Source organism: Sceloporus undulatus, chromosome 2, assembly GCF_019175285.1.
Source record: "Sceloporus undulatus isolate JIND9_A2432 ecotype Alabama chromosome 2, SceUnd_v1.1, whole genome shotgun sequence".
NCBI classification, from domain to species: Eukaryota; Metazoa; Chordata; class Lepidosauria; order Squamata; family Phrynosomatidae; genus Sceloporus; species Sceloporus undulatus.
In genome coordinates this window covers 306,274,809-306,418,987 of record NC_056523.1, presented here as the reverse complement: position 1 = coordinate 306,418,987, position 144,179 = coordinate 306,274,809, and the positions used below count along the sequence as shown (strand labels likewise).

The window sequence follows — 144,179 nt, the reverse complement described above, 5'->3', positions numbered from 1 at the left end:
CTTTATTTCTGCCAACACATGGCACTGAGAAGAAACATTGGAAGCTGTTTTATATCAAGTTAGATAATTGGTCCATCTAGCCTAGTATTTTCCTGTCTGATTGATGATAGATCTTGAGAGTACTTCTCAGTATCTTCTTTCTGGTTCTTCAAACAAAAACCCACCAAACAGTGATACCTTTAAAGGCCGACCAAAATGCATAATATACTTGTTGCAAGCTTTCCAAGCTCTACTGGCTTCTTCATCAGGCAAGGTATTGTTCGTAACACTTTGCCTGATAAAGAAGCCAGTGGAGCTTCAAAAGCTTGCAACAAGTATATTATGCATTTTGGTTGTCCAATAAAGGTATTACTGTTTGGTGGATTTTTGTTTGACTTTGCTAAATGGCCAACACAGCTGCCCCTACATGTTTCCTGGTTCTTGTTTGTTTGTTTAAACTGGCAGCATCAAGGATGGAACCAGGGACCTTCTGTGTCAAAAACATGTGTTATGGCTGTATTGTGGTCATTTTCAGAAGAACAGGGCTGGCATTGCTGAGGCCCTCCAGCTGCTGTTGAACTCCATTGCCCATCTTAGCCAGTCTGAGCATTGTTGAGACACAATGGGAAGAGCAGTTTAACAGCAAATGGAGGGCCAAGTGTTCCTAGCTGCTCCAGAAGATGCTTACATTTGAGGAACTGTTGCAACAAGATGAGGTGGAACAAGCTTATTATACAAATATTTACTATAGTAAACATATTTTACGTTCTGACCTGAATGGAAATGCTGGAAGGTAGGTCCCCTTGGCCCAGAACCCATGTTAGAAGCCCTGATACATAATCCTGAAAATATTAGGATTACAGGTAGCTGTTACACAGTGCTGAATGTATAAGATGGTCAATCCATGATATTCCTTTTATTCCTTTTCATGTATTCTAGATATAGGAGGTGGAATGTGGACCTCCAGATGCTGGATGACACCTCCCATCATCTCTCATTAGCTATGTGGGGCTCCTGGGAGATGTAGTCTATCAACATCAGGAGGGATACATTTCTTCCTTCCCTAGTATATTTGGAGATGCACTCCTGATTTTGGGAAAAGAATTACAGCATGTAGTGCTGTAAACTGATGTAGAAATTGAGTTCAGCCTGCTGCTGATCATTAGATTGTAAGCCCGAGGGCAGGGAAGCATCTAATTAAAAAGGATAATAATAATAATAATAATAATAATAATAATCTAAACCCTTGTGTGATATCCTTTAAAGCTTTTGATTTATGAATCTTTGGTTCAAGGGTAGGCAAAAAATGAGAGGGGAATGCTTCACTAAATACCAGCCTAAAAGCTGCCTTTACTGAGAGCTTACCTTGTCAAATTTGGCTGTCAACCAGGAAGGGCTGTTACAGAATTTATATTTCTTTCTACAGACTGTACTGGATATCACATATTTTGAGGAAAACCAGCTTGTGGATGAAGACTTTCCAGAAGAGTCTTCTTTGCAGAAAGTTCAAGAATTAATTAATGTGCTTTCAGAGCCAGAACTCTTGGTCAGTGAAACCAGCACATCTCAAGAAGTAAGTACTAACCCTGAACTACAAATGCTCAGTTTAAAAAAAAATCCATGTGCAGTCCTAAAATAATAAAGCCCTCTCATCTTCACAGTCTTACAAATTTTCCTTTTTTGTTGTTGATATGTGCCTCCAAGTTGTTTCCAACTTAAGGTGAACGTAAAGTGGGTTTTATATGGCAAAAATTATTCAAAAGTGATTTGCTTTTGCCTTTTCTGAGGATGAGGGTGACCCAGATTTCTACTCCAACATTCAAACCACTACATCACACAAGCTCTTTTACTCTCCTAATATTTACAAAAACATGCTCAAGTGGCAGGTTTCAATTACGTTACATTTTGTCACTTTTTATTTAAGGTCTATATATTGAGTCATGCTGGCCACATGACCACTGGAGTCTTTGGACAATGCTGGCTCTTTGACTTAGTAACAGAGATGAACACCGCCCCTACAGTCCATTATGAGTAGACATTAATGTCAAGGGAAACCTTTACTTTTATTGTAATTAATATGGGCATCTCTCCCCTTTCCCTTCTTTTTAGCCACTATCAGTGCTTGGTACAGAATTGCTGGAATGTCTTTACTGGAGGAGAGGGGCTTTACTCTACATGTTTTGTCACACTATTAAAGGAAGGAAAGAATGGTTGACAGAGAAGATTGATATGCTTAAAAAGGTACATCTCCTTCTATTTTGTTTTGATTTGAAATCAGCCACAATAAAATTGGTTGCTTTTATAAGAGTAGCTTCCAGGTGCTGCTTCCACAGGAGTAAAACTTACTCTTACTCTGAAAGAGCAACTGTCAACATGCATGTTTACTCAGAAGTTCTGTTGACTCCTAGACCAGGTGAAAATGTATAATTGTATTCTGTATTGTCCTGAAGTTGTGATAATAATTCCTGTGTAACTTGAAAGAAATTCTCTAACGATAGCAGATGTATGCCTGTTTGAGGTATCCCTGTTGCTAAAACTGAGTTGAGCAAGACAGGGTGGGATAAGGTACATATCAGTTAAGTTTTATCGAGCTTGCGTTCGCACATTTACACAGAAACAAATACCATTGTTTTTGCACCTGCTTCTAAATGTGAAATAAAAATGGGGGGGGGGGAATAAAACTCTTTCAAAGCAGAGAAATGGTAAACAAAATCATTTTGTCTAAAAGTGTTTATCTAGCGCCTGTAATATGCACTCCCAAATGTTCTTTTTTCTCTCTCGCTTTCAGTTTCTTAATGAAGGAATCCATTACTTGGTGACAATGCTTGGATTTAGATGTTCTGATAACTCAGATGAAGAATTCTTATTTGAGGATGTGGACACAGCTAGACTGATCCATGAAGGTATATGTCCTTGTTGTTGCGTGCCTTCCCATCATTTCTGATTTATGGGGATCCTAAGGCAAACCGATCATGTGGGTTTCTTGGCAAGATTTGTTCAGGGGGACTGCCTTTACCTTTTTCTGAGGCTGAGTGTCACCCAGTGGGTTTTCATGGCCATGCAGAGATTCAAAGCCTGGTGTCCAGAGTCATAGTCTAATGCTAAAACCACTACTTCACACTGTCTCTGTATATGTTCTGTATGGTTTTTAATCTCCTCTCCCTTTTTTGCAAATGTTACTTAAAAAAAAACCACAAGCAGAAACTATGTTTAAAAATGGGAAGGAGGAAGAATAAAGGGCCTATTCCATTGGTTAGCAGCTGCATTTTGCAACTGAACAATCCCAAAAGAAAAGCAAATCTAGTTGATATTGCAATACATTTACAGTTTTTACTACAATGTAAATTAACTTGTTTTTTAATTCCCAGAGTGGTCCCAATGAAGCAGTGGTTCTGCCTAAGGCCAAGCCAGGACTTCTGCATGAATTTCAGGATTGCATTATTCTCCTTTCCTCTCTGTTTCTCCGGCCCCCCGTTCCTTTGACATTTCAACTACTGCCTCCTCCATAGATTTTATAGCTTAAAATTTCACCTGCATCCTTGCACAAAGCTTTTTAAATTGTATTCATAAAGCTGTCATTCCAGAAAGTTGGGCAACACAAATGTAGGATAAAAACAAAGTGTGTTTGCAAGAATGGCTAATTAAAGTGTTTAATTCATTTATGCCCCAGCTTTTCTGTGGAGCTTAAAGTAATGTAGATAGTCCATTTCCACATTTTTATCCTCACAGCACCACAGTATGGTAGGTTGCACTGAGAGATACTGATTAGCCCAAGTTCAACAAGTTAGTTTTGTGACCATGTAGGGCTTTAAACAAATATTTTTAAAAGTATGGTTACAAAGTAGGGGGAAAGAAGATGGAGCGGGGAGACAAAGAGGGAGGAGTATATAGCATGAGTGTGAGGCTTATGTCCAGATAAACTTTTTCTTGGCCAAGTGGGGCTTTGAAATGTGGTCTGTGCATTCCACAAAGCACCATGGCTCTTTTTGTGTTTGTATTGTGCCTAAAGTTTTATTGTCTTAATTGAGAATAATTGAGTTAATTTATATCCTGCTTTTCACCCAAGTTGTGTCTCCAAAGCAGTTTAAAAGAAAAACCATATTTGATAGTAAAGGTACACATGAATGTGTCTCTCTTGTGGTCACTGGCAGTTGAATACTTCTATATTCTATACTTCTATAGAAGAGTGATGCTAGGGGTGTGAAGTAGTTTTTGCTACCACATGTAGCCAGCATGGAGAATAGAAGACCAGGGTTTGAATCTCTGCACAGTCATGGAAATCCATTGGGTTACCTTGGGCAAGTCATACTCTCTCAGCCTCAGAGTAAGGCAAAGGAAAAAACCCTTTGAAAAAACTCTTACAATAGATGTGCTTTAGGATTGCTGTAACTTGGAAATGACTCGAAGGCACACACCAAAGCAAAGTGGTATGCACTAATGTGTTCTGGGCAACATAAAAGTTATTGGATATGACTTCCAGTTCCAATTTAAGCTGATTTCCTGGGGATGGGGATATTGGAAGTGGAAAAACAAGTTAAACCCCTGTGTTTTGAAGTGATTTGGGGATTTAGAGGGGGCAGTTTTTCACTAAACTTTCAGGCTCATCCAGGGACTGAGAGGACAAAAGGGAGTTGGGCTGTGTGCAGTTCAGGAGTTTTCTCCCCCACCCCCTTGTTCTATCTAGAGCAATGCTGCTTAACCTTTTCTTCACACCAGACCTCCTTTAAATATCTTTTGTTGCCATGTAGCACCAAGGCACAACTCAAGATTTAAATCCCTAAAGTACATTGAATATTTATTTAAACTTGCTCAAGGGTCTTCAGATTTAGAAAGAAGGGAGAAATAGGTATATGCACATACAGCAGGCTCTTGATATCTGCAGGCTTGCCTTCTGTGGATTTAAATATCCATGGATGACAAGCCCTGATGCTTTCAATGGGGGTGCATGCCACATTAGCAGCCATGTGCATGTCGTACCTGCCACTGAAATCAATGAGACTCCAAGTCCAACATTTTTCTTTATCCACACAGGGGGTGGGTGGAATGGATCCCCCATGGATACAAAGGACAGACTGTACTCGTTACAATATTTTTATTGGAATGATTCCATAAAAATTTAAAATATAATGATGGTATTAATATTATGATTAATCTTACGTTAGCAAGAAATGTCACATGCTTTCTCTCAGCACCATTCACTTGCGTGTTCTCACAGTGTGCAGAAATAACAAATGCTGTGTATGTTTTTGGCTCTAAAACTATTACTTTTATAACCAGTTTTTACTTCTATTTGTTTTTAATGGAGGTGGTAAGGCAGTATAATTAGTACAATTGACTGATCAAACTGAAACATGGCACAAAAATAACTTGGGTAAATATCCTTCCTTCCCATTTTAACTGTAAAATCTTGCAACGTTCCTTCAAACCTTTGTGATCCCATGAGGACATATGTCCCCCAGCGGGTGTATGGGCCACAGGTTAAGAACCAGTGTCCTAGAGAGAGAAGGGAGCAGGAGGCATAGTTGATTGTTTGAGGCACAGGAGGTGGTTGATTGTGAAGTCCTCCAGCTGCAAAAACATCTCTGAGTTTATTCAATTAACTGGGTTTCTTCCTCCACTTTGGCAGGCATATATAGTGATACTCATCTACTAGCTATGATGTACTGTGGAGAAATGTGTTACTGGGGACTGAAGTACTGTGGAAAAGGAAAGGAACAAATTCAAAGCACAGATCCCAAATCAAACGGCAAACCACCCAGCATCTTGTACGGCCGGGATCTGGATTTTCGAGAGACGGGAGAGAGAATGTTGCAGAAATATATAACTGTATGTGAAGGACCTTTAAGACTACATGATTGGGATACAAAAAACGCAAAGCGCATACTGGACTATTTTCAGCACTTATCAGCCTAACTGTCTTAAGAAGATTTACATTCCAAAAACGGAAAGACATTATTAATTTGGGGGGGGTGGATATGCCTCAAAATATCTAACATTTCAGTGCATGTCCTGACTTAAACTGTACAGGGATTGATTAATGCCATAGCTTACTATATTTCTGTACCTTAATATAAATCTGGAGTGACCTTCCGGATATTTTTTTGGCTTACAGCTTCCATCAGCCCTAACCAGCACCGCCAATGGTGAGGAATTGTGGGAGTTGGTTTCCAAAACCATCTGGAGGGCTGAGAGAGAAAGGCACATATAGAAATGACTGGAAGTCTGTTTCTTACTTTGAAAAACAAAAGCACAAGAGAGCAGAGATCTCAAGATACTCATTGATGGCTTCCTTAGCTGAAAAGCTTAACATTTTACAAATGCTTCTACAGGATAAAGTCCGAATGCAGAAACTTCTGAGCAAGGAAATTCAGTACCATTTGAAATGAAAACCAAAACAGCTAGAAAGGGGACAAGCAACTCCAGTGTTGTATTTTACCTACCTTTGGTTTAGAGTGATCCTTCTGCAACTACTACAGCCAAAGGCTTTGGTGATGTAGATTTAGTTTGCCTTAATAGACTATCAGATGGGGATGATAGTTGGAGGAACCATAGGTGGCTGTTGTGGCAAAACATGTACAAGATATATTTAAAGTGATGGTGACAACCAATTACTGTTATTTCTGCCCAGTCATGAACAACTCTTGATGCTAATTGCATAAGCATATTCAGCTGAAATTTACCTGAAACATCCATCATAAGCTCTGTCATTACAGATTGGGATAATACAAAGCAGTCATGTAGACAGTGAATTCAACAAAATGTCCAGATAGCCTTGGGCTATAAAATCCATGGAGCAAGGAATAATATTTTTGCTGTTATTTGGAATAATGAATGCAGAAATAAAAACAATACATGGATGAATATATACATGTTTTAAACACGTTTTCTACGAAATAAAAACAATACATGGATGAATGTATTGATGTATGCATGTGCTTATATATGTATGTGTGTATGCCTGTATATACTGTTTCCCTGAAAATAGGACATACCCATAAAATAAGCTGTGGCAGGATTTCTAAGCATTTGTGCAATATAAGCCATGCACATTGGCAAGACAGCCAAGGTTGCTATCATACTTGGGGCTGCTACTAGTGTTCAAATGGCTGCCTGTTGCTTCAGAAGACGAGCATAAAATAACTAAGGTGCCAGCCAGCCAAGTCATATTCCACTCCTAACATGCATTTCTCCCACCGCACACAATTCATAGATCTGCATTAGGCTGATCGCAGGAGAAGTTAGTTAGACCAGCCTTTCTTGCTTTCTTTTTTACCCTGGAGGACCCCTTGAAATATTTTTAAGGTCTCAAGGAGCCTCTGCATTCAAACTACCTACAACTAAAAAAAGTGAATGTGTGTTGTTGAACCCTAGAGTTCAAGGGAACCTGAGTTGAGAAACCCTGATCTAGAGAGCTTGGAGGTGTCTTATCCACGGTCACCACAAGTTGGGGGTCAACTTGAGGGAAGTTAGAATCATAGTTAATAAGAACAAAGCCTTGTTTTCTCCTTTATGACTTTTAAATATTCTGCTTTTCCTGTCTGGAAGAAAGGAGGGTTGTTTCATTTCTTTGTGATGAACAAAGAGGCAGCCTTGGAAAGGATTTAGACCGGGGTGACCCAACGTCCTCCTTTTCCAGGACACACCCTCCATTTCAACCTTCTGTCCAGGAGGAAATCCACAATGCCCTACCTTTTGAGCATGGCCAAGCAGAACGAATGTACACTTCTATGGCTGCTTTTACCTTATTTGCATTTACACTTACATGACGCTTTATACAAGTGTTTTCAGCTTTCTTGACTGCCTGAAGTTTTGCAGCCCCCTTGTCCTCCTTTGTAGTCAGGTCAGGGTGACCAGCCAGCCAGCCAGCCAGCCTCCTTTTCCAGGACAGTTCCTCCATTTGGATCTTCTGCCCAGGAGCAAATCCACAATACCCTCCATTTGGAGCATGAATTTAAGCATGGTTTTTAACCTATTTGATCAAGTCCAACATTTTGTAGTACCATGCCCTCCTTTGAGGTGAGGGGGACGTCTGGCCACCCAATTTAGAGTGGCCTATGGAACTGCAGGCTTCAGCTTCTCCCCAGCTGTGTGTGTGTGTGTGTGTGTGTGTGTATATATATATGTCTGCATATGTGTGTGTTTATATATGTAGGTATATATATGTGTGTATTGTGTGTATGTGTATGTCTATGAATGTATGCGTTTTTATATACGTGTGTATGTGTATGTTTTATATGTGTGTGTATGTATGTATATGTGTGTATATATGTGTTTATATTAACAATAATAAATTTTATTTATATACTGCCTTTCCAAAGGATCAAGGCAGTACATTGTGTTTGTATATATGTGTATATGTATATGTGAGTATATTATTATTATATTATATAGCGCTGTACATACATTCAGTAAAATAGATAAATAAACCTGCCCCTGGATTACATTCTACGAAATAATAGCATAATACATATAAAATAATACATAATAAATAATACATGAAAGGGTTCAGTAAAATAAGGCAGGCAACAAATTAAAAACATCAGATAACAATCACGCAATGCCTGGGAATGCTTCCCTGGAGAGGATGGTCTTCAACTCAGTTTTTAAGTACAGTATGTATATGTGTGTGTGTGTGTGTGTCTGCATATGTGTGTTTATAAATGTATGTGTGTGTATGTATACGTATGTTTATATATGTATGCATGTATGTGTTTATAAATGTGTGTATGTATGTATACATGAGTGCGTATGTATGTCTCTATATGTTTATATATGTGTGTGTGTGTGTCTGAGTGTATATCTGTGCACATAAGTGTGTGTTTATATATGTGTGTATAGTTGTGTGTTAGAGGTAAATACACAACGGTGTTGGGGCGGTGGCGCTGGGAAGGGCCTTGGGCGGGAGACGGGGTTGGGCTGGGTGTTGTGTCCGGTCCTTCTCCCGCTGAGGCCCGCCTTGGTCCCGGGGCCCTTGGAGCCGGCGCCGCCGAGGCAGGCTTCCGGGACGCGATGGCGGAGAGCGGCGCAGGAGGAAGCGGCAGGGAGTGGGGCCGCCTGGAGTGGGCGCTGCGCCACAGCCTCCGCCTGCTGCTGAGGGAGAAGAGGGGGCCCCGGGAAGAAGGACAGCAGGAGGAGGAGGAGGAGGGGCAAGCGGCGCCATCGCCCAGCGCCCTGGAGGCCTTGCCGGTGAGCCCCCTTCCAGCCCTTTCCGACTTGGGATCTGGACAAGTTCCTTCAGAGGCTGAGAGAGTGTCACCCCCTCGAAAGGTCGGGATTCGAACCCAGGTCCCCAGAGTCATGATACTATAGCCCAACCCTCAGACCATAGCATTGAAGATTATACACTCGTAATTTAGCGGTTGCTATTCCACTTTTACTGCTCCAGCTGCATCCTGGGATTTGCAGTTCAGGGAGGGGCGTTTGGGATATTCAGCCGGAGAGCTCGGACCCTCACTGAACTACAAACCCCAGAATGCAACAGGAGGCACTCAGGGCAGTTAAAAGTGAAATAAGAGTGTAGCGTGACGATTTCCTTCTACGTCGTATTGGCTCTTCCTCTTCTATTGGAAGAAGGGAGGGACGCCTCTCGCTTTTGGCTCCGCCCTCTTTTCCTCTTCGTCCTTATTGGCTGCCACGATTTTAGGACCCCCCCTTTTCATTGCGTGACGTCATTCGCCCATTGGCCACGCCCACCAGCATCAGATGTTATTATTACCACCATTTTGTTGCTGGGTGCCTTCAAGTCTTTTCCAACTTAGAGACAGTGTGGCCTAGTGGTTTGAGTGTTGGACTAGGACTCTGGAGGCCTGGGTTCAAATTCCTGTTCAGCCACTGGGTGACCCTGGGCAAGGCACACTCTCTCAGCCTCAGAGGATGGCAAAGACCAACTTTGTCCATTTGTTTACTTATTTTATTCCATTCCTATGCCACCTAAACATTTTTAAAAACAACATTTACATTAACAATAAAGATTTAAAATGGTCAATAACATCTGAAAAACAGTATAGCATCACATTATGTTAAAATACACAAAGGTTAAAAAGCATGGCTAAAAACCCTTCTGAACACACCTTGCCAAGAAAACCCCACCATAGGTTCACCACAAGTCAGAAACGGAAGGAGGACAAGGCGCCGTAAAATGTAGGACATTAAACAAAAAAAAATGAGACATGAAAAGATTAAAAACTAAAAAACACTCATGTAAATTTATACTTCTTAGCCATGCTCAACATGGAGGACATTTTGGCATTTCTTCTGGAGAAAAGGTTGACATGTAGGACATGTCCTGGAAAAGGAGGACATCTGGTCTACCAAGGCCTGAAAACACAACAACAAAAGGCCAGGGTGACCAGGGGTCCTCCTTTCCCAGAACCTGTACTCGATTTCGACCTTCTGTCCAGAAGGAATCCCAATATGTCCTCCATTTTGAGCATGACTACGCATGAATTTGTGTTTATATGAGTGTTTTTAGCTTTGTATTTTGTAATGTCCTACGTTTTCCTTGAATGTCCCACATTTTGCAGTGCCTTGTTTTCCTTTGCGGTGAGGACTTCTGGTCACCCTGCCAAAGGCTGAACCTATCATGGGGTTTCCTTGGCAAGTTTCTTCAGAGGAGGGTTCACCTGGGAGGTGCTGCATTATTTTAAAGTGTATGGTTTTTTTAAAGTGCTTTTATCTTTTTAATTATATTCTGTTTTTAAATAAATGATCTGTTTTATTATTACAGTAGTCAAATTCCTTTTTAACTGTCATTTTTGTAAGTTTTTGGTTGTACGGTACACTCGTCCCTCCGCATCTGCGGCTTTGACTTTTGCAAATTTGATTAATCACGGATTTTGTCAATGTGTTCCTTCTAGGAATATCTAGGTCCTCCAGGGCAACTCTATGGTCAGCTTGAACCAAAGGTCTCGCTGAAGGCACCTAGAGGTTCTTAGAGAGCGTACTCCACTAGGTGTTTGTAGCTCCTCCAGCGCAATTCTATGGTCAATGCCTGCCAGATGTTGACCACAGGGTTGCACTGGAGGACTTAGAGATCCCTAGAGAGGTGTTCTCTCAGGTAAAAACAGTATTTTTGTTATTTGTGGTTTTTCCACATTCACGGGGATCCTGTGCCCCTGACCCCAGCAAATGTGGAGAGATGAATGTACTGTGTTTTTAGACTGTAAGGTGTTTTGAATCCCAATTTTGGCGGAAAGGGGGGGTACAAATAAATATAATAATAATAATAATAATAATAATAATAATAATAATAATATTCAAAGAAAAATCTACCAAACAGTGATTGCCTCCACTGGCTTCTTCATCAGGCAAGATGTTACAAACCAAACAGGAGAAAAGTGGAGATGTTAGTCAGATGCCTACATTTTGTTCTTTCTGTCCTTAGTTAAGGGGCTATGAGGAGGGTTTCTTTAGCAGGCAGACCTCCTCCTTCTGGCCATGTGGCAACTGGAAGATTTTCAAAGTCCAGGAAAGTTAAAGTCCATTTGCATCTCAACAAGGATTTGCCTTTGTCATCTACAGTGTAGATATAATGCAGTTTGACACCACTCTAAGTACTTTAGCGCCATCCTTTGGAATCCTGGATTTGATTGAATGCTGATCAAAACAGAGACTGCAGTCAAGAAATCAGAAGAAGACTAGGAATGGGAAGGGCCACCATAAAAGAACTAAACAAGATCCTAAAGTGCAAAGATACTCAGCTAAACACTAAAGTTAGAATCGTCCAAGCCATTTTCCCATCACCATGTACAGGATGTGAGAGCTGGACAGTCAAGAAAGTGATTAGGAAGAAAACCAATCTGTCTGAGATGTGATCTGGAGAAGAGTGCTGAGGATACCATGGACAGACAAAAAGACAAACAAATGGGTCCTTGAACAGATAAAGCCTGAACTCTCCCGAGAAGCAAAGATGATTAAATTGAGGCTGTCGTACTTTGGCAACATCATGAGAAAACATAACTCACTAGAAAAGACAGCAACGACAATAATAAATAATAATAAAAGCTTTATTTTTAGCCCGCCTTTCCTGGGATCAAGGCAGGTCACAACAGCCAAAAACACAATACAATCAATATACAACAAAATTAAAATACAGAAAATACAAAATTTTACAACAGTTAAAATCCAGCTAAAAAGTTCCCAACTAGCACAAAATTGCAAAAATTGCAAAAACAATGAGGAGAGAGGAGGGGGCAACATGGAAGATAATGCTAGGAAAGACAGTAAAAAGAGGTGAAGACCTCACTTCAGATGGATAGACTCAACTGGAAAAGTCACAGGCATGGATTGGCAGGATCTGAGCAGGGAGATAGAGGGGAGATGTCTCATCCACAGGGTTGCCATGAGTTGGGACCAACTCGAGAGTAGTTAACAACAACATGCTAAGTTACATACAGAATCATAGAATTTTATGGTTTATTTGCCAAAACAACTGGAAGAGCTGACAAATGCACTTATGCTTAAAATGAGGTGACAGCAAGTCTCAGGACAAAAATCCTGCCTTCAACAAGACTGCCAATTTATTTCCCTCTCTTATACACAATAACAACTCTTTATTAATAATTTATTTCTGTTAATTTTGTATATATAATTTTAAAATGACTGAGGTGTTTCAGCTGTAATGAAGGTTGTCAGTTAATTATTTTTATGTATGCATTGTATGCACATATTCTTGTGCCTGCATTATAATATATTATTAGGGTTGCCATAAGTCGGAAATGACTTGAAGGCACAACTGTTATATTATATTATTGATTTAAATCCCACCTTTTTCCCAACATGGAAACCAGAGCATCTTATTTTTAACTACAAAGAACTTGTTCTGATATCTTCGACACAGTAAGCTTTGCCATTTTTAAATTCTTAATTATGTCTGTTCTTGAGTGCCTTTAAGTTCTTGCCAACTTATGGTGATCCTATCACAGGGTTTTCTAGGCAAGTTTGTTCAGAGGGAATTTGCACTTGCCATTCTCTGAGGCTGAGAGAGTGTGACTTGCCCAATGTTACCCAGTGGGTTTCCTGTACATGGACAGAAAACTCTGCTGGACGTATTCTTATGTTCTTAAATTTCTTCTTTTCAGATAGATGTAAAATTATACATTATGTCCTTTCTGACACCCAAAGATCTAAGTTATTTGGGAAGTACCAGTTGCTACTGGAGGACTGCAGTCCGAGATCCCTTACTTTGGAGATACTTTCTGATTCGGGATGTTCCTTCTTGGCATACCATTGATTGGAAATCACTCCCAGATGCAAACATATTTAACAGACCTTTTTCTGAGTTCCATAGCAGTGCCTCATATGATTACATGGAAGTGTAAGTATCTTCTGACAGAACAATCCTACACAAACGTACTCAGAAGCAAATCATGCTGTGTTCAAATGAAAGCAATCCAATTCATGTAAGCCTCGCTCAGATCAATGGGGATTATTTCTGAATAGATATGTATTGGATTGTACTATGGGTCTCTTGGACACTGGGTTTAAATCCAAACAATTATAATTTCATGCAAAATTTGGTTTCAACCTATATTGGGAACCTGATTGATATCTGGTTCATCTCTGCTTAGTCTAAGCTGTTTTAATATACTCTGTATTTCCCCCTACTGTTTTGAAGCCTTTCAGCATAACAGGCATTGACTGTGCTGGCAAATGCATAACTCATCTATATACTTTTGCAATCAGCTTTGTTGTTGTTTTTACACAGGTATAAAAACTGCTATTCCTGTTGCAAACGATCTCTGAAATCCAGGCAGACTCCATATGGAGCCATGGCATCCTTTTTACAGTCATTGATTACACAGGCTGAGCCTCGCTTTGCTATGTTTGGGCCTGGTTTAGAAGATCTGGATGAATCTTTGGTGCACAAAATGATGACAAGTCCAGAAATGTTGCCACTGGCTGGTATACCTTCAAGGCAAATACATGGTAATTTCTTATCCCTACTTTTTACATTGGAGAACTCTGCCATCAGAGCCTCCAAGACATCCCAAGCCCTTCTGGTCAGAGCTTGATATAGTGGAAGCGCAGAAGTAGTAGTCTTAGAGAGATGTATTTACTTATCTTCCATTTATTTATGTATGGAAGTATATAAGTACCCTCCCATTGATCCAGTGGGGTTTATATTTATTCCCCATAATGAGGAGAGGTAGGGAAATCTAAAGCCTCACCCAGTCTGTTCTCTTTTTACCCATCCAAGTAAGGATTATGGAACTTTCTGACAGGGTTTGCAGCAGGATCTAAGAACTCACTATTCACCCTGGATGTAGTGGAGGAGGTCTATAGAAACTAGAGAGCTGCTTTGTAAAAAAAAAAAAAAATGATTTAGACTATCTGTTTGAGGTACAGAAGGCCAAAGCTTCCTTGGACACAGAGATGTGGGAAGACTGTGGGAAATATTGCCCATTTGCAACTGCCTGAAGTAGAAAATGATTTAGAGGAGTTCATGGCTGGTTGCATTCACAAAAACATCATCCCCAGTACTACATCTTCTCTCAACCAAGCTCAACTTGTTGCCAAGAGACTAACAAAGAAGATACATGGTCCCTCACAGCAAAAATAACGAGAAAGGGGAACTGGAAAGTGATGCAAAGCTGGTACTGCGAATTCTGAATAAGCAAACTCATATGTTAAAGTTGAGCCTGTGATCAGTAGGTGCATATGGTTCATACAAAGGGTCTAAGACCTGTTAATCTAGGTAGCTGCATACACACATGTTAATCATGTCAATACTGTATTATTATAACCCGTTTTATAGGAACAGGAACATTTATCACATGCTTCTTATTACTAAGGCTTGAAAGTGGTTTGGGGGACTATCATAGTTATTGGGCTTTAAAGTCTTTGAAGCCATGCATGTGTCTGATGGCACCCTCATATAAAGGCCCAACCTTTATTTGCACAGAAGTACAATTTTTCCTTGCCAGTAAATCTGTCACTAGCTAGAAGAGGAACTATTAACTGCTCCACTAATTTGCTATAGCTTGCATATGAAATATATCTTTGTTATACTTGTAGCTTTGTGTTTCTTTTGCAATTGAGTTTATATCCCAAAGCTTTTATAAGTACGTACCTTGACGGAGAAGTGTCTCTGCTACTTTGTGTATCTATAATCTGATCAGGATTCCAGGAGTGCTTCTTGATGGGAAGAGGAGACCAACTTTACACAGTAGATACACAATTGATTATTGCCAATATCCTAACAGCAAGCTTTCAGAGAGCCCTGCATTGAGGCAGAATCTGTCACAGTACACTGAGGAGAGGAGAGTGTTTGTCTTTTACAGGACAGAAATGTAATTATTGCAGCAGATATGGGCCATGGTTGTTGGAACATCCTGGGCTGGGTGTAGATAACCTACTCCAGGTTTTCTACTGTATGTCTGGGAAGGCTGGAACTACAGAACAATAAAGTCTGTATTTCTTTGAAGTATCTGAGGATCCTATAGTTTTACTTTTGAGAACTCGAGCTTTCAAACAAAATGAAAAATATGCCTTCAGTTATCAATAGGTATTGTTATTTAGGTATTGTACGGATTCTACAGTATTAATGATCTCCATGGGTGTTTCAGATCTGTTCTCAAAAGTATTTTCTTTCTCCTCCACTGGCTTCAAACAGGGATTGGATCAGGAGTCACATTTCACCTGAACAGCCAGAAATTCAACATTCTAACACTGTACTCAAGAACCAGGTACATTTTATATGGCGTCTTTTGCAAGGAAAAATAAATCCTACTTTAAGAAGTTTTTTCTCTGTGAAAGCTTCTTTCAGGGAAGTGTTTGACCACATCCTGGGTGCTGCATGACTCATTCCATGTGCACAACAGGGATTGAGGGTTGTACTTGCTGAACAGCATTTTTCCAAGAGGCAAAATGTATATGTGATTGGCGAAAACTATGGAGATCTCCTTGTACAGTACTGTTCTCCCTTAGAGTCACTTGGGAGGGAAAGTAGCACATGCAACTACTGCTAATCAGTGATTGCAGTGCCACCTGAGAGTACTTCTCTCTTCCAACCAGGGAGCCAGTGATGTCAATGACCTCTCTAATGTCATTCAGCTTGCAGAAGATAGCTCCCCTCCCCACAGCTATGCTGTTGCTTCTTATCAAGTCACCATATACTATCTTGAACATATCCAGTTTTGTTCAGTTTTGGAAGTTAAGCAGGATTGGGCCTGGGTTAGAACATGCATGAGAGACCACCTGGGGATCCCAGGGATTTCTCCATATAACTAGGAAAGCATTCTGCCTGAAGCCCTTGAGGCCTGCTGCCAGTCAGTGTTTAAAGAAATGGTCTAGATGAAGCAATGGCCTGACCATTATGAGGCTGTTTCCTATTGTTGTTGCTTCAAATATATCCTGCCTTTTCACCAAAATTGGAACTCAGGGAGACTAACAACATCTGAAACAGTTAAAAGCACTTGCAAAGATACAAATATGCTTCCTAAAATTGTAGTTTTGAACACCTTTTATTCAGAATTGCTTTTGCCTGCTTTACAAAATATCTGAAGAGATTGGTTTTGCATTTTTCCAGCAAGGAAAGACGCAGAGCAAAGGAAGAGGACACTACTCCCATCAACAAAATGTTCCATGTTGAAAACAGTGTTGATGGCACAACACAGTACACTCTGATTGAACACGTTAAAAATATGTGTGGACAAATTGATGGATTCATCTACGTTGCAGATGCTGAGGTGCATAAAAGTAAGGACATCTGAATGATGCTGGCATTTTCCAAAGGGTGTTTTAGGAATTCACTCAGGGATAAGAGTCAAATGGCTCTCCAGATATTGGACTGTAAGTCTCAGGAGCCCTAGTCAGTATAGCCAGTGGTGAGGAATGTTGAGAGTTGCAATCTAATAAGATGTGGAGGGTCATGTGATTCCCATCACTACTGCAACTGGTGGAAGATGTTGAAACAAATTTCTCTCTCTTTGCAGGACACAACCGCCAAACTGAATTTGCCAGAATAGCAGCAATGCTTGATCCAGCTCTTGGACCTTCAAACAGACCTCTCTTGGTTTTGTCCTGCATTTCTAATGCTGAGATTGAAAGAATCCCCTGTGTTTACATGGCACATCAGCTGCAACTAAACCTCTTTAGCCAACCTTGGATGGTATTTTTTATTTTATCTCATTGTCTCTTTTCAAAATTATCTTCTTTGATCTGTTTGCATCATGTAACTGACTTCAGGAAGTACTTCTTTGCATTCTGTAATTAACTGCATAGTCCTATATGTCAGGAGTGTGGAAACTTTTTCCTGTTGAGATCTGTGTTATTTTGATTAAAACAGGCAGGTTCCATGTTCCAGCCATGTGAGTGGCAAAAGATAAAAATAAGCAGGGCTGTAAGAGGATGTGACTCTTACCCTTACTCACCACAATGCCATATGCTTTGTAGTTGCAGGGCAAAATGAGTAATATTAATGGCCCAGATATCAATGGGGTCAGTGAGAGATGTGGCCTGAGGATAGGTCCAGAGATCTGGACTGAGGATCATGGTGTGCCTTTTGGCCTATGAACTGGTGGTTTCTCACACCACCTACACATCTCTACGGTATAGGATTTCACCCTAAATTATATAGCTGTTAATATGAGGTGGTAAATGGCCCCTTGCTTTGATGTGTTGTTGTTTTTTAAACCATGTGCATTAGCAAACTGATAAAGCAAAAAGTCATAACCTAAGTGCAGCCTCCTTCATAAAGATTAAAATATTGATACTAGACACTGGAGATCAAGGAGAAGACAATATATAGCCTCTGTGCCACCCAGCCACGTTGCTGGATTTTGATGACACAACAGTGGTAAGAAAGGTCACATTTTCCCCACTTCAATACAGGTAAAGAAGGTGCACAAGAAAGGTGTACACTTCTGTGGATGTCTCCAGGAATTGTGATTCACCTTAATAAGGCACATGGTCCCCACATTGTATGCCTTGTCTGCCTTGAAGTAAGCAGTGAATATCCAGGTATAAAATCAACAATTCCTTGCATGGGAAAAAGCACTGGTTATCCAGCTGCCACCACCAAAAGAGATTTGTTGACCAGAATGGGGTGTAGCCCTTGTAGGGTGATTTGGAAACTTCAGCATGGCCCACTAACCTGCAGAGGTTGTTTTCCCCCATTATGTTCATTCCCTGGCTGGCTGTTGTAATAAAATGCTAATGTCAAAACTTGAAAGAAGATTACTGTCTGAACTTCCCAGAATCTCCCAATCAACATGGCCACCAAGGAGTTGTAGTCACCAAAAAGGGTTACTTTTTTCCAAGCTCTGCTAGATTCAACACAGCCTCAACTGATCCAGCAAGACAATTCTTATGTTTATCCTTGAGTATTTTTTCCTTGTAAACCATAATTGTATCATTATGGTTTAAAAGGCAAAGCTACAAGGAGAAATATAAGAATTGTCTTGCTGGATCAGTTTAAGCTGTACAGAATCTAGTAGAATGAGCCACTGTGGCACAGTGGTTTGAGTGTTGGACTAGGATGCTGAAAGACCATGGCTCAAATCTCCACTCAGCCATTTGATGACCTTGGGAAAGTCAGACTCACAGCTTCAAATGAAGTTAGGAATTAACCTCTGAATAAGATTTGTCAAGAAAACCCTATAATACGGTTGCCATAAGTTGGAGTCAACTTGAAAGCAAATAACAACATACCTGAACCATAACTGCTTAACTCCTCAAGTGTGCCCATGTGTTACCTTTTCACGTGATCATCCCAGAGCATTACAGAGGTGGCTGATGTACTCTATGACTTGTCCCAGGGCCTATCACTGATTTCAGGAATCCACTTTCTTCATAGGAAAGTTAATAGCCTCTGTGCTACATGCCTTGCAGAAGACTGTAACAGGTATTTTGTCATTTTCTCCTTCATGGCTTGTCACTCCATTCTGATGTTGCCCCCTCTCTCTCCACTTTTCAGACATATTTCCACTACTATTTTTAAAAAGATATCCACAAATATGGCAGTCTTGCGGTATCCTGTACAGCCAGTGGTTCCTAACCTTTGGTCCTCCATTTGTTTTGTACTTAAACTCCCAAAAGCCCCAGCCAACTTGACAAAAAGTTGAGAATTATGGAAGCTGAAGTCAAATTAACTGGAGGACCAAAGGTTAGGAACTACTGCCCATTGTACAGCTTTTCTTGCTTTTGGAAGGAAGATTTTTTGGTTTTATATAACAAGACACTCAACATCTGCTTCTCTTTTGGCTTTTACAGATTCAGGACACTGAAGCTGCCACCTTAGATGGACTATTGGATGGAATTCAATGGCTATTGGAACAAACTGAACATAAAAATACTTAATAATCAGAAGTTATTGAGAGTGGCAATAGAGTTTTTAAAACTACTTAATTTACAAGCAATATTTGATTCATCATTTTCTATTGATTTGACAGATCACAGAACAAAGTATTGTTTTTAAGAAGGACTGATACTGTCATAATATATGCTATTTAAAACATAGTCTTGGAAATGCAGAAAAGAACGCTGCAACCAGAGCTAGCTGAGCTAGCCATAAAAGAGTGCTCTTTCTCTTAGTGTTTCCTATAGATTTATATCAGTTGCCTTTTTCCCTACTGGATTTATCCCAATGATCTCTGATTGGTGCCAGGGACCGTCCCAGACATAGCATTGCTCAGGGCATTGTGAGACATTAAAATAGTCGTTATCTCGTCTTTAGTATGTGCATCTTTTGTGAATCGCCTTGGGTCCAATTTAGGAGAAAGACTGCATATTAAATAAAATGTGTGAGGAATTAAAAGGGGTTTAATTCCTGGTATCTGCCCACAAATGCCATGTATCTAAACCTGGTTTGAGTCCTGATAGCACTCAATGGCAGTATCTTAATGATACTGACATATTAGACTTCAGCTTAGACTTGGGGAATTTGAATTAGCTTAATTAATTAATTTAGGATCTTATCCCTGTTTATACAGCTAGAAACAAGAGATTGGCAGAGACAAAGTATTTCAAATTAATTGATAAACGTATTGAGGAAATACACACATGCTAAAGACAACCTTTCACTCACAAAAAGACTCAGGAATAAAGGGATTAGCTGTGTATATAGAGGAGGCATTCTAATGGGTGATAATTACCTGAATGAGGCTGTTCTTTATGATGAATGGATGTTTCGAGACCCAAGTTATACAGAAGGGACTGTGAAAGCAGCTGAGGGTCTGAGCTAAATCAAATTTCCATAGTAAAGATTATTTTGATATAGATAGATTAAGAGGTGATAACTGCTGTCTCTGACGCCTGCCAGAAGACATCCTGGGGCTGTAAATTACCTTAATCCCTCATGTAAAATGTGAATCTTCCCTGCATGCAACTTCCTAAATTAGATGCTTTGATCTGCAAATTAACTTGGTCTATATACATGATGGTCTCACTTTGAATCTATGGCTGAACTAACATTTCCACTTAAGAATCATGCCAGAGAATCTACACACCCAGAACTATGGGAGACAATCCATTTTTCACAGCATTTCTCAGACAGAACTCAATAAATGATGCATTTCAAAGTGGGGCTTTTTTGGCCAAGAATTCTGGCCCCTTATGCACATGCTCAGTAAAATTTCTGTGATAGTATGAAAGATAGGTAACTCTTCATGGTACTGCCGGGTGGAGATACAGGGCCCATTCCCACTATGATTTATGTTGATTTGCAGATCGCTTTACTTGTGCCTCTTCCCATTGAAAATGGTTTCAGATGCAGCTGCGATTGTTCTGTCTCACTTTAAAGAAAGACACTTTTCTGATACTAGTTTTTTTGGTGGTTTGTTTGAAAAGAAGCAATTAGCAAGCATGTTCACTAAGTGGGTACAAAGGACCTGAATTGCATCAAAATGGAGGGAAGGGATTACTGAGGCAGTGGGCTGGTACAAATGTGTATCCCTCACCAGTTTTTGAGGACCTGTCCTACATTCCAACCTTTGGTTCAGGGGGAATTCCAAAACGCCCTCCATTCTGCAGACCAGGGTTTGAATCCCCACTGAGCCATGGAAACCCAATGGGTGGCCTTGGGCAATAATAACCCAGCCGATTCCCAAAAGGGAGGGAAAGGGGAACTTTTGTCAGGGAAGGGCTGCTGATGTGGGCTGGTGAGTCCTTCAAGGATCTGGCTGCCTCCTCCTCTGGGCCTCCAGTCTCTCAGCCTCATGAGACAGCAATGGCAAAACTTCCTCTGAAGAATCTGGCCAAGAAAACTCCCTCGGCTTCCTCTCCACTGGGGATTTTGGGCATCACCCCCCCCACACACACTCACACCAATCCTGGAGCCCCCAGACCGCCTGTTCCCCAGGAGGTTTGGGAGTTCTGGACTCCAGCAAGCAGCCCATGTTGTCACTGATGATGCATACTTGTGCATCATATGATTGACATATATATATATATATATAACCAGCTAGTGTGAACGACAAGCATGTCAAAATAGACACGAATGCAAGGAATTCTTGAAATAATTTGCTTAGATGGTGGGAACTAGGTATCGGCCTCAGTCAAATCTGCCACCTGGTGTCAAAACTGGTTTAAATGTAAGTGGGAATGGGCCCACAGATGATTAGTTTCCCAGTGGTAGCTTTCCGTCATAAACATATACCAGTTAGTAAAAATGGCCATCTAGAGCACCTATCCATGTGACAAGGAGAAATTATCTTCCTTAGCATATGTGGACATGTGGCAGCTTGCCTCATATTGGCATGTCCACCATAATAAGTTACAACTTCACAAATGCTTTCCTATATTCACCCATCTTTGTTTCAGGAATCAGCTGTGTTTACTCAGAGCTGTTAAGACTAGGTTTTCCTGCTTATCCAGTGTGCACATGCAATACTTGGGGCAGGCTGCATGACAAGCTCTTCAGTGTCTAGGTCAGAATGTTCTTAGGAAAATCTTTTTCCAGGAATGCCAAACAGCCAAGGCTGTGTAGCAGCATGGGAAATCTGTGCTCTTCCAGATGTTGTCAGTGTGTAGTTCCCCCTGTTCTAGATTACTGTCCATGTTGGCTGAGGGTAATAGGCACTGGATGTCAACAACATCTGGATGAATAAAAATTCCCTATGCCTGTTCCACAAACTGATGGTAGAGTATACCAAAACAAATGCTGTTTTAAATAATAATAATGGTTGTGGTGGTAATAATAATAATAATAATAATAATAATAATAATAATAATAAACAACCACTACCAGTATCAGATTTTTCCTCTTTTACAGTGACTGACTACAGGTAAAAGGATCCTTTCAGTGGTGGCATCGCACAAAGCAACTTCTTTTTTGAAAAACAAAACACTGGGCCCAGTGTTATTCAACATCTTTATCAATGACCTGGATGACAGAATTGGGAGCACACTTATCAAATTTGCAGATGACACCAAATTAGGAGGAATAGTTAATACTCCAGAGGACAGGACCAAGATTCAAAATGACCTGAATAGACTAGAAAGCTGGGCCAAAGCTAACAAAATGAAATTCAACACAGAGAAATGTAAGGTACTGCACTTAGGGCAGAAAAATGAAATGCACAGATATAGGATGGGAGACACATTGCTGAATGAAAGTACATGTGAAAGAGATCTAGGAGTCCAAGTAGACCATAAGTTGAACATGAGTCAACAGTGTGATGCGGCAGCTAAAAAGGCCAATGCAATTCTAGGCTGCATCAATAAAAGTATAGTGTCTAGATCAAGAGAAGTAATAGTGCCACTGTATTCTGCTCTGGTCAGGGCCCCACCTGGAATATTGTGTCCAGTTCTGGGCACCACAACTCAAAAAGGACATTGAGAAACTGGAGCGTGTCCAGAGGAGGGCGATTAAAATGGTGAAAGGTCTGGAAATCTTGCCCTATGAGGAACGACTCAGGGAGCTGGGGATGTTTAGTCTGGAGAAGAGAAGGTTAAGAGGTGATATGATAGCCCTGTTTAAATATTTGAAAGGATGTCACATTGAGGAGGGAGCAAGCTTGTTTTCTGCTGGTCCAGAGAACAGGACCCGGAACAATGGATGCAAGCTACAGAAAAAGAGATTCCACCTCAACATTAGGAAGAACTTCCTGACAGTAAGGGCTGTTCGACAGTGGAACACACTCCCTCAGAGTGTAGTGGAGTCTCCCTCCTTGGAGGTCTTCAAACGGAGGCTGGATGGCCATCTGTCGGGTATGCTTTGATTTGGATTTCCTGCATGGCAGGGGGTTGGACTGGATGGCCCTTGTGGTCTCTTCCAACTCTATGAATTCTATCTTACTTGGATTTCTTTTTAAATGCTGTGTTTTACTTTATTACAGTTTTGCAGTACATTTATGTCTTAATGTGTTTTTAATATTCGGTGAACCTCCCACTGAGATTCTCATTATGCAGTGGCTTCTTAATAAAGGAAATGAATAAATTGGCCGGTATATCAAAGCAGCTGATTTTGATTTGTTATAATTGTATGTAAGTTGTAAACTCCTTTGAACTTTATGGGGAAGGCATCATATAAATGCTTTCAACCAAGGATGGGAACTTTATGGATACTCAGCATCCGTTATGTTGACTATGGTGCATTACAGACTGCTTGAAAGCGGCGGTCTGCCACTGCCGCTGCCATTAGCGGCGCCGAGGAGCCCCAGCAGCCAAGCCACGAGGCTCCCTGCCGCCGCAAAAAAGAAGTGCCAAAATGGCGCTTCTTGTTGCGGCGCACTAATTACACCGCAAGCCACCAATGGCGCACTCGCGGCGTCATTAGTGCCACGTCATGTGTGGACGCTAAGTGTCCGCTACATTAAGATAGCGGCGCCCGTGTAGAACGGGTGCCGCCATTTTGTACATCCCCAGGATGTACTAGGGTTAGGGGCGTGAGTAAAGCACGCTCTTTCCTAACCCTAGTACATCCTGGGGACGTACTTTACGCCCGTGCAGAACGGGCCCAAGCTGGCCAAGGCTGATGGGAGTTGTCATTTGGCAATTCATTCCCCACCCCAGCTTTAAATGTTTATACAGTATGTCATTTTGGGCTCTTTAATAAATCGAGATTGTTTAGGCTATAACCCCTCTAGTGCTGGAAATGTTCAGAAATAGATTTAGGTTGCAGCCTTTTACTCATTTACCTGGAAGTAAGACCCATTGAATTCATGGAGGCTTAATTTGGAGTAGCCATGTATAAAGCTACACTGTAAGAGCATGTATGTATATAACACTTCAACACGTTTAGTCCAGTTTCTGGAAATTTTCATGGGTCCCCTCGGTAGCCACCAGAGGTCACTTTTGTTCTGTAGTACAGCGATCCTAGTAAAGGATTTTGTAACTACTATAACATGATGCTTTTTAATTAAAACATCCCAGTAACATCAGGCCTTGCTGGAGAGAGAAATCCTATAAACCAGCAAATGGTATACAAATATTTCTTTTATTTTTCATTGTGCATGAAACCATTGATTTTAACAGGAAAAGTTTGTTTCCATTTATTTCTGCAGGCATTTAGTAGGAGAATAGAGGCCTACCTGTGAAATCCTTTCTCATTCTTCATTTTTATGTGTCTTGAATGTGAGACATGTGATGGTAACATAGGGTTTCTCTTTTAGAAATATGGCTTGGGTCCACACTATCTGAAAGACTGCATTTTCCTGCCTGAGTCTTAACGTCACTCCCACCACCTTCTTAGAGACATTTGGGGTGCTTCTACACTGTAGAAATAATGCAGTGTAACACCATTTTAACAGCCATGGCTCCATCCTGCAGACTCCTAGAACTTATAGTTTTATGAAGCACCAGGACTCTTTGGCAGAGAAGGCTAAAGACCTTGTAAAACTACAGATCTCAGGATTCCATAGAGTGAAACAACAGCATTTAAAGTGGTGTCAAATTGAATTATTTCTACAGTGTAGATGCACCCTAAGTGAGGACATGGGATCCAGTCTTCATGGTGGTTGTTCCCAGGTTATGGAATTCCCTGCCATAGAAGATTCAGTTAGCTCCCCATCTCCTTTCCTTTTTCTGGAAGGCAAAGGCTTTTTATTCAGGGAGGCCTTTTGTTTATAAATAAAGTGGCAGATAGTTGTGTTTTTATCTTTTATGTGTGTATTGTGTGCCTTCAAGTCATTTCCAATTTATGGAGTCCCTAAGGTAAACCTATCATTGGGTTTTCTTGGCAAGATCTGTTCAGAGGTGGTTTTGCCATTGCCTACCCTTGAGGTTGATAGCATGGGACTTGCCCAAGGTCACTCGGTGGGTTTCCATGGCCAAGCTGGGAACTGATTGTGTATTATATTGTGTTTATAACAGGACCTTGTGTTTTATAACTGAACTATCGTGTAATTTTTTAAAAACGTTTGTACAAATCGTTTTTGGGTCCTGCATAGGGAGAAAGATATGATATAAATCAGATAAAATAAATAAATGTTATAACCTGTGACCAGATACTTAAATAAATAGCCAGTGACCAGAATTAGAGCCATGGCTCTAATTCTACATGATAACAGCTTTCATGTTTGAGGAATGACAAACACAGCACACATATATTTTGTACTCTGGTCTGCATCAATGTTGACAAAAGGTGCTGGGCTCTATGGACAGCTGCCCTGTGTATTGGGCTGCAGAAAATAATGGTTGTAACAATGTAAAAGAAGCAACCAAATAGAAGCTTCTCAGTGAAGTAAATTCAGTCTTGAGTGAATCTACCCACACTGGCTATTGGATCTTCCTGGATAGGAAGGATGTACAAGGATTTCCTGCTGAGCCTTACTTGAAGAACATGGTCTTCTTTTGATCTGGGGTGTTCCTTTGGTCCTGGCTTATTTTTTTGGTGACAGCTACAAGCTTTGTCTGATGGCTGGTTCAGGGTTGCTGGTTCAGTATCATCCCAGGTCCTAAGGTTTCTAGATCTAGGTATGACCCCTCAGTGATATAATTAGGTGTTATACATTCAAAACGAATCCTAGTTGCTCACAGATTGTTATCAACATACACAAAGACGTGTACCATATTTTTTTGCCTGTAAATTAGGACAGAAACCTTAGCTAAAGGGGCAGTTCCCAGTTCAAGATGAAATGGAAGGATTGTTCCTTCTCATTTAGCTAGGGAGGTGGGATAAGGAACATTTTATATAGCTTACTTGCTTCTAGCCAAAAGATGCATGCAGCACAAAACAGAGGCTAAGCCCTGGCACTACAGTGACTGGGAGATAAGGAAGAAGCTAGCTCAAGGGCTGTACAGATGGATGGCATCTAGCCGCCCATTTAGTGGCTGGATCTGTGCCACAGCAACTGCATGCCACGGCACAGATCCGGTCACTGGAGAGCGCAAAAACTGGCTCCTTTTTACACCCTCTAAAGGGCGTCATAACCATGGTGCTACAGCTTTGTGATGCCCTTTTGGTATTACATCATTTAGATGCAGCGCTGGGGTCACACCATGATGCCGTGTGCCATCTAGAAGGGTGTGTGGTGTCATGGGGCAGAGTCACAGCATCCAGTGTGTGGACGCTGCGCCATGGCTCTGCCTACAGGCTGGCATAAAATGCCGGTCTGTATAGCCTCTCAGTAAATACATAGACCCCCTGGAAAATATTTGCATGTTGCAACAACAAATCAGATTTGCAAATTGTAGCAAGCTGCAGCTGTACAACTTGAGCTGGTGAACTGTGGACAGAGCATTCCTCTTGCCCAGAGCTGTGCCCCCCCCCCCCAAAAAAAACCTGGAGAATATGCAGCCTCACGTCCCACCTGGAGATGGCCCATGAAAGCTGGAGACTTGGGGATAGGCCTTGAGACGTGGCAACCCTATGGTCCATCCCTGACCAAATACCCTAATTGAACTTGGTTCACCACTTATACATCTACGTCAAGAAATTACTACAGTTGCAAAACTAATCACTTGAACATTTTCATTAGGATTGGAAAGAGAGTCTTAGGCGGGTTACAGACCGCCATTTAGTACGTATAGAATACGTACTAGGGTTAGGAAGGGGCGGTGCTTCCGCACCCCCCTAACCCTAGTACGTATTCAATACGTACAAGATTGCAGCCCCCTGTTCATACGGGCGCTGCCATCTTGACGTATCAGACGCTGAGCGTCCGTACGCGTCGCGGGTGTTGTGACGTAGTGAGTGCACCCCTGGCGCCTCGCTCCATCACAAACGTGACTCAAAAAGAAGCTCCATTTTGGAGCTTCTTTATGGGTCTGCACGGGAGCCGCGCCGTGTGGAGGCTCCGGCTCCCCCGCGGACCAACCGGCGGCGGCGGCAGACCACAAAGCGGCGGTCTGTAACCCGCCTTAATTTCTATGAAACAATTAATAAGCAATGAGTTAAAATAATCTATTTATGTGAGATTTAACTAATCTAACTAAAGTCAACATGATTCTTGTTTGCCTCAACAGGAGTATAGTGTCTAGATCAAGGGAAGTGATAATACCATTGTATTCTGCTTTGGTCAGGCCTCACCTGGGATACTGCACCCAGGTCTGGGCACTACAATTGAAGAAGGATGTTGACAAGCTTGAACAGGTCCAGAGGAAGGCAACCAAAAGGGTGAAAGGTCTGGAAGCCAGACCTCTGAGGAGCAGGTTAGGAAGCAGGGGATGTTAAGTCTGATGAAAATAAGGTTAAGAGGGGACATGTTATCATGTTTAAATATTTGAAGGGATGTCATATAAAAAAGGGAACAGGCTTGTTTTCCATGGCTCCAGAGATTAAAACAAGGAATAATGGATTCAAACTACAGGAAAAGAGATTCCACCTAAATGTCAGGAGGAACTTCCTGACGGTCAGAGCTGTTCGACGGTGGAGTGTGGTGGCCTCTCCTTCTTTAGAGGTTTTTAAAATTATTATTATTATTATTATTATTATTATTATTATTATTATTATTATTATTATTATTATTATTAACCTTTATTTATGAAGCGCTGTAAATTTACACAGCGCTGTACATGCAATCTTTTAGTTAGACGGTTCCCTGCCCTCGAGCTTACAATCTAAAAAGACATGACACAGAAGGAGAAGGGAGTGGTGACAGGAAAGGGTAAGAGGTCCAGCAGTTCCTCTCTACCTCCGAGGCCTGGACCAAGGCAGATGGACTGGAGGGAGGGCTTGGCTTCAAAATGGAAGGTTAATCATTATCCAGGGAAAATACATACTCACAAGTAGGATAATACATATACAGTACATAGCAATACAGGAAATGGATCGATAAACAGGCAACAAAAGAACATCAGATAGTAAGCGACAATTATGCAATGCCTGGGAAGGCTTCTCTGAACAGGATGGTTTTCAACTCCGTTTTGAAGCTGGTTAAAGAAGTGATGGCTCTTGCTTGTGGAGGAAGAAGGTTCCAGGAGTGAGGGGCAGCAAGTGAAAAGGGGCGAATCCGGGATGGGGCAGAGGAAATCCTGGGCTGGGACAGGAACCCTTGACTACCAGAACGGAGGGCCCTGGTGGGAAGGTGAGGAGAAAGAAGGTCTGATAAGTAAGGAGGGGCCAGTTCATGGAGGGCTTTGAATGTCGACAGCAGGAGCTTATACTGAATGCGGAAAGGGAGGGGGAGCCAGTGAAGGGATGCCAACACAGGAGAGATGTGGTCAGAGCGGTGGGTGGAAGTGATAATGCGTGCAGCTGAATGCTGGACAGAGATTAAAGGACGGAGGTGAGAAAGAGGAAGCCCAGCCAGGAGGACATTACAGTAATCAAGTCGTGAGATCACTAGGGCATGGACCAGGATCTTGGCAGTAGAGGCGGAGAGATATGGTCGGATTTTGGCAATATTGTACAAAAAGAATCTACAAGCCTTGGCTGTGGTCTGGATCTGAGGGATACACGACAGAGAAGAGTCAAAGATAAAACCAAGACTGCGGGCTTGCTGGACTGGTTGAATAGAAATGTTGTCCACAGAGACAGAAAAGGAGTGTTGAAGGGTGGGCTTAGGAGGAAAGACAAGAAGCTCCGTCTTGGACATGTTGAGCTTCAAACGCCGATGGCGCATCCACTGTGAGACAGCTGTAAGGCAAGACGAGACTTGCTGTTCAAGCCTTGGAGAAAGGTCGGGGTGGAAAGATACAACTGGGTGTCATCGGAATACAGATGGTAGGAAAAGCCAAAAGAGCTGATGAGTTTTCCTAAGGACAGTGTGTAGAGAGAAAACAGAAGGGGACCCAGAACAGAGCCCTGGGGAACTCCAACAGATAAGGGAACAGGAGAAGAAGTCTGACCCCCTACAACCACTGCAAAAGATCTGCCAGACAAGTAAGATCTAAACCAGTCAAGAACAGAGTTTGAGAACCCAAGGTCAGAGAGTATGTCAATTAGGAGACAGTGATCAATGGTGTCAAAGGCTGCAGACAAATCGAGAAGGATGAGAACAGAGTAAAGGCCATTAGCCTTGGCCTGTAAAAGGTCATTCGAGATCTTTGTGAGAGCTGTCTCTGTGGAATGCCTTGGGCGGAAACCAGACTGAAAGGGATCAAGGATGGAGTTGGTTTCAAGAAACTTAAGACAGCACGAATAAACAACCCGTTCCAGAACCTTAGAAAGAAAGGGGAGAAGAGAAATCGGATGATAGCTAGACAAAGAGGAGGGGTCAAGAGAAGGTTTTTTCAGAACTGGGGAAATGAGAGCATGTTTGAAGTCCTACGGGAAGGAGCCTGTAGAGAGAGAGATTGAAGATATGGAGAAGCGAGGGCAGAAAGGAGGGAGCTATAGAGATTAGAAGACGAGTAGGAATTGGATCAAGAGGACAAATTCTGGCAGATTCCAAATTTGTGTCATATTTCTTTTAACATGTGTGTGGTCCTTTTTCATAGGAAGAGTACAAATACAGTTGGCCCTCCATTTTCATGGGGGATCTATTCCAGACCTGCCCCACAAAAATGGAGGCTCACGCATATTCAAGCCTCATAGGCTTGAATGAGGCAATCCCCCCCCCCCCGGGTGTACAGCCTGGGTGTGCACGCCATTGAAAATAAAGGAGGTTGCTTCTCCAGGGATATTCAAGCTTGCGAAGTTAGGAGGGCTGACTATATGCCTGTCTGAGTCATCTATTTTACTGCATGAAGAAGATGGAGAAAAAGCAAAAACAGTTTCTTTCAGCCAATTTTCATTTTTCATTTGAATGCCAAGGTCAAAATGTAGCTGACACCTTTAAGAACCAGCTGTGAGCACTTTACTTCTTTTCTCTGCATGGGGAGCTGGGGTAACAAAGCTAAATCTCAGCACAAGTTCCAGGTGAAAGCTCCATCTAGCATTTCGTCCAGAAACTCAATTACAGAGGGAGTGTGGCTACATCCTCTTATGTTATCCAGTCCCCAGAGGGCTTTAAACTGGAGAATCCATATGGTTCTGCACCTCTGTATTAGGGGAAGGACAGTGCTTGACAAGCAAACACGCATATAGACATATGTATTTACTGAAGCAATTAACAAACAGAACTAAAAAATATAAAATAAAAATGCTTCAACTTCATCAGTTGCTAAGGATGAAATTGAGCTGCATCCAACGTGGCAGTTTAGAACACTCTATTTCAGCATATTTTAGTGGGTGACCTTGGGCAAATCCCACTCTCTTGGAGGGTGGCAATGGCAAACCCTCTCTGATGAAAACTCTATGATTATGGCAGCTTTAGGGTTGCCATAACTTGATGGTATTATTCTCCCACAGCGCCAAACAAGGATAAATCAGAGATGCTACAATGTTCCTAGTTGAAATGCCTAGCCACTGCTTATTCTAGTTTCCTGACCATGACTCCAAACTTGTGGTACCTCAAGTGTGTATGCAGGTCTGTGGTCATTTTGGTTACTTCACTTGGGGAAGGTATGGTTTGTTTGCTTTTGAATTCACCTGTATATATGCATACAGAAAATTGTTTACATAAATAATGTAGGGCTTTTTTGCAAGGAAAAAAAAAGGACCATTCACCAATTAATAGAGAAACATGAAACAATGAAATTGTGTTTGAGAAAAATATATATATGAATACTACAAAAAGTGAAATAGAACTCTCTGTTGTCATCCTTGCTTGAGGATTGCTGGATTCTCCCCAATGGATTTCTCCAGTTCCAGGTGATTATAATAGGAAAGATACATCCCCACTTCCATTCTGGATCCCGCTTGCCATTGTTAGCAGGAGAGGTGGTTAGCAATGCACCCGCATTGCAAGTGCTTCACACCACATGCAGAGGTGATAATCAAACAATCTTGTAGTGGGTAAGCCATAGCATTGATCCTGCTGTGACAGAAGCATATGCTTCCAAGTAATTGCTAAAGAACTTAATTCACACTCTGAATGGGAGGACTGGAAACCAATGAAGTCTACCCTCTTCAGCATTGGCAAGAGAGACAAGTGGTTGCAGCTGATGGTAGTGAGTGGAAATAAAGGCCTAACTCCTCTTGACAGTACCAGTTTGAATAAACCCATTAAATCTATGGGGATTACCTAAGTGTTGACTCACCCTTCAACAATTGGTTCAATGGATCCCTCTGCTTTGGGCTATCAATCATATTAAGGTCAATGTCACCATGTCATATAAGATGGAAACCAGAAAGAGGGTTGGCGAATGTTGACATAGATGTCGAGGGTGACATTATCATCATCATCATCATCATCATTATATTTATTTATATCCCACCCTTCTCCCAAAACTGGGACTTAGGATGGCTTACAACATTAAAAAACACCATACAGTTAAAAACATACAAAAATAGCATATTAAAATAGAATTAAATTGCTACAATAATTAAAACAAATTCAATACTAAAATCCAATTTAAAAGATTAAAATGCTTAAAATACAGTAAAACAATATGACATACCCTCCAATTGTCCTGATCAGGACAGTCCTGATTAATCCTCTGTTGTCTCATTTGTTCAGCTGTTTTAAAAACATTTTCTCTCCTTCTCCCACTTTCCCCCTTTGTCCTAGATTACTTCAATTGTTACAAACTGAATTTAAACTGCAGAAGTAGTTTAGTAGAGGGGAGAAGAGAGGAGAGAGCATCTTGCCCTTCTCTCTCTGTCAGTTCAGGCAAAAGCAAACTGCTGCAGCCTATCCAAGCTTTTATGTTGTGCCTCATTGATAACTTTTGCCATCTTGACTACACTCGGATGTTACTTGGCTATCATGGGTTCCCACCTTCATCTGTGAAATGTTGGAGGATATGAGGTCAGATGGGAAGAAGAGAAGTAAATTCAAGGAAAGCTAGTTGATCTGGTTTCTTAAAAAAGCAATTGATCTTAGGGTTGTCAAATTTTGAAATAGAATATTTTCCTCCCTGGGCATGGCTTTGGATAAGTTTCTGTGTTGCTGAACAAAGCCAGAGTGGATCACAAAGAGGGCCAGGGCTGGAAGCAGGGACGTAGCCAGGATTTTAGGAAGGGGGGGGGTCCAGACTAAGTGCCACCATTATAATGGGGCTTGGGTGCGGCGGCGCAGCAGCACACACCATTCATTTTTCTAATGGAAGGGGGGTCCGGACCCCAAGATCCCCCCCCCCCTTGGCTACATCCCTGCTGGAAGTAACACTATTAAACATAGTTGTGATTACTTTTGATTAGAGTGCTGTTTTTTGTTATCATCTATGAAGAACAGAGACTGAGGTACTAATTTGTTTTAAAGTATACTGTCCATCTGATAAATCTGGGTGCTAATGGTTCTTTGGGAATGAATTGGAAGGTGCTCTGAATCCTTGCAAGACACAATATCCTAAGGCAACCAAGTGGTGTGTGGTGGTTTTAATGTTTGTGTTGGTTCAGGTCCTAACAAAAAGGAAACTTCTTTTGGCCTTGGGGATAAATCACATTAACTTGAGTGACTTGGAGTGTCAGAACAACTTTTTGAGGTAGCTATTAGCAGTAAATCCAGTAAAACCCACCAAACAGTGATATTTTTAGTGGGCCAACCAAAATGCACAATATGCATGTTCCAAGCTTTTGAAGCTCTACTGGCTTCTTCATCAGCCAAGGTGTTAAACACCATACAGGAAGGGGGGGGGAGAGAGAAACTGAAGATGTTAGTCATAGGCCAGCATTTTGCTGTACTTGTTCAGATGGTATGGAGTGGTGTTTCTTGCAGGCAGGCACCTCCTGCTTCTGGCCATGTGGCTACGGAGATTCTCAAAGTCCAGGAAATTTAACATATAGCAAATTCAATCCAATAAATACATAAATGACTACAGTGGTACCTCGGGATACGAAATACCCAGGTTACGAAATTTTCGGGATACGAAAAAATCCCATAGGAAAACATTGTTCCGGGTTACGAATGTTTTTTCGGGTTACGAAAAAACTTTTGGTGCTTTTTTCGGCTTTTTCGCACGGAATCGCGGCTTTTCCCCATTAGCGCCTATGGCAATTCGGCTTACGAAGGCTTTTCGGGTTACGAACGGTGCCACGGAACGAATTAATTTCGTAACCCGAGGCACCACTGTACTATCTATCTAGCTGGCTATCTATCTAAACTGTAGTAATACAAGCCAGTGCCTTGTCCTGACAACCCTGTCCTGGTAGCCTTTAGGGCTGAAGAGCAGGGTATAAATACCATAAATAAATAAATATATAATAAATATTGAGAAAGACAAGATGGATTGGGGACCCTTAACCCTATTATACCACAAAACTTACTCTCTTGGGTGCTTGCAAGAGCCCAAAATCATGGTTTTTGCACACACAAAAAATCATCCTAGAGAATCAAAAGACCAGAGAGTCCAGGGGGCATAATATAAACCTGGGGACCACATGGAGGCCACAGGCTCTACTTTTTTCATCCCTTCCATCTAGTCTTTCTCTGCTTTCCCTCACAACCAGAATCTTAAATAAACTTATGGCAGGGTGTGTGTGTGTGTCTATACATTATTTCAAATTTGAGTCAGGGGAACAACTTAATTAAAGGATTGTTACCTTAGTCTTCCCCATGAAAGAAAGCACTTTGAAGCTATGGAAAAAGTTATTGGATGTGCATATGAGTAGTACCTATATTTTCTGTGTATTTTCTGTATTATATTACTCACGTGTGAAATTGTAATGAAGTAGGTACATGAGATTACATCAGTTCTTTAGCATTAAGCCAAACAATTTCAAACAAGATTTAACAAATCAGATTGATGGCTTCATGAGAATGCCCTCTACTTCTGGTTGAATAGCATATTGTCTGTACAGGCAACAACTTTAAACAAGAAAAGATAATATTTTAAACGAACAAACAACTGTGTCCCAGGAAAGCTTATGTGTTCATGACAATTGTTACCCAGGTGAATAATGATAGTAAGAGGAGTAACATAATGTACATGACATGCACCAGTCTCTAAGTGAGGTAGTGCAAATGGCAAATAGCACTGAAAGCAAATTATCCAGTTTCCATAATTAACCTTGATGGATGGTTTGATTCTCTTGTCATCTCAGTAAGTGTTAATTTTCAGGGAATGTGAATGAACAAACTTACACAAACATATAATAGAGGGGACTGGGTGGCATTTTTTCCCTGCCAGTTCTATCATTAGGTGGAATGTGGCAAATGGCTCAGGCAGCAGATGTTGACCGTAGCCGTCCTGGAACCAATGACCTGTTCTGCACCCCCTCAACTAGACTGCTTTCCACAGGTTCACAAATGGGAAAGTTTGTTGAAGAAAGTCAACAGTTTAATTAACAGTTAACAGTTTCTATGGTTGCATCCCCACTGCAGAAACAATCTAGTTTGACACCACTTTAACTGTCATAACTCAAAGCTATGGAATTCTGGGAACTGTAGTTTGTTGTCACACCAAAGCTTGCCCCCTCTGAAAACCACTCTGAGCACATCTTGCCAACAAAAAAACCCATGATAGGTTTATCTTAAGGTCGCCATAGGTCAGAAATGACTTGAAGGCACACAACAACAACAATTCTGTAAGGCTGTGGTTGATACTATCAAGCTCAATGCCATCGCCAGGGCCCTTGTAACATCACCAGGACCCACCTCCTGTGACATTGCAGGGGATTATCCCTAGGTCTCAAGTTTGGGGCCTGAAATCTCAGGATCTCAAAAAGTCTTGATCTTGCAACACTAGCTCAGCTGCATTGAAGGAGACGGTTTTGCCAATAGTCACAGAGTAATAAGTTCAACTCTTTCTGGTCTGATTTAGGGCACTGAATCAGTTTCCTTACTGAAATCACCTCCACTACTATTTCCCCCTCTTCCGAAAATGCAATATACTGCAACTAGCTCCTTTGGAGGCAAAAGTGAACCAGGCTGAAGACCAGTGGTGATGATGGCATTAGTAGGGGTGTCAATCCAATCCATATTTTTTAGTCTAAACTTTAAAGGAACTATCCACTATTTGGGGGATCAGGTTCAGCACTGGATAACTCCTTTAAATTTCTGACTCAAACCTGGAGTGGATTCACTGTCCCACTGACATGGAAGTCACCTTCCATCATGACTGAGGACAGTCTGAAATAGAAAACAGGGACAAAACCTCCATCTGGAACAGAAACATGTTCTCTATGGCAGCTTCTCCTTAACCCTCAGTAGAAGTGACAAGGTTAAGCATGTTTTTAAAAAAAAAAAAATCCCTTTTTCTCAACAAGTACTTTTAATTTGTGACATGCTTTTAAAATTGTGTACCCGGAGGCAAGGATCTATACTTTTTATTAATCAACAGCCAGTGTGTTGTAATTGTTTGGACACTAGACCATGACTCCAGGGACCAGAGTTCAAATCCCTGCTTGGACATGGAAACCCACTGGGCGACCTTGGGCAAGTCACACTCTCTCAGCCTCAGAGGATGGCAATGGCAATCCCCCTCTAAAGAAACTTTCCAAGAAAGCCCCATAATAGGTTCACCTTAGGAGTCAGCACAGGTTGGTAACTATTTGAAGGCACACAACAAACACAAAATATATTTTAATTGCTTTCATACATAGTAAGTGATGGTGGTCATAATATGTATTCAAAACATAGGGAACTTCAAATCTTAAACCTAAATCCAGTTGCTAGTCCAGCAGCTAGAGTAGGCCAATTGAATTAATAAGATTTATGTAAGTGTTCATTTACAGTTAGGCAACTGGTTCAATGTATCTACTCTAGTTGGGGCTAATACTTCCAAACTAGACTCAAACTGACTCCAGATGTCCTGATTTGGCAGGCACAGTCCTGTTGAATCGTCTGCCAACCCATTTTTTGCATCTGCTTTTAAAATGTCCAAGGTTCTCTTTTCCTGTCACTTTCCCCTTTTGTCCTAAGTTTACTTCAGTTTCTGCAAACCGAATTCAAAGTGCAAACGTAGTTTTGGGGAGATGAGAGGAATGGCAGAATCTTGCTCTTCCAAGTAGGCTCAGTCAAAAGCAAACCTCTGCAGCATCTCCTAGCTTGCATGTTCTTCCTCATTAACTTTTGTCAACTTGACCACACTCTGATGTTGCTTAGACATGTGTCCCAGTTTGCATATGTGAAATGGTGTAGTTTTAGAAAGGTAGTGAAAGATCCCTTGGGCTGACTGTTTGCAGATGAAGGCAATTATTTTACCCTTGAAAGAAAATGCAACAATAGAAAATGAGTGACACATTCAAACAAAATATGGTACACTGAACAAATATTATAGTGTTCTTTTTAATGAATGGTTGGAAGCATTCACATTCAAACTTCTATCTAGCCAACGACATTAGAGAGAAAGGGAAAGAAATCAATTCAAAGCTAATATTTAATCATAATGGACAATTTAAAGCAACAAAAATGTGTAGTCAGAAGGTAGCATTTTCAGATCAGTGACTGAATAAAACTCTACATAAACTGCAGCCCTCAATCATAACTAGAGGACTCCTTGAAGTATTTCTCAGCCATGTAAAGCCTCTGCCCTTGAGTCTCTCTTATGAAATAAATTCTGAACCACATCCGTGTTCAAGGTAACAAAATTATGGCATAGTTCTTATTTCTCTCTCAGGCTGTGATAATGTTTGTATTTTTCTAAGGCAGAGGTTCCCAATTCCCAGATGATCCAGCCAGCATGGCCCACTGTAAAGGATTCTGAAAGCTGTAATCTTAAAACATCTAGAGACCCATAGGTTTAACATTACTTTTGAAATGATATTGTGCCTTAGCAGTCCCAATTCAGAGAAGATAAAGTTCTCCAAGATTGTATGCTCACTTATATATTGATTATTCTCTTTTCCAAGATTGGCCCTACCATTAGGAAGAGTAGAACAGGTGACATAGATGCTGGGACATGTGGAGAAGAACAGGAACCATGCAGGATGCTGGAATGTGTGAAGAAGAAGCTGCAGTTGATTGATTTTTCAGATGGGAAGTTGTTGTTGTGGCCTGTGTGCTGCGCCCATAACTCTTGTTGGGGCGTATGGAAATGATGCGCAGTGTCCACCACGACCACCTGCAGAGTTCAACCACGTCGACAGGACGCCAAGAAGAAGGAATCTGTGAAGATGTCTTCAACTAATAATGACTCTTACAAGTCTTCACTCTAAACGAGGGCTTTAATCTTCCTTTGCAGTATTTACAACATAGATATACACAGTGTATTGGACGTCCGTCTCTAATACACACTATTTACACCAGCAACAATAACAAAACCTCTGAGGCAGCCACATTAACACACAACCATCTCACTGCCTCTCAGTAACAGACACAGCCCACTCTCTGAGGCCCCAATTGTCTCTCTCTCTCTCTTTCAGTGACATCAACATTCCGATGATGCCCTGTTTGAATGCTGACACATTAGCTGCCACTGGAGCTGTAAATTACCTGCACAACAGCTCCCCCTAGTGGCCACACCAATGTCATTTCCTGACAGTTGTCCCATCATCAATCCTGTAGCAACATTTACCTGCTGGTCTGCACACAGAAAGGCAGAGGGTAAGGGAATCTTCTCTTTCACTTCTGGCAGAAAAACACCTTTGGTCAGCCCTGAGGAAAACTAGAAGACAGGAAGAAGTATTTAGCAATTTTGCCAGGTGTTACACATGGAGGGAGCTATACCAACAGTGGTCAATGAAATACAATACCTAGAAGTAATGTCCATACTTTGTGTTTGTTCTCCTCTTTGATTACTGAGTCAGTGGCACCAGTGTAGGAATCTGCTCTTCCTGTCCTGTTATTTGGTATCATCCTCCCCCACAATCCCCATATCTCTATGTCAGGGTAACATTACTGTTATTAATTGCCATCAAATTGACTTTGATTTACGGCCACCTGATAAATGAAAGACCTCCAGGTCCCTGCCATCAACAGCCCTGCTCAGGTCTTGCAGACTGAGGGATGTGGCTTCCTTGATTGAGTTTATCCATCTGGAATGTGGTCTTCCTCTTTTCCTATTGCTTTCTACCTTACTAAGCATTATTGTCTTTTCTAGTGAGTCATGCCTTCTCATGATATGACCAAAGTACAATAGCTTTAGTTTAAGTCATCATGGCTTCTAGGGAGAGTTCAGACACTATTTCAATGTCTTCATTGTCTCCTTTAAAGTTCATTGCAGTAATGAATACCTATCATCACCACCACCACCACCACCATCATCATCCCCCCTTTTCCCCAGACCTGGGAATCCAGACAACTTATAGCAGTTAAAACAGATACAGTTAAAACTATCTATCATACAGAAGTTAAAATATAACTAAATTATTAATAGAAGTAAAAGCAATTAAAACCATATCCATTAAAAAAAAAGAAAAGCAAGAAGTATGGCAATACAGCACATTACTTATGGTCCTTTCCCCATAAGCAATCAGTCCTGAAAGACATGGGAAAACAGAAAGCTCTTCACATGCGTATGGAAGGTTACTAAGGAGAACATCAGTCTAGACTCTTAAGGAGGGAAGTTCCAGAGCATGGGAGCAGCCACCAAGAAGACCATCTCCCACATTTCCATCAAATGTACCTGTACCTGTATGAGTGATGGGACAAAGGGAAGATCTCAAACACAAGCAGGCTCTTATGGCTTGGGTCCAGCTTACCTGAGGGAACACCTCCTCCCATATAATTCTTCCTGCACTCTCAAGTCCTCAGGGAAGAACCTACTACAGTCACAGAGAACTAGACTAGTAACTACCTCCCAGAGGACATTTGCTTCTGCCGCTCCAAAAATCTGGAACGATCTGCCGGATGAGATCCACCAACTAACATCTTTGGAGACCTTTAAGAAGGCAATAAAAACAGATCTCTTCCAGCGGCCTTCCCAAATTGATCCCCTAATTTCACTCTCCGCGTGCCTAAATTGTTTCTCTTAGGACCAATTTGAATACTTTTGATATTATTGTTTTCTCTTTTTATATGCTGTTACCTGCCTTGATCCAACAAAGGGAAAGGTGGGCTATAAATAAATTTTATTATTATTATTATTATTAGACGAGAAGTCAAGTCAAATAACCTGGATCTTAGCCATATAGGGCTTTATAATTCATAGTAGAAGAATGAAAGGAGACAAAGTCCCACATGCTATGTGATGGTTCAAAAACTTTTATTTCTTAAAAAGCCCAATGCATTTTGGCCTTATCACCAACTGGCCTTCTTCAGGGGCTATTATCAAAAATTTCTGGAGTTGCAGCCTGCAGTTTCAAATCAAAGTGGACCTTCCTTGGGACTTTGGGGTTTGACTGATCGCCCCAAGCTGGATCGGGGCTGCAGCAACCTCACACCGTGGCTCTGATCCAGCCTTTCGAGGGGAAAAAAAGGAGCTGCAAAAAGCAGCTCCTTTTTGCACCCTTGAAAGTATACCATAGCCATAGCAGCGTGGCTATTTGGTGCTCCTTCAGCACTGCATCATCTGGCTGCAGTGCCTGAGGCGCGCCATGATGCTGCGCACTATGTGTAGTGGTGTGTGGTGTCAGGTGCCCTGAGGGGGTGCAGTCAGGCATGCATCGTGAGGACATTACACCCCGATTATGCCTCCAAGCCAGCCTTTCAGGCCAATCTGTAAAGGGCCATTGTCTCCTTTCATTCTTCTACTGTGAATATATGCTTTCCATTCTGCTGATGTTGTTCTGTTCCTTTATGATTCATAACCAACACTTTGAATTGTGCCCAGAAATAAACAAGTTGTTTACTTGCTTAACCACACTCTTTAGTTTTGTATTTGATATTAGTTGATGTAGTATGAAGAGAGGATCCCATATGCAGACGTATTATATTTTGTAAGTAAATTCAATAGTACTATTTTTCTTTTATAAGCCCTGTTCAGGAGTCCCTTCTACAGAATGGTTATCGTGTGGCTAAAAAGAGTAGGAGTGCACGTGTACCATCCAATATGTGTTTGAGGAAATATCTCTAGGGAGGAGTCTGCTGTGCCTATATAGCCTCCCCGCTACCAATAATTGGGAACCCTGATCACAAAAGATTCTCAGTCATAGGAGATTATCACATTAGGGATGGGGCATCATTGTCCCTTCCCTGTCCAGTCCTTCCTACCCAATTGTGGGAAGGACTTTCACAAATGACCCACACTTGACCCACTAGGGAAGCACAAGTGAAAGTGTGAATCACTTTCACTTGCAAGCATACTGAACCTGTCATTCAGCCGCTCAGGAAGTGCTAGTAAAAGTGAGTACACAAATCATTTTCACATGAAAGCGGGCTGAGAAGCACTATCAGGATCAGCTGAAAGTGCTTTCAGCCATTATTTCCAGTCTTTTGTAATAACGGAAGAGCCTGTTAGTACAATGATGGCTGAAAGCGCTTTCAGCTGATGCCTGATAGCGCTTCTCAGCCTGCTTTCATGTGAAAGTGATTTGCGCAATCACTTTCACTTGGGACACATAAATGGCATAAGGATGGGAGAGCGATCCCATCCCTATGTGAAAATCTCCTATGGTTAGGAAATGAATATACAGTAACTCTCCTTTATAGACATTTCCTTGCAGTATTGAAAGAATGTTCAAAAAAGTCTAAAATCTAAGCATGCTGCTGTCTTAAATGTAGGTGGCAAATACATTTACTGCTTCCCAGTTTGTTCCCAGGCTTAGAGTGAGATGTTGAGCTTTCAAGCTTTATATGATCTGGAACAAGAATATCCAAGCATACATTTTCGTAATATAGCTCCTTGAGTTTGCCAGGTTTTGTTGGTGGTTGTTGCTTCCACATCCACTCGAGGTTTTTTGTAGTGATTTCTTGACTCTGCAGTAGGGCTCGTCCTTTAAAAAAGTCAATAACAATAAACAAACAAGGGTATTGTTTGTTGAAGTAGTCCTATGATCTGAAGGGAAATTTTCCTCCTCTCTTATTCCAAAAAGTTCTTTTTTATATAAATGTAGTGCACAAGTGCCATTTCACTCATGTACTAAAACTACAAATACAATTAAAAACAGAGAAACAAGGAGAAGAGAACATATTCTTCTAATTAAAAAGAGAGAGGGACTAAATGTTGCAGCTGGTGCTGGCAGTTGCCAGAAAATAGTCCAGGGGCAACAGCATCTTGCTTGGTTATTACAAAGACAGACAGCTTGTCCACACTGCAGAAATAAAGCAGTTTACACTGCAGAAATAAAGCAAGTTGATACTATTTTAACTGCCATGACTCTGTCATGTGGAATCCTGGGATTTATAGCTAGGTAATGTAATGAGCCTGATTTGTCAGAGAGCTTTTGTGCCTCACCAAACTACAAATCCCAGGATTTCACAGGACAGAGTCATGGCAGTTAAAATGGTATCCAATTGCTTTATTTCTGCAGTGTGAATACACATATACACACACACCCCGGAGGGAGAGAAATAACTTATAGCAACAAATATTGCAACCTCCCGACACATTTGCCCCATCCAGAAGAACCCTAAGCCTACCTGGAATCTCTTTTCATCTTCTGAGCCCCTCCTCTGCCACATACCCACATTATTAGAAACAAGAAAGGTTGATAAAGACTTGGAAAAGACTTTGCATTTGTGACTCCCAAGATGTGAACTGTCTCCAAGGCATGCTCCAGTTGCTCTATTTAAGTGACTTGTATTCATATTAGTAGTTTATGCTCCTACTGACTTTTTACTGTGGTTTGATATAGAGATTTTAAAAACAACTCTGCAGATTTATTTTGATTGTCGGTCACCTGTTGGAAGGAAAGGATAGGGATCAGTAGAACAAACAGCACAAAAACTCTACTTCAGAGGTTTTAAAAAGGGAAGTACAGCAGAGTTTGGAAAAGTTAGCTTTGAGTTAATAGCCAGAGATAACCCTTCCAGCACAGCCACTGGGGAATCTGAATCCTGTAGTAAAAAAAAAAGAAATACTTTCCCAAGTTCTGCTGCAGATGCTAGCCCTGAGGCTAGGCACTCTCAAAGCAATTTCAGGCAATTTTTCCCAAACAAGTCCAGTGTGGTTGCCTGAGGTAGCGAAATCTTAAAACATGTTGGGCTGAAGCAAACTGTCACAGAAAGTGGCAGGGGAGTTAGTCTCAACAATGCACAGTTGGTGACATTAGGCAAAGCAAACCAATTAGCAGTGCCCCAAACACACACATGCATGCAATGCATGCCTTATCACGGCAAAAAACCAAGCTGGAAACAAAGCCCTGTTGTTGCCAATCAGACAAACTCTGCATCTCACAGACAGTCTCTTCCTGGAGAGTAGATGATGAGCAGACAATTGTGCATTTGACAGACATTTTCTGGGTTATTTAGAGCAACTGGAAACAGCTAACCTAGCTATACAATACGAAGTCAAAATGCAAAGATAAACAGAACAAAAACATCTTCTAATTCTTTTTACACAGAGGTAATTTTGTGTTATTCTACGGTGCATACTGTGGAGCTCCAGAAATATTCAACTGTGATTTTTGTTTGCTATAATCTTGTGTCAGTTTGACCTTTCTTGGCACGGGATAGAAAATGCAGAATGGAAGTGTGGACATCATACTTTGTATTTTGGCCTCAGCAACAAAACCTGGAAAATGACATTTAAGTAGTAATTAGTTTTAGTTATGGTTCCTTTCTCCCCTCAAGCAGGTAATTGCTGTTATACTTGTGCTTTTTAAAAGCTATTTTCCTGAACATTTTTTTACAACCACTAATATTGTTCATGACAGCCAGCATGGGGTTATGGTTTAAGTGTTGGATTGTGATTCTGGAGACCAGGGTTTCGAATCTCTGCCAAACCATGAAACCCATTGGGTTTCTCTCAGTCTCAAAGAGTGGCAATGGAAACTCCTCTCTAAACAAAGCTTGCCATGAAAACCCTGTGGTAGGGTCATCATAAGTTGGAAATGACTTGAAAGCACACAACAACAACAATATTGTTCATTACATTTCTTGGCTTCATTTTTGACTCTTCTCTGTCATTTATTCCCCACATCCAAGCTACCGCCAAGGCCTGTAGATTCTTACTCCTCAACATTGCCAAGATCTGTCCATTCCTCTCAGCCTCTACTGCCAAAACTCTGGTCCATGCCCTAGTGGTTTCGCGACTAGATTATTGTAACCTTCTTCTGACAGGGCTTCCTCTTTCACACCTCCATCCTTTAATCTCTGTCCAGCATTCAGCTGCCCGTATTGTCACATCCGCTCGCCGCTTTGACCATGTTTCTCCTCTTTTATCCACCCTTCATTGGCTCCCCGTCTTCCGCATCTGGTACAAGCTTTTGTTAATTGACTTTCAAAGCCCTCCATGGATTGCCCCCCCCCCCTTACTTATCTGACCTTCTTTCTCCTTACATTCCTACTTGCACCCTCCGCTCTGGTAGTCAAGGTCTCCTGTCCCAGTGTAGGATTACCACTGCCCCCTCCTGAATTAGTCCCTTCTCGCTTGCTGCCCCTTACTCCTGGAACCTTCTTCCCCCACATGCACACCTCATCACTTCTCTACCCAGTTTCAAAACTGAGTTAAAAACTATATTGTTTAAAGAAGCGTTCCCAGGGGCAAGCCCCTCTCTGACCCAGGATGCCTCCTTTTAACCATTCATTAAGAAGCCAAGCCCTTCCTCCAGTCCAGGCCTCTGAGGTGGAGAAAAACTGCTGGACCTGATCCCCTTCCCCACAACCATTCCTTCTCCTTTTGTGTCATGTCTTTTTAGAGTGTAAGCCTGAGGGCAGGGAACCGTCTAACTAAAAGATTGTATGTACAGCGCTGTGTAAATTTACAGCGCTTTATAAATAAAGGTTAATAATAATAATAATAATAATAATAATAATAATAATAATAATACTTTTAAAAAATCTTAATGCTATCAAATGTTAACCTGTGAGACAAAAATACTCTTTTCCAGTTCATCTTGTAGCCATCTCAGCATCCACAAAAAAGCATGAAGTAGCAACAGCAGAACAAGCACTTGAACTGAAGACTTTGTCAGACGGTGGAAATCGGGAGTTTAACAAGGCATTTTCCCAGGATAGTTGCACGATCATGGCAAAGTTTTTCCCATGACATTGCGACTCGAGAGGATTTATCCCAGGAAGAGCCAGGAATACTCCAGCAACAAATCATTCACAGGAAAATCCTGTGAATGATTGTTGCTGAAGCATTCCTGGTTCTTTCCGAAATAAGTCCTCTCTAAGTGCGATGTGTGGGAAAACCTTTGCTGTGATCGCACAACTGTCCTGGGAAAATGCCTTTTTAAACCCCCAATTACTGATCTTGTAATGGTATTGCTTTTTAATGGCCCTCAAGCACAACAGATGACAGAGTATTCTATCTTGCTTGAGTGAAAGTTCTTCTCTATTTGGTAATTACTAAATGTTGTAAGTACAATGCTGGTGAAACAAGAGGCCTAGGGAGACAGGCAGAATTTTCTTGTAGCAGCTGAATTATCCTGTGGTTCAACATTAAGAAGGCACAATAGTTAATACCTGTAGCTGAGTGACTGAATGAGCAAGCAAAAGGCTATACCTGAGTAGAATCAGCAGAACTCAAGACTGGCAAGTAGGAAGAAATCAGGAGGGTTTAACAACCCCTCCTTCGAGTTCAAGCGGCAACTCTCATGCTGCCCAAGAAAGGGGACAGGAAAGCCCCCAAATGTAATAGAGAATAAACAAAATTACATAGAGAAAATGATGGAAACTACCATTCTTTCTTCCTCCTGTTCTACCTACTGTTCCCCCCTCACTCAATGAGTACAAGACACTCATGCTAAAATACAAATTGGTTAGTCTTAAGGTAACTGTATACTCCTTTCTTTTTCTGCACCCCTCCCCTCCCCTCATTCCCAATTGGGAGTTATAATTTTCCTTATTCACTATGTTTTCTTCCCTACAGAATGGTGATTACAGTGAAGATTTCAAGAGGTTTTATGTGTTAGTATTAAGGGAAGTTGCAAAAAGATAGTATTAAAGAAAGTTGCAAAATCATCAGTAGAGAATGACAGAGGTATTTACTTTACTTTAGTTACATTTAATTTGTTTATTTATACCCTGTTTTGCTCCCATATGGAACACAAAGTGGTTTACACATTAAAATGTTAAAACAATATGTTATGACAATATTGCTAAAATAATAATAATAATAATAATTTATTATATACCCCCCATCACTGGGAATCCGAGCGGTTTACAATAGAGGGGATAACAGACAGTTCCCTGCCCACAGGCTTACAATCTAAAGACACGACACAAAAGGAGAAGGGAATGGTGAGGGGGGGAGGGAATCAGGTCCAGCATTCTTCTCTCCCTTGAGGCCTGGACCAAGGCAGAGGACCAGAGGGAGGGCTCTTCTTCTTCAGGCTAGCCCCTGATGGAACTGGGCCAGCCTGCTTCTCCCTCAGAGGCCGAAAAGATGACAGTTAGGAGGGAGGAGCCTCTGTCTTCAGGCAGCCCCTGATGGTACTGGGCCAGCCTTCCTCCTCCCTCAGAGGCCGAACGATGACAGTTAGGGAGGGGGGAGCCTCTGTCTTCAGGCCGCCCCTGATGGTACTGGGCCAGCCTTCTCTCTCCCTCAGAGGTCGAAGATGACAGTTAGGAGGAGGAGCCCTGTCTTCAGGCGAGCCCCTGATGGTACTGGGCCAGCCTACTCTCTCCCTCAGAGGCCGAAAGATGACAGTTAGGAGGAGGAGCCTCTTCTCAGGCCAAGCCCTGATGGTACTGGGCCAGCCTTCTCTCTCCCTCAGAGGCAGAACGATGACAGGGAGGAGGAGCCTCTGTCTTCAGTCTAGCCCTGATGGTACTGGCTCAGCCTTCTCTCCCCCTCAGAGGTCAAACGATGATAGTTAGGGAGGGAGGAGCCTCTTCTTCAGGCCAATCCCTGATGGTACTGGGCCAGCCTTCTCTCTCTCCTCAGAGGCCAAACGATGACAGTAGGGAGGGAGGACCCTCTTCTTCAGGCCAGTCCCTGATGGTACTGGGACAGCCTTCTCTCTCCCCAGAGGCTGAACGATGACAGTTAGGGAGGGAGGAGCCCTGTCTTCAGGCTAGCCCCTGATGGTATTGGGCCAGCCTTCTCTCTCCTCAGAGGCCAGAACGATGACAGTTAGGGAGGGAGGAGCCTCTTTCTTCAGGCCAGTCCTGATGGTACTGGGACAGCCTTCCTCTCCCCAAGGGCCGAACGATGACAGTTAGGGAGGGAGGAGCCTCGTCTTCAGGCAGCCCCTGATGGTACTGGGCCAGCCTTCTCTCTCCCTCAAAGGCCAAACGATGACAGTTAGGGAGGGAGGAGCCTCTTTCTTCAGGCCAGTCCCTGATGGTACTGGGACAGCCTTCTCTCTCCCTCAGAGGCCGAACGATGACAGTTAGGGAGGGAGGAGCCTCTGTCTTCAGGCTAGCCCCTGATGGTACTGGGCCAGCCTTCTGTAATAATCTGTAATGTAAAAATTAAAAATATTATGGATAAAGTACACTTGATCTAGCCTATTTGCTTCTAGCCAGAAGATGGATGAAGAGTAGAGCAGAGGGTGAGCCCTGTCATTACAACAACTAGAAGAAAAGAAAGAAGTTACTGTAATTAAGCAAATAAAGTTTTCCAAGAGGTAGAATCTTTTTAAAGGAAGTGGATAGAAAGAGTGTGATCCTTGGCACTTTTTGAAAAACTGACATTCAGAATAATATTTTTTAAAGCACATGTGGACACATTGAAAAGGACATATTTGAGACAATTTAATAATAATAATAATAAATAAATAAATAAATAAATAAATATTTATTTATTTATATCCCGCCTCTTCCGATTGAGGACAATTTAGTGGCCATTCCTTTTATTTGCTTACTAAGAAACATCCTTCACTATCCACCAGCCTTGCAATTCAAATACTGGAAAAATCTCAGATTGACTCAATGTACCTAGAATTTGTGCCACAGCTATTACAGCTTTATGTTCAATTTAGCTTTTGGGTTATTCACGTTGTGTAAATAATCCTGGATGAATCTGAGTTGAATCTGTGTAAATTTACAGCGCTTTATAAATAAAGGTTAATAATAATGATCTCTGTTGTTCACATGCATCCCGAATGAACCCAATTAAATGGAGGGGAGCTGCCAAACCCCCCACTTAATCCGAGATATTTGATATTGGGGTTTCCCCCCAAGTTTTAGAAGAAGATCTGCATCATCGGTACCATGAATGTGAACAGATCCAAATAGACCCGGGATATGTGAGCAACTGAACTTGCAGAGATGCACATAGATGAGGTTCCATAGTAATAAAATAATAATAATAATAATAATAATAATAATAGTAAAATTTATTTATATCCTGCCTCTCTACAAAAAGCAATCAGAGCAGCTTACAAAGTTAAAATATACAGTCCAAACCCTCAACCCACCCCCCCTTAAAATACAATTAAACAGTGTGGAATTAAAAACATAAAACATACTTAAAAAACAATACAATAGCTGTGGTGAAGTCAGAGGTCACCAGTTAGATTTTCCTTCTGATAGCCGGAGAACTATTCAGAAAAGGCCTGCCGGAAGAGATCCATCTTTATAGCTCTTTTAAAGCTGTTTAGAGTGGTAATATGATGGATCTCGTCCAGCAGGCCATTCCACAATCTGGGAGCTACAGCTGAAAAGGTCCTCTGGGAGGTCGTAGACAGCCTTGTTTTACAAGGCTGTAACAGATTTTTCCCTGAGGGTCTAAGTGTTTGGGGAGGATTATATGGAAGGAGGCAGTCCCGAAGATAGGTTGGACCTAAGCCATTTAGGGCTTTAAAGGTGATAACCAACACCTTGTACTGGGCCCAGAAACTGATAGGCAGCCAGTGGAGTGATCTTAAGATCGGTGTTATATGGTCTCTTCTGGATGTACCAGAGACCAATCTGGCTGCCATGTTCTGTACCAGTTGAAGTTTCCAGACCAAGCATGAGGGTAGCCCCATGTAGAGAGCATTACAGAAATCAAGACATGAGGTTACCAGTGCATGTACTACAGTCCCAAGGTCCCTGACTTCCAGGAAAGGGCGCAGCTGGCGTATCAGCCGGAGCTGATAACAGGCGCTCCTGACCTGTTTGTGAATAACAAACCCACAATGCGTCGTGAGTGAGATGATTTGGATCGCTGCTCTAAAAAAAGACATCTGAATAACCCCTTTACTGCTCATCTTCTCTATTTGCTATGATTCTTGGTATTGTTTAGTTTGTTACTGTTCTTAATTGATAAGCCAGTTTAAGATTTTCCACATAATTACAAGAAAATTAAATAAAGAATTTAAAAAAAGAAATGATCAAATAAAATAAATCAACCAATGTAAATATAAAGATCCCCTGGAGATTCTTGGTAATTTGCAGCAATAAGTCAATTAATCCTTGCAAACTATAGTAAGCTGCTGCTCTGCTTTGTGGGCTGGAGATCTTGGCTGCAGCTTAACACATCAAAACTGCAGAATTTGCATCTTTGTGCTAAAAGGTAAAGACACAAAGATCCCATCTAAAGGCTAAAGGCATAAAGATCCTACCTAATCTTGGAAGCTAAACATAGTCAGTTCTAGTTAGTACTTGGATGGGAGCCCAGAAATTAATACTAGGTGCTGTGGGCTATTTTTCCGAGGAAGGAACTGGAAAAACCACCACAAAGTATTCCTTGCCTAAGAGAACCCTATGGAATTCATGGGGTCTCCATAAGCCAACAAGCAACATGAAGGCATATACACACACTCCTGCCTGCAGATGACTCACAAAAACTAGAGTACCAAGACCAACTATCTGGCAACCTCAGCTGCATCCTACAGAATCCTGGAGTTTGTGGCTTGGGAGATACTGAGAATTTAAAATACCACACAAATCTAGGATTCTGTAGGTTCTAGGATTCCATAGGATAGAGCCATGGGAGCTAATGTGGTATCGAAGTGCTATAACTATGAAAAAGAAAATCCTAATAAGGTGTTATATACCCTCCCTTCCTCATTCACTCCATCTCCTTTTCAAAATCCCTTCCTGTATCGGGAAGGGAATCTATTGCAAAAGTATCTTTAAACTCCTTCCTCACTGGAACCAGTTCTCAGCATTTTACCATGTTTGTTTACTATTCGAATGCATATCAAAGTATCAAGAAGAGTTAGGAAGTAACTGAGAATTTATCTAGTGTTAACTCTTAAAATATGAAGGAACAGAAGACCTATAATTATACAGCTAAAAAGGTTTGAAGAAATAAATAGGTCTATTAACAGACAAGAACGTCTTCATAAGATAGTCAATTTTGCTGTCACTTCTATGAAGGCAAGAGTTTTGGGGATGAAAACCTTGCAAGTGCATAAGATGAACTAGGGAGCAACATGCCAATTTTAGATTTGTTGTTGCTTTTGCTACTGCTGTATTTTTAATCTTTTTTAAATTGGGTGGAGTAGGGTTTAGAGCATGATGTACTTGCATGCATCTATCTTATTTAACTCTAATTGTAAATTAATGTGTACAGTTCCCGGGAAACTTAATTCTTTTTTGTAGCTCACTGTGATCTTTTAGACCACAGGAAAATCAACCTGGACTTTTAACGATGCATCAGTCTTCTCTGACAGGCTGGAAATGTAAAGAGAGTGAATGTATTGGAAACAAACTAGTCTACATAGGTTGTTATGATTTGTACTGATTTTTATTTTATTTTTACATAGCGTTTATTGTGCGGAGGCTACTTGACTGCATCTCGGTAGGATTTAATGTTCCCAGGTCACCAATTACTTAAATCCAGCTCTTCAGACGTAAACATATTTTCATTTAACCAATAAAAGCAAAATGAACTAAAGTGGTTTGTTTTTCTTTAGGCAGCAAGAAGAATAGAACATATTGATGAGCAAAAGAAAGCAGAGACCTAATTGCTCAAAAGCATTGCAGAAGCACTGAGGGGAAAAACAAAAACTTCTCCTTGTTATTTTTTAATCAATCTGAGCTAGCAAAATATATATATCAGAAGCATTGAAGAAACACTGAGGAAAAAATTAAAATGAAAACTTCTTCTTGTTATTTTTTTAATCGATCAGAACTAGCAAAAGGTATTACATTCGATACAGGCAACTGGCTCATTAAATCTTTTATCAAGTTGCCTGAAAAAATGTTTGCAGTTACTATATAATTAATGTATGAAATCCATTTAATCAAAACTGTAGTGATCTCTGCCACTTGAATAGCCTTTTTAGATCATGGTGAAGATTCTTATGATAAAACTCAGCACAAGTTAGGAAGCAAGGTTACGATAAAGTCAAATTTTAAAGCATATTTACTGATAAGTAATTTCTCAGACAACTCAGACATGTGGATGACACCATACTACTAGCAAAAAACAACAAAGACTTATAACAACTACTAAGAAGAGTCAAAGAAAAAAGCATAAAGGCAGGCTTACTGCTGAACATTAGGAAAACAAATAATAACTATGGAGGATTTACATGAATTCAATCTAGACCATGAAGAAATAGAAATAGTCAAAGATTTCCCATACCTAGGATCTATCATTGACTGGGAAGGGCAGCTATGGAAGAACTAAACAAAATCCCAAAGTGCAAAGATATAAAAATGAACAGTAAAGTGAGGATAATCCAAGTCATTGTATTCCACATCAACATGTATGGATGTGAAAGCTGGACAGTGAAGAAAGCAGATAGAAAGAAAATCAGCTCATTGAAGATGTGGAGAAGAGTGCTGAGAATATCATGGACAGCCAGAAATGTGTACTTAATAAATGGGTACTGGAGCAGATCAGGCTTGAGCTCTCCTTAGAAGCCAAGATGACTTACCTGAGCCAGTTGAACTTTGGCTACATCATGAGAAAACACAATTCACTGGAAAAGACAATAATGCTAGGAAAGGTAGAGGGTAGCAGAAAGAGAGAAAGCAGTTGAGGACAGTCATCTCATTCATTGGATTGCCATGAGCTGAACTCAATCTGAATGCAGTTAACAACAAATTCTACATTCAGTGGGATTTGGCATCTATTACATGGGTGGGAATCATACTGCTTTCCAGATGTGGCTGGACTGTAACTCCTAGCATTCTTCACCATTACATAGGTTGGCTAAGGCTACTGGGAGCTGTAGTCCAACTATATCATGAGGACTACAGGCTACATGGAAGTGTGATGAGAGTATGGCGGGGTACAGACCGCTGCTTTGCGGCAGTCTGCCGCCGCCGCCGGCTAGTCCGTGGGGGAGCCGGAGCCTCCACACGGCGCGGCTCCCCTGCGGACTGAAAAAGAAGCTCCAAAATGGAGCTTCTTTTCAAGTCGCGTTTGCGACGTAGCGAGGCGCCGGGGCGCACTCACTACGTCACAAAGGACGCGACGCGTACGGACGCTCAGCGTCCGATACGCAAAGATGGCGCCGGCCATGTAGAAGGGCCGGCGCCATCTTGTACGGACGGAGTCCGTACTAGGCCCAGGGGCGTCTAAAAGAGACGCCCCTTTTTTAAAATGGGACGTCCTCCGGACGTCCCAAATGACAGTGCAGAAAGCCTCTATATTTGGCCTGGCTTTACTACTATTACTAAAACCCAGAACTTGGAAAAGTTACTTTTTAAGACTAAATCTTAATCCGAATACATACAGTGCTTTCTACTGTGGACAATTATGCATGAGATAAATCTAAGAATAGAAAAAATGTGTCTGGCATCTAGTTGATTAGTCCCAGCAACAGCAGACCTATTCAACCAATTGTTGAATGGTGAGTCAACATGATAAATCTATTGGATTCAATGTGAAGTTGAAGGCTTTCATGGCCGCCATCCATAGTTTTTTGTGGGTTTTTCGGGCTATGTGGCCATGTTCTAGAAGAGTTTATTCCTGACGTTTCTCCAGCATCAGTGGCTGGCATCTTGGATTCAATCTGTCTAGCCTAGTCAGAACTAAAATAAATTTTAGGGTCTGTATGTGTTTTTGCCTATCAAAGGGGCTATACAAACAGCCCATTCAAGGGCAGCTCTGTGCCACCCCTGGAAGCACTGGTTTGGGGATGCAGCAGCCGCATGCCATGCCCCCAACCCGGTGCAAATAGAAGCTGTGAAACATGGCTCCTATTTGTGCCCTAGAAGGGGTGCCATAAGGGCCACAGCATGGCCTTATGATGTTCCTTGTGCGCAGCGCCGTTTGGATGCTGCTCATGACAGATGTCATTATGGTGCATGCCATCTGGATGGGCATGCACCAAGATGGCGTCTGGGGCACATGGTAGGGTTTGTGAGCATTTGAACACTCTGCCCAACTGCAGCCCTAGTTCACGGTCAGGCCAGCACAAAGTGCCAGTCTGTACCGCCCCAAAGCTGTCATGGGACAGGATCTGGACATGGAAGAGGAGTCCAAAGAGGAGGCTGAAGAAGTGACTAAGACATATCCATCAGGCAAAGAGCAGCCTGCAGCTGCACAGTAGCCTCATAGAGCTCTCCCTGCTGAAGAGCAACCTCAGCCAGCAAGATAAAGGCAGAATTAAGTTGCAACTGATGGGGCAGAGGACACAGCTGAGAAGGCAGCACAACCTCTGAGTCTGAAGACTAGGTACAAAGAAAGCAGGACAGCTCAAGGACACTCAAGCAAGCTGCTTGCCAAGCAACAATGAAGAGTGTTTCATTAGAACCAGCTGGCGCCACCCTATTTAAAGCTGAGTCTACCTAATGCCAGCAACCTGTCTACTTCTTGTCCAGGACCCAAACTGGATTCAAACTACAAGAAAAGTGATTCCACCTCAACATTAGGAAGAACTTCTTGACAGGAAGAGCTGTTCGACAGTGGAACAGTGGAACACACTCCCTTGGAGTGTGGTGGACTCTCCTTCTTTGGAGAATTTGAAACTGAGGCTGGATGGCCATCTGTCAGGAGTGCTTTGATAGTGCATTCGTCCATGGCAGGGGGTTGGACTGGATGGCTCTTGTGGTCTCTTCCAACTTTATTATTCTATGATTTCTGTCTCCAAACTCTTGGAATTTAGACCTTTGACTTCTTCAACCCTTGGACTGTGTTGACCTTGCTTCTTCTTGATTTCCTTGAATCAGACTGCTTGACAAACATGTTTCTCTGGATAGACAGCCACAGGGAAGGATATTTTCTGGGTGCTGGAGATTTACTGCCTTTGCCAGTAATATCAATTAATTGTTCCTTCCAGCCAACGTGCAACAGGACAAAAGCTATAGTGAAATCAGTGAAAGACAGTGAAATCTAGACACATGCAACCTTATTCGTGAGAACCTTAGGGGTATATTTCTCAAGGTTACATGTTTTTTTAAAGTAAATTGATTAATTTTAGTTATTTTTAATGTGTCCCTGTGTAGCACTATCTTCAGTCACTAGGTGGCAGATTTTCCTAACCATTGTACATGTTTGCCATTGAGACAGTGTGAAGTTAAGGGGAGATAGCCTCAAAAAGAGAATTAATAGAGCATTAAATGAGTAGACTCCTGAGTGGAGCTGTAAGGAACAATCTTGTTAGCAGCTCTGCCTTGAGGATGCAATGTCTTTCTCATCACTGAGACAGGCAGGGCATAAGGTGTCCAATTCTACTAATTGTGTCAGTTTGCTTTAGTGTCTGAAACTGACTCACACAGAGACTGTTACAATATATAGAGCTGCCCAAGGCTGAATGTTTCGAAAATGGATTTTTATCCTACTTGACACATTACCCCATTTCAAACATTTGAGGCATAATGACAATCCTGCTCTTAACAAGCCTTAAGTGTATTATTAACTCCACCAAACACATTTAACAAGCTTTCAGGCTGGTGTAATCAAGAATGTACTTTAAACATGATGACCCCCAAAAACAACAATATCCTTTTTTAGAGCAGCCAACTTCAAAGGTTCAATAAACCTGAAAGATGAGACTGATTACATCTACCCAATCCCACTGTGTGTGAACAGCTCCTGTGTTATCACATTTTTCTGCTTAGTAAACTTTGCCTGACCTGATACTTAAATCTCACTTTCCCAAACACTTCATTACTTCAAAATTACTAAGGTGGCTTGTTTCTGATGATGATATTTCCCCTAACAGTTCAGATACAGAAAGAGCTATACCTGGTTATCACCACTCATATCATTTCACACAGCCCGCTCTGCACTCTGTTCATCCATTCACTGACTTAACAACTGAGTACAGAGCAAACAAATAAAATGTACAGAAGAGGTGAGCAAAGGGTTGCCTGCAGGCTATGTGCAGCTCCACATCCCACTTCAATGGGCCCTGAAACCTCCCTTTACTCTACCAAAGCTTCCAAAGCCCCAAAACGTTAAAAGGCATGATTTGGGGGCAGTATTCACCACAAAAATTGCAGAAGTTTCCCAAACATACCAAAACCCACAAAACGCCATACTACTCACAAATGCCTCATTTTACTCTGCAGTCCATCCCAAAATGGCAACAAGAAATGGCTCAACATCACCTCTTGTCACCATTTTGAGTGGGACAATAGAGGAAAATGCAGGTATTTGGGCTTGCTGTGTAGGTACAGCAGCTACATTCTATGGGGAAGTTCTGGGGGGATTGGTCCCCAGCCTCCATGCAGTTTCTCACCCCTGATGTTTAGGAAGTTGCTGCTTTTTGTCAGATCAAAATAGTTGTCTATCCAGGCCAGGGTTGTCTGCTCTAGCATTTCCCCATCTGATGACCCATAGATGCTCTGGTCTGAAACTCCATTCACCCCAGGCCATGTTGCCAATGATCAAGAATGCTGGGATTTGAAGACTAAAACATCTAGAGCAGCATTTCTCAGCCTGTGGGTCGTGACCCCTTTGACCATATTTCCAATGGTCTTAGGAACCGAGACACCATTCCTCTATCTGGGGGGGGAGGTGGTCACCACAACATGAGGAACTGTATTAAAAAGTTGCAGCGTTAGGAAGGTTGAGAATCACTGATCTAGAAAGTATCAGAATGGGAAAGACTGGTCAACAACTCTCTACTGGCAACAACCCTCCAGGGTCTATAGATCAGTGTCAACTTGATCCTTACCCATACATGCCAGCGATTGAATTTGGGAACTTGGGCATATCAAGCATTTGCTTTAACACTGATTTATGGCCTCTCTTGGCATATATGTGGGGATAATGAGAGATCTATGAAATCAACAGATCCCTCCAACTACTGGGGCTGGCCATAGCTCAGAAAACAACTCCAAGAACCTGGATGGGCAGGCTGGAGCTTCATCTGAGGGCTCTCCTTCCATTTAGCACCAGCCACTTCTAAGGCCATCAAAGGTTGAGGAAGCAGTAGCCTATCTCTCATGCTTAAATACATCTCTATGACTTGCTGAACTGAACTGCTGAATTTTGCAACCAAGAATTTAGTGCCTGAATTTGTTTCCCTCCCCACCTTTCCCTCTAAGTCCTCTTTCTTTTTGTGTCATAGCTTCAAGTGCAAACATGTCTGGAGGGGCTGTCTCATTTCCACTGTTTGTAGCCCACATCCAGAGTCTTGTGAGACAAAGAGGTGGTTAAAATGAGTTAAATAAATGATATAAGAAGGAAGAAGGAAGTTAGCAGGTGAAGAACAGTACAAAGGGGGGGGGGGGGATGCCTTCCAGGTTGAGTGGAACCAAGCTCTATTTAATCATGCAAGGACCCTGTGTGTGTTAATCCTCCTAAAACTGATATGATTTCAAACTATCATCTCATACAGCTCTGCAGGAGGATGCATTATTTGTGTGTCAGGAACCCATTTTAAAGTATGGCTGTAATTGTGCTAACATTTCTCATGGTTGTCTCAGCTCCACCACCATTTTATGAAGCTGACTACTGCTTTACCTTTGCTCAGCCCTAAGCATTTAGTAATACTACTTTTGCAGCTGCTCAGACAAAACTGTATGTATGAGGCTCATCCTTATTATGCTGTTTAATTACGATTATAATGATCCCTCATATGGAATTTAGCCAGAACTAATTTAGTAGTTTAATGTGGTAAAATGCCGCTCCAGGAAAACGGGTAGGCCCTTTTAGTGGGCATTAGGGAAGGGGCTACTGAGGCCAAAGGCAAGTGACTGGGGTACAGAGCAGCCAGACAATCCAGCAGCTGGAACCCCATCCCCCAGTGTTGTTGCGGCTAGGACGCTGTTGAGAGGCGCACACGTTGCGTGTGCGTGTGTGGATATATATATATATATACACACACGTACATATATATACATACAAACATCGGGCCTGCTCCAGCATGCCCCCAAAACGCAACGGCGCCCAGGAGAGGCCTCTTCCCCTAGCCACCAGGGCCCAATCGGGCCAGCCCAGGAAGTCATCGGCTGATTTGGCCCCTCGGAAGAAGCAAAAGAGACCAGCAGAAGCTGCGCCACAGTTATCTTCTCAACCTAAGAGGCGACATACTCGGCCTTCAGCTTCGGCTTCTCGGCAATCAGCTTCAGTTTCAGCCCCGGGCAGGGAGGACGCGTTGGTGAGCATGCAGCAGTCCATCGCGGAACTGATTAGAGAGTTTCGGGAGAACAGGGGCCAGGTCCAACCACATGCCAGGAAAAAGAAGCGCTCACGCCGCGAGTCTTCATCTAGCAACTCTAGCTCATCTTCGAGGGGTTCGACTTCATCGTCCGTCTCCTCTGCCAGCTCGGTGATCCCGGTTCCTTCCGCTCCACCACTGGTGGCTCACAGTTCTTCTCAGGCCAAGGATGATGCAGCGCTTGTACCTGCCCTCCCGTCTGGTGATGCTTCGGCTGTGGTGGGTGAGTGCGTACATCCCAGTTCCTCCAGGGAGCATTACTGGCTGGAGGGTGCACACATCCCGGGCATGCCTTCCTGGGCCATCAGGCGCAGGACCCAGCGCCCAGGTCTCCTAGGGGTTTTGGTCGACCAGCAGGCTCTGGGTTTCCCCAAGTTTTCCAGGGGTGAAAATCCACCAGGCATTCACCTCCGGAACAGGGTCAGAAAGAAGATCTTAAAAGGTTATTTTGTGGATGTCTTCACCCTGCTCAGGCCAAAGGGGGAGGAGGCGGGAGCCATATCGTCCGCCAAATCCAACAAGAAGGGCCCCAAGCCCCCCCCCCCCCCCCGTAGAGCACACCTTCCTCAATTGGGTCGAGGGTTATGGGGTTTTCATGGCCGTGGTCTACATGGCCTACCCCGAAGGGGGCTGGCACCTCATCAGTCACATGCTAAATGTCCTTAGGGCACGATCCATTGGGGGAGATGCTGCTGCCATCGCTTATGACACAGCTTTCCATCAGCGGGCTTCCCAGAGTGGTTCTGACAGGTGGGACCTCATCAAGAGTGACATCTGGCTCCTTGAGGTGGGTCCGCATGCCAGGGCCAGGCCTCCAGCCAAATGGCAGGGCAAGCGGGACCCTAGGAGGCTGTTGTGTTGGGAATTCAATTCGGGCAGGTGTGCCCGCCCCCAATGCAAGTTTGACCACCGTTGTGAGATTTGCTTCGGCCCTCATGCCAAGCTGGTCTGCCCTCGCCCTCCAGGACCCCAGCAGCCATTTCGATCGGGACGCCCCACTCAGGCAGCTTCTGGAAAGAAGGGAGTCTCCAACTCCAACTCCGGAAAGGTGGTGGGTCCCCAGTGAGCCATCACAGGATGCCTCGTCGGGTTTTGGCCTAGCAGCCACGCCCATCCACCCACAGGCCCTCCTCCCACAGCTAGAGTGGTACCCTGACAAGCGGGCTGCCTCCCTCCTCAGATCAGGTTTCACGGAGGGCTTCAGGATCCCTGCAGCAGGCCCCAGGTTGCCCTCGGATGCTCGCAACTTAAAATCTGCCCGAGACATGCCCCACATTCTCATCGACAAGGTCAACAAAGAGCTGGCTGCAGGCAGAGTGGCGGGCCTGTTTGCATCTCCACCCATGCCTAACCTTAGAGTTTCCCCCTTGGGCGTTGTCCCAAAAAAGGCCCCCGGGGAATACCGGCTCATTCACCATCTTTCCTACCCTCCTGGGGAGTCGGTCAATGATGCTATCCCACCTGAGCTCTGCTCTGTCCGCTATGCCACTTTTGACCACTTTTGACTTTTGTCCAGTTGGTTCAATTTTGCGGGCGGGGGGCCCTCATGGCTAAGTGTGACATCCAGTCGGCCTTCCGGTTGCTACCGGTGCACCCTGATGACTTCTGCCTGCTAGGCTTCAGGGTGCAGGACCAGTGGTACTTCGACTAGGCCATGTCCATGGGTTGTTCTGTCAGCTGTTCTGCCTTCGAGACCTTCAGCACATTCCTTGAGTGGGAGGTAAAACGCAGGGCCACCTCCCCCCTGGTCACACACTATCTAGATGATTTCTTTTTCATGGGCGGGGCACACTCCGATATGTGTGCAAAGCTCCTGCTCACCTTCCAGGACCTGGCCGAGGAATTGGGTGTGCCCTTGGCCCCTAACAAAACTGAGGGTCCCACCACGTCCCTCACTTATTTAGGCATCCAGCTTGACTCGGTGGCTGGGACATCCCGGCTCCCCTCCGACAAGCTGGAGGCACTTCACAGCAAAATCAGGGCCACGCTCACAGCCACCAAGGCCACCTTGAAGGACATTCAGTCCTTGCTTGGACACCTCAATTTCGCCTGCAGGGTGGTATCACCAGGCAGGACCTTTTGTGCCAGGCTGGCCAGGATCACCACTGGGATTGCAGCCACCCATCATCATGTGCGCCTGACATGGGGCATCAAGCAGGACCTAGCAGTCTGGAAGGGTTTCCTGAGCCATTTCAATGGGGTTTTCATCTGGCAGCGTCCTTGGGACCTTGGCCAGAGCTTACAGGTCCACTCGGATGCAGCGGGCAGTTTGGGCTTTGGGATCTATTTCCAAGGGCACTGGTGCGCCCAGCGGTGGCCTGCCCATTGGGCCAGCAGCGGCATCTGCCGTGACCTCACATTTTTGGAACTCTTCCCTATCGTTGTTGCCCTTCACTTGTGGGACGGGGCACTCAGCAACAAGGCTGTCTGCTTTTGGTGTGACAACCAGGCGGTTGTGAACATAATTAACCAACAGAGCTCCAAATCTGAGAGGGTCATACAGCTTGTCAGGCACTTTTTGCTTCGCTGCCTTCAGCGGAACATCACCTTTAAGGCTCGTTTTGTCCCAGGATTAGAAAATAATGTGGTAGATTCTCTTTCCCGTTTTCAGGAATCCAGGTTCCGCATGCTGGTGCCCGAGGCAGACCCTTCACCCACGCCTTTCCCGGAGGAACTGCGGGAGATTGGCAAGCTGATGTGATGCAGGGCATCTTGACATTGGTGGCCCCTGCCACTCTCAGGGCCTACTACAGGGCCATGGCTAAGCTGCAGGCCTTCTTCAAGGTGGTCAATTTGCAGGCCCACTGGCCTATTCAGTCCCAAACTGTCCTCCGGTTCCTGGTGTGGCTGAGATGGATGGGCACGTCACCTTGGACCATGTCCGTCCACTTGGCGGGGATGTCCTTCTTCTCCAAGGCTGAGGGACACCCGGATCCTTGTGCTACCTTCCGGGTCAGGAGGATGCTGGAAGGCTGGAGGAGAGCACACCGATCCAACCAGGATGGAAGGAGGCCCATTTGTTTCATGCTCCTCAATAATATAGTTGGCCAGTTGCCCTCGGTTTGTGTCTCCTCCTACGAGGCTGACCTGTTCAAAGCTGCATTCATCACTGCTTTCTTTGGGGCTTTTAGGGTGGGAGAGTTGGTGCCCGCCTCCAGGGCTGATATATCTGGGTGGGCTTTACAGATTGGTGATGTGTCCTTTGCTCGAAATATTGTCTATTTAGCTCTTCACAGGTCCAAGTGTGATCAACTTGGGAAGGGACAAACCATTGAGCTGCGGAGGCTACGTGGCTCTCACCTGTGCCCAGTTAAAACTCTTCAGCAATTTGTGGCAGCCCGCCCCCAGAAAGATGGACCACTGTTCGTTCATGCCGATGGAACTTCACTAACACGCTACCAGCTGGTGTCGGTATTGCGGATGCCCCTGGGGAGCCTCAACCTGCCGCCGGAGGAATTTGGCGGCCATTCCTTCCGGATTGGGGCTGCCACATCTGCTGCTCAATGCGGACTGCCAGTGGACACTATAAAAAGGCTGGGAAGGTGGAAATTGGGGGCTTTTGCAGGCTACATTCGCCCGGACAGAGACGCTTGCACCTCTTTGACTACAGGGTTGTAGGGTTGGCGGAAGGCAGGCTTGCCTTCTGTGGCGGTTGCATAGGTCTTGGATCTGGTAGGTGTGGTTTCCAGGGCTGCGTAGCGCTGGATCAGGAGTCCATCCGGACACGGGGGCGCTGCGAGCAAGGCGGTGTTGCCATTGCGGGGGCATCACCAGCACAGCGTCCCCCGTTGGCAAGGGATAGTTATGCAATGATGCGCAGTGGCAGATATGCGATCAGTCGCTTGAGCGATCGATGGGATATGAGCGGTAACCCATAATCTCTTGCCATCCCGAAGCTTAGCCGTGACCAAGCACTTTGCTTCATCCACTCAGTACTGGGCTGATGGATGACAGATCCAGACCTCATGCATTGGAGCCAACCCTACCTTTTGTTATGTTAATAAAGTTGTGGCCTTTCTTCCAATATGCTGTGGTTTCTTTGTGTCCGTGGCGGCGTTCCTCTTAGGCAACTACTGCTTTACCTTTGCTCAGCCCTAAGCATTTAGTAATACTACTTTTGCAGCTGCTCAGACAAAACTGTATGTAAGGCTCATCCTTATTATGCTGTTTAATTACGATTATAATGATCCCTCATATGGAATTTAGCCAGAACTAATTTAGTAGTTTAATGTGCTAAATGACGAGTTATTACTTTGTTTTGGGGAAGAACTGACTAATGAGTCTTGGCATAAACATAGCTGTCTCCTGTCAGGCAGAAACATTTCATATAAATTACAGTATTTGACAGGTAATGTGCAGTGAGCTAAAAGGGATGTAAAATGGTTGTTATGACAAGTAAAGTCCTACAAGGCTTGGACCCAGGCTACCTGAAAAACTGTTTTCTCCCTTAAGAGCATGCCCATGTTCTGTGGTCCTTGAGAAAGGCTTTATTCTCAGTCTTGGCAGCCTCAAAGGTACATCTGGTGGGAACACAAGAGAGAAGCTTAATGCTGGTTGCTCCCAGGCTTTGAAATTCTCTCCCTTGAAAGGCTAAGATGGATATCCTTAGGCGTGTTACACTCTCTTACCCGCAGAGGATGGCAATGGCAGACCCCTTCTGAAGAAACTTGCCAAGAATATCCTGTGATACTTTCACTTTAGGGTTGCCATAAGTCAGAAACAACTTGAAGGCACACTACGTATTTTTGACTAGTCTTCAACAACAGACTCTATTCTCTCTGTGTTTCCTGAGTAGGGATGCCATAACCCGGCGGCCCCCGTGACAATCACGCTTTTGGGGGGCCCCTCACGGTCACGGTCCGGTTTAGGGGCCCCCCACGCCTTGTTCCCGGTTTGGGGTCCGCTCTTCCTGCGGCCATAGCCGCTGCCGCTAATGTGGCTGGCTGCTGCGCCAACCCACCTCCTCCTCCTCCTCTTCGTGGTGGGCTGGGCAGTGCCAACCCACCTCCTCCTCTGGCTCCACCTTCCTCCTCCTCCTCAGCGGCAGAAGTGCCGCCGCCACCGCGTCAGGGCTTGCCCACCCGCGCGCGCGTGCACAGGGCTCCAAAACAGGAGCTCGTCCCTTGCTTTGGCCAGCCAGCCAGCCATTGGCCAGCTGGCCAAAGAGGACGGGCTCCTCGGCACGCACCGCCCAGGCCTCAGCAGGGGTGAGCGGCAGCGCGCGCGCATGCCCTGCTTCCCTCCGTGCGCGCGCGCCTGCCTTGCTTCCCTTCTTCTGTTGATGGAGGAGGAGGAGGAAGGGGCCAGGGCAGAATTGGGGCAGAGGAGGAGGAGGAGGAAGGGTGCCTTGAAGGAGCCAGGGCAGAATTGGGGCAGAGGAGGAGGAGGAGGAGGAGGAGGAGGAGGAAGGGTGCCTTGAAGGGGCCAGGGCAGAATGGGGCAGAGGAGGAGGAGGAGGAAAGCTGAGTCAGTGACCATAGGTCTGCCTTGGTTTTTTGGGGTTTTTTAATTATTTTTTAAAATATAAAATACTTATTTTATTTTATTTCTTTAATTTTTATTATTGCTTGTTTTATTTTATTACATTAATTTTTATTATTGCTTGTTTTATTTTATTACATTAATTTTTATTATGAAATATATACACCCCTGCCTTGTTTTTTATTTTTTCCCCATTATTTTTTTATTATTAAATATATGGAAGTGCATTTTCTGTGTATTTATGGCACTTTGAATGCTAACAAGTCTGCCTTTCTTGGACAATTATAGTAGTGATGATGATGATGATGATGATGATGATGATGATGATGATGATGATGGTGGTGATATTGATATCAACAAGCCTCTGAGGCACGGCCAATGTAACTTGCTGTGATTTTTTACAAACTCATGCGCAGTGAAGAAAAACCACAGTCCCTTGCCCAAGTACACACTTCTGAGAAGTACAATTGAACCCAAGGGCAAATACATTTCTGCCATCTGTCTAGGAATAATGCCAAAATGTCCTCCATTTTGATCATGCTTAAAAACATGCATTTATATTACATTTTTTTTAAAATCCTCAATTTTTTGCACGTCCTCCATTTTTAAAAATGTGTCCTACATTTGAAAATGTTGCCCTACATTTGTCCTACATTTGTCCCAGTTTGGAGCTCCTGACTTATGGCAACCCTATTCCTGAGTGAATTCCATGTAAACTACTTTTACGTTTTGAACTCAGTTTGCAGCAATTGAAGTAAGCTGGGGACAAAGGAGGAAGATGGGAGGAGACAGAAACTGGGCCATATCAAAAACAGCTGAAACAGTGGCTAATCAGGGCAACTGAAGAACAATAAATAGCTGAAGATTTATTTCCCTTCAGACCTCCTTGCAACTTTATGGAAGCTGGAGATGGGGGAGAGAAAGGAAGATGCACTGAGCACACATTCCTTAACCTTCTCCCTGGAAACCCGACCGGCCACATCTCCATCAGAATTGCATCCTCTCTCCATCCCCTCTCCACTGGTAAGTGATAGTAACAGGAGCCTTCCTGGGGCTGGAAAACTGCTGGGGCAGGGAAAGGACATACAGCTTCCTGGCCATTCCAAATGTTTGATGTAGGACTTGAGCTTACAGAACTAAGGTGGAGTCAGCTGTGCTTTCTGTGTTGTGTTCTAATTAATAAACACCCCTCTCTTTAGCACTCATTTCGCTATGGGAAAGTCTTCCTCTGCTAGACTAAGGAACAGGTATTTTTTATTCTTATTGCTACTATGCAGCTCTGCAAAAGGCCAGAGCTGGCAAAAATTGTTGTTATTTGGAATTAGGGGCTAGTCTACACAATTAAATTTTTCCTCATTCTAACTGAATGAGTTAGATCTGGCCAAACATGATTCACATGTGTTTGGGCTCTTTTGGTGCTCCCCTCTGAAAAACTCCTTAAACTCTGCAGAAAAAGGCTTTGTAGTTTTTACAGGAGTATCTAGGGAAATCCGCAGAAATGCATGCTATCATACGTGTAGCCTTTTGTCGGCTTCACATGGATTTGGGTTGCTGTGCATTTGTGGCAGAGTGAGCGTGAGCAGACAATTAACCATCAATGCAAATGTAGGAAAATCCACAACAATTCACTTTATTATTATTATTTCTTATCTGCCCGTCACCATGGATCGAGGTGGAGAACAACAATTAACAAACATCAGTTAAAACACAGTTAAAATACACATCAATTTAAAAGGGCAAATAAGATATACAGTCCACCCTCCCCGTACGTGGAATCTGTTCCAGACACACACACCCTCCCACATATGGGAAAAAGAGTGTATGCTCAAGCCCCATAGAAAATAATGGGCTGTGTGCTTGTGATGGAACACAGGGCACACGGCGCAAGTACATGCCCCATTATTTCTGTTGGGGCTTGCCTTCCGCATAAGCTCAAAGACACGGAAGGCAAGCCCGCCTATAAGGAGGGCCGACTATATACATATTAAAGCAATCTACATTTTAAAATCACAATTTAAAAATCATCAGGATAAGCCTGCCAGTAAAGATTGGTCTTTAATGCTCTTTTAAATTTAAACAGTATATTCAGCTGTCGAATCTCTTCTGGAAGGTTATTCCAGTCTAGTCATGGCTGACTATTGTCAACTGTGGGCCTGTACAGACCAGCATTTTGTGCCGGTCTGTGAGCGAAGTCAGGGCTCAGCATCCTGATGACACTTGACCTAACTTCGCCCCCATCGGAACATGATGATGCTGCGCTGAAGGGGCTCCTTTTTGTGGCTCCTTTTTGTGCCCTCTGGATGCCAGATTGGGGCTGCGCTTTGAGGTTGTCACAGCCCCGATCCGCTGCCCCTTAGGGACAATCTGTACAGCCCCTGAGTCCTGGATGACTGGAGTAAATGTCCTAGATAGGACCTGGGCATACAGACAGGATAATACACTTATGTGTAGACTAGCCCTGGAAAATTTTTGGGACTAGAACAGTGGGCATGCTGCCTGGGGGAATACTGAGAATTCTAATTCAATAATAATAATAATAATAATAATAATAATAATAATAACTTCTCCAGCTGTGCAAAAAGTGAGGCATAGTCAATGTTGAAAGCCATTAAAGCTTAAATAGATTTGAGTATAAGAGCACCTTGTTCTGGAAATGATTATGAGCCAAATGATGCATATATCATCCTAATGCAGGTCTTAATAGTGAGAACAATGTCTAAGGAACAGGCATTCCACACTTTTACATTACAACAGAAAGACATGTGAGTCACAAATGGAGGCAATAATCTTCAAATTGCTCTAGCTTGGTCTTATAAAAGCCTGTGTATTTATGCAGGTAAGTAATTTAAGAACTACCTTCTCTTTTGATTAGACTTCATTTGTGGAAATCAAAATCTCTGGAGTCTGCTTGCTGCTATTTAAGAGTCATATCCTCTGTTCTCTTATCTGTTATAAAGATGCAATAAGCTGTGCACAAGAAAGACAAGATATCAGAATTGTTCCATGAGGAAAGGCTACAATACCCCAAATCCCCATCAGTCATGGCCAATAACTTGGTGGTGTTGTCCAAAAATGTAAACATTCTATGCTCTCTTAAAGATGCAATGGTGGAAAGATCTGCATTTTCAGTCCCAACACACTGTGAACACCTCATCTCTTCATTTGGTTAGTTAGTTGCATCACCTGTAAAGGAGTGTTCTGTCCAAAGCTTCTTCTAAGAACCTTTTCATGCTGCATAGTTATATCACAACGATTCCAGTTTAACTACCATGGCTACTTCTCTTGGTTTGTTGTTTGGTGAGGCATTAAGGCTCTCTGGTTGAGAATACTACATACTCTTCCCCCAACAGCAAATCCCAGGATTCCATAGGATGGAACTGCCACAGCAGTTAAAGTATAATCATAGTGCTATACGTACGCAGGAGATTGTTACATGCAGCTTTTGAACTGCAATTACAGTTGTAAAATAGTGCCTTTGGCTATACCTATCACATGACATTGTCTCCAACCCATAACTGCTCTCTCTCCTAAGTATAGGCCTGTTACAGACTGCCAAAATAAAGCTGCTTCAGGTCTCTCTGGAGGTATGCTATTTAAATTATGCATGGGTCCTAAGAGTCCGGAGGTCGCGCCAAAGCCACACTCCAGTCCTAAGCACTGGAGTGCAGCTTTGCTGCAGCTTTTTGATTCTTAGGGTGCATGCATCATTTAAACAGCATACCTCCAAAGAGACCCGAAGCAGCTTTATTTTGGCAGTCTGTAACAGGCCATAGTTAGGGTATCTGTGTTCATTGACAGGGGAAATCCATCAATAAGCTCCCAGTTGTACTACTGTGGCATGTTTTGAAATACATCTGGACTGAAACCCCTGATATGCTGAAAGCAATGGAACTTCCTTCTGAGTAATGGTGGACAGGATCTGATCGTGCATAGAGTTACAAATGTACACTCATCCCTCCACATTCGTCACTGCAAATAGCAAAAACAATATGTTTTTACCTGAGAGAACACCTCTCTAGGAATCTCTAGATTCTCCAGTGCAACTCTGTGGTTAACATCTGCCAGACATTGACCATAGAATTGTGATGGAGGAGCTACAAATGTCTAGTGGAGTGTTCTCCCTAGGAATCTCTAGGTCCTTCAGTGCAACAGTTGGTGAAAGAAGACCATAGGGTTGTATTGGAGGACTTAAATATTCCTAGAGAGAACATACTAATAAAATCTGTGAACAATCAAATCCGCAAAAGTCAAAGCTACAGATGTGGAGGGACGAGTGTAGTTTGATGTGGAACATGATGGAGGAGAAACCAACATACAGGCTGGTTTGCCTACTCTAAAGAAAGCTCAGTCTGTCCTTGCAAAAGTGATCTTCCAGGTGAGAGAGCACCTCAATGGGGGCTGGGGCACAACATCATCCCTTCTAGACTCATTCATAGGCCATGCATCCTCACATGCTAAGTCCAAATATCTTAGGGGTTTTTCCCCTGCACCTGCTCTCAAAATGGTGACAGGGAGAGACATGCCTTCACTTCTGCCATCATTATGAGATGTACAATAGAGGAAAATAGAGGTATTTCCACTGCAGATCATATGAAAATGGTGACAGGAGGGGAAAATGCAGGAGAAAAGGGAGGTATTTAGGGTCCTGGGGTATTAGTGGGGGTGATGTGAGGATATTTTCATGTACTGGGCAGTGGCGTTACAAGGGGGTGCGGGGGGGGGTGTGGACCACCTTGGGGGGATGACCCCACTGCTCCTTAAACATGTGTATTTTGGCAGAAACAGGCTGTGCCATTTGCCTGTATCTCTCTAAAATGCTGAAGATATGGATGAGTGGGGGTAAGGGTCAGTGGAAGGAGAAAGGAGAGGCCCTAGGTTTATTAAAAATTTTTTTTCATATTTCAAAAGTATATTTTTAAAAAATATATTTTTACATCTTTAAACCTTACATTTTTTTGTTAAAAACATCAAATTTTACGAAATGTTCACTTTAATGACATGAAACTATGTATATGTAAACACATTTATTCTGTGCGTATAATATTGTAATTCAAAGGTAATTTTAATTTTCCCAGTTGTTTAAGTCACATCTATTACCATTAGATTCAGTGATACATGGGAATTACGATTTATCAGTAAATTAGTACTAAAAATATTACTAGGATTTCTGTATGGGCTTAGCATGGGGGGATGACCCCATTGAGCTACGGCACCGGGTGACACCAGCCCTAGTAACACCACTGGTACTGGAGGGTTTCTGTCTGATTTTAGGGGGTGGGGGTTAGAAAAAATATGCGGTGTTTTTAAAAAAAATTAAAATTGAGGATGTGGGTTCTTTGAGCTTTAAGTTCAGATGGGGGCTTCAGGGGCCACAAACATAGGTCACAGAGGCCACATACAGTCCATGGGACACACTGTGTCCACCCTTGCCCTAGAAAAAAGTCCAGGGGTGCTTTTTCTAACACTCTCTTTCCACACATGCCCTCTTCAGCCGTTTTTAACCAGCTGTCTGGAAATGTGAAGGGTTTTTTGGGTGGCAGAGAGAGATCCATCAAGATGGATCTCTTCTAGTAGGCCTTCCCTGAATAATACACTCAGTCCCTCCACTGATATTGGCCATCATTTTGATCACTCCCTATTGGTTATCTAACATACCTGCTTCTTCCTGTCCCGATTGTTTTTAATTAATGGTTTTAACACTTTATTTTATATTTCATTATTGTTATATTAGAAATTATGTTACATATATAAGGAGGGAGGGAGGGTGAATTTATATATAGTGTATAAATTTATCAGAATTGTATTGTATTTTATTTGTTTATTGGATTTTATTATTGTATTATTGTACTGTATCTTATTGTGATTGTAAGCTGCCTTGATCCTACAGGAAGAGGGGAGATATAAATAAAAATGTTGTTGTTATCTCTTTTTTCTTTTCCTTCACAATTTTATTTCTGTCATACTGCAGCAGGCATATGATTCTCTCATACTCCATTGTGGCATAAGCTAAAAAATAAATAGATATCAAAATGGCCATTTGACAAACTTGCAATTGAATGATATTTATTATTAGCTACCTGTCATTTTGTGAGTGCATGCACCCCCACCCTAGAAAGAGGATCAATGCTTCATTTTGCACAACAGACCGCAACAATGATCTAAAATGGATGCTATTCAGACCAGATAGCAATAGCCCTTAGAAAGTAGATGAGCTAACCCTTCATTGCTAAGTATAAAGCATTTCAAATTTATGTCTGCCTTTGTTAAATAGAACAATTGTAACAAAAGTAGATGATTCAAAGAGAATTAAGGGTTTTAATTAATTCTGAAAGACTGTGGTTCTCTTCTATACTTCAACTATTCTGTTGGGTGGTGTTTCATCTTGTGTTTTGCATTTTGTGGTTGAAAGTGTTATGCTCTTTGAGGACTGAAATTGGTAACATTTTTAATTGGCCCAAGTATTTCAGTCATGCTGGCTGCAACATTTTTATTTTATTTTATTGCATCACACATTTTAGTAAATGGATGTTAAAGGAAGCCAGGCACTCTTAGAGATTTTCATTTTAATGATATAGGGCTCTTATGGTCTAAAGAAGTGTGAATGCTCACAACATAGCTCCTTGAGATTTGCTGGGTTTTACCAACTGTTTCCATTCTTTTGGGAGGGGACTGATAATAATTTCTTGAATCCACTGTAGGCCTTTTCCAAATAAATAAATAAATAAAGGAGAGGGGAGCATAGTTTGCTGTGGTGTGCCTATGATTTAAAGAGAAAAAAAATCCCCTCTTTTTAATCCCCCCCCCCGTAGTTATGATGTTAGCTTGCAAAAGTGCCATTTCACTGATGTACTGATGCATTATATCTAATGGGGGGAAAGAAAGGGAGAGAAGAGAAGGAGACTCTCTTGTTCTAATATGTCTTGAGAGTGAGAATAATAATTGCTGCAGTGGTCATCTGGTCACCCTGCTGTTGTTACTCTCTGAAGCTGATCTTGAGGTAAGACAGAGTGGAACCACGGTGACACACATGTTCTCCTACTCCTTTTCAGCAAAGCTAGTCCAGTAAGAAAACACATTGCCAAAAAGCTACCCCAAGACCCAGATAGATCAACATGGCAGTACCTTTTTGTCTTTCCCTCAGAGCAGACCATCCATCATGGTAGCCTGTGCCTTCTCCCCCTCCTGCTGAGTTATTTGAGTGCCAGCTACTTTTGCACTTCAAACTCAGCCTACAGCAATAGAAGTAAACTGAGTACTAAAGGCAAAGTGGAAGGAGGAGAGAGAAACTGGGATCTTTTAAAAGCATCTGAAAAAGTGGGATGATAGAGGATTAACCAGAAGTGTCCCAGTGAAAACAGGAAAGTTGGGTGGCATTGACAACCACTAATCTTCTGGTCTTATATCCCAGACTGAAACCAGACTGGGGAAAGGAACTAATGACTACTCTTCCATTATTAGAAGTCCAGATGTGTCCCTGGCCTTGGTGAAATGCCTAGCCCATCTTCACTGTGTTTAGCCTAATTTTTAGTGTTCTGTTTCTTTCCTTCATCCTCTGCTTTTTGTACCATCTAACCTGATGAAGACTTCTGGAGAACATGAAAGATTGTGCACTTTTTTGTGACATTTTAGCCGGCCCTAATAAAGCGATTGCCCAAATACAGATTTGTGGGGTTTGCCTTCTAATGAACTAAAGTAGCTATCTTTGCTTGTGAGATGAAATGATTTGCTATATTGAATTTATTTGCCTTTCTTTCATATAATAAATAAATGGACAACAAAAAATATTTGGCTAGTTGAAATGCATGTTTTCCCCCCCAGAAAACAGGCTAACCCCCCCCCCCCCGTAATTCAGGGCTGAAGCTTTTGAGGATTCATTTTATGTACGTTGCTCTAAGAAAAAAATACATAATTTCAAAGGGCTGAATTCAAAAGCTTTGCCACCCTGCTTTTATGAATGCCTGTCTTTAGGCATTTCAATTCTGGAAGGTTCATAAACTGCATCAGTGAATTTCCTCAAACCAATAGCATTGCTACTATTTCAAGAGCTGTCACTATTTTAATTGATTCCAGAATCTTTTGATTGAGACAGTCCTTCTGCTGAAAGCTTTCGAGCCTTAACTGTTATCAGAAGAGCTCTTAAAGAGGTACTATTCCAGTGTGACTCCTCTAGCTGCCTCCTGTTGCATGCTGGGATTGGCAGTTTTAAGGAGGGGTATTTAGAATTCTCAGGCAGAGAAGTTCAGCTCCTTTAAACTGCCAATCCCAGCATGCAACAGGAGGCTGCTAGAGGAGTCACACTGGAATAGTAGCTCTTTAAGAGCATAGTGTGATAAACATCACTCAAGCCATTGTATTGGTACTTGATGGGTAGTTTTTAAAAGTGGTTATCCTCTCAATTTATTTATGTAGGGCAGAGCTAGATTTCTCAAGTAATGTGAGCCACCACCATTTTTCATCTCTTCCTTCTAACAACTAGGGTCGGCTTCTCAATGTGTTAGCCATGAATGCAAGAGATTCATTTGTCCAGCCTCAGTTCTACAAACTGTCCCAGTTAAACCTCTGTCCTTCCACTTTTTCAGCTGCTTTTAAAAAAACGTCCAATTTCCTCTCACTTTCTCCTTTTGCCCTCAGCTTATTTCAGTTGCAACAACTGTAAGTTCAAAGTATAAAAGTAGTTTATACTCAGTTCATTCTGCCCAACTCTGAGAGAGGGGAGAGGAGGGCAGAATCTTGCCCTTCCCAGTAAATTTGGACAATTGCAAATGGCAGCTGCTTTTCCTAGTTTATATGGACTTTCTCAATAATAACTTTTGCCATCTTGACCATACTCTAGTGTTGCTTGGCCACACATGTCCCAGTTTTCATCTGTGAAATGTTGATGGTTATAGATCTATAGCAGGGGTTGGCAACCCCCGGCCTGTGGGCCACATCCGGCCCAGCAAGGCAACAGGACTGGCCCCCACCTGGTCCTGCTGCTGCCGCCGCCACCACCAAGGCCTTCGGGCCAGCCGGCAGCCTCCTCCGCCTCCTCCTCCTCTTCCTGTGCTTCTGTGCGCTCCTTCTCCGGGGCCGGAGGCAGCTCGCACGCGCGCGCACAGAGCTTGCAAAGAGCAGCTCCTTCTCTTGAGGGAGCCTGGCAGGGGCTGGCCAATAGCAAAATGGCGGGGGGCGGGGCTGTTTCCAGCCCCACTCTGCCATTGGCCAGCCTCAATGAAGAAGAGAAACTTGGGAGGAGCAGGAGGAGGAGGAGGAGGAGGACTTCTGGCCCAGAGGGAAGGGAAAGAAAGTTCCATTTCCTAAACCCCTTTGGCTCAGAAAATGAGTAACAAGAGGAGGAGGAGGAGGAGAAAGGAGGAAGGTGCCATTTCCAATATGCATTTCCCCCTGGATTTAATTTTTCCCATGCACCTTTCCCCCTGGATTTATTTTTTCCCATGCACCTTTCCCCCTGGATTTAATTTTCCCATGTACATTTCCCCTTGATTTAATTTTTCCCATGTACATTTCCCCCTGATTTAATTTGCCCATGTACACTTCCCCCTGGATTTAATTTTCCCATGTACACTTCCACCCCTGGATTTACTTTTTCCCGACATTTCCCCCTGATTTTCATTTGGCCATGTACACTTCCCCCTGGATTTAATTTGCCCATTAACATTCCCCTGCGGGATTAATTTTCCCTATGTCCACGTTCCCTGGATTTAATGTGCCCATGTACACTTCCCCCGGGGGATTTAATTTTCCCATGACATTTCCCCGGGATTTAATTTTCCCATGTACTTTCCCCCGATTAAATTTGCCCATGTTACACCCCCCTGGGATTTAATTTGCACATTGTACATCTTCCCCCTTGGATTAATTTTCCCATGTACACTTCCCCCTGGATTTCATTTCCCATTGTACATTACCCCTGATTTAAATTGTCCAGTAATTTCCCTGATTTAATTTGCCCATGTACGATTCCTCCGGATTTATTTTTTTCAGTACCTTCCCCCTGATTTACATGCCCATTGTCACTTCCCCCTGGATTTAATTTTTTCCCTAGTAGCACACTTTACCCCCTGGATTAATTTTCCGTTCCATGTAGCACTTTCCCCCTGATTTAATTTGGACCCATGTACCACATTCCCCCTGGATTTAATTTTTCCCATGTACATTTCCCCCTGATTAATTTGCCCATGTAACACTTCTCCACCTGGCATTTAATTTTCCCAGGTACATCTTCCCCCTGGATTTTAATTTTTTCCCCATGTACATTTCCCCCTGTAGTTGAACTTGTGCCCATAGTACCACGTTCCCCCTGGGATTTTAATTTGCCCTGTAAGGGCACTTCACCCGGGATTTAATTGCCCAGTACACTTCCCCCTGGATTGACTTATTTGCCATGTACACTTGTCCCCCTGGATTTCAATTTTCCCCATGTAACATGTTCCCCCTGGATTTGAATTTTCCCATGTTACATTTTCCCCTCAGGATTTAATTTGCCCAGGGTACACGGGTGTGCCCCTGGATTTAATTTGCACATGTACGACTTCGGGGCCCCTGGATTTAGTTTCCCTGTACACTGACCCCTGGATTTAATTTTCCCATGTAACATTTCCCCCTGATTTAATTTGTTCCCCATGTTAACATTTCCCACCTGGATTTAATTGTTCGCCAGGTTGTACAGCTTCCCCCTGTGGATTTAATTTTTCCCATGCACATTTCCCCCTGATTTATTTGCCCATGTACACTTCCCTGGATTTAATTTTCCCATGTGTACACTTCCCCTGGATTTAATTTTTGCCCATGTACCACTTCCCCCTGGATTTAATTTGCCCATGTACACTTCCCCCTGGATTTAATTTTTCCATGTACACTTTCCCCCTGATTTAATTTTCCCATGTACATTCCCCCTCTGGATTTAATTTTTCCATGTACGCATTCCCCCTGGATTTAATTTTTCCCATGTACATTTCCCCCTGATTTAATTTGCCCATGTACACTTTCCCCCTGGATTTTACATTTGCCCATGTACCAATCCCCCTGGATTTAATTTTCCCATGTACACTCTTCCCCCTGGATTTTTAATTTTTCCCATGTACAACTTCCCCCTGGATTAATTTTCCCATGTACATTTCCCCCTTATTTATATATTTCCCCCTTATTACTTCACATGCACCAAGTGCCAAGTTGGTAGCTCTCTTGGAGGAGAAAAGTAGCAGCAGCTGGAAGTCAAGAGTCTACACTTCGCATTTAGGGAACAAGAGGATTCCTGACCAATAGAAAACTACGCTCTTATGAGTACCAGCAGTAGTGGAAGGATGGTAAACATGAGGCCGAACGCAATAAAAACATTTAGGTGGTACATCAGATTAGGAATATCAAAGAGGTCACTTGCATACCACAGGAGGGCAAGACAGCTGGAGGAATGTCACAAAGAGAAGTAAGCCCAGAAGGGATTGTTCTGGGCGCTTGCAGCTAGAGAATCGATTCGAAGCTCTTTCCCTCTTATCAAGGAGGATGAAGACGAGCAGCATGGACAGGAACTTCAGGGACAGAGCAGGTGGAGCCTGAGAGTCCCACCCGAAGGGGAACAGTCGCTGCTAAGCCTAGGAGGAGGTCGTGTGGACGTAGTGGGGGAACTCCTTGTGAGGGGTACAGAAGCAGTGATATGTAGGCTGACCAAGATGTCTCGAGAGGTGTGTGTGTTCCAGGTGCAAAGATCCGTGATGTGACGAGAGGCTGACAAGACTGGTCAAGCCTACTGACAAATACCCCTTCCTTTTGGTCCACGTGGGAACCTATGATACTGCAAGGACAAGCCCTTCAGACATCAAAAGGGATACGAGGGCGCTTGGTAGGAAAGCTGAAAGGAATGGATGTACAGTTTGTCATCTCGTCTCTTCTGCCAGTTGAAGGGCCTGGTCCAGGAAGTGAGAGGAAAATAGCGGATGTGAACAATGGCTTCGCAGATGGTGCCGCCGAGAAGGATTTGGATTCTTCGATCATGGGCTGCAGTTCCATGAGGGGGACTTCTTGCAACAGACGGGTGCATCCACGCCAGTTGGAAAGAAACATGTTTTTGCCAAACATCTCAAGAATTGATCAGGAGGGCTTTTAAACTGAGCGGTCCGAGGGGAAGGGAGAAATATAAGGAAGGCGAAAAGGGGATGGTGATGAAAAATAGTCAAATGACATCAGAGGAAACAAGAAAAAAAGTGCAAGGGACCCCACCGTGGGAGGCAACAAAAAAAACTTTGCACACGGCAGCAAGTAAAAGGGAACCCTGGGTCTGCGACTGTCTCTACACTAATGCACAGAGCATGGGAAATAAGACAAGATGAAACTCGAACTCCTAGTTACACAAAGCAAAATATGATCTTAGGCATCACTAAAACCTGGTGGGATGAGTCTCATGATTGGAATGTGGAAATAGAGGGGTATAACCTTATTAAGAGAACTAGGCCAAAAATAAGGAAAGGAGGAGGAATAGCACTATATGTCAGAGATATTTTACCAGTTGAAGAGACTCCAGGACTCAATCATGGAAGCCAGGTGGCGAGGGCATCTGGGTAGAACAAAAGGGGAGAGGACAAACAAGGATGTACTGTGGGGGAAGTCTACTACCAGACCCCAAGTCAGACTGAGGAATGGATGATTCTTTCTAGAACAGATGACCACACAGTCAGAAAAGAGAGAGTGTATGTGTGGGCGACTTCCAACTATTCCTGATATTTGTTGGAAGTCAAACTCAGCAAAATCCTCAAGGCCTAGCAAATTCCTCACTTGCCTGGAAGACATTCATGGTCCAAAAGGTGGAAAGAGGAAAACCAAAGGGGGCTCAGCTATTTTAGATCTGATCCAACCACAAGGGATGACTTGGTTTATATGGGGTGCAAGTGGTGGGATCCTTAGGTGGAAGTGACCATGTTCTCCTGGAGTTTGACCTACAGTGGAAAAGGGAAGCCCAGGCATAGTCAGACACGCATCCCTAGACTTAGTGGGAGAGCGGATTTCAGTAAACTTAGAGAAGTTGAGGGGCAATCTCATGGTCAGAAATACTAAAAGATAAAGGAGTTCAGGACGGATGGGACTTTCTCAAAAGGGAGATTACTGAAGGCACAATTTCAAAACAGTTTTCCATTGAGAAAGAAAAAATGGGGGGTGTCTCAAGAAAAACCAGGATGGATGACTAAGGAACTTTCATAGCTGAGCTAAATTGTGAAAGGAACATGTATAAGAAATGGAAAAAGGGGGAAAGGGCACCAAAAACGGAATTCAACGAAAAAAAAATAGCCGGCATGTGTAGGGGTTAAAGTCAGAAAGCTTAAAGCGCAGAATGAAACCAGGCTTGTTAGAGGTTTAAGAAACAATAAAAAGGGCTTTTTTGGATATGTTCCGCAGCCAAAAGGAAGAAGAACAAACGAAGGAAATGTAGGGCCACCTCGTGGAGAAGATGGCAAAATGCTAACAGAAGACAGAGAAAAGGTATGAGATTACTCAACCACTTCTTTGCCTCAGTCTTCTCAGAAAAGCCAAATGGGTGCTCAACCTGAGGATAATGGAGCAGAGGACAGGATTAGAGGCATTTCGCTCAGACAACCAGAAAAGTAGATAGTAGAGGAACATCTTATTAATCTAAATGAATTTAAGTCTCCGGGACCAGATGAACTCCATCCAAGGGTATTAAAACAGAACTGGCAAATGTAATATCGGAGCCATTGGCAATAATCTTTGAAAACTCCTGGCAAAACAGGGAAGGAGAGATCCCAGCAGGAGCTGGCGGAGGCAAAACGTTGTCCCATCTTCAAAAAGGGGAAAAAAGAGGATCCCAACAATTAATCGACCAGTTAGTCTGACATCAATACCAGGAAAAGATTCTGGAGCAGCTCATTAAACACGAGGTCTGTGAACATCTAGAGGGCAATTCCTAATCACAAAAACTCAAACATGGGTTTCCAGAGAAACAAGTTCGCCAGACAAACCTTCTCTTTCTTTGATAAAATACCAGCTTGGTAGATGAGGGAGAGCGAATGCTGTGGATATAGTATATCTGATTTCAGTAAGGCCTTTGACACAAGTTCCCCATGACATCCTTGCAAACAAGCTTGTAAAATGTGGGCTAGACAAAGGAACTGTTTAAATTGATCTGTAATTGTTTGAACCGGCCGAACCCAAAGGGTGCTCCACAATGCTCTTTTCATCCTGGAGAGAAGTGACCAGTGGGTCCCACAGGGCTCTGTCTGGGCCCAGTGCTATTCAACATCTTTATCAATGACCTGGATGACAGAATTGGGAGCATACTTATCAAATTTGCAGATGATGACACAAATTAGGGGGAATAGCTAATACCCCAGAGGACAGGATCAAGATTCAAATGACCTGAATAGACTAGAAAGCTGGGCCAAAGCTAACAAAAATGATTCAACACTGGAGAAGAATGTGCACCTAGGGGGAAAAATAAATGCACAGATATAGGATGGGTGACATCGGCTGAATGAAACTATGTGAAAGGGATCTAGGAGTCCAAGTAGACCACAAGTTTGAACATGAGGAACAGTGTGATGCGGGCAGCTAAAAAGGCCAATGCTATTTTAGGCTGCAATCATAGAAGTATAGTGCTAGATCAAGAGAAAGTAAAGTCGTGCCACTGGATTCTGCTTTGGTCAGCCCCACCTAGAATATTGTGTCCAGTTCTGGGCGCCACAATTCACGAAAAAGGACATTGAGAAACTGGAGCGTGTCCAAAGGGGGCGACAAAAATGGTGAAGGGTCTGGAAACCATGCCCTTGAGGAGACGACTTAGGGAGCTGGGGATGTTTAGCCTGGGAAAAGAGGTTAAGAGGTGGTGATATGACCCCCCTGTTTAAAATTTGAAGGGATGTCATTATTGAGGGGAGGCAAGCTTGTTTTCTGCTGCTCCAGAGAACAGGACCGGAACAATGGATTGCAAGCTACAGGAAAAAGAATTCACCCTGAACATTAAGAGGGGAACTTCCTGACAGTAAGGGCGTGTTCGACAATGGAATGCATTCCCTCGGAGGGTGAGAGTCTCCTTCCTTGGAGGTCTTTAAAACAGAGGCTGGATGGCCACTGTTCAGGGATGTTTTGATTTGGATTTCCTGCATGGCGGGGGGTTGGACTGGATGGCCCTAGTGGTCTCTTCCAACTCTACGATTCTATGATTCTATGGTTCTTTGATTTGATTCTATGCTTATGTCATGCTTTTGAGTATGGGCCACTCTCTTCTGAAGCCGAGGAGTGAGAGAGTGGACTTTCCAAAGTGTCTTTCTGTACGTTTTTTTGTCCTTTAATGCTGCCCTTTTTGTGACAACGATGTTGGTGATGATGATGTCGATATTGATATGAGCCAGCTTCTGAGGCACGCCAATGCAGTTGCTCTGATTTTTTACAAACTCAGCGGCAGTGAAGAAAACCAAAGTCCCTTGACCAAGTACACACTTCTGAGAAGTTATAGTTGGTGCAAGATACGTGAAACTGAGGGCAAATCACTTCTTGTTAAACCAGCTTGACATGTTAAATATGCATAGCCATGTGAACCCATGTTCGTGTGACAACCCAAAGAGTTGGTTATGCAGTAAGTCTCTGAAATATGCAAGAGGCCCATTTAAGTAAAGCCAGGTTCAATGCCCAAATGTGCTGTTTGGAAGGGGGGGGGAGGGGGTTGGCCAGAAAGGAAAGTACATTTCTGTCATCTGTGTAGGAATAATGCCCAAATGTCCTCCATTTTGATCATGCCTAAGAAACATGCCATTTTTTAACATTTTTTTAAAAATCAGCAATTTTTTTGCATGTCCTCCATTTTAAAAAAAAAAGTGTCCTAAATTTGCAATGTTTGTCCTATATTCTTTTTAATTTAACTATTATTTTTTTTTTGCTTTGGCCCCGCATTTGTTGAGTGATCAGCGCCCCCGGCTCAAAAATGTTGCCTACCCCTGATCTATAGTTTATGGATATGGAGAGAGTTCCTTCAGTTTTTGCTGCTATTATGCACCTGGGGCCCAAAACACACTGCAGAAATTATTCAGTGAGAGATCTTGTAACACCTTAAGTGAAAGAAAGAAGTTGGCAGCATGAGTTTTTCGTAGACTTCAGTCTACTTCCTCAGATGCTTTCATCTGAAGTCTACGAATGCTCATGCTGCCAGCTTCTTTCTTTCAGTGAGTCTCAACTATGCTACAAGATCTCTCTACATACTGATTCTACTGACCAACACAACCATATCTTTGCATTGTACCAGAAATTATTCAGTTTGAGATCACTTTAACTACCCTGGCTCAGTGCTAGGGAATCCTGGGAATTGTAGTTTATTGTGGCACCAGAGCTCTCTGACAAAGGATGCTAAAAGTCTCACAAATCTACAGTTCCCAGAATTTCCTAGCAATGAGCCAGGGTAGTTAAAGTGATCTCAAACTGGATTATTTCTGTGGTATGTTTTGGGCCCAAATCAGAAATCCTTGCTAAGCTACTACAAATCACCCAGAGATCTATGTATTAGCAAATCAAAACCCACCTTCTGTCCACCCCTACTTTACCATTCCCTCCACACTTCATTACATCAGTTATTTTGCAAAGTTATGATTAAGTCATAAACAGGAAACCATTATAATACAATTTTGTGGAAAGATATAACATTAATAACTTTTAGCTAAAGAAAGTAATGCTACATTGGACAGCCTTTGCCTTAGTTACCATAAAGCATTACAGTCTAAATGATCAGATTTCATATCTAAATGGATTATATTGTGCAAAGAACAACAACAAGACTTGTTTTAATAGCTTCATTTCTACCTTAAGCACAAGCATATTAACAGTTGCTGAAAATCCCTGGGCAGAATTTAGCATTTTTACTGCACAGCATTACAGTAGTTCAATTAGTAACCAGAGCGTCAAACGGCATTCTTAACTTGTTTTGTAACACAGGAGCATTTTATTCAGCCTATTCTTTCCAAATGGGCATGACCCAAATGAAACAATATGCAGGAGAAGATCTGGGATAACCAAGCAAGGCAATAAAACAACCAAACTGGAAAAACAAAACTGAATGGAAAAAATTGACTAATACAATCTGTTGAATTTTAATAAACGTGAAATGAGCTCAAAGGGTGTCATACCATGGATCCCACTAGCTCAGTCTTGTTGACTCACAATGACAGTGACTCTCCAGGGAAGAACATGAAAAAGTTTTATTTCAATCGGAAGTCCCAGAATCCTCAGCCAGTTCCCAAGCATGCTGAAAGATAGTGACAGCCGCAATATTGGCTGGTATGCAGTTTAGCAGTTACAGATTTGTTACCTAAGGCCTTACTTCATTTCCTCCTCTCCCACTACAATTGTGTTGTGTTTTAAAATGCTGTTCTAATGGGATTGCTTTGTTTGCTAATGCACCTTTATACCCATTGTGTGTAGTCTCTGAAAGTGCATAACAACAACAACAACAACAACAACAACAACAACAATAATAATGCCCTATTGTGCACCTTCCATGTTGAATCAACCTCCTTGGTGTGTGGGTGGGGGCTGAGTGTGCACATACACACACAATAACACACACATAAAATGTCCACCTAAGACAGGAGAACAGTCCCAAAAGTTGAAGAAGAATGGCAACCAGTTGTGTAATACTGGGGGAAAAATGTGGAGTGTGAACAAAACCTTAGTACAAAAATAAACAAAAATTTAGCAAGGCTTATATTCAAAAATCAAGACACACAAACTTATAAGGGGGGAAATGGAAAATAAAAGAGATGATTAAGGAAATTGGGTGGAAATGATGTTTACATTTACTTTAATTGTAATAATATTTTATGACACTAAATTGAAATACATCCGATTCAGGTGTAAAAACAAACACTGTTATGCTATCTGAGACAAACTAAGCAAGATTATGCAATGCTATATAAAAGGATTAAGATCAGGACGTTATAGGAAATAATTTGTTTGAATATAAGGGATAGGAAAAATGTGTATATTTGCTTTTGAATGTGTGTGTGTGTGTGTGTGTGTGTGTAGGCAGGAGAACAGCCAGGGAGGGGAAGGAGGATAGGTATGTATGAGTGGAGGGGTTCCTTAGTTCATATTATTTCCCTTAACCAGGGCTCTGGAGGATGTGAAGGATGGAGAATGATTACTTATTATTATTATTATTAAGCTTTATTTATATAGCGCTGTAAATTTACACAGCACTGTACATACAATCTTTTAATTAGACGGTTCCCTGCCCTCAGGCTTACAATCTAAGAAGACATGACACAAAAGGCGAAGGGACTCTCTCCCTCAGAAGCCAGGATGGAGCCAGATGCCTTCTGGGAAGGGCTCAGTTCCTTTGGGGGGAGGCCTGGTGGGACTGGTAATTTTATATTACTTATAAAATTACTTTCTCTATATCTTTTTCTTCTCTTCCAAAGCCTTCTAGAACATAACTTTGCACACACAGAGATCCATAACAGTTGCACAGCTCTGCCTTGTTAGTGAATTGTGACACTGCACAACTGAATGTACAACGAAATGTATACGAGCATCTGTATGCACACTGTAAAACCATTTGCAATGGCACCATATCTGCAACTCTATTCTACATCTTTTAATTGAGTATGGCCACTTGGCACCCAGATAAAAATGTCCAACTGCTTCTGTAGGGGAACTTATACTTGCCTAAGATACCAACAGGATTCTAGCTATGAAGTCCAGACTTCTCTAAATTTATAACTGCACATATATTAGCCTTTGGTGAAGAGGTTCTAATTGGTATTCTTGTGATACTTATATACTGGTGACAAGGGTAAAGACTCATTAGAAAAGGCAATAATGCTAGGAAAGGTAAAAGGCAGTAGAAAGGAAGACCACATGACAGATGGCTAGACTCAATCAGGGAGGTCATGGGTCTGAATCTGCAGGACCTGAGCAGACAGGCTGAGAATAGGAAATCTTGGAGATATCTCATTCACAGCATCGCCATGAGTTGAGGACAACTTGAAGGCATTTAACAACAACAGCAACAAGAGATAGGAGAGAATTTAGTTTGCTCCATATTTTAAGTTGACTGGCTTAACAAAACAAAACAACTTTCCCAAACTAATAGACTGTTTGGAATCCAATTATCCTTCAGGGTTCATAGTTCTTTTGTGCTGCTACTCTCAATTCAAAAATTGTCTACAAAAATGCATATTTGATGGGAATTTGGTACAAAAATCTGCATGTTAGTGAAATTTGTATACAAAGTTATGGTGGGGAAAATTCATATGCTATAAAAATAGTTATGAAAATAAATGTGTATTTTCATTTAAATTTAAAAAAAATATTGCAGATTGAGAAGAAAATTGAACAGAAGATGCTGTCTATGGACATTATCACATCAGCCTCATGTCTCATGCCAATCACATTATGAAAGGAAATAGGAACATACTGTTTTAATTTTTTTTTAATCACTCCCCTCTTCTTTCCCACAGCTGCACTGCTTGCAGATCCATTCATCTGGGTGTGAAAAGCTTCTTCACTTCAATTTTGACATTATAGCCATGAGGTGCCATTAAAGAGCCTGATTCTCCTTCCAATGCAGGCTAACTGTGCCTGTTGATTTATTTATTTTAAATGTTGCTGTGTTTACATAATTACTGCAAAAACAATATAAAACAATTAATAATTATTTTACAGTATGTTATCATTTTGCCATAAGTATGTATACACAGCAAAGATAACAATTAAAAAAGGTGACACAGAAATAGCAAGTGGGAGGGGAGGGAGAGGAGAAAAATCAGGCTTCATTCTGCCTTATGACTACTAAAATTCCAGAATGAAAGTGAAGAGGCTTTTTGCACTAAAATATCTGTGCTATAAGAGTGACACTGAGGTGCACTACTTTAACAGGGCAACAGCAGGATAGACACAATGTCATCTGTCAAGTATCGGCCACAGACACATTTATCCTGTTAAAGTTCTGCCTTTTAGCTTCATGTGGTAATGTCTTATATCACTCTGCCATATCACAAGATGTCATATAATATATAGTGGACTCTAAGATCAGAATGCCTTGCTGATCTTAAGTATGAAATAGAACGCTAAAATCTTGGGTTCAGTCTCAATTTAGCCATAGAACCTAAGACCTATCGATTGCAATCATTCAATCTAAGTACTCACTACCCAAGGAAGGTAGGTTGGCCCTATCTCTTTTAAGCCTCTGGTGGGCAGCCAAAACAGTGATGTTCTGCATATCATTCAGAGTTTGAAATTACTTTTTTAACTGTTTCAAAATTGTATGCTAGGATTGTTTTTAGACTGCTTTTAGGGTTTTTAAAAATGTTTAAAATATTTTTCTTTGTATTGTTTTAATTGGTTTTTATTTCTTCATTGACTCAGGAGTCTTTGTGGGCTGGGATGCAATATAGAAATATCTTAAATAAATAATAAGTATGAAAGTCTAGATTTGACTCATTGTCATGACAGCTATTCATTTTGTTCAAATGTTTTTGTTACCCCATAGTGATACATGTTTAAAGTCATGAATGACCTTCTGCAAGCTCACAAATGCCTTAGCAATAAAGTTGCAATGTTTAGTCCAGGGATGGGAATTGTGTGGCACCCCAGATGTTGTTGAACCACAATTTCCATTGTTCCTCATCATTGGCTCTACTGATTAGGGCTGATGGGTTCTGCAGTCCAACAGCATGAGGACTGCATGATTCTCACCCTGGTTTTAGTCTATCAATCAGATTAGTCAGATTCATCTATTAAAACCTTTACCATAATTAAAAAGGTAGCACTGATGAAATGAGGAAGAGATTGTAAAGTCTTGGTTTATTATTTGCATTCTTATTTATAGTGGGGATGCAGTAGAGTACTCCAGAAGAGTGGTATGCCTGGTTGTCTAGCTGAAATTCTGGACATGTTGCAGATTCTGCTTGTTTAGTATGCAATGAGAAACTGAACTTAATACATGGGTTGGTTATCTGGGGTAAGGAATGTCATACTAGCTCCAACTGCCTGCCTGAAGAAGACAAGCCCTCCCTTCATCCACCATCTTGGGGGGAGAGAGGCCTGTTATGTTTTTTTTTTTTTGTTTTTGTATTGTACTTCGTGTTGTACACCGCTTTGATCTAATTTGGAAAAGCGGTATATAAATAAACATTATTATTATTATTATTATTATTATTATTATTATTAAATATAAACATCTGTTCTTGTACAGACACACTATGTATGTGTTGTGTTCAGAATGTGATGGTACTTGGTCTTCTCAGAATGAGACTTATTAACTTTGAGTAATCCACACACAGATATATGCATTTCATACAACAAGTTGTTACTCACATCATTTAATGTTCTTAGCAAAATAAATTATCTAATCCAGGAAAATTCTTATATACTTGTTTATTCTCCTTCCCCTTGACCATGATGCTATTTCATTAACAGTATCAACAACAACTAAACTACTTGCTGGAGACTATTTCCTAGGCGCTTTTTGGCTAGATTAATCAGCCATATTTCCACTGGATCTAATGTGATAGAAATTACATTTTCTATGGCCTAAATGCATCAATAGATGGTATGCATTATATAAAATCTCCAGTAATTTAATAATGCCACAGTAATGCCAAACCAATCATTTTTCAGTCAAAGAAATCCATGCAGTGAGAGAAGAATTGCAAGGTAACAGCTGTATTTCTGATAAAGATTTATGGCATGGAAAATGTAATCATTTTGCTGGATGGATGATAGCTCCATTTTATGGCAGGTCTAACATGATTGAATAGCTCTCTTCTTTTTGATTGGCTGGAGTTATTGCTGGAAAATCACTCTGATGTAGTAGCCTGAATGTCAGACTGAAACTGGAGAATGTGATGTTCATGTCCACAGTCAGCCATGATCTTTACTGGATGATCTCACACAAGTTACTCACTACATCAGTGCTTCTCAACTTTTAGAAGTCCTCCAGATGTCTGGGATTTCAGCTCCCACAATCTGTGACCATTGGCCAAGCTGGCTGGGACGTTCAAGTGTATTGCCTTGAACTCTATGGAAGAGGACATAATAACAGTAGTGCTTGAACAGTTCATTTCACAGTGCCTGTAAGACTGATTTATATTTTCTCATGAATTTTCATGGATATCAATCTGTTTCTTCTTGGATGTGAAGAAATGGATTGATAGCCACAAAACTCATACAGTACTAAAATATAAATCAGTCTTTAAAATGCTGCTAGATTACCTCTTTTTCTCTTTTTCTCTCTTTATCTTTTCCTTTTTTATAATGCAACAAAATAACAGGACTACTTCTTCGAAAACTGTTCACAGTTATTTCTAGCAGAGGACCTAAGCCTTTTCTAGGGGTGATTCATACCTGCAGCAGTATCACTTGATTGCTGGCATCTAAATATGAGTATTGGCCTCCCTAAAAGCATTGGAATGAAGAAAGGGTAATAGAACAGTTCTGTTAATGATTGGTGTTCATATATAACCAGAGTTTTGGAAGTTCACCATTTTGGACTACAACCCCCCAAATGCCTCGAAACTATAGCCCCCCAAAGTAACAGTGTCCAAGCTCTGTATATAATGACCCATTTATACATGAAAGTTGTAGAGGTTGGATTTGGTTCCCATAAATATGATTTTCAGTAAGGCAGATCATTGTCTGTCTGGGTCAGTGGTATTTGACTCTGACAGGCAGTATCTACAAAGATTCAGGCAGTTCTCTGTCCACTTTATTTAAGGTTTTCTAGTCAAGACTACATACCCTTGAAAGCTTCATAGATGAAATCCAGGATAATTGAGCTCAGGCAGCATCAGCATGTGGTCAGTAACAAGACAGAAGTTCTGTCTATTGACATAGAACACACAAGCTAGAAGAGGTTACAGCAGTTTGCTTTTGACTCAGCCTACTGGGAAGGGTTAACTAGGACCAAATCCACACTAGCGAATAAATAAATCCATACATACCTCGATTCCAGTGCTGTTGGAAGACATGACATATGCCCATTTTCACAGTGAAAGTGTTTCTTTTAGGCATTAATGTGATTTATAAAACCTCCCTTTTAGTCCTCAATTTCCAGGAAAACCCAGGGTTTTCCTGTTTATTTGCTACATGTTTCCTGCCAGATCAGTGGGTGACATTTTCCATCCTGCAGATATTTCACCATTTCTTGCTCTTTTGCAAGATCTGCCCAAAAAACAAATCCAGCCCCTGTTCTCCTACAGGCACGGATTCAAATTAAAAGTTTGTTTCTGTTTGACATCGAAGCCCAGGAGTTGCTTCCCCTGCTCTGAAAGCTCCTGGCAGTTGGAAGCAACTGGAAATGGAAGGCCAAGTGTGAAGGGGGATAGAAGAAGCAGTGGCATCCAAACATCACACCAAGAAGGAGCTTGTTCTGTAGACACCTATGTTAATTCAATTAAGGATTTGGAGTGGAAAGGGACAAAACATTTCTCCCTCCTTCTCCTAGGGGATGCCTTTATTGGAAAACATTTAAAGATCCCTTGCTTACTCATGGGGGTGTGAAGGGGGGAAGGGATTGCATGGGGGAGCTAGCCAATGAAAGTGTAAGGTGGGTAGTAAGATTGAAAGAAAGGCTATTAGATGATAGGTTTATGCATGCTGGGAAGAGGGGGAGTACATGAGAAGAAATACAATTTCTTCTGATTTGAATTCAACTGTGTGAAATATGCAGCTATCAATACAATTTCAGGCCATATTTTTATGAGTCAATGTGATGTAAACCGGGTGAAATCTGAGCAAAATACTGCACACGGGACCTGGATTATTTTGCCAGTGTGGATTCAGTCTGAGTGCAAACTACTCTGAGCTCAGTTTACAGCAAGAAAAATAAGATGAGAACAAAGGAGGGAAATGGAAAGAGGAGAGGAAAAACTAGGGCATTTTAAAACCAGCTGAAAATTGGGATGACAGGGGACTAATTGGGACCTTCATTACCAATTCAGGTCTCATCTTTCAGCTCCCTCTTGTTCCTGTTCCTGAGGCTGCTGCAAAAGTGAACCCCACCCCCATATTTGCCAAAATAGGGTCTTGGGTGCATAGAGGAATGAATAAAATTGCTTTGCTTGCATTTTAATATGAGCTGACCTAATTCACATTTTGCAAATAAATACACAATCTGGAACACACTTTGCGTTTTTGCAATTACCTAAACTCTGCATTACAGTATGGATAGATAGATAGATAGATAGATAGATAGATAGATAGATAGATAGGGGGGAAGCTAAGGGAAACTGCACACAAGCAGGAAATCATTTGCAACAAGAGTAAATGCATACAAAAATGTCTGTAGACATAAAATCATTTTTTTAAAAAAAGAATCAAACTGCTTTCAAAATATAATGGAATGAAAATGTGAATTAAAAAAAATTAACTTATAGTAAGCAAAAGGCACAAATGCTCATCCCTAGCCAAAGTTACTCATTGCTCCCTGGGAAGGATGGGAATCATACAGCCCTCTGAATGTTCTGAGAGCCAGTGTGGTCTAATGGTTTGAATGTTAGACCACGGCTATGGGAAACCATGGTTTATGCCCTGGAAAATCCCTGGATAATTTTAAGCAAATTGTACTCTCTCAGTCTTAGAGGAAGACAATGGCAAATCCACTGTGAATGAATCCTGCCATGAAAACCTCGTGATAGATTTATCTTAGCAATGCCATAAATTGGAAATGATTTGAAGGCACACAACAAGAACAACCAGATGTTGTTGGATAGTAACTCTCATGATCCCTAGCCAACTTAGTCAGTAGTGAGGAATGATAGAAATATCAGTCCAACCACATTTGGAAGACCACCTAATTCCCACCCTTGCTCTCTGGAGCTGATTGTGTGTACTATACTCTCAGATTCTGCCATGCTTGTCAGGAAAAGGATAACATTTAATAACAACAGCATGAATCACTGTTTGGGCCTAATCTGTTTCGGTTAAATCCAATCTCTTAGGCCAGTGATGGTGAACCTTTTACAGACCGAGTGCCCAAACTCCAACCCAGACCCCCCTTATTTATTGCAAAGTGCCACGTCCATCTGGCTTTCTAGGAAGAAACTCTTCTTTCTTCATTTTCTTGCCAGGTGAACAGCCAAGTGTCCTTTTTCTTTTCTTACACATATTTCTAATAGGTTCATGCTGAGCCATTTGAAAACCTGTCAGGCAGCATTACAAAAATTACTACCACATGTGGCCCATCAAATGCTATAAAACTATATAAAGGCTTCCAAACAGGATGGGAACCTGGGAATCTGATAAATATTCTACCACTCAGGTAGTAATGAGCAATTAGAGCTGGCAACACACATAAATTAAAAGGTGAGGGTAATCCAAGCTAATATGGGAGGTAAAGCCACTTGTTCTGAAATAATATTAGACAAAAGAACATAAACAACCTAATTAATTGAGCTGGACAATTTAGAAAGTAAAGCAGTTAAAGGCTTAACACAGTTGCCATTTTATACTATAGTCAGGCCTGCCCAAATATAGCCTTTCCATCAAGTGGAAGGAATGCATCCAGAGTAGGACAACCAAAATATCTTTGTGAAAAGTCTGGAAACCATGCCCTATGAGGAGTGGCTGGATATGTTTAACCTGGAGAAGAGAAGGTTAAGAGGTGATGTGATAGCTATATTTAAATATTTGAAGGGATGTGATGCAAGCTTGTTTGCTGCTGCTCCAGACACTAGGACATGGATCAGTGGATTCCAACTACAAGTAAAAAGATTTCACTTCAACATTAAGAAGAACTTCCTGATGGTAAGAGTTGTTCGACCATGGAATATGTTGCCTCAGAGTGTAGTGGAATCTCTTTCTTTGGAGGTTTTAAACAGTAGTTGGATGGACATCAGTTGGCAGTTCTTTGATTGTAGAGGTGAAGGCTTTCATGGCTGGCATCCATAGTTTTTTGTGAGATTTTTGGCTATGTGGCCATTTTCTACAGGAGTTTCTTCCTGACTTTTCACCAGCATCTGTGGCTGGCATCTTCAGAGAATGCTTGCCTGGAAAAGAGTTGGGTATATACTCCCTCCCTCACCATTCCCTTCTCCTTTTGTGTTGTGTCTTTTAGATTGTAAGCCTGCGGGCAGGGAACTGTCTGGTTAAAAAATAATAAATGTAAGCCGCCCTGAGAGCCATTAGGGCTGAAGGGCAGGATATAAATACCTAAATAAATAAATAAAATATATTATTATTATTATTATTATTATTATTATTATTATTACCCCGCTCTTAAGCCAAAAGGCTATCAGAGCGGCTTACAGTTTGTTAATTAGACATTACCCTGCCAGGAAAGGAGTGATTTGCATGTATATTGTTTTGTTGCTAATGGCAGGCCTCAGGGTGGGAGGATATGCAAAGGAGGATTAATGTCTGCTTGATTAGTGCTCATTGTCTGTTGGGAAGCTCCTTACCCATTTCTCATTTGCATTTGTTGAGTTTTCAGCTTGCTGTTTTTCAAGACTGGAAGCCAAATCTTATTCACTTTCAGGGTTTCCTCTTTCCTGTTGAAATTGTCCAGGTGTTTGTGGATTTCAATGGCTTCCCCGTGCATTCTGACATGATAGTTGTTGGCAAGGTCCAGAAATTCAGTGTTTTCAAACAACATTTTATGTCCAGGGTGGTTTATAACATGTTCGACTACTGCTGATTTTTCTGGCTGACCCAGTCTGCAGTTCTTTGATTGCTTCATGGCAGGGGGTTGGATTATATGGCCTTTGTGGTCTCTTCTAACTCTATGAGTCTGTGAAGTATAAAATTCCACTTTTAGTAGCTAGCTTTATGGTAACATTAAGAAAAACAAAAAATTAAAAAATAATCTGACAAAATTTGGGAGCCCATGAATGTCCGCATTAGGGTTCCTAGATCTTAGATGCTCTTCTACTTTAGAATGAAAGAGAGGCACTAGAGTGATCTGGCTAAGAATTCTAAATGCCTCTCTTTAAATTGTTAATCCTAGTATTTCCATAGGATGGAATCATGGTAATTAAAGTGGAATGTTAGTGCTATAATTCTGTAGTGTGAATGGAGCCAGGTCTGGCTACATACTGGGAGATAGCATTGGCTCTAATCTTAGCTGTTAATGCAGCAACTTTCAAATGTGTGAACCAAAATCCAGCCTTTTAAAATGTCATGCCCAGATATTTATAAAAGCCATCTTGCCCTTGTTACGGTTTTGCTTTTTGTTTTTTAAAATCATTTTGATTCTGGTTGGACCATTGGGGGGGAGTTGCTCTTGCAGAAAAACTGACTTGTAGAATAAAAAAAAAACCTTCAAAAAAGACATGTTTGCTGAAGTTCAGGCTTTTTTTATTTCATTAATAACTGAGAAAAAATTGTCATGTGCTCCACCACCACATCAAAAAACATTTGGGTTTTCAGCATATTAAAGCAAATGAGTAATTATAGGAATTCTATGCAACCATTTCTCCCCCTGCAATCTCCCCTCTGCTCCACATTCATAGACCGACGTGTGTGGAGAGCCATTGAACACCATTTTTAACTCTTATTACTATTTTTCTTCTTTTTTTTGCCTCTGCCTGAGCAGCAGATGGGCTTTGCAGTACATGCCTGCTTGATTGCCCCCCCCAGACAGCCCAGGGAGCAATGGGGGAGGCAAAGGGATTTGGAAGAATGGAGGCTCCTTCTCTCTTTCCCAGAGGAACTATGGGAAGACACAGAAGAGGCTGGGACCCAAAGGGATTTGGGGTGAATAGTGGCTCCCTCTTCCCTTTCCCGGAGGGGAAAAGTGCCTAAGCGACTGATTGGCTGTGATGTTAAGCGCTTAGGCGCTTGATTGACAGCTGCTTTAAAAAAAGGTTCCAAAGGGCAATGGGAACAGGCAGCAAAATAACCTGCTTCAAATTACCACAGAGAAAATATCAATGGGAACGAAAACAGGGGTAAAAAACCCTGGGTCTGTTTGCACCCGTTTTTAATGGGAACGATGGGTCAGATTCGAGTCAGAATCTGAGTCAGAATCGCAGCAAAATAAGCCGCTTTTTTGTTCAGTGGGAATGGGGCCTAAGGTGAAGGGGCATTTTAGCACTTTATGTGACAGAAAAGAGGACAGCAAAGTTGATTGTTGTGTCCATGACTGGTGGATGCATTGGTTGTCCTGGCAACCAATGATGAGGCAGATGAACTAACAAGTATCTGGAAGCATCTGGAAAGGTCTTTTTTCTCTTCCAGCTGTAGAATGCATTTCTTCAGTAGAAAATTGCTGGGAAATTGAGCAGGGAAAGGCAGGAAAGTTCAAAACACCTTGGCAATCTTATGAAGATAACACCTGGTTTTCTTTCTTTATTTATTTTATTAAATATTTGTTCCTTGCTTTTCAGCCCACTGGCTGAACAATATTTTAAAAACCTGTTTTAATCCATAGACACCTAACCTGATTTTGTGGGGCAAGGTTTATAGAAAACATCATGGTCTGGCCTGTCTGCTGAAAACTCAAAAGTGATGAAGTAAGTTGGGCTTCCTTTGGGAAGGAGTTACAAAACAGAGGAGTTCCTACTGAGAAGTTTTTAACTCATTTATTCACCAATGTATTTTGGCAGAACGGGATGAGGTGCATAACAGAGCTTACACAGAGGATCTCGTTTTCTTGCTCAGTTTATACAGAAGGGATCGGTTTTTTAAGATATCCTGGCCCCCAAGTTGTTTAGACATTTATATGTCAAGAGTAGTGCCTTCAACTGAGGCCAGAAGCACATCAAAGCCTCTGCATTTGCTGCAAAATGATGTCCCATCCCTCGTGTGATAAAGTCCACAGAATCTGTCTGAATTGGCATCTGACTCTTGCTGTGCCGTTGGTGATGAAATGCTGTCCTCCATCTCATCTCAGACTGTTTAGGGAGCTGGACACATGCTTTATGGTATACACAAGTCTGTTTTCAAACAGAGGGCAACAGCTATGGCATCCAGGATGTACTCATAGGTGAGTTCCACCATTATCCCCAAGATTTCCTGCCTGAGGCAGTTGCCTCATCCTGGATGTTATCAGACAAGGGAAATTGGAAGTATAATCCAATGGCAATCCGAATGCAATCATGGGGTTTCATGTTATTGCGTGACAGGTGATCACACGCAATTTGGGACAATAGCAAGCTAATTTCAGGCAATGGGAAGTCAGTTCGAATGCAATTCAAATTCACGTAAATTCGCTGAACTAGCGAATTCACATGAATGCCTTCTGGCCCCACTTTATTTTCATTTGAAATTAAAAGAAATTCCTCCAGTCCCATGTGATAAACTCCTATGCCAAAAAGTAGGGCTGATGCTGATGATTGGCCAGGCTGGGAAGAAGCACACCTTTTTAATGAGACAGCCATGCTCTGGAACTCTTTTCTTGGGAAAGCCTACATAAATGTCTTTTAGGTGCCAGGATTTTAACCTCTTTCATACTTATTTTTATGGGCTTTAAAATGCTTATGTGCTTTTGTTCCTGCTATGGTTTTAAAAGGTTTGAAGCCTTTTAATCAGAATAGTGCATTTGCATTTTATTTGTTACTATAAATCGCCCTGGAAATGTTGAATTGAAAGATGAATGAAAAATGTTTTAAATAATGTTAATAACCCACAATTTATTATCTGTCTTTCATGAGCAACATAGGGATAATATTTATTTATATATTCATACATCCATTCAATGTGTATACCATGCTTTTCCTGATTTCACATCATGAATTAAAATTAAGTGTATAAAAATACCTAATGATAAACCGATTTTTAAAAAAATTAAATACATTTACCATATTAAACATCAGCACTTTAAAACACTGTAAAATCATTTAAAAACATGGCAATAACCTCAAAAGTACAGCACAGATACACCATTCAAAGATCTTCATGCCTAGCTTGTTAGTCAACCAAATACATGTTCAAGTAGATAAATTAGGTCTTTATTTGCTCACAGAAGGAGAGCAAAAAGGGGGCTAGCTTAGGCGCGTTACACATGCGCCGAAAGTACGTGTTAGGGTTAGGAAGGGGCATATTAGGGTTAGAAAGGGGCATCTATTCTAGACGCCCCTCAACCCTAGTACGGACTGGGTCTGTACAAAATGGCGGCGCCTGTCCACACGGGTGCCGCCATCTTGACGTTGCGGATGCATAGCATCCGGACGTCGCACAGCAGAAGTGACGCTGCGAGTGTGCAATTAGCGCCTTGTGGTGCCACTTCTGGGGCACAGAAAGAAGCGCCATTTTTGGGCTTCTTTTTTGCTGCGTCTGGGAACTGCGCGGTTTGGCCGCTGCGGTTTCCGGACACAACTGGCGGCGCCGGCAGACTGCTGCTTTCAGGCGGTCTGTAACACACCTTAGTCTCCCATGGGAGAATAAAAAATAAGGATAGCTTAACAGGCTGTTATAAGGATGATTGAATATCTAGCCCTGTAAGCACTTACAAAGCCAGATATTATAATGTATTTGTAAGAGCTAGGGTAAACAGGAAAGGGGAGAAATCAAATTATATCAGCAAATTTACATCTCAGCTCTGTAATGCTATTGACTGCTGACATTAAGAAAGGTCAAGATTGCTGGACAAAATAATAAACCCAAGGAAGGTGTAATTCATTAGATGACCCTCATCACTTATCGAGAAAGGAAGTGATAATAATAAAGGAATCAAGCTAATAATCAAACGTCATTAATTTATTTTCACCAAATATTTAATATGTGGTCTTTTTATCCCCAAAAGCAAGAGAGGTTCTTTCTGCCAAACACAGATGCTATGCCAGGTTCATTGGAGGAAGAATATGGTATGCAGATAACAAATTAATGCATTAAATACTTAAATTATTGTATTTAGCTAAAATAGGAAGGATATTTCAGTTCAAGGTACAACCTTCTCCCCTCCTTCACGCAGGGTGCATATAGCCAGTTTTGGTGTTTTATGAAATATTAGGATTTCATAATCTTATAGCAATCTTAATAGGTGGAGCAGCTCTTCTGGACCAATCCATACCTTCTGCCACTTATGTATCAGACTCAGGAAATAGTATCAATGTAATTTCTAATGAACAATAGCTTTACAGAGCTGGACTATTAAGATCAGGTAGAGCAAGATGAAGAGCACAGTGTGGCATAGCTGGAGCATCCTGTAAACAAAATCTATGCTACTGTTACCAGATTCTCTACATTTTTAGGGCTATACAGCTATTAATTCCATTGAACCAGGGACATAATGTAACACAAATTGAATGTAGCATACCTCCCCATGTTTTTGAGGAAGAACACACAATAGGTTTCATTCAATTAACAATAAGGAGATTATCACAGAGAGGCATACCGTCCTTAAAATGCAGCTAGATCACCAGTTGCGCTTGTCTCCTGTGATGAAATCGTTATGGAGGAGTCCTGTCATTAAAGCATTCATGGAGCCACCATTTCTCTGCAAAACAGAAGCCCCCATTATGCAGAGAAATGACAGCTCCACGAATGCTTTAATGACCGGACGCCTCCATGACGATTTCATCACGAGAGACAAGCGTGACCGGTGATCACACCCTTGCGCTTTAGGGACAATCTAGCCATATTTTAAGGGTGGTAAACCTCTGTGTGATAATCTCCTGAGAGGGGGGGGGAGGGAGAGAGAATTTAGCTCCCAGATGTCTCTGGTAGCAATGATTCACCTTTAAAAGAAGTTTTTAAAGGGCACACCACACATTATGCCACTCAAAAGGGAAGGTTTCTGAAACCAAAAGTACTCCTGGGCACTACCAGGGCCCTTTTAAGGAATAGATCATTCCATGGCATTATAAAGGTGAGGAGAGAGGCTTTGACCTCTGAATTCCCAGAGCTTGCCCACCACAATGGAAAGCCCAGCTGTGGTGTGGCATCCAGTGACCGGGACTAATAAAGGAGTATTGAACATTTATGATTTTTTTATAACAGCCCCTTAATAAGTTAAGTGGAATGTATTGCCCAGGCTATTGCTGGTGGAGAATAAATCCCCATCAGTGGTCTTCTGCCAGGCTTCCTCTTCTGTCCCCATATTCAATATCAGTTGATGGTAGGGATGTTCCTTGGTGTCAAACTGCATTATTTCTGCAGTGCAGATGCAGATCATTTTCCAAAAAACACTGTGGAAATAATCCAGTTTGAGACTGCTTTTATTGCCCTGGCTCAGTGCTAGGGAATTCTGGAACTGTAGTTTTGTGAGACGTTTAGCCTTCTCTGTCATAGAGCTCTGGTGCCATAATAAACTACAATTCCCAGGATTCCCTACCAGTGAGGCAGGGCAGTTAAAGCAATCTCAAACTGGATTATTCCTGCCTTGTGTTTTGGACCTAAGCTGCCAACAGAAACCCAGCTATTCGGAGCAAACAGCCTCCTCCTTAAAGAGGCAGCACAACTTCTAACCCTGTAGCAAATCCTCAAATCCCATATACTTTTGTATCTTCCTGGAAGTCAATAGATAAAATTATAGGACACTGCTTTATACCAAGTGTTACCAACAGAGCTAGGGAAATGTTTGGATTTGGACTACAATTTCCAGAATGCTCCAGCATTCTGGCTGCAGGTTTTGAGAACTGTAGTCAAAAAAGTACTATTTCCCAGCTTTAGACTGAGTGTGCTTTCCAGCTACATGAATAAACTTACACATGTTCAAAGAAATGTACACATATTGCAGGCGTTCAGGCAGGAATTTAGTGATGCCAAGGTTTTAACCTGCGAACTTCTGCATCTACTGTTTTACTGCAGCCCTTTCCCAATCAGACCTGTCTTTCTCACTGGCTATATTGAAGCTTTAAAAAAAGGATGTGGTTTTTTTTAAGCATCTCAGGAGGACTATTGCACACTGATAAGCAATCTAACTCCCAGGGTTCAAATATCTTAGCTACAATTGAAGCAGGAGCCCAAGAGATGGAAATCAATCCTCCAGACAGACTGCTGCTTGATGGCAGTGCTAGCTCTAAGGTTTTGAAAAGGTCAGTCATGTTTGAAATGTGTGCTGTTCACTGACTTTAAAAAACAAACAAAAAACAATCAACTGAGTAGAGAAATAATTCAAATGTAACACACAAACCAGTTATGTTCAAACTGAAGCCTAGCTGGATTGTGAATGATCCCAAGTGATTAAAGGGATATCTTTTTCCTGACTTCAAATTCAGATTTTTAATAGTGAAATCCTTAAAGTGAAAGGAAATCCTATATGACTCAAGTCCAGGCTATTTGCAGAATCGTATCTCCTTATATGAGTGCTAGTGTGGCATAGTGGTTTGAATATAGGACTAGGCCCCATTTATATACCCAAGGCAGTACTGGAAATTCCTAGAGAGAGGTTTTCTTAGATAAAAAGAATACTGTTTTTAAAAATTATTTGCGTTTTTTCCACATTCAGGGGGTTCCTCACCCCTAACCTCAGGGAATATGGAGTGACCACTGTATGGACATGAAAATTTTGGTCTAAATCCTGTTGGTTACTCCCCTATATAGTAAATCCATTGAATCAATTGCTGAATTGTGACTCAGCATTTGGGTACACCCCAGTGGGTCAATGGGTCTACTCTAGTTGGAGCTATCAATAGGATCCAGGCTAATAATAAGGCACTTTTAGAAGACTTTGGAAAGCCTTTTTCTCAATATTGCCCACCTCCTCTTAGGACTTTCTGCTGTTATCCTTTGCATGTGCACATTTTGTATCTGCAGAGAACAGCAGGAAAGTTACTTGCAAGAGGAGACACCAACTTCCATGCAAAGGAGCAGCAGCTAGGAGACTCTGGCCCTATCCAGATGGGCCTCTTAGCATGTCCTGGTTATGTACTAGGGTTGCCTCGGCGCGTTGCTTATATACACCCTGCAACCCTAGTATGTCGCCAGGATGTCAAAATGGCGGCATCTTGTCTACATGGGCACCACCATTTTGGCGTGATGGCCACATCACATCCAAATGGCGTGGCTGTTATGTCCTGGCACCGCTGCAGGGTGCTGTGGCGCTCTTTCAGCGGTGCTGGAAGGAGCTCCGAAATGGAGCTCCTTTTGCTGCTTGTATTGCTGGTGCAGCTTTTACACAGCTGCGCCAGCGATACAAAAGAGAAAGGGTCTGAGTGGCCCCTTTCTCTCTTTCCCTTCCGCTGTTGGGGTGTCCTTGGGGCATGAAGCCCCAAGGACACCCCTTTCCAGGCTGCAGGGAAGCGGCATTTTCCTGCTTCCCCGAGGCCTGAAAAAGCAGCGGATCGGAGCCTCTGGGGTTGCCGCTGTGGCCACTGAGGCCCTGATCTGTCAGGGAAAGGGCAAGTGTAGGCCGCCCCAAAGGGGTGGTCTGTATCCCGCCTCTGGAAGATGTAATCCAGAAAGTAATTTTTCAAGCTATAACAAAAAGTTCTTTGCTCATTTTGGGAAGCCAACCAAACTTCCACACAATAGTTCAGCCAGCTGAAACAGTGGCCCTTATCACACGTGAGACTGGAACTCAAATCCAGAGCCCATTTGAATTGAAGGGGAAGCAGAGTCACTTCAAATCCAAGGCAATTCACGTGATGAATTATCACACGTGAAGAACTAAATTATGGTGATTCCTGATTCAAAGCGGAGTGAATGCACATTGAATTACCACACTGGTACATACCATGCAGATTCAATTATTCAAATTGGGACCCTTGCACCTGCTCAGTGGGGCTCTGAACGCATCGTGAACCTTTGCACTTACAGGGTGAAGAAGAGTGCCACTTCCTGGTTCCAGTTTCAAGTGAATGCCAGCCTCACATGAATGATTGTTTCACGTTTCTTCCTCCCTTCTATTTTCCCATCTCTGGCAGCCAAATCCAAATGGGTCCTCCGTGTCACAGCCCCCATCCATTTCAGCCACATCTACATCTATCCTCCTGTCATTCTCCTCATCTATTTCAGCTACATCTACATCTATCCTCCTGTCATTCTCCTCATCTATTTCAACTACATCTACATCTATCCTCCTGTATTCGCCTCATCCATTTCAGCCACATCTACATCTATCCTCCGTGTCAGAGCCCCATCCATTTATTACTTTTATTATTCAGGGATTATTATTATTACTATTATTATTAAAAATTATTTCACTGCAAAATAATCAGTATAGAAGCTGCAGGTTTACTTGGAAGTAAATCCTTTGGATCTGAAGGAGACCCATTTTGGAGGAGTGCAGAAATGATCCAGTTTCCCTTATTCTCCATGCTCCCTAAAATACCACCTCCCTGAATCCACTCTCCTTCCCTTTCTAACAGTTGCCTTCTCTTAGGTTGCATCTGCACTGGGGAAATAATCTGGTTTGATTCCACTTTAACTGTCCTGGCTCAATGCTATAGAATTCTGGGAACTGAAGCGTCATGAGACATTGAGCCTTCTCTGCCAGAGAGTGCTGGTGCCTCAGTGAACTAATAACTTCTTCTTCTTATTATTATTATTATTATTATTATTACAAAATATGTTATTATTATACAAACATTTTTTGTTTTTTTATTATAATTATTCTCCATGCTCCCTAAAATACCACCTCCCTGAATCCAATCCACTCTCCTTCCCTTTGTAACAGTTGCCTTCTCTTAGGTTGCATCTGCACTGGGGAAATAATCCAGTTTGACTCCACTTTAACTGTCCTGGCTCAGTGGTATGGAATTCTGGGAGTTGGAGTTTGTTGCTCCCCTCAGCCTCCGATGGCCCCCTCCATCATTCCCATCTCTTCCCCCAGCCTCCTGTTTCATTCCCTCCATCCCTGTCATCTACATCTAAATCTACCCTTCCGAGCAACGGAAGCAAATGGAGCAAAATTGCAGCTTTGTACCGGGACGGAAGCAAAGTTGTATTCCATACCAGATCAATTCAGAGTGAAATCGAAGTGAGCTTAGAAGCAATTTTTGTGAATTTGCTTGTTACCGAATTCACCAAAATGAGGAGTCATTCCGGATTCACTGTGGCTGTGCCTTGGAACGATCCCCCCGCATAGAAAGCAAGCCCGTGTGATAATACATCATGTTATCACGTGAATTCACATCATTGGACCCACAGTGGCTTTGAATCAGAGCTGCAAAAAGCTGCAAAAAGCTCAGTGTGATAAACACCCAGGGACTGCTGGTGGCTTCCTTGTCAGTCAGAGGATGCATCTACTCTGGGTTTTAGTTTGAAATTGAAAGAAGATATCCAAAGTGTCTAAACTATTTGGAAGATGAGGTTCAGCAGCTTGGATAGCTTTTTTAGTTCAGACTTCAAAAGCTGGATTCACTGCACTATTCACATGGAAGCTGCTAGCCTCATCTGAGCTAGAGGGGATTGGTGGCCATGCAAGTCACATTCATGCCTCCCTTGTTCTAGTGGAATTGCTTTGAGCTAACTAGAATGAGGAAAGAAGCAAAAAAGCCACAGTGAAAATGTCAAGGAAGGGGACCCACACAGACAAAGATCGAAGCCAACATGGGGGATTTCTCATTTAATCCAAGGAGCAGCAGAGGGACACAAATGCTTAAACCTTTCTCTATTAATTTTATTTCTGATCAGTATTGCTAGCCTCAAGATACTTGCTGAAAACAAATGAATGAACCAGGATTTCCCACAGAAATTGCAAATGAGTCCTTTCTACACCACATGGGAACTCTCAAGCGTACATCTAACACTCGTTGTTTTGAATACGGCCAAAGTTCTTTCTAGGTCTGCAAGCAACAATAAGGCAACTTACTTGCCAACAGCACTATTCTTTATTGTTATTATTATTATTATTTCACTATATACATGTGCAACTTTACAACAGCGCATCTCTTGCTTTACCTTTCCCATTATAAAGTTCATTCCTGTCAAGGCAAGTTGATATAAGAAAGGAGCAGGGCTGCTATGGCGTTCGTACTGGAACTTCAAGGAAATATGATCTTGCCCAAGTCTTGAGATTCTTGAGGGAGGACTTTCTCACAGTCCCACTATTGTCACAGGCTTTTGGTGAGGATATATAAGAGGGCCTTCTTGGTGGCTGCTCCTGTACTGCAGAATTCTATCCCATAGTAGGCTAGGCTGCTGTTTCTCTCTGCTTTCCTTTCACTGGCAAGGAAAACCTTTTTGTTTAAATAGGCGTTTGGAAATTTCCTTGGTGTGCAGAAGGGATTTTTCTTTGTAACTCAATGTGTGTTCTCCATTTTAATCCTTATTGTTATATCTTTTAAATAATTTAGTCCTTCCATAAATGCTGGTTATTGTAACATGATAGATGATTTAATTGTTTTTAAGTTTTGTGTCTTCAGGTTTTTAACACTATCTGGCTTTGAACTTTGTTGCAAGCCACATCGGGTCCCCTGTTGGGAGAAAGGCTAGCTGTATATTAGAAAGAATTTTAAAAATTAAAATTAAAAATTAAAATGGGTATAATCCCTTGAGACTTTTGCTGACGTAAAACAGGAATACACTTAACACTGAAGCCTTGAATTTGAGAGGAGCTATTTTCAATTGGGAAGGATAATAACACCCACAAGCACACGCCAGACTTTTAAAATATATATATAGACAGAAGAAGACTACACTAAAAACAAATACAACCTTAAAGAAAATAAATAAAGATGTTGAAGTCTTAATATGTCATTTGTTGTAGAAGATGCTGGCAAGTTCTTTGGGGAATAACACTTCTTTGGTTCCTTCTTCCCACACATAGTTGGCACATAGAAGAAGAATAGCACACTTTATTAATCGGTTGACTCATCTAACTGTTTTGCAAAATGCACATTTCCTTTTATATAATAAAAAAACCTGTAGCTTTAAATCATAATGGGCAACACATTGTCTGAGGCTCTTGAACCTCTGTCCCAATGCTCAATCAGCTGCCACTGATGAAGCCAAATCACTGAAATAATAGCTGCTTCAAGCAACCCAGCTCATAAAGAGAGAAGGCATGTGTGTGTATCTTCAAGTTGCCTGTCAAAGTGCAGCAACTCCATAAGTTTCATAGGGTTTTCTTTGGCAAGGACTCCTCAGAGGTGGTTTTGCCAGGTATTCCCTCTGAAATACAGCTTATAGTATCTTGTATTTGGTGTTGATGTCCTGTCCAAGTATTAACCAGGTCTGACCTTGCTTAGCTTCCATGATTAGACAGGATCTGGTGCCTTTAGGGTATTTAGGTCTTCATGAAGAGTACTCTTACAGGCTTCTGATGTAGATGGAAAAAGAAAGAGAGTACTCATAAAAAGGACTCTTTTCCTTGTTCCTCCTGCATCAGTTGCCTGAGAAATGCCAAGGTTTGATGATGCAGGAGGATGCTCTAATATTCTTCGATACCACAGAGCCATTGTACTTGCAGCTGAATCTCAGCAGCTATTTTGATGGCAGCTATAGTAATATTTGATATATTATCAAATTTGGTATTTACTCTTTTAATGTATACCCTTGACCGAAGAACATCACACTCATTCTATCTCGTATGGTCATTCTCTTCCACTGATCACGCAGCTTCAAGAGGAATGCACATGGAGCTGTAAGGGAGGAAGGGAGCACCCACCTAGCAAGCCAGATCAGCCAAATGGGGTGACAGATGTCACAGCCAGATCACCCTCACATTTCTATTTTATCAAAAAATAAGAAGCCCTTGCAAATTCACTGGTTGATCTGTGCAGCCCCTTCTGCAAAGAAGCTACTTAAATATATTTTAAATATTTAGGGGGAAAAGGTTTTTGACTGTTAAAACTTTGTTGCTGAAGATACTGCTATGTCTTGGTTATTTTATAGTTTCAAGTCAAGTCAAGCTTTATATAGAGGAGGAATGGTATTAAATGCTAAATGGGTAACACTGAGATTTTTTTGATGTTGAAAGGAGGGCATAACATATTAAAAAAAAGAAGAAGAATTTGAGTTGGAGGGATACAAATTTGAGTGGTACTTTTATAGATATTTGAGAGATTTAAGATGCACAGGAATTTGTTTAAGCTGGATGCATGACATTGTAATTTAAAGGTACAACTTTAATTTTGCTAGTTGTTTATGTCACAACTATTGCTACTACATTCACTCACATATAGGAATTAAGATTTATGAGCAATATTAGTGTAGAAAATATTACTAAGGATTCTGTATGATGTGGTATGGGAGGAAGTCATTGTGGGAGGTGATACTGTATGAGGCCAACTCTAGTGACGACAGTGGTCCAGCTTTTCACTTTGCAATACCAAATTAGATAAGACTCACAATTGGCCAGGCAGTGAGGGAAATAAGATTGACAAAATGCAAGTGGTAAGTGTCTTGAAGACTTTTCGGGTAAATTGGATTTCCATAGAGACAAATCTGTTAGGAGTGTGGGATGTGGGTCTTGCCCAGAACACTTACCCACTTTCCCAGTGCCTAGTTTAAAGGATTATGAATACACAGAGAGGGGGGAGAGAGAGAGAGAGGAGTTTATCACACAGGAGGAATTTCTCTTAATTTTGAATGAAAAGAAAGTGGGGCCGGAACGTATTCACGTGAATTCGCTAGTTCAGCAAATTTATGTGAATTTGAATTGCGTTCGAACTGACTTCCCATTGTCCAAAAATAGCTTGCCATTGCCCGAAATTGCATGTGATCACCACTCACTCAATAACGTGAAACTCCATGATTACGTTCGGATTGCCATTGGATTATACTTCCAATTTCCCTTGTCTGATAATGTCCAGATTCTATTATTTTCTTCAGGCTCACATTTTCTCATTTCTTCCTAGACGTTTCCCTTTCATTTTGATGTCCATAGCATATGCAATAATTTCCAGCCTATGTGACATCAACACCCTGCCACTCCAATGTGTACTGTACATCTGAACTAATTCTATAATTATATTCAAATAAATAAATATTGTGCTGTGTTTTTATCTTTTAAATTACATTTTAAATGTATTTTAAACTGCTTTAACATTGTGGTTTTTAAACTTTTCAAGTAATAGTTCTTTTAAAGCTGCACTTTGTTTTAGTCTGTTGTAAGTTGACTTAAGTCCTGTAATGGGAGAAAGGCAAGATATAAAATAAAATATAACACAACACAACACATAGTTCCTGCCTGTATAAGAATTCTTTAAGTAAAAAAATACTTTTTATTACAAACAGCATAATCCAAAAGTCTTCTACATTTAGCCAAAATTTCATTATTTCTTTAAAAAATAAACAGTATTATTTAATTATTATACCTCATATAATTTATACTTAACTTTATACTAGCTTTATTTGCAAAACTAAATTCCATATTCAATACTCAACTTCCTTCTTGCTTTTGTTGTTATTTTCCATGTTGTTTTTAGTTTCTCCATTACATAAATGTTCCAAATCTATTGCATCTGTTACATTATACAATTTTCTAAATCTGTTACATCTGTCACAGTACTTATTCTACCTATACTATGTCATTTTCCAATAAACTGAGTGTTTTCCTAGGCATTCCTGTTTACTTCTTTATGAGTGTACAAGCATTCTTTTAATTTTAATAGCTTTTTTTTAAAAAGAAAGAAAGAAGCATCAGTAATGTGGACAGCATTCCCTGCCACCAGCTTGTAGAATTGCCTTGCAACAAAAATCTGTCAAGCCACTGAGTTAGGTGCCACATTGACTGCAAAGCCACAAACAAATTTCAGAAGAGCTACTTTTTAATGCATGGGTGACTTGTGTAAGCACAACACACACACACCTGCACTCTTTAGTTCTGTTTACTACCACTAGCATCATCCCCCAACCAGAATGGCCTCCAGTCCATCTAGCTACATTAAAATGCAACATAGAGAATTGATGGTTTGTTATGCACTGCGAACATTGTACTCTGAGAAATAAAGATGTAATTCTTCACTAAGTTTCTTCTTAAAGCCAGCAATTTGCTTCCCACTGCAAGAAATTCATTAAGAACTATGCAGTTTTCAGGGGCCACCTCTGAGCACCCCTTGCCTAAGAAAGCCCTATGAAATTAATGGGGTCACCATAAGTTGACAGGCAACATGAAGGCACATACACACAACCAATGATAGCTAACTTGGAGACACAAACCATATTGAATAGTATTTGAAGAATAGTCAGAAACAGTATTTCAGTTCTATCTTTGAGCTCTACTATCAGAGTTTAGGTTGCCTATTGTAGATGCAGGACACAATTGAGATTACATTTTCATATCATAGGGCAGCATGTCTGGGGATGGTAAGGGCAGTAGTCCAATACATCTGCAGGATTTCAGATTGAGGTTAGCTTCTTTAGAGGGCCCCCACCCCTCTCTCTCTTGTGTGGGTCACTGCCAAATGGCTCATCTGCCAATGAGTTTCTTTACCAGCCATTGTTTATTTGGCTTGGAGCAGTTCTGTGATCAATCACCCACATGTCCATGTGAGAAAACAGACACATGGTGTGCATGTGATTCCTTGTCAAGCTCCAGATATGTATTAAAAGATTTATGTTTGTTGTGCAAGAATCTGGAGCAATATTCAAATATTCTTTTGGTTTTAAAATGTGGAAAAATGTAACCCTGAATATTAGAACACACCAGAACAATGATTAATAGACACATTCAACCGCAGGCTTTCTGGCCAAAGAGAATCCACATTCAGTAAGGAAAGCAGAGAAATTAAGGACATAATCCAGTCTAAACAAATCATTTTATAATGTGTGCCTATGCATTTGCTCAAATGTAAGTCCTACTGAACTCAAAGAGACTTACTTAGAGGCAAATATGCATAGGATAGATACCCTAAAGCTCCATTAACTTCAGCAGGAACAATTTACTGTGCACAATTATATGTACTGTATATTTTGTTATTGCGTGCCTTCAAGTTGTTTCTGACGTATGGAGATCCTAAGGTGAAGCTATCACAGGGTTTTCTTGGCAAAACTTGTTCAGAGGGGTTTGCCATTGCCTTCCTCTGAGGCTGAGAAAGTGTGACTTGCTGAAGGTCAGCCAGTGGTTTTTTATGTTCATGCCGAGATTCAAACCCTGGTTTCTAGAGTCATAGTATAAGATTCAAACCACTACACCACACTTTCCTTAGGACTAAGTCCAACTGCACTTACTTCCAGGTATGTATATTTGGGTTACCACTTAAAAAACTCTAACAAGGGAATGGACAGATCTCGGTTTGTTTGTTTGTTTTCATTTCCATGTCACTTCCACATATATTTCATCCCAAACTAATCTGGATAAAAAAATAATATACAAATAAGTATTTCAATATGCATTTCCGAACATATTTTCTCCCAAAATCCATATATCATTCAGTACAATCTCATATAAGGTATGTCTGTGCAAAAGGAAATTACATTGAACATACTTTAATTAAAACATTTCAGTGAAATGCCTTTTAATGTATTTTAGTTTTGAATGAAGAACTGCATTGCAAAGCTCTGAGAAGAATAGCATCCAGACTGATTGAAAATTCCCAGGATTTGTTCCTGTTAAGGGGTTGTCTGTGTGGGCCAAAAGGCCAGAGTTCTCCTTGGCCTCATGTAGTCTAGATCAGACGATGCAGGACAAAAAGCTTAGGGCAGGATCAGGCCCAATCCCGCCTGTCCACAGATCCCGAGGATGCAGTCTGACCCTGGGGTCAATAGCCTTTACTCCAGGGTAAAAGTCCTGGTTTTTCATGGAGTTCCTGGGAAATGTCACAGCAAAACCTGGCTGTTCACATGCTCCCTGTGTTCCTTACTTTGCTGACCATTGCCTCTGTCCTGGGCCCAGTGCTATTCAACATCTTTATCAATGACTTGGATGACAGAATTGGGGGCATACTTATCAAATTTACAGATGACACCAAATTAGGAGGAGTAGCTAATACCCCAGAGGACAGGATCAAGATTTAAAATGACCTTGATAAATTGGAAAGCTGGTCTAAGGCTAACTAAATGAATTTCAACATGGAGAAATGTACGGTACTGCACTTAGGGAGGAAAAATGAAATGCACAGATATAGGATGGGTGACACCTGGCTGAAGGAGACTACATGTGAAAGGGATCTGAGAGTCCAAGTAGACCACAAATTGAACATGAGTCAACAGTGCGATGTGGCAGCTAACAAGGCCAATGTGAATTTAGGCTGCATCAATAGAAGTATAGTGCCTAGATCAAGGGAAGTAATAGTGCCACTATATTCTGCTCTGAAGAGAAGGTTAAGAGGTGATATGATATCCCAGTTTAAATACTCAAAGAGATGTCATATTGAGGAGGAAGCAAGCTTGTTTTCTGCTGCTCCAGAGACTAGGACCAGAGCAATGGATGCAAGCTCCAGGAAAAGAGATTCCACCTCAACATTAGGGTGAACAGTAAGGGCTGTTCAACAGTGGAACAAACTCCCTCAGAGTGTAGTGGAGTCTCCTTCCTGTCTTTAAACAGAGGCTGGATGGACATCTGTCGGGGATGCTTTGATTTAGATTTCCTGCAAGGCAGGGAGTTGGACTGGATGGCCCTTGCGGTCTCTTCCAAACTTTATGATTCTGATTCTAAGAAGCCCCCCCCCCCCCATTGTAGTATTTGATGCAGAAACACGGTGCCTGGCTACATGGGTGCAGCCAAGGACCCCGTTTTCCACATCAGATGTGGCAATGGGGGTCTTCTTCAATGGGAGGCAATGGCCAGCAAGGTAAGGATAGTTTGCCTGTCCTGGTCCTTAGTCAGTATAGGGATGGGTGTGTAAACACCCACCCATCCCCATGCCGACCCAGGGACCAACCCGGGTGAGATCTGGGCCAGGAAAGATCTGGGTTAAAATAAAATGACCCGGAGAGCTGGTTTTTAAAAAATTCTGGTCATATTGGGAGTTCACAGAAAATATTCTGGTATATGTTATGGATCTCCAAAATAAAATCAGAAGGAACCGGAACAAAATCTGAAACTTGCTTTCTAATCAGTCTGGATGCACCTTGAAGGATAATTCTATTCTAGTTCTTACACTAGTCCAGAAAACTCAGATCAGGTCAGTTTGCATCATAATGCACAGAGACCAAATTTCTCAAACATATCTACATCACCGAATTAGACAACAGAACTTGAAAAAAGTGACTCTTGAACTAATCTCACAGATCCCTTCAGCCAGCATGGTCACTGGCCTTTCAGGCTGGGGGGATTCTGGAAGCTGTAATTCCAAGAGCTGTAAGACTGTAAAAAATGATAAATTTCTTTTGCCAGAACATTAACTACATTTTAACACCATGTCTTAGTAAGCATGTGATTGGGATGTATTGCACATACTCAGTTCTTCCACTGTAACACTGAGACTGAGAAGTGCTTCAAATTGTCTGCTATTATTCCCTGACATTTCTAAGATGTTGTTCTTAAGTGCTACCAGAATGGATTGAAGTTTCTTTTAACAATTTAAAAGCATAATCTTAGTGCATTAAAATGGAGCTTTTGCAATTACTGCCCTTGCCCTCCTATTGTAGGTTCTCACAGAACTTAGAAAAGATGAATGCTTGAATCCATCAAATTTCATCTCATGAAGATGATATTCTGGTAAGAACTTTCTTTCTCCTGTTTGCACTTCAACTTTAAACCCTCCCATGAGCAAAGAAACTTAACACAATATGTCAGCCTTCAAGTTTTTAACAGTCATTCTTTTTCCTGGAATTGTTACTCTGTGGTGTGATTTTGACATAAAACATAATTCTGTTGGTCAGCATAACTTTAGAGATCATCACATGTGAAAAAGGGCAGGAGCAAAGTGGATCTCTCGTGTCCTTATCACACTATTGTGTGAAGTTTATCAGACGTTGTCACACTTATCCCATCATTATCCCATCGATGAAGTGGAAATGTCACATCACTTTTCATTAATGGAAGTTTCCATTAATGAAAAGTGATGGAACAATTCCACTTCATTGACAGGATAATGGCAAGATAAGCACAACATGTGTGATAATCTTCTTGCAATAGTGCGATAAGTACGGGACAAGGATGGGAGTGATCCACTTCTCTCCCGTCCTTTTCTCACATGTGATAATCTCCTATGCCAGCACTGACAGTTGTCTCACTCCAGAACTGGGTGTTGTTCCAGGCCTCTCCAAGGGTTCATTTTGACTAATTCTGCTTCCATGCCAAAAAGTATGAACACTTTATGTTCCTGGTCACCATAATATTCAGTACATTGTAACCATATCATTGTAACCCTATCATGGGGTTTTGTTGGCAGGACTTGTTGAGAGAGGGCTGTTTGCATTTGCCTTCCTCTGAGGCTGAGAGACTGTGACTTGCTTGGAGTGACCCAGTGACTTTGCATGTCTGAGTGTGGATTCAAACACTCCAGAGTCACAACAGTTAAACCACTGTACTACGCTGGCTCTCTCAAGAAATAGTGACCTACAGTTTAGGTTCAGACTATTTGAAAGGCCATATCTCCCCATATGATCCTGCCAGAGCTTTAAGATAATCAGGGGAAGGCTTTCTCTTGGTCTCGCCACTGTCAGTCTTGCTTGGAAAGGTCATGACAGAGAGCCTTCTTGGTCGCTACTCCAACCTCTGGAACTCCCTGCCTTCTTTTTGCTGTTAAGCAAAAACATTTTCATTTAAGAAAGCTTTTAATGGTTAATCAGGGGAGGTTCTTAATATAGATGTATGTTTTATCTGTTTTTAACTTTTGTATGATTTGTAATCAGTTTTATAATGCTTTAATGTGGTGATTTTAAACTGGTTTTAAAACATTTTATAAATGTTTTTAATTTGTTGTCCTGGAAGCTGCCTTGGGTAAATAAATAAATAAATAAATAAATAAATAAATAAATAAAGCTTTATGAGCCTGACACTCAAGAAACATAGGCCTGTTACAGACTGCCAAAATAAAGCTGCTTCAGGTCTCTTTGGAGGTATGCTATTTAAATGATGCATGGGTCCTAAGAGTCCGGAAGCTGCACCAAAGCTGCACTCCTGTGCTTAGGAATGGAGTGTGGCTTTGGCGCGACCTCTGGACTCTTAGGACCCATGTATCATTTAAATAGCATACCTCCAAAGAGACCCAAAGCAGCTTTATTTTGGCAGTCTGTAACAGGCCATAGAATCATAGAGTTGGAAGAGACCGCAAGGGCCATACAGTCCAATCCCATTCTGCCATGCAGGAAATCTCAACCAAAGCATCCCGACAGATGGCCATCCAGCCTCTGTTTAAAGACCTCCAAGGAAGGAGACTCTATCACCATCCGAGGGAGTGCATTCCATTGTCGAACAGCCCTTACTGTCAGGAAGTTCCTCCTAATGTTCAGGTGAAATCTCTTTTCCTGGATAAAGATGTTGAATAGCACTGGGCCCAGGACAGAGCCCTGTGGGACCCCACTGGTCACTTCTCTCCAAGATGAAAAGGAGCCATTGTTGAGCACCTTTTGGGTTCAGCCAGTCAACCAATTACAAATCCATGCAACAGTTACTTTGTCTAGTCCATATTTTACAAGCTTGTTTGCAAGAATGACACACACTATTTCTATTGCATGAGCTTTATTGATGGTGAATGATGCAGCAGATAGTACACAGTGGATAAGCATTCCAATCCTTTTGATGATGGGGTCCAGCATCCTCTTGCAACCAGTGGAAGAACTGGAACCCTCACCAATCCAGATTACCCCTCAGATTATAATAAAAATCCATATGGGGAGCCCTTGGACTGGGCTGCATCCCCCTTCAATGTATGACAAATGAAATATGGGCTCTCCAAGGATTATATAGTGCACAAGAAAACAGAGAAAAATCAAAGTGCGCTAGCATAACTCATCTGCCCCAAGTAGCTATGCAAACTGTATAAGTAGGTAAGAACTTAATAGCTAGGCAAAAAAATCACTCCCCCTGTCTATTCAGACCTTTTCCCAGCCTCAAATTGAAAAGCAAATGCAAAAGAATATCCAACAAGGTCACTAATAAAATTAATTCTTTCATGCCACCAGAAAGCTGTTAAGATTTAGTATGATGCTAACAAGAACTCCCAAACCCATCTGCCTGGTAGTAGAGGCTCAGCTCATGACAGTAGTATGGATGGTATAGGTACAGCAGCAGAGGTAAAATGCCCATGGGCACCATGGTGACTTGGGTGGGGAGCATAGGAAGTCATCGTTGTCAAGAAAGAAAGTGGCTTCCAAGGGCTTCCATTGTTGACACCAAATTAAAACCTTGTCTTCACTTGTCAGACTACTCCGGGGTGCTCCCAGGATATTCTGGCCCTCCACCTGCTCTTTTTTGCTGTGGGTTTTCAGATCTTACAGTTAACCACAGGCAACTGCCCTCCTGTGCAGTTCCTGTTCATTGCCTGGCGCTACTGCTGAGGCCAGAACAAGGCTTTCAACTTTATTATTGATGCTTGGCACCTCATCATGCCCTCAGACTTATTCATGCCTGTAGTGGCACCGCTGGTCAGTTCACAGGGACCACGAGTGAAGGCAGCTGCCATTGTCATTGTAAAGAATGCCAAAAATCCACAGCAAAAGGTGAGTTATTTAAATGGGGTGAGGGGAGAGTTTCTTGAAATAATTACTTGAACCTGTTGACATTTACGTGTTTTGTAACTTTTCTTCCCACCTTTACTACTGTATATAGTCACGTAGAAGTGTAGAAATTTTAGTCAAAAAATTGACCTCAAAAAACTGGGTCGACTTATTTACAGGTCAAAAATAATAATAATAATAATAATAAGATTTATTTGTATACCGCTCTTCTAAAGAATTAATCAAAGCTGTTTACAGCAATTCGCAAACAATAACATAATACAGCATATCTCAAAAACATCATAACATCATAACATCAATGGCAATACATCTCAATACAAAGGCAACAATATAATTCTCAGTGCATATCACAAAACAGCCAATATTACATAACAACAATAACAATATCCAAACAGCAATTAGCCCTCCAACCCCCAGAGTTACCACAAAAACAAAAGACTCCAGATTGCCCAGATGGTATCAGGGCACAAGCCACAGTTCTTCCGGCCGCGCTAGCAACAGCGGCAGTGGGGACACCCCAAGCAGGCACAGGCAAGTCCTCTGGCCTCTCTCCCCGATGGCGTGGGGGGTGTGGAGGCGTCCATTCTCTTTCTCTGAATTGAGTGGCAAAAGAGGAGAGCTTAGTCCATCCCAGGAGCACCTAAAAGAAGCACCAACCCTCTCTATACTGTCCACCATGGCTCCGCTTCTGACCCTTTTGAATGCCTGGGTTGGAAAAACACAAACAGTTATTCCTTCCAGAACTTTCTAAGTTCTTTGGCATTGTTTTCCTTAGCTTCGTCTTTTATATCCTTTGTTAGGTGTCTCTAAATTTTACCCTTGGCTTATCCATGGGTCATATCAGAATCCATAATTTTGGTACCAAAACCTGCCCTCAACTTATACATGAGGTCAACTTATAGTCAAGTATATATTGTACTTTGCATTTTGATAGTAGGTTAATGTTTATTGAGAAATGGCTTGGACACATTGTTGGGAAGTGGTACATAAATTAAATCTATACTTGGCATAACTTTATTAAACTTTCCTTAAACTTTTTGTTAATACTTATAATCCATATCAGCCAGGAAAGATGGGGGCTATAGTTCAACACATCTGGAGGACAGCAGCTTGAGGAAGGCTGATCTAAAGCATTGTTCAGCTTTAAATTCTGCATTAGGAAATCTGATTGTTAATAAAATGCTGCAGGCAGAGTACAGTTCGCTGATGATAACTATTCCATTAGAAATTAAATGCAAACTAACTCTGGAAAACAGTTTGTATTGGAAAATACAACAACAAAAACAAAATGAACAAGAAAGAGGAAGAGGAGGAGGAAGAGGAGGAGGAGGAAGCACACAAAGAAGCAAGACAAGACATCCAAATCTGTGCAAGTAGATCTGACATGACATTTTCTAGCTTTAATGATTTTGGCTTGCAGGGTCAATGCAACTCTTCCAAATAGAATATAAGCACAACAGTATGCGGAATGTTTTTGATTGTGAGCCCATAAAATTACAGTATATACTCATGTGTAAGTCCAGACATTTTAGGCAAAACATTGATCCCAAAACCCTGGGTTGACTTAGCCACAGGTCAATGAAAATACAGTCGACCCTTCTTATACGCAGATTTTTTATACATGGATTCAAGCATCTATGGTTTGAAAATGTTCAAAAAAAGTATAAATTTCAAATATCAAACCTTGATTTTCCATTCTTTATAAGGGACACCATTTTGCTATGTCTTTATATTTAATGGGACTTGAGCATCCACGGATGTTGTTATCCATGGGGGATCTTGGAACCAAACCCCAGCGTATAACAAGGGTCCACTGTACTGTACTTTAACTCTCTTTTATAAAAGGAATCGTCCCATTCTCTGAGTAGTATGTCCCAGGAGCACCTAAAAGAAGTACCAACTCTTTCTACTCTTTCCATCACAGCATGACCTCTTACCTTTTTGAATGCCTAGATAATGGCAGTAGTGGTAAAGCTTTGGCATTTGCCTTCAAAGGAGCATCAAAAGTAATTAGGCTTTGAAGGATATTTTTAATAAACCATTTGTTTATATTTGTTAGCTGTTCTGGGTCAAAATCAGGCAAAGTTATTACATTAAAGTCAAAGCCTATAATCACTGCTAATGTAATGCTCAACCTTTCTATGGGTCATTTCAAAATCCATAATTTTGGCCTCCAAACCTGCGGCTTAGCTTATATATGAAGTTGACTTATAGCTGAGTATATACAATATGCATAGTGTAAATAGGAAAGAGGGGAATTTCTCTCCAGCCAGTAGTATCTTTCCAATGGCTGCACTCAAAATATAGAGAAAAGAACACAGAGACGTGATGCTGGACAGCTGGACTAAAAAAATCTAGCCCACAGTTTAAAATTTATTTTATCTGCAAAATCATCCAAATGTAAAGCAGTTTTAAAAAGCAAAGATTCCCAATGGATGGGGGGTTCTCAGGCTTTCATATCTTAGATCTCAGCAATCATTTTGTGAAAGAAAATGATTTTTTTCATCATTAAAAAAAATCGTCCCCGCACACTTTTTCTGAATATTGATGTTTACAGGCATTCTGTTATTCAGAGTAAGACATAAGGATTGCAGTAGCCTTGTTGGGAATGACACAGAAAAAATAATAATTTCTTAAGTAGTTGCTAATTATATTAATTGTAATAACTATAACTGTATTAATACTTCCCTAAACCCAATTACAGAGCCAGTGTGTTGTAGTGGTTTAAGTGTTTTATACAAAGCTGGGAGATCCTGGCTTGAATCCCTGTTTCGCTGTGAAACCCAGTTGGTGACCCTGAGCAAGTTGCATACCCTCAACCTCAGAGGAAGGCAATGGAAAAACCCCTCTGGGTAAAAAAAAACATGCTAAGAAAACTCTGTGCTAGGTTTGCCTTGAGATAGCAGCAGAAGTGAGAAATGACTTGAAGAGCTGTTTCTTAGCATCTGTTATCTGTCCTTCTCTAATGTAATCAAATATTTCTACTGCAATTCTGTGATTCCAGCTCATTGTTTGACTTTGTTTGACTTTGGACTGAATTCTAATCAGGAGCCTTGACCATTCTCTGCTGTTTGCTGGCCACAGTTATGTCAAGTGACCAAAAGGGTGAATTATTAGCATGGTATGATGCCACAGAAACCCAGGAGTTTCAAGGGCAAATGATAATGCTGATAAAACAAAAATATTTAACAAGGGGTTAAATTCTGCTAAGGCAAAAACTGAGAGCAGGTTTTCAGACATTTGATGGGAGGCCTCTTTCTTTAGGCATGCACATAGCAGTCCTGGAGTCTTAATCCAGAGCAGGAGACAAAAGGCCCTAACATCCAAACCCTTACCTCTGTGGCAGGTTCCCAGTCTGACTAGGACCCCAGTGCCTGCAATTCACTTTTAAAAAGCAATTGTTAATTGTGTCAATGGCTTTTCATTTCGTTTAGTCCTTAATGCTTCCTGCTTCCCATTTGGATTGTTTCTACCCAGCTCTTTTTAAAAGTTGATGAGCTCCTGCTGTCATACTGTTTACTGCTGTGTGCCAATGTTCTTGTATTTTTATTTTATTTTTTTGAGTTTTTGATAATCTTCTTGTTGTCATCGTGGTAAGATGCTGTAGGTGTTTTTTTTTTTAAAAAAAATACAAGATAAACTTTTCCAAAACAAAAATAAATCTTAAAATTTCAAGCAGTTTAATTTTTTTCTAAACACAATGCTGAGATCCTACATCACAGATGCTGTAAGGAATACATAGCTCTGTATTGTCTCCTGACCTTACTCCCAAACCTACCTTAACAGCTAGGAGCTACACCAAGGAACATTTAAGAAGGAGGCCCAATTATGCATTTTGCCCCATCCCCAATGTCAGCTTTCAGCAGTCCTGGTGGGAGGAATATGTCCAGTCTTCTTTAAAACCATTTGATCTTGAAAGCAATTCCATACTTTAATTCTAGAGCTTCCTTTAGCCTGGCATAAATCCTCCATAACTCAGTCTCACTCAGGTCTCTGGATTCTGGTATTTTGTTACATATGGAAAATCAAGTGTCTCCACACTGGAAGCAGAAAGAGGATGGAAATGGAATGACTCACACTGGTCCCAGTTCCCACAACAATGAGGCGATGCATACACTCTGGATTTTTTTTTAAAGGAGTTATCCAAAAATGCCAAATCTATTTGTGGATAAGGTGCAGCACCCTGATTAGCTCCTTCAAAGTTTTGAATGAATTCTGGAGCAGATTCATCACTCCACTCACATGGAAGCCATGACTGATAGAAACCAAACAATACTTTGGCGGGTTACAGACCACCGCTTTGCGGTGGTCTCCCGCCGGCGCCATTTGCTCCGTGAGGGAGCTGCAGCAGCCACACCGCGCGGCTCCCTCGCGGAGCAAAAAAGAAGCTCCATTTTGGAGCTTCTTTTTGCGGCGCCTCTATGACGTCGCGAGGTGCCTGGGGCGGACTCGTGATGTCATAGACGCCGCGCGACGTCCGGACACACAGCGTCCGATACGTAAAGATGGCGGCACCCGTATGAACAGGGCGCCGTCATCTTGTATGTATTCTATACGTACTAGGGTTAGGGGGGTGCGGAAGCACCGCCCCTTCCTAACCCTAGTACGTATAGAATACGTACTAAATGGCGGTGTGTAACCCGCCACAATATTTTTTAAAAAAAGTATGTAGAGATACAGTATGTGATAGAGAGATGGGGGAAAGTGATGATTAAAATAAGAGTAGGGTGCACTAACAGTCTCTTCTGGGAGACTGTAGAATTCAAATAAACGTGAGGCAAAATAGGAATATTTAATAATAATAATAATAATAATAATAATATTTATTTGTATACCGCCCTCTGGCAAACCAATCCGGGCGGTTAACAACAGTAAAATATAAAATATGACAATTAAAAACACTTTATCCCTCCCCCCCTTAAGACAGTATTAAATAGTATAACATATTAAAAATACAATATCAAGGATAAAAATTTGGTTCTATGGAGAAGCCTTTTCCTAAACATTACTATCTACAGTATCAAAAATGTAAATATTGACATCTCTGTCATATTTTGTTCTATTAACTTGATTTAATAAATGTTTCTGATGTTGTGAGTGCTGTTGCATATATGACTGCACCATCTATAGAGATTATCACACTGGCAAAAAGACAGGAGCATAGCATCTGTCGGGGATGCTTTGATTGAGAGTTCCTGCATGGCATAATGGGGTTGGACTGGATGGTCCATGGGGTCTTTTCCAACTCTAGGATTCTATGATGTTCTATATTGGTATGCTCCTGTCAATATTGGGTGATAACGCAAAGATTACCACACGACATTGTGTGATGTCGCAATTATCCCATAAATAAAGAGGAATTCTGGTGCTGCTTTTTATTCACAGAAAATCCCCGTGGTTAAAATGCAGTGCTAAAATTCCACTTTACTCATGGGATAATTGCAGGATAATTGTGACGTCGTGCGACATCATGTGATAATCTTTACATTATCACACAATGTTGATGAGAGCATACCGCTATGCCCCCGCCCTTTCTGCCAATGTGATCCTTTTCTACAACAAGACAGAGATCTCAGCAGGTTTGGCAAAATGGCAGAGTTTACAGGAGTAGTAAAATTTTTTAGAGGCAGGAACTCCTAAAGGAAGGGGAATACACCCAAACAGCCTAATGAGAATTCAGTATGCTCAGTGATCCCAGAATTGCCCTGGTTTCATGTTAAGAAATCCTGGGAATTGTAGTTTATTGTGGCACCAGTGCTCTCTGACAGAGAAGGGCTAAATGTCTCACAAAACTACAGTTCTCAGAATTCCCTAGCATTGAACCAGGGCAGTTAAAGTGATCTCAAACTGGATTATTTTTGCAGTGTGTGTTGGACCAATTATATACTTACTGTGAAGTTGAAGGCTTTCATGGCTAGCATCCATAGTTTTTTTGTAGGTTTTTCAGGCTATGTGGCCATGTTCTAGAAGATTTTCTTCCTGATGTTTCGTTTGCTGATGGCAACAAATGCAAATGGGAAACCACTCAGAGTCAGGGGCTTTCCCAGCAAATAATGATCACCAATTAGCAAACACTAATCCTCTTCTGCATTCGCCTCCCAGCCTGAGGCCTGCCATCAGCACAGAACAATACACATGCAAATCACTTCTGCATTCCCAGGCTCACACACACACTTTTTCCAGGCAAGCATTCTCTTAAGGTGCCAGCCACAGATGCAGGAAGAAAATCTTCTAGAACATAGCCACATAGCCTGAAAAGCCTACAATAAGCTATATATACTTGCTGTCTTTGATAGCATCTTACTGAGACATCCTAGCTTCTCTACAAATTAATAAATGATTCCTATGTTTATAAAAGTGAAAAGCAGTACAAGGGTAGTGTTGCAAGAATTCAGATATATGTAATGAAAGTGATGAAAGATAAGTTTTCAACTAAAATTAAGTGGGAGAACAATATTGATTCTTTGATAAAAGATAAAAAGTTTACTTTTAACGAACATATTATGCTAAAGTTTTGTGTACCAGATATTGATAGCATCTAAAAACAAACTGCACACAGTCATACAATGATAACAGGGGAGAGGAATAAATATTTTAGAAAAGTCTCTGCTGCTGACAATCTATTCTGCTGATTTTCTGTTCCTCAAAAAAAAAAAAAAGATGAATATGCATGGGCAAAAGATAACAATAAAATAAGAACAGTTTCATGTTCCACTGTGTACTTTAAGATCATGAATTCATACTCTTCATTATATTGTTTCCACTCCATCTCTAATACCATTCATGGACTTGTTTCCAGACTTCATCACACTCAGGAAATTATTGCACACCTCTTTTTTCCCAGTCTTCAAAAAGTACACCAGGCGTCTGGATCAGGTACGCAATGCGGCCGAACTGGACATGGCAGCATGCAATAAGATTCTTTTTCACCCGTTTAAGCCCATGCCTGGATCGGGCAAAAAGAGGTGTGCAATAATCTCCCCAGAGAAGAACCACTGAAAGCAGCAGGGCTTAAGTTATTCATGACTTATTTCAATCACAGTGGTTTCAGTGAGTCTGCTTTAGATATGGCTGTCTGGATTCAACTAATGATGCAAGGCTTTGAAAACTTTAGTTATGGCAAGTTGACAAACTTTTGTTGTTAACTGTCATCATGTCAGCTTCAGTTTATGGCAATCCTATGAATGAAAGACCTCCATATCTTCCTAACATGAACACCCCTAATCAGGTCTTGCTCAGACTCAGGGATGTGACTTCCTTGACTGAGTCTATCCATTTATTCCTTCCACTTTCTACCTTACCAAGCATTATTGTCTTTTCTAGTGAATCATGTCTTCTCATGATGTGTCCAAAATATGACAGTCTCATTTTAGTCATCTTAGCTTCCAGGGAGAGTTCAGACTTGATTTGCTCTAGGACCCATTTAATCTGTCTTTTTAGCAGTCCATAGTATCCATAAACCTCTTCTCTAGGACCACATTTCAAATGAGTTGATTTTCTTCCTATCAACTTTCCTCACTGTCCAGCTTTCAAAGCTATACTAGGAATTGGAAATACAACAGCATGGACACTCTTGAATGGTTTCAAATTGAAAGATTCCATGCTGAACTCCAGAAGAAAATTTATCACACTTCAAAACAGGACTTGTTATTAATCATAGGTGATAGAAATGCAAAAGTAGGAAACAGAGCAGAATCAAGGACCGTAGGAAAATTTGAACTAAAGGTCAAGAAATGAAGAACAAGAGAAACAGAGGACCATTGATGCTCTGATATTCTTCTTATTATTATTCCATTTTATTTATAAAGCGCTGTAAATTTGCACAGTGCTGTACATAGAATGGATAAAATTGATAAGAATAATAAAACCTGTCAGTGGTGTACAATCTAAAAAATAACAAATGCATATAACAGTAGATAGTAATACAAGCTAGAATAAAATAAGCAAACAACTGGTTAAATACATCAATTCTCACCGTATCTCAGTACTGGCCACAATGGCTATCACTGATGGGAACTGGGGTTTCACAATATCTGGAGGACCACAAGTCCTGTAACCCTGGACTAAGACAACTACAGCATAAAACCTTTTTGAACACTTTTGTGAAAGAGCAAATATGGTAAAGATATCTTGGAAATGTTTGCAGGTGTGCTTTCTGCTAAGTGCTTGGTACCTTCTGCTCTATTCCACTATGGTAACTTATGGATGGAAGGAAGTGTTGCCTTGATCTTTGCTATTATGAGGCCACCATAGCTGATGATCAGTAGATGCAGGGACGTAGCCAGGATTTTAGGAAGGGGGGGGGGTCCAGACTAAGTGCCACCATTATAATGGGGCTTGGGTGTGGCAGGGCAGCAGCACACATCATTCATTTTTCTAATGGAAGGGGGGTCCAGCTATGTCCCTGAACAATGTAATGCTTATGTCAAAGTTATTATTATACAGCGTGCCCGCGCCATACGCGGGCGCGCCATACGCAGCCTTGAGTATATGCGCTCAAGCCGTGGGGCATGCGTGAGACGGAAGGGGCGGCGCGTCCCATTCAATTGAATGGGTGTGCATGCCTGTTGCGCCCTGCGCGCTCCCGCGCCGCTGCGCATGAGACCCATTGTTTCCAATGGGACTCGAGCATAGGCAGAATTCGCCTTACGCGGCGGGATCCGGAATGGATCCCCCACGTAAGGCAAGGACGGACTATATATTAAAACGTAAAACTAACTTAGCCTCTCATTGACCAGTTGACAAACCAGTATATTTTATTACACTATAGATTTACAATTTCTTGTAATTGTGAATATAGTAATAAAAGACTTCAAAAGATTAAAATATAATTCTTCCACTACAAATAATTTTATTTCTATATGCCAATTTGACAACTTTCACTTCTTTTCCTATAATGAAGTTGTGATACATTTAATGTGCTTACCTCTTTTAGTTTGCTGTCAGAACTTATTTTCTTTCTGATCACAAACACATCCATCTTGAACACGCAATATAAAAACTGTTAAACTATTTTAATATCACATCGCTCAGAAAAACATACGATGTGGTTATACAACAAACATGGCAGGTCAGCAATAATGCACTGGATATCATTAAAACATAAACAAGACAGTCCAACAGGCCAAGGGATGAAGAGGGGAAAGATGTGTGTCCTCCAGTGGAATTCCTGGCTGCAGTGTGTGTTTGTACCATACAGTTCCCAGAATTCCCTAGCACTGAGCCAGCCAGGGCAGTCTCAAAGCAGTCTCAAAGTAGATTATTGCTGCAGGTTGGCTTAATAAAGTTACTGCAAATGTATGGGTTTTGGAATTTGTCATGTAAGACCCACAAGGTAAAATTTGTTGTAGTGGTTTGAGTGTTGGACTATGACTCTGAAGTCTGGAGACCAGGGTTTGATTTCCAGCTCAGCCATGAAACCCAGTGTGTGACCTTGGGGAGTAAGTCACACTCTCTCAGCCTCAGCCTCTCAGCACAGCTCTTCTGAGCAAATCTTGCCAAGAAAACCCCAGGATAGGTTCATTTGAGGGTTGCCATAAGTTGGAAAGGGCTTGAAGGCACACAACAACAACCACCCAGATCACAATGCACTGTAATGGAACTATATTCTGTTTTAACTTTAGCAGTGGCAACACTGTGAGCTACTACACTGTAGAAATAATGCAGTTTGACACCACTTTTAACTTCCAGGGCTACTAAAAAAAACAAACCCAAACCCCTGGGATTTGTAGTTTTGTGAGGCACCAGTACTCTTTTAGAAAGGAAAAAAATGCTTGTAAAAATACAAATCCCAGGATTCCACAGAATTGAGCTACAACACTTAAAGTGGTGTCAAAGGGTATTATATCAACAGTGTAGATTCCCCCATGCTATAGAATTCTGGGCTTTGCAGTTTGGTGAGGGGCATTTAGAAAGCTCAGCCAGAGATAGAGAGATGGGGGAGGTCACTGAACTACAACACCCATAATCCCACAGCACGTTGCCATGACTCCTATGGAAACGAAAGGGAAAGAGCTTGCTTTGTCTTTCCCCCTTTCCCTCTCGGAGCTCCTCCGTGGTTTTAATGGAGAGGAGGAGGGGGGGAGGAAGGAGCTTGAATGTCCCCAGGCCTGAAGGGGGGGGACCAAACCCCCCAAACCCCCCCTCTAGCTACGTCCTTGGTAGATGATGAGGGAGATTCTGTCCCATGAGGAATATCTTCATAGAGGCTCCTCTGCTGTCATAAACATTTCTGACTTTTAAATGGCTTCTCAGTCTGACACGTTTCTCAGTATGCATAGAGTATTGTGACTATTTTCTTCCTATCTTGATATGCATTCCAACAGAAAATTGTTGGGAGTTTATCACATGGGAAGAATTTCTCTTAATTTTGAATGAAAAGAAACTGGGGCCAGAACATATTCACGTGAATTTACTAATTCAGTGAATTTACGTGAATTCGAATTGCGTTCGAACTGGATTCCCATTGCCCACAAATATCTTGCCATTGTCCGAAATTGCATGTGATCTCCTCTCATGCAATAACGTGAAACCCCATGATTGCGTTTGGACTGACTTCCCATTGACCGAAATTGCGTGTGGTAGTCTATCACACAATAACATTAAACCCCATGATTGCGTTTGGACTGACTTCCCATTGACCGAAATTGCGTGTGGTAGTCTATCACGCAATAATGTTAAACCCCATTATTGTATTCAGATTGCCATTGGAGTATACTTCCAATTTCCCTTGTCTGATAACATCCTTGATCTTAAAGACCCTGCCACCACCTCAGCATGTTTATAGGAAATGACTCCTCAATCTGAACCTTATTCAAATTTAAAATGGGAGCCCCAGTTACAATAATACAGTTTTCAGTTACAGGTATATCTCAGTTAAGAAAGTAGATCTGTTCCTGAGCTTTACTTTAACAGAAATGTTGGCACCAGAGGTAGAAATAACACAGAAAGAATAGGGACAGGTTCCTACACTACAAAAAAAGAAGAGCAGTTTGACATGTTTCAGCAACCTTTTATCCAAAACTAATATGCACATGTGAAACAAAACAAACTTGTCAGGTAAACCTTACATAAATAAATCTGAATCTTCTAGAGACTACTTGAAAGTTGCTTCCAAAATGTATCCCAAGCTGATTTTTTTTTCTTTCAACAGCTTCCACTGTTCTTATGATTTCCATTTTGATGCCAGAATGTGGTGGTCAGTGCTTTTTCAACATGCAGGGTTGCTGGTAAGGTAGGCTTATCTGATTTTCCTTTTTTTATTATTTTACCTTCACACTTGCTCAGTAACTGATTTTGGAGCAGTTGTTTACTTTGCCTGTTGTATGCAAGCACAAACGGCTACGGTAGGATCACCCAGACTAGAATCCCATTCTTTCCTAGATTAAGCTTTAGTGCATTGTTTACAGCAGACACACTGCAGCAACTCAGCACTGAGAGTCTATCTTTCTGCAGCCCTCCTTCACCATCTTCCCCATGTCAGTGCTGCATAATAATAATAATAATAATAATAATAACAACAACAACAACAACAACTTCCAGCTAGACAGAAGACAAAAGGTGGGGTGGGCTCCCATAAAAAGACATTGTAAAAAGGAGCTTTTATGGCTGCATCTGCACTGCAGAAATAATGCAGTTCGATAGCACTTTAACTGCCATGGCTCAGTGTTGTGGAATTCTGGAATTTGTAGTTTTGTGAGATATTGAGCCTTCTCTGTCAGAGAGATCTTGTTACCACAACAATCTACAAATCCCAGGATTGCATAGCATTAAGCAGTGGAAGTTAAAGTGGGGTCGAACTGCATTGCTTCAACAGAGATGCAGCCTTTGTCGGAAAGTTAGTTAAATGAAGAATTCCCTGTATATTGTTGTGAGGGTTTTGTTTTACTTTGCTTTTCAGAAATGAGAGGTAGAAATGGTGATGGAGAAGGGGAAAAAAGAAAAGGCAGATGATGTTTGTGAGCATTTTCATCAGACACAATAGGTGGCCTCTTGTCAAAGAGTGCAGAGAGGCAGACAACCTTCCTATGCGCCTCCTCAGTAGCCTCTCCAGAGAGACCATTCTGGCAGCAGACAAAACTCTTTTTAAATATTATTTTCCCAAACATTTTAAATCATACCATGATTCTTGACAGGGCTGACCCAAGACATCCTATGTATAACACTGTAGCCTGAGTTGCCTTTAAAAAACAAAACACAAAACACAACTTTTAATACTGAATTGAGAATATTCAGAAAGCAGAAGTAATTTTCCACTGAGCTGTTGCACTGAAAGCCATTGCAATGAAGTATTTTCTTCATCTCTGTCCCATTGTTGGCTCGTCTAAATGACAACCGTTGCTAAGGAAGCATTGATACTACCAGATAAATTTTATTACTAGCATTTATACCATTTCCTTCCCTTCTTCCCTCCCCACTTTCTATGTGTGGTTTGGAGTAGGAGAATTGTTGTTCAATCTTCTCTTTCATTTTGTTTCAAATGACAGCAATTACCTCACAAAAGGTGTAATGCTAGGACCTCTTTTATTTTTGTGGTTCTTGATATCTTGGTCACAGAGAGAGGCAATCACTGGTGGCTATTTTATGTCTGTTCTACACACTCCTGGGATGTGTCTCTCTGTATGTGTGTCCCTTTCCCATTCATCACCCCTAACCTACTGAAGAAGGTGAACATTGACTCTGAAGAGGAAAAATGTATTTCACATTCTTGGGATCAAGCCATCCCGCTCCCTCCAACAAAAGCTCAAAAGGATAACAGTTCAAGAGTTGCCCAGCTAGATCAGACTTGGATAAAGTAAATGCATCATCTTAGGAGTTCCAACAGCAGGCAGCAAGTTGTCTGTTTGGATTTTCACAAGCAGAACTTGAAATAGTTCATATTTTTGCTGCAACACCTAGAATGCACCAGCTACCATGGTGACCATACTGTCTGGAGGATTCTGAAGGCTGAGGTCCAAGAAGTAACTTTTCAAAACTGTGATTACAAGTGGACCAGTGCTTGGGAAAATGTTTGCATTACAATTCCCAAAATCCCCTGTCAACTATGGTGGAAATAATACTTTTTGAACTACTTTTTGATGGCCTTGCTGCCCAGAAGATTCTGGGATCCATAGTTCAAAAAGGTCCCTGTTTTCTCTTCCTCTCTCACTTCCCCCCTTTGTCTTCATCTTAGTTCAGTTGCTGAAAACTGTGTTCAAAGTGTAAAAGTAATTTGCCGGATGGCTGACAAATATCATCTCTCTCTTCAATATTTTGATATAAGCTGTAAGAATATGATAAGACTGGTAGAATTTTTCTCAGAAAACTAGAGTTCCCTTCTCCTCCAAGGGAGAAAAACAGAAGTAAAGATGTAAATGAGGATTTATCTTAGTGTGGTACAGATTGTTGTTGTTGTTATATTATTTATTTCCTCCCACTTTGAGAGTTTGGGATTCAAAATAGTTTACAACAAATTAAAAAATGTATCATTAAAAAGCCACAAAAATTAAAATAAGATTAAGCAATCAAAAAAATTAAAGACAGATTGAAAATTATATGTTCTTAAACACACACTGTCAGACACTAGCACAACAGTTCGCAAGATCCAGTACATTATTCTGGTGGGACAGGCCTTATAAAATCAATCATCAAATGTCTGTCTAAACAGAGAAGTGTTTACTTGTCTGCGAAAAATAGGAAGATTACACCTGCTGTCTACATGTTTGAAAAATAGGAGATGAAGAATGTGTTAAATCCTGTTTATTATATTTGCACATTTGGATCGTCTATATAATTGTTAATACTTATTCCCCTTTGGTTTTTCCAGTGACTAATAAAAATACATCAGGTTTTGAGTTTACAAGGTGTATTGGGATTTGGAATGAAAACACTCTTGCCTGAACTTCTTGCAGTCTCATTCAATTTTATGCCACCTGTTTGTTCCCACCATTTCTTTTTTGTGTTCTTGTCCATCCATCCATCCATCCATCCTTCCATCTATCAATCATAAAATGGCCTCCAGGCTCTGACAGTTCAACAAAACAGCAGTGTAATGTCATTCTGGCAGCATCTGTGCCCTGAGAACAAATCAATAGTTTAGCTTGAAAACTGAAGAGAGAAAATCATTTTCAGAATTCTCCCAAAGGGAAGATTTACAGGAAACAAAGACATAAATCTCAGTGGCTCTGGGGCAGTTCCAGGCTGTAGATTAAAAATAATCCCAGTATGCCAAACACAAAACAATCCTGTAGATGTCTATTCAGAAATACCATATATACCCATGTACAAGTCGACCTCATGTATAAGTCAAGGCAAGGTTTCAGAGTCAAAATCCTGGATTTTGATATGACCAGTTGATAAGTCGAGGGCAAAAATTTTGGGGCTATATGGAAGGATGGAAAGGGGAAAATACCACATCCATCTCTCCTTTTCCTTCTCTGGACCTCTCCCAACCGATTCCCAGGTGCTGGAGGAAAGGTTTTAACATCGGATTGAGAAAGGAAGCAAGTGGATTTAAATGGAGAGTTGTTTCCATAGGAAGCAAGGTCTTGCAAAATGGAATGGAGACAGAAGCAAGTGGTTTTAAATGGAGAGTCTTTTCCATAGGAAGCAAGATCTTGCAAAAGGGACTGGAAAGAAAAGCAAGTGGATTTAAATGGAGAGTTTTTCTGATAGGAAGCAAAGGCTTGCAAAACGGACTGCAAGGGGAATGAATTGGTGTTCAATGGAGATTGGGGCATCAGGCTTGCTTGCTTTAGGACCTTTCTAAGCATTACTGATGTACTGACCCTTATATAAGTCTACCCAGATTTTTAGGATCAATTTTGGGGCATAAATTTCTCGACTTATAGTCAAGTATATATGGTAAGCCTTACTGAACCCTTTATAACAGGGAAGATTTTCAACAAGAAGATTTTCAATTGAATATTTGGTGATTGTTTGATGATATTTGGTGATAGGGCTGGATCTTAATGGATCATATCCATCTGAACCTCTCACTCTGCAAAAATACACAGTTGAAATGGAAATAATATTTAAAAACGTTTGAAAAATAGTTTTAAAAATGTTTTTCTTGAATCTTGAGAAACCCTGATGAGTAGAGTCCTAGACAAGCAAAGAATCTTTGCAGTTCTAGACTTATGCTGTTATGTAAAAAATGCTGTTTTCTGTGCAGAAAAACCCTCACAACATGCTCTCTCTCTCTCTTGCATTGAATAACTCCAGAACTGCAAATAGTCTTAAAGGCTTTACCATTTTTGTAATTTTCTCACACTGAGGAGGAAAACAATCAAATTATTCACTCATGCGTGCAAAAATGAAATTTGCAAAGATTTACATCCCTACTGGATACTCTTACAAATTGCTTTTGAAACTGAATTCAGCATGTAGAAAAAACAGTCTGGCTAATGCAAAGAGAATTGCACAAATCGGCCCAAATCTTATTCTAGTCCCTTCTAGAGTAAATCTGATTTACCAATATGTTGACTCACCATTCAATATTTTGTTCATTCAGTCTACTCTAGTTGGGTCAAAGCAATAGTCATCTAGTACTGCATTCTTGGATTTTGTGTAACCATTCACTGATGTACCACTATAATCACTGGGACTTCAGAAACAGCCATTGTGCATGCATTCCCTGATGCACAATGGAACTATGAGTTGGCACACTAGCAGATACATAATCAGTTGCTGTCAGTATGCAGCAGAAGGACAGGTTGCTCACCACGTGTAACTAAAAAAGTGTAGATTTATACACTTACATCAAGCATGATGTAGGTTCTCAGCCAAGATCTTATATAAATCCAGGTAGTAAATTGCATGCTAGCCATAACATGCTCCCTGAATTTACTCCACCAAATTTCCTTTAAATCCTCCCTTGGGGAGCAGTGATAGATGTCAATGGGACTATTCTAAAGATGAAAGGAACTGTACAAGGTGCTGAACCTATTCTGAGGATAGGGTTTTCCATTACCTTTAATATTTAGGCTAAAACCAGAGCTGATTCGCTACTCTTTTCTGTTGTTCCCTTTTGACTTGTTTTTTTGTTTGTTTACTGAACTTTTTCTGACCATGTGTCATCTGTACCTAATGCTCATAATGATATCCAGTGTTAACTCTACTCAACTACAGATTTCTCCCACATTTTAACAACAGCTTTTGCAAAGGTTATTGTTCATAGGGTTGTCAGCCCTCAGGATCTAGACCCTCTTCTTCAATCTTTAGACTGAGGGGGAGGGATCTCAGGGTGAGAGCATTACCTTCAAAAGTATGTGTATGTATATTATCCTCATTTAGTAGACTTGGGCTGTGCCACACTGCAGAACCAATGCAGTTTGCCACCACTTAACACGGCTCCATTCTATAGAGTCCTGTGGCACTAGAGCTCTCTGGCAGAGAAGGCTTAATATCTCAGGAAACCACAGAACCCAGAATTCCATAGCACTGAGACATGAAGTGGTGTCAAACTGCATTAATTCTGCAGTGTAGATGCCACCTTGTTCTTATAATGTGATTGGCATACTCTGTGTGGCAGTGGTTAATGCTTAATGACATCCCCAGGAACTGCACCTTGTAGTATCATCAGGGCCCTCCTCCTATTAGATCACAAGGGATTATCTTTAGGCCTCAGGTTTTGGTCCTGACGTCTCAGTACATGGCAACTCTAAAAGTTCAAGCAGCTTCCTGGCAATCTCTCTATTTAACTTTGCCTCATTTCCAAAGAAGTGAAGGATGGTGACTCACTAGTAGAGTGAGTTCACCACAAGGTGTTCTTACTGATATTGTCCTGTCCTCAATTACTCTCAAAGAATAGGGAGAAATGCTACTAGTTTGTACCAGACCTTGAAACAGATTAAAAATATTGTGCTTGAATGTCAAGTTTCTTGTGGAGAAGGTAACACGAAAGCAACCAGACACCAGTGTGGGTGGCTTACAAAACACAGATGATGCCACATTTTCAACTTGAAATGTTTAGAGCTGAATGCACTAGTACTCAGAAGATAGGATCACAAGGTAGTAGACTATCTTGGTTTTTATCAGTGTGTGATTTATCATAACAACAGTAATACTTTCTCCCTAAAAGTATAATATATTTTACTGTTTTCATATTATTAGCACAGAGGATTAGCTATTCAAACAAACTAAACTTAAAAATGTATCTGGAATGTACCACTAATAGGATGACCATGTACAAAAGAGGATGGGGCTCCTGTACTTTAAGCAGCTTGCATAACATATTTGGTTGTGGTAACTGCTATGAAGTCCACCTCATCTTATGGCAACCCTATGAATGAGAGATTTCCAAGTCACTCTGTCATCATCAGCTCTGCTCAGGTCTAGCGGACACAGGGCCATGGTTTCCTTGATTGAGTCTATCCATCTGGAATGTGGTCTTCCTCTCTTCCTACTACTTTCTACCTTATCAAGCATTATTATCTTTTCTAGAGAGCCCTATCTTCTCATGATATGACCAAAGTATGACAATCTCAAGTCATCTTAACATCTATGGATAATTCAAGCTTGATTTGCTTTAGGAACCATTTATTTGTCTTTTTAGCAGTCCACTGTATTCAACTCCAGCACCTTTATTCATCTCCAGTTTAAACAGCCCAGCACCACATTTTAAATGAATTGATTTTCTGACTATCAGCTTTCTTCACTGTCTAGTCTTCACTACCATACATAGAAATTGGTAATACAGTGGACAATCCTAACTTTACTATTCAGTTATATATCTTCACACTTTGGAATCTTGTCTAGTTCCTTCATAGCTGTCATCCCTAGTTCTAGTCTTCTTCTGATTTCTTGACTGCAGTCTCCATTCTGATTAATGACTGAGCTATGGGAATATCTTCATTATCTACTTTAAAGTTATGTAAATCATCTGTGGTCATTATTTTTGTGTTCTTAAAGTTCAGTTGTAAACCTTTCTTTGTACTTTGCATAATCATTCCAAGCCTTTGATATTTTATGCTAGTTGTATGGTGTCATCTGCATATCTTAAATTGTTGAAGTTCTTCCCACCAATTTTTGTGCCTTCTTCATCCTAGACTAATCCTGCTTTATGTATGATATGTTCAGCATACAAGTTTAAAAGATAGGGTGATAAAATGCAGCCTTACCTGGCCCCCTTGCCAACTGATTACAGTCTCTTGTCCTGAGTACAAGTTATGCATCAAGACAATCAAATGTCATGGCACACCTATTTCTTTAATAGCGATCCACAATTTTTCAAGATCTACATAATCAAATGCTTTGGTATAATCTAGATAGCACAGTCTGATTTTCTTCTGAAATCCTTAGGGTGTGCTCCATTATCCAACCTGTGTTTGCAATATGATTCACAGTGCCTCTTTCTTTCCTGAATCCAGCTTCAACATCTGGCATTTCTTGCTCCATATATGGAAAAAGTCTTCATTGTAGAATTTTGAACATCAGTTTGCTTGCATTGGAGATTAATTAAATGGCCCTCTGGTGTCCCCTTTCTTGGGGATTGGATTGTATAGCAATAGCAATAGCAAGTACAGTATAGTAGTCCCTTGGATATGCGGGGGATCTGTTCTGGCATGGAAGAGTATGTGCGCCATGGGCGCACATGCCATTCACTCTCCCATTGTGCAGCTTCCGTGTAAGCAGGAAGCAGCTTATGGGGCATCCAGCTATAGCGCGAGCACACTGTACATTTCTATACCAGTTATCTGTGCACTTAAGCACTCCCTAAGCTAATTGTGTAAGCTAATTGTCCCCAACAATCTGGGTACTCATTTTAGCAACCTGAGATGGGTGCAAGCCTGAGTTGAGCTTGAGCCCCTGCCTGGTACTGAACTCGCAACCTTATGGTTTGTGAGTGAGTGGCTGCAGTACAGGCATTTTACCACTGTGCCACCAGGGCTCCTAAGTGCTTCCAGTCTGAGTTCCAATCATTTTTAACGCAAAACTATTCTTTATTGATTAATTAAAAACAAACAATAAAAAGTAATTTTTACAGAATCTTGATCACGAAAATATCCTTCTACTCCCTCCACCACCCATTCCCCTGTAAAGTCCAAATATCTTAAGCATATGAGTTCCAATTATTGAGTATACTGAGTGCTTCCAGTCTGTGTTCCAATCATTGTTTTGTTTTCTATATTTGTTGACAGATTTTAGTTAGAACTAGAGTATGTTCTGTTTCTGTAACTTGAAGCAGCTCTATTGATATGCCATCTGTTCCTGCTGATTTATTTCTCCCAAGTGCTCAGTTTAAATTTCCCTTTGATTTTTTGGATCTTGTGGCAGAGGTCTCTTGTACTTCCTTTTTTGTTGTTGTCAGCTTCTATTTCTTTGCAGTGATTATTATAGTAGTTCTTGTTCCTGCACACAAGTCTGAGCTGTTGCATTCAGGATTCTGTCCCTATTTCTGTCATGTTTTACTTTTGCTTTTTATCTATCTATCCTTAATTGCTTTAAGAGTTTCATCTGTGATCCATTGAAACTTGCCTTTGTTTTTGGATACAGATCATGTCTTTTTGCATTCCCCCCTGACAATGTCCCTGGCTTCAGTTCATAGTTTCTTTGGCTCCTGGTCAAATCTATGGTTTACATTATCTTTAAATTTCACAGAGATGTTCTTCAAGTTTTATTTTGGCACATTGTTTGGTTTAGTGTTCTTCTTTAGCTTTTCACTAATTTTTGATATTGGCATTCATGGTCTGTGCCACGATCCACTCTTGGTCTTGGTTTTGCAGTGCAAATGGGGCTTCTTGATCTTCTGTTTCCAATTATGCAGTGTATTTGATTTCTATATTGGATATCATCACTCTTTGGTTGAGTGGGTTTGCAATGAAGAGACTGTTGGTCTCACAAAATTCAATCAGTCCACTCTTCTGCATCACTTCTCAATCATAAGCCAAATTTTCCTATAATCTTTGACTCTGTTCTGTTTCCTACTTTTGCATTCCAATAATCAATGATTAACAAGAAGTCTTGTTTTGGTGTGTGATCAATTTTCTTTTGGACTCTGGCATAAAATCTTTCAATTTCTATCTCTTCTTCTGCCTCAGTAGTTGGAGCACAAATGTGGATTCTGGTTATGTTCATGGGTGTTTTCTGAAGTCTTCTTGATATTATTTGGTCAAACTTTAGATTACATCCTTTGACTGCTTTTTTACCCCTCTCCTTATTATTAATGCCACCTCATTCTTCTTATATTTTCATTTCCTAAAACTCTGGAATGATCTCATTCAAAATGTCCCATTCCTGTCCACTTTAGCTCACTCATGTCAAGAACTGCAATGCTTATACTTTCCATTTCTTGTTTTACTAGCTTTCCTTGATTCATGTTTTCATATGCCACATTCCTATAATATATGCTGTGCAGCTTCAAACTCCTTTCAGCTTTGACACGCTTGTTGTTGATGTTGTTGTTGTTGTTGTGTACTTTCAAGTAATTTCCAACCTATGTCGATCCTAATGAGAACCTATCATGGGGTTTTCTTGTCAAGATTTGTTCAGAGGTGGTTTGCCATTGCTGTCCCCTCAGGCTGAGAGCATGTGACTTGCCCAAGGTCACCCAGTGGGTTTCATGGCTGAGCTGGGAATCGAACCCTGGTTTCCAGAGTTGTAGTCTAACACTCAAATTCCCTTCTCTGCACAATTAACAAAGTTATCAAAGCCATTCGCATTTTTCCATATGGTCACCCCAGCTTCTGCTGATTCCTGATATATGTGTGTGTGTGTGTGTGTGTGTGTGTGTGTGTGTGTACATTACACTTGAGAGCCAGTGTGGTGTTGTGGTTTAAGTGTAGGACTAGAAATCAGGGTTTGATTCCCTGCTCAGCTATGGAAACCCTCTGGGTGTCCTTGGGCAAGTCACGCCTTCTCAGCCTTAGAAAACCCCATGAAAAGTTTGCCTTAGAGTCACCATAATTCAGAAATAACTTGAAGACACAACAATAATGACAATCATATGCATGCATCTCTAGAACTTAGAAAACATGTCAGAAGAGTAGGCTGAAACTCTTTTCCCCACTATCTTTTTTCTAACATGTTTTTAAGGAGCCAGAGTGCATTTCATGAGTATCTCTTTTGAGTTTTCAGTATCAGATGATGACAGAATAGTCTGAAGTGCCTCTCATGATGCTATTAAGACACAGGCACACACATCTTGGAGAATGTGTTCTTTCAAATAGCTTGATCTCAAGTCATGTAGAACTTTAAAGAGCTCTTTGAACTATGTTTGTGGAAAGCTTGGATTAGGGTTGACAGTATAGAAACAAGATGGGGATCCTGGTGCTTTAATCATTGTCATATCCTAGATCAGATAGAGGTACCAGGCAGAACTGGAGTTGCCAGATGAAATAGGGGACAGATCTCCTGTTGTCTTAATTGTTGTATAGAAGAGGGTGTTACCCCAAAGCCTGGCCCTCTGCACCCCTCCTCTTTTTCAATATCAAGTTGATATCGAAAGGGATGTTTTAGGCATGTAGCTGAGAAAGCATCCCCAGTGTGGGAAACTAGCCATGCCATGTAAGGCCCTCTGTGGCCATATAAGGAGATCTGACTGGCTCAGCATGGGGGAAGCTCAAGAGCCAGGAAAGATCAATCAGAATCAGAATCTACATAGTCCCTTCATTGATAAGAGTGATGGTGGGTGATAGACCTGTTTGCAAAAGAACAAAGGTCTGAGTATGCTTCCCTCTGGAGGAGCTACTCCATTGTCCAGAGACATTTGCACTGATTGTCCAGTCATTTACAAATTCCTCTCATTCTTCTCTCCTGGAAATTTCATTTTAATCCCAAAATCTGCACTAGGATACATTTTGCCCTATAAATATGCCTGTTAAGGCACCCATAATTTGGTCTCACTTGATTCAGACAGACACTCTGTCAGTATCATGTTTTAACTCCTAAGCATTGCTAGCATCTGCTGAGCCATTTCACTTTACAGTGTTCCCTGATTTGCAGCCCCCCTTCTGGAATTGGTACAGCACAGTATTACTCTCTGCAATCCCTAAAGTCACTATCAGTTACCACCTTTTATATTGTTAATTCTTGTGAGTGTGTATGAGCGCACTTTTGTGTGAGTGGTGATTTTCTTTTACAAATAAAACTATATTTGGATCTTACATTCTGGAGTTCTGTTTATCAGAACCAGTATGCACAGGTTTGATCCCTGATTTGAGTTGACTAGGCCCTCTCAGCTGCTGTAATTGAGCTAATAAAATTCCCCTATTAAATATTGATTATGGATGCCCTCTTGGGACCCTACAAATTTTGAGTAACAAGGGGATTTCAGTAGGTAATAAGCAACACCTGCTGAAATTCCTGATTCTAGACAACCCTTAAAGGGGCAAGAGCCCTGTCTTTTATTTAACCAACTATAGCCATGTTGGCATATGTGCCTGCTCTGCCATGCGAAGCCATCTGAGCAGGCACCCAGGGAAGGGTGCTAGAAGGACGGGGAGGTGAATGCAACCAGCCCAGTTCTTTGCCATGGCCTGGAGAGGCGGTGCACGGCCCATCCACCCAAAGGCCTTGCCCCTTCCACCTGGAAGTCCTGCACTTTTGCAGGGAACCCCACCCCCTGGCCAAACAGCCCTCCAGTTCCCAGGGTGGGAGCTTTCCCCAGATCCTGGTGGCAGGGTTTCTCCTGGCACCTCTCAGGTCATTGGTGCCTTGAAATTGTTGTGTTCCTTCAGTCCCTTTCTGCTTTGGGGGGGGGATGCTATCCTGAGGTTTCCTTGGCAAGGTTTCTTCAGGAGCTTTTGCCATTGCCTTCTTATCCTGAGAGAGTGTCATTTTCCCAAGGTCTCCCAGTGGGTTTTATGGCCTTTTTTAAAGAGGGAATTTGTGCTGTTTCCTTTCTCTGAGGCTGAGAGAGTATGTCTTACCAGAGGTCTCCTAGTGGCATTTAATCAAGAGATATGTGCTGTTTTTTTCCTCTGAGGCTGAGAGAGTGTGCCTTGGGTTTTCCTCCTGAAAGTCCTGCACCCAGAAGGCAGAAGTACTACCCTCAGAACACGGAAGTCTCTCTTCCAGATGTCCCACCCCCAAAATTTGCACCCCAGCACCCAGTGACAACCAGTGTGGGAATGCCACTGAGTTTGGGCACTCAGTCCCTAAAAGGTTCGCCATCACTGAACTATAGCATGTCTCCTCCCCCAGTGCCTCAAACATTTAGCTGCTGCGCCTTCCATGCCGACATGGCTATTTACTGACCAATGGAGGAGGGCAAGGCAAGCATCCAGCTATTCCTGTAGTCAGACACATAGCAGTAATGTCACTATCAGTGCTGATAAGATAACAGGCTCCTGTATCTTTAATAGATGTGTAGAAGCGGGAATTTCAGCAGGTGTTGCTTATTTGCAAGCATGTAACAACCAGCACCTGCTGAAATCCCCTCTTCCACACAGTCATTAAAGGTTCGGAGCCCTCTCCAGTTTTCACTATGATACCCCTAGTTGTGTTACAGGAACAGAGCTGGACACTTCTTGCTGTTCCCAGAAAACTTTTTTGTGTGTGTGTGAGTGTTAGTGGTGAGACTGCACCAACTAAAAGTTGGCTGGGGCAGGTGAGGGAGATGATGTATCACAGTTCCTCTTGATAGAAATTTGTGGTACCTCTTCCTGACCCAGGATCTGTTAACAATTAAAGCTATGGGAGTTCTATCCTGTATTCAGCCTGGCTACCCTAGCTAGAATAGATCTTCTGTCTCTCATAAATACCACTCTTGTCCAGCCAAATCCCTGAAATACAAGTTAAGTTGGCATCTTAATCCAAGTTTAAGTCCTCAAAGACAATTGCCCCCCCCCCCCGACATTAGTCTAATATTCTGCAGCAGTAGAAGGGAAGTGTTACCAAGCCCAGCCAGGCTTTGTGAACTGAAAGACAGACTGGGAGCCCAGATTTATCACCTCATCTGCTTCAGCCCAGCTATACACGTTTATTTATGTATTGAGTTTGATATGTGTATATAATTACAGGCTTTAGTGTCAAGTTGATCTCACTGCAAATGAAGGCTATGTTGGTGCTACTCAGTTAACCCCCCCCTACTTTCCCCCCTTTTTCTTTCTACAGACACTTGATCCACTATGGCTAAACAATACTTGTTTATTCTACATGTGTTTATTATCTCACAGAGCCAGCATAGTGTAGTGGTTTGAACGTTGGGTTATGACATCTCAACAAAACAACATATTGTGAGGATGGGTAGCAATATAGATTTAGTAATATAGTAATGTAAATGTGACTTAAACTTCACCATGTTAAAAGCACAGATATAACAGAAGCCCAGCCATATGCAATCCCAATTCCACAAGGAAACTGAAAAAAATCAGGGGCTGTCTTCTCCAACCTGATGCTCTTCAGAATTGTTGGCTTACAAATCTTGTCAATCGCACCCAACATAACCAAAAGTCATGATTGAGGATGGTGAGACTTCTGTGCCAACAAATAAGTATTGGAAAAGTTGGAGAATGGAAGGATTTTCACCTGATGCTGAAAAGAGAGCAGTCTTGATGCCAAGAAAAACTCTCTGGGAAGTAGGGTTGCCAAGTGAAATAAGGGACAGGTCTTCTGTCCCTTTAAGAGTTTTTTAAGAGTTGTGCAGAATTTGAGCTGATGGAGCCTTCATGACAAGCAAGACCTCCTGAAATGCCTTCTTCTACATAACCATTAAAGGAACAGGTCCATTATTTCACCTGGCACCCCTACTGGGAAGAGACTTCCAAAGCCAGTATAGAAACTTCACAGTTTCAGATTATTATTGCTTTACTTCCAACAGCTGTGGGACTCAGAAAAGGGCCTTTGAAATAGCTCTTATTCCTGCTGCTTGGTCTTGTTTACAACCAGCTAGAGTGGCAAGGGGGGGGGAAGGAGAGGAAAATTGTGAGATAGAGGTGGAGGAAATCTTAAGTTCTGTGATGGGTACATGAGCAGTGAAGAAAGCATATAAGAAGAATATCTACTTATTTGAAATATAGTGCTGGAGGAGAGTTCTGCAGATGCCATGGACTGCCAAAAAGACAAATAAGTGGCCCCAAGAGCAAATCAAGTAGGAACGCTCCCTAGAAGCTGAGATTACTAAACTGATACTGTTGCACTTTGGACATAACATGAGAAGACATGACTCACTAGAAAAGACAATAGTGCTTGGTAAGGTAGAAGGCCGTAGGAAAGGTGGAAGACCACATCACAGGCAGATAGACTAAACGGAGGAAGCCATGGCCATGAGTTTGCAAGACCTGAGCAGTACAGTTGATAAGAATGTGATTTGGAGTTCTCATTCACAGAGGAGTGTTCCACACTAGTCTCATTCTCACAACAGACATGCTAGTAAAAAATAACATAGGAACAAACCACTTTCAAGGCAGCCATCACTGCACTTCCACTCAATTGTGCGATTAGGTCTGCTGCCCCCATTGCTCTCTCTTCCTGACTCTCCCTTAACTCTGCCTCCTTGCCTTATGCCCTACTACCCAGTATACCATTAGGCTTTTTAAAAATATATTTTCCCCAGTTTTTAACACAGTTCCAGAGCTCTGCTACTACAACTGAAATCAAAAGAAAGAAACAAAGAAATATATATATATATATATATATATATATATATATATATATATAATAAAGGTAATCAGGAATAGTGAGGGAGACAGGAGCAGGGGGAGAGGACGAAACACTGACAGCATGTGAATCATAATTGCACAACAGACTTGAGAGTGATGTTTTGTACCTGGGGTCTTGCACACTTGCAGATCATTGACAAGTTTCACCCATCAATGAAAAAGGATGGGTTGGCGATTGTGCAGCTACGGGTTGAAGGGGCTCTTGTGCAATGAGTACGGCCAATGCTGCTTCTTTCTTGGTATAAGTGCAGTTTGAAAACCTTGTGTAGCAATGTCCAAAGTCACCAAAAGTCTAAGTTGACTGGATGGCAGTCAAGAGCACACATGCACAGGCCTATATTGAGTTTTGTTTTGTTTTACTGTTTTAACTCACAGCTTGGGTGCTAGCAGCTTCACTTATTTAGAGGCACATCTGCCCATGGTGCCATTTAAAGTGGCAAAAAAGAAACAAGCTTGTACTGGTGAAGGGTCTTGCTGAGCTCTCCTGTGGTCACTTTCCTCTTTCATCCTGTGCCTTGATGTCATCCCCCCCAAATGCCACCCTCTTCTACACAAGGCTTCAGTATCAGATATTTGCCTGGGGGAGAGAAAAGAACATTGAAGGCTGTAGGGGGAATGGATACTGGAGCAAAATGTTCTTTTAAAACTTGTTCTGTGTTGCCATTGGCTCTGATCCTGTTAGTTCATTGCTAGAAGCCATCAAAATCTGAGCATTAATTTGTGTTTGCAAGTAATACATTAGAAAGATAAGGCTTGCACAGCAGGAAGAAAGCCACTTTTATTGAGTGAAAGAGCCACTGCAGAGAGGAAAGGAACTCACTGATGTGTATGTGTAACAAAGAGTGACTGTTTTGATCAAGGCAAATAGCAGCTTCCCACTCTGATGTTGTTGCTGTACTGTTTATTCCCCCCTCTCTCAAGGCGATTTCTATCATTTTGCTTGGTTCTGCTTGTGTTTGTTAGGTACTCCTGTGCTGGGGAGACTGACATTTGCTAAATGATCTTTGAGAGCAGGATGTGCAGTGCATGAGTAAATTTTTGACATTCTGCTGAAAATATTCCTTTGCCCACACAAATCCCGCACATAAACAGCTCACCACAGGCTAGGAGCCAACTCATGCAGGCTTTTCAAGTGCTCTTTTCACAACTGCCACATTCCCTTTGGTTATGTGGAAAGGCCTTCATATTCATTTCTGCCCCATTTTTGTTTTTGTTTTTGTTTTTGAAGTGAGCCTTAAAAACTGAAAGGCATATTACACATGCTCAGAGGCACTTTCTCCTTTATTCTTATTCATGAGGCAGCTGCAGCTATTGGTCATTCTACCTGAATACTATGAGAACTCCTATAAGGTGGCTGGGGCCAAGATGGGGAAAGGGGAAAAGAGAAAAGAATGACCTAGAAAAGGAAAGAGAGCTACAGATGTAGGTAACAGAAAGTAAAGATGTTTGCAGCAAACAGCAGAAAAGAATGAACTAGGCTTTTCTCTCATCCAAACTCCATGAATTGCTGCCCTGCGAAACTTCCTTTGGATTTGGCACGAAGGTGCCAAAACAGAATTACAGCAGGATAGTACTGTCTGTGGCCATACGGTATCATACAATGCTGTGTCTGTCCTGTAGTTGCTTCATATTCCATCCATTCCTGCAGCACTCTTTCTCACTGACAGGTAAACCCCATCAATGCATCCCAGTTGTGCTGCTTTGTCATTATTGATTCGTGTGTGATACAGTAAATTCCTCCTGTTGCAGTTCCAATATGCAGGTAGTCACAATGTGTGAGTGGATGTGGATGTGTTTATGATCATACCCCCCTCTCTTCTTTCCTCTCACTATTCTCAAACAGGTTGTTATGAGAACTGTATCTCCCCATATGAACCCACCAGAACACTAAGATCTTCAGGGGAAGGCTTTCTCTCAGTCCCACCACAGTTGCAGGATCACATCGTGAGGATATGAGAGAGAGCCTTCTCAGTGGCTGCTCCCACCCTCTGGAATGCCCTTCCATGGAAGGCTAGGCTGGCCCCCTGGCTTTTCATCAGCAAGCTGAGACTTTTTTTATTTAAGCAGGCATTTGATATATAATCATATGAGCTGCCCTGGGTCCTTTCTGGGAGAAAGGTGACATATAAATGAAATAAATAAATAATAACAGAGTTGTTGATGAGCCATGTCTGACAATGGAAGATCTTAGCTTCCATTAGTTTCATTATACATTAGTGGAACATATTTCTAAGTAAACTTGGGATACATAGGATATTCTCGGAGAACTAAAGGACAGTGAAACAAATACTCTAATCCATAGAGGTGATAGAGATGGGAAAAATCATGAGGCTATCAATTATGGATCAGTTATACTAAGGAAAAACAAATCAGTCTCTTGAGAGAAAAAACCCTCCCTATGTTGCTTTCACTTTGCAGCTCTTACCAAATTACATGTAACTGTCAACCCTCTGGAGTATGTGGTTTACTCTGTTTATTGTTTGTCTTCTGTTTTATCTGTAGTATTCAAGTCCTGAAGGAGGAGGTTCAGACAGCTCATAACCCATAACAGTTTCTATAGATTCCCAAAACAATGTTTTTCTTCCTTCCTTTAAAGACAAAAACAAAAAAAAATCTTGCATACATATTGTACCTCCTCCTGCACGTACTACTAGTCAAAATGTGGTCAGGATGTGTAAATCTACAGTGTGTCAAGGCAAGATAATTCCAAGGGTGTTTTATTTCCCAATCAATGTATGGCAGAACTAAGCTCAAGAAATGTTGCTGTTTTATATCTTCATCTTGTCGTAGATAAGAAATTTTTACTGAAATGGTTTTGGGAGGATAATTAACTCTTTGGAAACCACCAGATTGCACTGCTGGACTCCTGGTCCTATAGTGTTAAGGTTCATTCCAATTAGAGCATCAAAGAAGAGAGATACATGCAAGATAGTCCTTGTAATGAGTTACTCTTTGGAGATAACAAGATGACAATGAAGATAGATAGATAGATAGATAGATAGATAGATAGATAGATAGATAGATAGATAGAGAGAGAGAGCAAAGCAACAACAAAGTTACTTTATATGCATATTAAGCAATGTTTTTCTCATCACGTTTTGATCCACCTATTAAGAACACTCTTAAACATTTTAGGGCTCATCGAGAAGGAAATATAGTCTCTGGAGTACTGAGAACTTTTCTTGTTCTTAGTGAGAAAGTGTGCCTTGAGACATACAGTCAAGAAAACAGGCAACTGTTAGAAAATGCTTTATGCCTTCTGAGATTATTTGTGCAAACAATGATAATAATAACAATCCTGTGCACATAAAGCTTGAAATTTGGAAAGAAAGAAGTGTGTTTTACACAAAATACACTGGGGTTTTTCCCCTCAAAAATGTCATGGGGTGACTTTTATTTATTTTTATTTTTTTGGCAAAGAAGTAATTTTTCACACATTCATTTTCCACAAAGAAATCCAAAGGGGTGCACAAACTAAAACTTCATTTTTCCATGCGGGAACGAAATAAGCAAAGATATACATCCCCAATCCTAGTTATATTTTTAGCTGGAAAAGTAACAAACAACTAGCAATGCAATTAATAATGCAACAAGTTGTTTTTTATAACACTGTAAGGAATAACAGTAACACCTTGCTTTCTGAGATCTTTTGGAAGCTGGTGTGATGGGGATGGTACCTGAGTGTGCATAGAGATACAAGGTTGGAAACGGCTGGTATAATGGATAGACTACTGCTGGACAGTTCCAGGTCAGATCCCTCTGCAGGCATAATGCTCTCTGGGTGACATAAACCAGTCACTGTCTTTCAGCATAGCCTACCTCACAGAGTTGTTGTGACAATAAAATGGGAAGCAAGAGAAACATAACTTAAGTAGAACATAAGCAAAGCAAACAAGTAAGTGCAAGAGATCTGACTTTGATTCATTTTAAGAATCTAGATTCTAGAGTCTAGTTGTATCAGCAAGTTCTCAGTGCAGCTTAAAAATAAAAACAAATTAAAAATGCATACTACAAAATAAATCAGAAGCAAACCATATCAAGCAGTGCATACAAAAAAATGGAAAAAAATCAGTTAGAGCTAGAGCAGGTTGAAAAGGTCTTGATTTATTTTTTTTAAAGGAATGGTCTTTGCTCGGTAAACGATATCCAACTAGGTACCACATCTTTCTGGAGAGGGCCTTTCATAGTGAATATGCCTTTGCCCTACTGCCATTAGAATGACACTTTTGATCAGGGTACACAGTAGTACACACTTGTGCTGAAGTTACACAACCAAATGCAGACACTCCTTTACTAAACAGTAACTTAGCACAGCGTCTCATTTGTATTGTCTCACCAAGGAGTAGGAAGAAACATACCACTCCTGCTTAACCTGGACTTCTGCTTGGTTGCTGATAAGTGGTGAGATATTTTTTTAATCCTCTTGGAAAAAAACAGCTGTCTTTCCTAGTGATTAGGGACAATCCTCTGCTTGGTTTCTAGTGAGCAAAGCAGCCTTGATAAATAAGCAGCCAAGGTTAGCTAGCAAGTCTCCGGAGATTACACCAAACTCTGAAATCACACTGGTTTGTAGGAATATGGAGGCCACACAGCTGAGAGTAGCAGCAAATGCTTGCAATGTGGAATGTTGATGTTGAGACTTCTAGCTCTTCCATTTTATGTCCCTTCTTCCTTGGTTTTGCATTTTCATCTCCAACAACCAATAATGCATGGTCCTAACTGGGTTGTTGGTAGGATTCCCTTTTCCTTTAGCTTCCCCTCAAGTTTTTCCTGTATGTTTTCTGCAAACATAGGCTGGATCTGCACTGCAGAAATAATACCGTTTGATAGGGCTTCAACTGCCATGGCTCAATTCTATGGAATTCTGAGATTTGTAGTTTCTGGAGATCTTTAGCCTTCTCTGCCAGAGAACTCTGGTGCCACAACAAACTACAAATCCCAGGATTCCACTAGCAATGCAATTAGCCATGAGAGTTAAAGTGGTGTCAAACTACATTATTTCTGCACTGAAGATGCAGCCATAGTGGGTCTCCAAGCCTGCTAATACTTCCCTCTTGTGATACCATGGTGGCTGTAGAAGCAACAGGTCTTACAACCTGAAGAGCAGAAAAAGTGTTCAACAGATATATTTCATGCATTATAGAATTTTTTTTAAAAAAAAGAAACTCTGCATGAGGATTATTCTGAAAAATGAGTTGAAGATGGTTTATGATGTTTATGCTTTTTAAAAAAATATAGCTTCTGACAAAAGCGTCTGGTTCAGGGAGACAAAAACAAAGGCTCTAGATATTTCCATAGTGATTTATATTGTCTGGCTCTGGCAAGACCCCTGTGCACCTTATAATGCTACCTTTAGAAAAGGAAACAACAAAAAGGCACATGCAGTAGAATTAATATGATATTAAATAAAAGAGCAGCTACAAAGTCAGTTCAAACAACACAGGATCCCCCCCCCAAAAAAAAACTATTACTAAAAAAGAAAATATATATGTCAAATTCAAACTTTACCCACCTACCAACAAATGCATGCTGAAACAAATCAATTTTTATTATCATTCTAAACCATGCAACAGAGGTCCTGAACAGACAGGCCAAAATAAAGCTGCTTCAGGTCACTTGAAGTATGCTGTTTAAATAATACATGCGTCCTAAGAGGCCGGAAGCCGTGCCAGAGCCATGTTCCAGTCCTAAGGACTGGAGAGCAGCTTTGGTGCAGCTTCTGGCCTCTTAAGATGCGTGTGTCATTTAAACAGCATACTTCCAAAGTGACCCAAAGCAGTTTCATTTTGGCCTGTCTGTTCGGGCCCAGAATCAGGATGATAGACTACTCTAGGGAAGATGCAGAGCTTGTAAAAGTAATTTTATTTACAGATGCATCTGCACTGTAAAAATAATGCAGTTTGACACTGGTTTAACTGCCATGGGCCCATCCTACAGAATCCTGGGATTTGTAGTTTTCTGAGGCACCAGCACTCTTTGGCAGAGAAGACTGAAGGCCTTGTAAGACTACAGTTTACAGGATTTAGTAGGATGGAGGTACAGCTCTTAAAATCATGTAAAACTGCATTATTTCTACAGTGCAGATACAGTCTCCAAAAGCCCCAGTTATAATCTGAGAGGTGTAGTCCAAAAAGTATCTTTTACACCCTGCAGGAAGAAGTGAAGCTAACACTAACACTATGTAGGCTTTGTGTGTCCTAATTGTTGACTTCCTTTCCCACAGAAGTAGGAATATGTGGTCTTTGGTTCATAATTTCTTACTTTTTCAAAAGAGAAAACTTCTAAACCTCCTAATCACATGAGAAATCATGCCCTGAAAATGTGTTGATGGTTTTGGCTGCAACCATATGAGCCATTTTCCTTGGGTCTTCCTTTTCCCCCCTGGAATTTCCTGGAGCAGAATTTTCCCATAGTGACACTGCTCTGTCTTGTGGAGTATTCACCTTTGCTCTGTATCTACACATCTAGCTAGACAGAATAAACAAGACCTTGGAACCAGAGAAAATAGATTAGCGAGAAATCTAAAATGGGAATTCAAAAAAGAGGAGTGAAACATTTATTGGGCAACCACTGCTGGCATCTTTACTATGTGTCAAGTGAAGCAGACATTTCCTTCATCAAACATCTAACAGATCTGTAGATCAGCAAATCTATGTTTGATTGTAATTCTGCAACCCTGTCTTTTATTGCACTTATTAAAGGGAAAGCGGGGTGTATATACAACTAATCAATGAAAAAAATAATAATTCTAAACTCCATCTTCTGGGTCGCTAAAGGCAATAGCAACACAGATTATAGAAGAAATCAAGTAGAGCTTGTGGGTTCTCAGGTAGCTTCCCAAGGCAAGCCCCCTGTCATGCAGTCATTTTTAATCTACCATCCCATCCCCAAATTTACCAGTAGCCATAACTGGAAGTGACTGGTAAGTGCTTTTGGGAGGGTGCTAGGAATCCTTGCTAAACCACCACACTGATTTCCAGTTTTCTGCTATTCCTTCAGTTTTTTGGACTGGGATGGAACATGAGGATTGATCCAGGACAGACCAGGAACACACACACAAAAGACATTTTCTAGTTACTTCATAGCTGCCCTCCCCATTCTTAATATTTTTCTGATTTCTTGGCTGCAGTCTCTGTTCTGATCAATGTTGGGTACAAGGTACGGGAATTCATGTGTCTCTACTTGGTAGTAAAAATGCAGCAATAAATTAACAAATGTCTGCCCTTTCATGCGGTCTTAGATCACCTTCCCAATGGCATTTCTCCCATTATGGGAGACAGGTGGGATATAAATCCAATAAATAAATAAATGGCAGAAGTGGCTGCCTTGGGCAGCAAATGGTGGTGTGATTGGGAATGGTTCCCTGGCCATTGCTCCTGACCCTCTTCAGCTAGGCTGGTAGTCTCAGATCATAGAATCATAGAATTATAGACTTGTAGAGACCGCAAGGGCCATCCTGTCCAACCCCCTGCCATGCAGGAAATCACAATCAAAGCATCATGTTCACCTTATGGTCTACTTGGACTTCTAGATCCTTTTCACATGTAGTTTCATTCAGCCAGGTGTCGCCCATCCTATATCTGTGCTTTTCATTTTTCTGCCCTAAGTGCAATACCTTATATTTCTCCATGTTGAATTTCATTTTATTAGCTTTGGCCCATTTTTCTAGTCTGTTCAGGTCATTTTGAATCTTGATCCTGTCCTCTGGGGTATTAGCTACTCCTCCTAATTTGGTGTCATCTGCAAATTTGATAAGTATGCTCCCAATTTTGTCCTCCAAGTCATTGATAAAGATGTTGAATAGCACTGGTCCCAGGACAGAGCCCTGTGGGACCCCACTGGTCACTTCTCTCCAGGATGAAAAGGAGTCATTGTTGAGCACCCCTTGGGTTTGGCCGGTCAACCAATTACAAATCCATGTAACAGTTGCCTTGTCTAGCCCACATTTTACAAGCTTGTTTGCAAGAATTAAGAATATGATGGGGAACTTTGTCAAAGGCCTTACTGAAATCAAGATATCCTATATCCACAGCATTCCCTTCATCTAACAAGCTGGTAATTTTATCAAAAAAAGAGATCAGGTTTGTCTGGCATGACTTCTTTCTCTGAAACCAGTGTTGGCTTTTTGTGATTATGGAATTTCCTCCTAGATGCTCACAGACTCTCTGTTTAATGATCTGCTGTAGAGTCTTTCCGGGTATTGATGTCAGACTAACTGGACGATAATTGTTTGGATCCTCTTTTTTCCCCTTTTTGAAGATGGGGACAACATTTGCCCTCCTCCAGTCTGCTGGGACTTCTGTTCTCCAGGAGTTCTCAAAGATTATTGCCAATGGCTCCGATATTACATTTGCCAGTTCTTTTAATACTCTTGGATGTAGTTCATCTGGTCCTGGAGACTTATATTCGTTTAGGTTAAACAGGTATTCCTGTACTATATTGTTCTTGCTGTTTTTATATTGTTTTTAATGTGTATGTACACCGCTATGATCTAAAAAAGGAATAGCGGTATATAAATAAAAATTATAATATAATTATATAATCTCTTTACTTATTCTGTGCTGAAATTCCTCTTTTCTGTCTTCTGCTCCATTATCCTCAGGTTGAACACCCTTTGCCTTTTCTAAGAAGACTGTAGCAAAAAAGGTGTTGAGTAATTCTTCCTTTTCTCTGTCCCTTGTTAGCATTTTGCCATCTTTTGCACGCAGTGGCCCTACCATTTCCTTCTTCTTCCTTTTGCTGCGGACATATAAAAAAAAAAATCCCTTTTTATTGTTCTTAACCTCTCTAGCAAGCCTGAGTTCATTCTGTGCTTTGGCTTTTCTGACTTTACCCCTACACAGGCTCGCTATTTGTTTGAATTCCTCTTTGGTGATTTCCCCATTTTTCCATTTCTTATACATGTCCCATTTAAAACTTAGCTCAGTTGAAAGTTCTTTAGTCATCCATCCTGGTTTCTTGAGACATGTCCCATTTTTCTTTCTCATTGGAATGTGGCCAAGATGTGGCCAAGAACATTGTCTTATTGCTTCAGTGGAGGTAAAATTCAGCTGCCAGTCCACCCAATTTCTGTATGTGAAAATGGAGTCTGGTGTCATCTTTACAGATATCATCTTTGGCCTCAGGGAGAAAAAGGCCAC

The 144,179-nt window shown here is 41.5% G+C and overlaps 2 protein-coding genes and 2 long non-coding RNA genes across 6 annotated transcripts in view; 3 read left to right on the top strand and 1 right to left on the bottom strand.

The window, feature by feature from the left end:
• Positions 1–6,842, top strand: part of C2H5orf51 (chromosome 2 C5orf51 homolog) — an 8,616-nt gene extending 1,774 nt beyond the window's left edge. Inside the window, exons 3-6 of one of the 2 annotated variants that reach the window (XM_042452655.1) lie at positions 1,406–1,552; positions 2,089–2,220; positions 2,768–2,882; positions 5,606–6,842. In XM_042452655.1, coding sequence (XP_042308589.1) covers positions 1,406–1,552; positions 2,089–2,220; positions 2,768–2,882; positions 5,606–5,892 — 681 coding nt within the window. In that variant the 3' untranslated portion in view covers positions 5,893–6,842. Of the gene's footprint in view, positions 1–1,405; positions 1,553–2,088; positions 2,221–2,767; positions 2,883–3,347; positions 3,642–5,605 lie in introns of those variants that run through there. The other variant, XM_042452656.1, reaches the window with a different exon arrangement.
• A 2,050-nt stretch (positions 6,843–8,892) lies between these two features.
• On the top strand, positions 8,893–19,653 carry FBXO4 (F-box protein 4). Its single transcript, XM_042455208.1, has 7 exons — positions 8,893–9,165; positions 13,059–13,294; positions 13,685–13,905; positions 15,593–15,665; positions 16,508–16,677; positions 16,914–17,089; positions 19,192–19,653. Exons 1-7 carry the CDS (start codon positions 8,989–8,991, stop codon positions 19,276–19,278), a joined length of 1,140 nt encoding a protein of 379 aa, XP_042311142.1. The 5' UTR covers positions 8,893–8,988; the 3' UTR covers positions 19,279–19,653.
• A 26,917-nt stretch (positions 19,654–46,570) lies between these two features.
• LOC121920669 lies at positions 46,571–85,413 on the bottom strand. 2 transcript variants are annotated; one of them, XR_006101739.1, is made up of 3 exons: positions 85,069–85,413; positions 64,991–65,101; positions 46,571–46,614 (listed from the first exon to the last, which is right to left on the bottom strand). It is a non-coding gene; the product is annotated as an uncharacterized LOC121920669 (long non-coding RNA). The 2 variants fall into 2 exon arrangements; XR_006101738.1 differs by lacking the exons at positions 46,571–46,614; positions 64,991–65,101 and adding an exon at positions 83,489–84,146.
• A 2,348-nt stretch (positions 85,414–87,761) lies between these two features.
• LOC121920278 lies at positions 87,762–120,692 on the top strand. Its single transcript, XR_006101720.1, has 3 exons — positions 87,762–87,871; positions 106,424–106,493; positions 120,612–120,692. It is a non-coding gene; the product is annotated as an uncharacterized LOC121920278 (long non-coding RNA).
• Positions 120,693–144,179: the final 23,487 nt, after the last annotated feature.

What these genes read in the sequence shown, in the direction of transcription:
- FBXO4 (XM_042455208.1), top strand. Translation starts at nt 8,989, where the DNA reads ATGGCGGAGAGCGGCGCAGGAGGAAGCGGCAGGGAGTGGGGCCGCCTG. An exon ending in GCGCCCTGGAGGCCTTGCCG is followed by an intron (nt 9,166 to 13,058) that starts GTGAGCCCCCTT and finishes TCTTCTTTTCAG; the next exon opens with ATAGATGTAAAATTATACAT. An exon ending in TCATATGATTACATGGAAGT is followed by an intron (nt 13,295 to 13,684) that starts GTAAGTATCTTC and finishes GTTTTTACACAG; the next exon opens with GTATAAAAACTGCTATTCCT.